We start from the raw sequence: 144179 nt of genomic DNA, 5'->3' as shown, positions 1-144179 counted from the left end.
AGAAAATCTATCAGTAGGGCAAAACCCATTGGATACATAGTGCTTTACTCCTTAGCTTTCATGAATGGTCTGGAATTGGGATGTGACACTTAAACTCCTCAAGGAAATCAGAACTTCTAAGAGGCAGGAATAAGAGTACTATGTAGTATAGGAATGTCACTAGTGCAGAGGCATAGAGCTCCATGTATGAAGAACCATATGAAGGCCTTTTGAAATAAACAGTGTGTGTGTAGGAAGGAGAGTAAAAAATCATATTGGGACCAAGTTGTTAAAAAAAAAAGAAACTTTAAATGCCAAATATTAGAAGTAATAGGGAGCCATTGGAGTTCATTGAGTAGAAGAGTTGACATGGTGGGATCTGAGTTTTAGAAAAATCACAGCCATTTCAAAGATGTCATCCAAGCCTTTTTCTTTAAAAAAACAAAAACAAAAACAAAAAATCATATATTTGAAACATGGATGATTCTAAGGCATTCTCATTTATATTTGATAATAGATTAGATGATTTCTGATATTTATTGACATTATAACTTGCTTTACTTTGAGAGAAGTTATACCAATAACCAATAATTAAATTAGAATTAAGACTTTTTCTCTTTTATTTTCCTCATTCAGGGATCTCCTGTAAGGCAATCAATCAGTCAGTCTCTGAAGGACAGTGCTGAGGGATGAGATTGCCCAAATGCTCTGGTAATATGCTCCTTGTTCTTGGGCAGGACCCTATCCATCTAGGAAACCTTCTTCCATTTAGAGTGAATCTCAGCCCCAAAGTATCCTTCCATTAGAGTTAAGGGTGACCCAGCTCATGAAGGAGAAAACCAACCAGAGTGGTCTGTGTTGAGATGAATTCTGTTGTCTAGATTGCTGGAGGTGGTTAATCAAGCCATATTCTCAGCAGGATGAGCTAAAGGCTTTCATTTATAAGTCTATCCCATCATCAATTGTTCACCAGTCAGGGGTGATTTTTCCTATCAGGGGCATTTCCTTTCAAAAATGTTTAAGGCAAAGCACTGATAATCAATTTATTTTCAACTGGTCTAATTAATAAATTATTAATTCTCCAGTAACTGTCTCTCATGATATTCATTCATCTCAATTCTCTTTCAATTCAATTTATCAAGCAAACATTTCTTCAGCATCTCATATAATAGGACATTTTATTATTGTCTCTATCTCTGGTACCTAGCATGCTGTGTTTGTTTGCAAGGTTTTGGATTAAATTATGAGGATACAATCACAATCCCATGATAGTCCTTGTCCTCTAAGGACTCTTGTCTTTCTACCTTTTTTTTGGAATGGGGTGAGTTGCAAGGATGCCACAGTACGGCATGCATAGAATTAAATACCTTACAAGAATATAGAAAATGTGTGACACATATTTTATTGGTGACAATCCAATAAACATTTATTAAATATTTATGGCATAATAGATTCACTATGTTAAGCATTGGGGATATAATTAATAGAGCCCCTGCCCTCAATGAGTTTAAAATCTAAAAAAAGGAGATAGCATACAAAAGCAAATAGGAAAAGGGGACATAGAACATCAGAGGGTACTGAGACTCTTATTCTGTGGCTCTTCAAACCAGGCAGGGCAACAAATGCAAATGAAATTATCAGAGAGTCCAGTGTCTGCCCTCTATAAAAGAAGGCATTGTGAGGACTTTGGTAGAAGGACTCTGCCTTCTACCCTTCCAGACAAAGAAGAGAAGAGACTGAGGGAGGTGGTGTCCATCCAGCCTAAATTACCATCATCGTGGTGAGTTTAGAAGTCATGAGCTTGTCCTGGGAAGGGAATCTGATTCAGTGGAGTTGAAAACAGGCAGGGCAATAGATGTATAGTGGATAATATTCCCAGTTAGTTTATTTCTGTTAGTGGAAAGGGGTCAAGAATGAATTAAAGATGTTTATGTCTCTCCTTCCCCACAGTGGAAATTTTGAAAGCCTTCTTATTATCTAATCTTGTAGTGGAAAATTATCATTAACCCAGGCTAAAGCCAGTACCACAGAGATGTTTGGGAAAGGATCCAAAAACATTTCTGCCAAATTTTTCTCATGCCAAAAAATTAATAACAAAAAGGATAATTTGCATTTTTGATGGTGAGATAGCTTTTCAAAAGTCCCTTTTACAGATTACCAATCAACCTAGCATGGATAGGAAATCACTCTCTGGAAATAGACTCTCCTCATTTACTATTGGTCCACAAAAGTTGTACATTTTTACATATGCTTATCTACATGCTATTTTTCACCTTATGTGCCTCTTAATTCTGGGACATCCTTTTCTCTTTGATTGAGTGACTCTTTTCACACTTTGGTTGTGCTCCTGAGCTGAGTCCTTGCCTTTTGCATCACTTTTCTCTGTGTTATCTTCCACAGATTCAAAGATATGGATTTGATTATGATATTTTTTTTTCTATACCACTTTTTCTCAAGCTCCTACTATCTCATCTGAGCAATAATTTATTTCCAGCCATGTTAGAGATGTTTTCATTTGCTCATTTCATTTCATTGTCACTTCAAAATCAACCTGTCAAAAATGTTACTCATCATCTTCCTCTTCTAATCAGCTCCCACTCCCAGATCCTAAGTCTCTATCACTGGTATCTCCATTATCCCAGGCATCCAGTCTGAAATGCTTGCAATCATCTTTGAATCATTATTCTCCTTCATTTTCTATATCCAACTCACCAAACAGTTCTTTCATTTTTTTCCTTTTGAAATATCTTCTATTCGTCCCATTTTCTTCATTTTTATCGCTGTCACTTTTGTTCAGTACTTCATTATTTTACACCTGAATTATTTCAATGGTTTTAAAACTGGTTTAAATCTGACTTTAGATTCTGCCATTTCTATGTCCTTTCCGTACATCACTTCTAGACAAATCTTGCTTAATTACCTACTTTGTCTTTTATTCGATGGCTCAAAAAACTTGAATGGCCAGATTATGAAGATCCCTGAAAGTCAAACTTTATTACTCATGAGCCTTCAAAATAATTTCTCTATATGATGGATCTCTTCCTGTCATATGCAATCTTGCATTATGTTTTTTTTCATATTACTCCTTTTATCTAGAATTTCTTATCTGTATACTATCTAAATCCAACCATCCTTTCAAGGCATAAATTTATTATCTCTTCCATGAAACCTTCCCAACTACACCAGGCCTCACTGGTTTTCCTTTTTTATACCCCTATATTATTTGTGCCACATAATTTATTGTATTTTGTTGCTTTGTATTGCATTATTTGCTGTTGTTTCATCTATGTTGTAGACAACATTAGTTATAAGTTCTTGAGGAATAAGGCCTAATTATATATGTGTGTGTATATATATATATATTCTGCATTTCGAAAAATGCTTAGAAGAATTTAAACCACATGATATACAAGTAATACTTACAATAGTTTATCAAAGTGGGGAAAAATTTTAAGGGAATATGAAAATGACTTTCAAGCTAGTTAGTTGGGAATGGAAGATCACTTAGCCCTGAACAATATTGTAATTTCCATGAAAAAAGTTAATTCTTCATTTTTGAATGCTTGGAATTTATAGATATATCACTTTTAAAAAGAATGCAAGATTAAGAAAAAGAGATTTTGGAAAATTCTGTATCTACAACTCTCTATACTAAATCCATTCCCCTATTACCTATTCTATGTTGAGCATCTCCATCTGGATGTCCCTTCAACATCTTATACTCAATATGTTCCAAAGTAAACTCATCTTTACCACTAAAAATTCTAACCTCCTCCAAATTTTCTTGTGCTACAGAAGGCACTGCCTTCCTCCCACTTACCCAGGTTCATAACACTAGAATTAATTTCTTTCCTTTCCCTAATGTTGCAGATACAATTAATGATAGGTCATCCTGAGTTTACACTTGCAGAATCCCTTGTACCTGCTGCCTTCTGTCGATGCACATAGCCACTACCTTAATTCCCATCCTAACCTCATCAACTCTCACTTGGCTTATTGTAACCCCCTCTTAACTGATCTCCTTGCTTTTAGCTTGTTTTTTTTTTAAATTCATTCTCCCCATATCTTTTAAGAAATTCTTTCTAATGGATGGGTATCACCATGGCTCAGATGCCTTCAGAGGCTCCCTATTGCTTCTTGGATGGAATTCAAAATCCTCTGTTCTCACATTTAAGGTTTAGTGTGATCTAATTTTCACCTATTTCCCCAGACATTTCATATTACTTATTTTTAAAGTACAATGGTCATTTCTCAGCCAAACTGGACCGCTAACTGGTCCTAGAACTTGACATTGCATCCCACACTTCAGATTTTGGAACAACAAAAACATATAGTTTTGGCCAATCTTTCCTAAAATATCCTCCCTTCTTCATTCAGACTCTCAGAATTCTTGCCTTTCTTCAAGGGTCTGTTCTGCTCAATGAATCGAAGAGCAAGTATTTATTAAACAGTAAGCACTGTGCTAGGCACTATGAGTATCAAGAGAAGAATGAAGTCATCTCTACACTCAAATTGTTTATGTTTTAATGGGGAATAAAACAAGTACACATAAGAGTATATACAGAATAAAGATATGGTTAATACATGCAAATACATACAAAGTAGTTATGTAAAAGGCAGTTTGGGTTCTGGGAAGTACTGCTGGGAAGTAGGATTAGGAAAGAATTTATGCAGAAACCTGGTCAAGCATGACCTCGACCACCATTTACTTTCAACCTCTGATGGAGTTAGCAGTACTTCCAGTTCACTGTCCACAGACATCATCCTGGTGAGCAACCCCTGAGAAGACTCTAGTAACTGCTCCAGCAGAGATTGCAGCCACATCTACTGAAGACCCAGAAAATAAAGGGTTTTTTTTAACCAAAATCTTTGGTACTTTCAAATGGTTCTATATCTGAAACTAACATGATTTTATCAATGGAAATGACATTAAAGGGAAGGCATTACCAGCTATTTGACACTGCTCCCTAAAGATCATAGGACTTTTTCACCTGATTTTCAGCTGAAACCTTCCATATGTGTTATCTCTCCCATTAGAATGTGAGTTCCCCGATAGTACAGATTGACTTTTCTATTTGTATTTCTAGGATTTGACACAATATTTTGCACTTACTATTCGGTCATAGCTTCAGTTGTTCATCCAGCACTCTGGATTGTTACTCCTTGAATTGTCAAATACACACATATAGAATTTACTTTGACATTCTTTTTATATTTTGGCATTCCAAATTTTCTCTCTTTCTACATCAACTCCTTTACTCAATGAGAAATCAAGCAATATGATACCAATTATACATATGAAGTCATGCAAAATGTATTTTCTTATTAGCAAATATTACAAAAAAGTGAGAAAAATAAAGTAATTAAAAATATATGCTTCATTTTGCACTCAGACTCATTGGTTTTCTTTCTGCATATGAGTTAGATTTTTCATTTGGAATTGTATTGAATCATTTTACTGATCAGAAAAGCTAAGTTGATCACTAGTACTGTGTTTCTGTCACTATGTACAGTGTCTTGGTTCTGTTCGTTTCACTTTGCATCACTGCATATAAATATTCATAGATTTTTTTCTGAAACATTCCCCTTATCGTTTTTTACAGTACAATAGTATTCTATCCCATTATGTACTGCAACTTGTTCAGCCTTGAGCTATGTCTTGAAGAAAGGGAGTGACTCTGAAGTGGAAGTAAGGAGGAAATGAAATATAGACTTGAGTCAGAAAGGCTTGGAAACAGGAATTGGAGTATCGTGTATGAGGAAGATGGAAGGCTAGTTTGACTCAATCTCATAGTAGGGAGAATTAATGTCCAATAAAGCTAGAAAGATAGATTGGGACCAGATTGTGAAGCTCTTTAAATGCCAAACATTGGAGTTTGCATTTTATCTTGGTAGGGATGAGAAGTCATTGGAGTAGGTTGATTAGGGGAGTCACATCTGGTCTTAAAAAAATATTGTGCAGGAATATGTAGGAGGAACTATAATGTGGAGGACCATGTAGCCTGGAAACTAGTTAATATGCTGTTGTAATATGCTAATCTGAGCTAGAAGGGATGATTGTCTAAATTAAGATACAATGTGAATGAAGAGAGGGGATCAGGGATGAGAAGTACAGACACTGAAACTTTAAGATCTGGCAACTAAGTGGCTATGTAAGGAGAGGACAAGTGAAAAGTCAAGGATTAATCTAGGATTATAAAGCTGAGAGCCTGAAAGAATGGAGATGTCAGAGTCTCTACCTTTCTTTTTCTTCTTTTTTATGTAACACTATTTTATTTTATTTTTTTATTGTCCACATACATGATAAGAAAATTTAGCATTCACTTTTACTAGATTTTGAATTCCAAAGATTTTTTTCCCCTTTCTCCCTCCCTTCCCTCTTCCAAAGAAGGTAGGCAGTTTGATTTAGTTTATACATGTGCTATCATGTAAAATATATTTTCATATTAGTCATAGTTGTAAAAGAAGAAACAGATTAAAAGGGGAAAAAAGCATAAGAAAGAATAAAATAAGACTAATACTCAAATAGAATAGGACTTTTTCAAATTTAAATTCAGCAAAATGTATTAGGCACGTTTTAGGTACAAAATATTGTGATAGTTGCTGAGGATACAAAGCCATTTGTGCCCACAAGAAATTTAAATTCCCCTGAGAAGGATTAGTAAATGCAAAGCAATTTGACCCAATAATACCACTACCATATCTGTATCCAATAGAGATCATAAAAAAAGAGAAAAGGACCTCCACAGCTCAAACCTGAACAAGCTATGGAGAAGGCACAGATCTGTTAGTAGAAGGATTGATTGGTTAAGAATGGGTTGGATGAGATGACTGCTAAAGTCTGTGATAAAATCACAGATGAGAGCTCAAAACCAAAGAAAGCAACATGAAACATCCAACCAAACAAATGAAAACCGAAACTTTGTGAGATTTTACAATTTGTATCAGTTGTGGGAAAACTCACATTAAAGGAAAAAAAAAAAAAAGAAGAGATTTCAGAGGCTCTTTACAATGATCTATACCTTTCCAATTAAGAAGCAATTACATGGCTCAGAAGATAGAGCATGGAAAGCAGGAAGTCCCCAGTTAAAATTCTGACCCATATATTTACTAGGTGTGTGATTCTGGACAAAACACTCAATCTTCATTTGCTTCAATTTCTTGTCCTGTAAAATAGGAATAATAAAAGCATTGATGTTTTGATTGTTTTGAAAATCAAATGAGATAATATCTGTAAAGCCCTTAGCATCGAGCCTGGTACCTGATAGATATTTAAAAAATACTTTTTCCCTTTCTCCACTGTTCCCCATTCCCACAATCAATCAATCACTTAATCAATAACTATTTCTAGAATTTACAAATACTATGTGCTATGTACTGGATTTCTTTTCTGGAATATTGCCTTGTCCTCCTGGACGGACTTGCATAGCTCAATGAAACTATGAAATGCTGTATAGGGTTACCCAAGACAGGACATAATGGAGAGTTCTGACCAATGAAGAAGGAAATGGCAAGTCACTTTATTATCTTCTCCTAGAAAATACCAAGGTTAATACTAAAATGATAAAAGATGTGACATTGGAACAGGAATCCTTCAGATCAGATGTTACCCAGTCCCTACTGGGGAAGAGCAGAGAAAAACTAAAAGTAGTTCTAGTATTAATGAAGTGATTGAATTAATGAATCATTAATGAAGTGGTTGGGCCAAAACTGAAAGGTAGCATAGCTATAGATGTGTTTGGTGATAAAGGGAATGTTCAATGCTGTAAAGACCCATATTGCACAGGAATCTGTAATATAAGATTTCTGAAACAAGGTAATTTGGATGTGGTCAAGCAGGAATTGATATCTCGAACATCAGTAAATATAAATAAATAGGAACAAGGAAATTTAATCCAGGTGATCATTATTACATATACTAATATGGACAAGAATCCCTTTGAAGAAATGGACTGGATCTCTTAGTCAATAAAAAGAGGACAAAAGCAATACTGGAGCATAATTTCAGAACAGAAAGAAGAAATAGAAGCAGTACTCAACTTTATCTTCTTGGGTTCAAAGATCACTGCAGATGGTGACTTGTGGTCATGAAATTAAGACATTTGCTCCCTGAAAGGAAAACTATGGCAAATCTGGATAACACATTAAAGCAGAGCTATCACCTTGTTAACAAAGTCCTGCACAGTCAAAGCTAATGACTTTTTTCCAGTAGTAATGTATCATTGGGGGAATTGAACTATAAGAAAAACTGAGCACCACTGAATCAATGCTTTCAAGTTGTGGTACTAGAGAAGAGAGTTCCTTGGATAGAAAGGAGATTAAATCAGTTTAATACTTAAAGAAATTAATTCAGACTACTCAGTGGAAGGACATATAAAAGCCAAAGCTTAAATACTTTGGCCACATAATAAAAAGAGAGGAATCATTGGAAAAGATATTATTATTGGGAAAGATTGAAGATAAAATTAGAAGGGGATGGCATAGGATGAGATAGGTAGATAGTGTCATGAAAGTGATTAATATAAGGTTGTCAGAAGATATTGGAAGATAGAAGGACCTGGTGCATAGACTATTGTCCATAGGGTCACAAAGTGGTGAACACATAATAAATGTGCTTTGTAAATATGCTAAATGTAAACTACAAATGTGCTAGATACTCAGCTAGGCACTGGGAATGCAAATATCTTTTTGTATATATTTTGCATTCTAGACCCTCTACAATATACCATCACAATATCAATATCAATTTTTTTCTTTAATATTTTTCTACTGTGTGCTCAGTGTTAGTAATTAATATGTAAGTAATTAACAGTAAGTAACATGCTTTCAGTATTAATAAGGTGACAGGACTCATCTCTGATCCACCAACTATGTATATAGTATTAAGTACAATTCTGGTCATATGAACAGTTGCTTTTTATGTTGAATAAATGACAGAAAGGAAAAATCGGATCTTATAATATTTATATAATTATAAATTATAATTCTCTACAAGAGAAAGACAATAGGATATAATATAAAAGGATTCTGAGTATGGAGTAGAGGATCTGGATTAAAATCTTTGCTTCTTACAACCTATGTGATCTTGGTCAAGTACCTTCCCTCCATCTTAGGTTCCTTATTTGTAAAATGAAGGAGCTGTGTTAGATGACTTACAAGGCAGATTCTAAGTCTGTGAAAATATAAGAAATTCCTTCATTTCATTTGAGATGAAATAATTGAACAGTTTCACACCCAGAAGTCTTGCTGTTTCATTTGAAGCTGAATGGCAGTCATTTGCACACAGTATTATCGACATGCATTAGATAAGAATATTTATTAGCCATATTCAGTGAGCTGTAAATCACCAGAGAGCTCCTGGATTAGCAAGATATTAATGTTTAACCACAGAAGATTTCCTTTAGTTTTATCTCTTAAAAGTATTGCAGCTTATAAAGACATTCACATTTCAGTTAATTTCCCCTAAAAAGCCCCTCAAGTCATCATTTTATCATAGCTGAATTCTTCTACTTAACTGGGGTTTTATAGGACAATTTCAGTAGGGGATCAGTAATGTTGTCAGTTCTCATCATCTGACTCAGATACTGCCAACCTAACGAATTCTCATGAAGCATGTGTTTCATAAGAATCAAAAGACTAATCTGATCCTGATCAAGCCTTTTCCCTGGTACCTAGAGAAAGGTCAGTAAGCCTGGCTTCCTTCTATATAAGACAGTATAGGAAGGCAAATGTGTAGGCGTTTTGTGAGAAGGGTACCTTGGATTGAATTATTCCATTGTATTGTTGGGCCAGATGGAAAAATTAATAATTCAGTTTAATCCCTTTTCCACCCACTGCCTCCCAAATCATCCATTTTTTACACACAGCAACAGATCATAGAGGGTTAATGCAAGGCTGATCTTTTTATAGGAAGAGTGACTTTATAGTCATGGATGGCAAAGAAATGTACACAAATGGGCATCCTTACTAACTGTTTGCTAGGGCAAATTTTACTGCAAAATTGTTTTTCCTCTTTCTTGATTTCTTGCAATGGGAATGTAACTATTTAATAAATACTGTACTATAGCTCTTGGTAATGATGGAATTCCATGACATTTACAAAATAGATAATTTTGCATAGCTTCAGGATGATTTGTTGGTACTTTTTTGTTTGTTTTGTCCAGTAATTTCTGGAAATCCATTACCTTCCTCTTTACCTCAGGAATTGAGTTTTCCCTTGCAATGTTGAAAAATATAGTTAAGCAAAAAACAAAGAATATGATCATTTTATCTCACAGTGTATACAACATTTTCCCTTGTATTTCACTACCATTGCATTCAAAAGAAGGAAATATGTTTCCTTATCTATTTTGGGGTACATTAACTACTTATAGTTCATCTTCCTTCTTATTGAACTTTTAAGTTAATACCCTTGTTATCATTGTGTATTTTTCCAGTTTTCCTTCCTTTATTGTACACCAACTTGCCTTTTCTTAAAAAAAAAATTACAAAGTGCATTTTTATGGTCATCTCCATGTTTCTTTTTCACCATATGATGAATATGTTACAATTTCAGAATAATGTGAATTCAAATGAAAGTACCTAATCACTAAAAAGGAACAGCCAAGAGGTATAACCCAATTAGTTTTGGAGTGTTTGGAAATAGTATGACCTTAAAGCATGGTGTAATGCAAATGGATTTGAATTATAAAGCCCTGGGTTCAAATTATGTTTTGAATACTTATACTGAATGTGTAATTTTGGGTAGGTCCTTTCAACCTCTATAATCCACTGTTTCTCACCTGAAAAATGAGAGGACTGTGTGCTTACATTTTCCTAGCTCTCTAAATCAGTGACTCCCTTGTATTCCTTTCATCTCCTCTTGTTGCTGAATGTGCACAGAGCTCTTGAAGACCCTCTCAGATACTACTAAGAACAACCCTGGCCTGGTCATGAGTCTGCTTTCCATCATGAATGTTGAATTGAAACATTTTTTCCATTTTTGAATTTTAAATCTTTGCAACTGTTCACCCCATCAAATATCCAGTAAAAAAAAAATATCATTACTCTATTACTCATTTCAAGAAGACATTTAGTTAGAATTGAAAAGAACCAATGAGGTCATTCACAATATAAAAAACATTTAATCTATCTATTATGTACGGCACAAATAATGAGAGTTTATCTTCCATTTAGGAGTCCCTATCACAGTGTTTATTGATTTTTATCATAGTGCTTAAAGATCCATTCTAGCATAATGACAAACACTGTGACTCATATTTTTATAATGCTTTACAGTTTCAAAGCACTTTACATGCATTATCTCATTTGACCCTCACAACAACCCTGTGTGTTGAGTAATGCAATTATTCCTGGAATTACAGAATCTCTGAATTGAATGGGATTTTTGTAGCTAACTTGTCCCATTCCCCACATTCCCTCTGGAATGTATCAAACAAGTGGTCCTTAAAAGACCTCCAATATTTCTAATCTACTATCCACTGAACCAATCCATTTCCCCATGGGGACAATTCTAATTATTAGGAAGTTATTTTGTTGATTAAAATGATTATTATTTTCAATCCACTCACTTTCCTATTCAGAGTCATCTGAAACCAGTGGTATAATATAGATCAGGATGCCTGGAGGTGGCCCTGGATGAAGTGGGAGACCTTGGCCTATTAGGCTAACTGAAAAACAGAAGGACGGGGAAGGTAAGTGCTGCCATGTAGGAGATGAAGAGATGACTGATCTGGGGACCCTATTTAAAGGAGGTTTGGAGTAGAGGATACTAATGAAGTATTGATCCAAGGCTAATTTTTTCTTGCAGGATAATAAAATGTTTATGGGCATGATGGAGAATTCCAAAGAAGGACAACCAAGAGGGAAATACCCAAACAGACTCTATGAAACATACTTAGATCCTTCAATTCATCCTCAGATGACATGAAATCTGGACATTTCATAGTCCTATCCACCAAAATAAATTAGTATCCTAAGGCTAAGGAGCTTGAGTTTTATTTAACAGGCACTGAAAAGTCAAGTATATATCATGACTTGTATAAAAAGGATAATTCATTCTCTACAGTTTGGATAGTAAAGTGGATATCTTATAATAATATCATTATCCCCATTTTATATAAGGATACTGAGGTTCAGAGATATTACACAGTTATTAGGTGGTGAAACCAAGTCTAGAACTCAATTTTTCTGCCTTTACATATGGTACTGTTTCTGTTAAACTATAGCAACTTTTTGATGAGATAATTTTATGTATCTTGGCAGAGGTCCATAAGAAAATACTTAAATATTTTATGGATTTCATTCTTCTTTCATTTTATTCTATAATAATAGCTCCCAAATTGTATAGTTTCTTGTGGCGGGGGTGTATACAAAAGCTTTAAGCAAAAATGTACACAAACATTCATTTTGTAGATTTAATAGCCATATACAATTTCCCTATCTTTTTGTGTCTGTTTCTGATTTTCTCTGCCTATCGCATGCATTTATATTTTGGAGGTTAATATAGTGGCTGGAGATATGATCTCACATCAATAAAAAAGATTCAGGTTCAAGTTCCACCTTTCCAACCTTTGATTCCATAATCCTTGATAAGTCACTTGTTCTCTCAGAACTTCAGAAAACTCTAAAGAACTCACGGTTGTGTAACTCAGATAACAGATGGGCAAAAGTTGCCCACTCATGAGTTTCTTCATCAGGAATTGCCTAAACAGGTGAAATCAGCAATCTCCATTGTTCCTATTCTGTCATCCACAAATGTAGTTACTATTGTGATTTGTAAAATGCAACTTCATTTAAAAGGATTACTGCATTAAGATTAGTTTTTACTATTATGTATTTTAAGAATCAATTAATGTTAGTACATTCACAATAATTTTTTAAAGAGTAAAAAAGAATGATTCCTGGAAAGATGTCAAGAAACACTGTCTTATACTGTATCAACATGTCAGATAAAATGATGCTTCTCTGGACCTATAATTTCCTTTAAGACTGTCAAAATCTTATCTTCTCAGAATGATTATTCATGCATAATTCTAATAGAATATTGTTTCTAATTTAAACACCAATCAATCATCAAACATTTATTGAGCAGCAGTTATATATTGGTATTGATACATGCATTGGACACTGTGGATTTATAGTAAAAATCAGTCTCTGACCTTAAAGAAATTATATTCTACTCGGTGGTACAAATTCATATCATATCAATGTCATATATATTATATGTTAAAAATAAATATATAGTGGCAAGGGGAAAATGGCTGCTCAAAATGAAGCAATTTAAAAAAATGTTTAAAAGGAGGTAGTACATACACTGATCTGGGGAGGAAGTTGTTGGCTCTAAAAGAAAAAAAGTAAGGAGGGTCTTCCATGCATGAGGGGTGAACTATGGAATCTACTGGATGTACAAAGAAAAAAATAGATTAAGTTGATTGGATCATAGTATTCATGAAGAAGAGTAATGTGTAATCAGTGTGAAAGGATATTCAGGAGACAGACTGTGAAAGGCTTCAAATGACAAACAGAAGTTTGTATTTTATCCTAAAAGTAATAGAAAATGACTGAAACTTCACAAACAGGGCAGTCACATGGTCAGGCTTTCACTTAGGGAATTTTGGTAGGTATGTGGAAGATGGATTGCAGAAGGAGATTGGAATTGGTGTCAAGGACACCAGTTAGAAGCTATTGTGATATTTAGACAGACTGATCTAGGAAGTTTGTGGTATGAGAAGAGAGAAGAGAGAAACAATAAATGTTTGTTGATAAATTGATCAACAGATTTAAAGATATCAAGGGAATAAAATCAATAAGATTTGGCAATTGATTATCTATAGTGAGAGAACGTTTGTGATCCCGGATCACTGAAAGAAGAGCAATGGTTTCGATAATAGTAGGAAAATTAGGAAGAAAGATGAGTTTGTATTAGAAAGAAAAGTTCTGTTTTGCTTATTCTGAATTTGATATGCCTATGATTATTGAAATGAAGAAATTTCCTGAAATTGGGGCTGAAATGATAGAGAGAGAGAGAGAGAGAGAGAGAGAGAGAGAGAGAGAGAGAGAGAGAGAGAAGAGAGAGAGAGAGACAGGAGAGAGGGAGAGAGAGAAGGAGAAGAAGAAGAAGAAAAAGAAGAAGAAGAAGAAGAAGAAGAAGAAGAAGAAGAAAAAGAAGAAGAAGAAGAAGAAGAAGAAGAAGAAGAAGAAAAAGAAGAAGAAGAAGAAGAAAAAGAAGGAGAAGGAGAAGGAGAAGGAGAAGGAGAAGGAGAAGGAGAAGGAGAAGGAGAAGGAGAAGAGAAGAAGAAGGAGGAGGAGGGGGAGGAGGAGGAAGGAGGAGGAGGAGGAGGAGGAGGAGGAGAGGAGGAGGAGGAGGAGGAGAGGAGGAGGAGGAGGAGGAGGAGGAGAAGAAGGAAGGGAAGGGGAGGGAGACAGAAAGAGAGAAAGACAGAGAGACAGAGAGACAGAGACAGAGAGAGAACCTAGTACAGAGTTCTAGGACTGTAACATACTTAGCGGACAGAGTATGGATGATGCATGAGAAAAATAAATAGATCAAGTAAGAAGTGAATCATTACAGAGCATGTCACAAAAACCTAGGCAAAGGGGCAGAGAGAATGTAGTAGAAGGAAGTGAACAGAATTGTCAAATAATGCAAAGAAGTTAAAAACACAAAGTGACGAAAAACAGTTACTGAATTTACAACAAAGCAGTCATTGGTCATTTCCAAGAATGCAATTTTAATTAATGGCAACTTGGTATTACACAGTTGTGTCTGACTTTTCATGACCCCTTTTGGAGTTTTCTTGGCAAAAATACTAGAGTGCTTTTCCATTTACTTCTCCAGCTTATTTTACAGATTCCTGTCAGGAAACTGAGGCAGACAGGGTTAAGTGACTCGCCTAAGGTCACAGACCTATTATGTATTGAGACCAGATTTGAATTCAGAAGTAGTCTATCCATGGAGCTACCTGAATGTCTCTTAATGATAAGTATAGAAATCAGCTTACCAGCTTGAGAAGTAAGTAGGAGATGAGACAAAGGAGGCAATAAACACAGAACAGTTTGGTTATGGAAGGAGAAAATATAGGATAATCCCTAAAAGGGACAAAGATTTTTTAAGGATAAGAAACAACTAAATATTTGAAACCAGCAGGAAGAATTATTAAGGAAATAATGGAAATCAGGGAGAGTCTGATCAAAGGAGCAAACTGTTTGAGGAGATCAGAGGGCATGGAGTCAAGGGCATGGGTAATTGATATACACAAAGACCACATCCTCCTCTGACACTAGAGCAAAGGAGAAAAGGATAAGGAGGATGCTGAATTGCTTTAAAATGTGAAATTGAGAAGAAAGGAAACTCAAGACAGATGACTTCAATTTCTTTAGTGAAGTCTGAGGCAAGGTCCTCTGATGAAAACAAGAAGGAATGATTATGTAAGAGACATAAAAAGAGAAGAGTGCTATGATGGGATTTCTGAATCAGATTTTTGCTCCTGTTAAAAGTCTCTGATACTTCATCTTACTAACCAGGTGGTTCAAGGTTTTTTTTTTTTTTTTTTTTTTAAGGCTACTTCAATAAAAGGAAGCTCTATCTATCTAGAATGTTTATCAAGCTCATAGAACATCAGGAAGACTCCAGGGAACAGACTATATATTTTTTAATAATCCAAAAACTGGCAGATTAGCTAAATCAGTAAGATTCATTAGCAAAGATTTGCCTTTAGGTGAGTGATTGATTAATTGATTCAGTTATTTATTGATTGATTGATATGGCAAATCATATAGACCACAAACTAAGGTTTGGTTTCTCATTCTGGTAATTCACTCCAGGCCTCTCAGAAATCCTTACCTTCTCTCAAAGCAGAAGTGATATCACCTATGAGAAGCATTTTCTAAATTCACTATTTTTATGCTCTTTTCTTCTTGAAGCATTTTTGTATTTAACATTTACTTGATTGACTTATGTCCACATTTCACCACCACACCCCACATAGAATATAAACTCCTTGAGGGGAGGCATTATTTTATTTTGTTTTCCTATCTCCAGCCCAATAGTACATAATGGGCAGTAATAAATACCTCCTGAAATGAATTTAGTTGGAAAGGGTTATGATTAGCACCTGTGAAAGAAATCATAATTTCTTGAAGGGTTATGTACCTTACGTAAGCCAAAACACACCTGTTATTATCTGAATTTAAGGAGTCTAAATTCGAAGACACTGGACATGTACTCCATCCTCACAAATTCCCTAAACACATCCTAATTGCTTTGTGGAGACAAATGACACACCTGTATGACAGAAATGGTATAAACTGATTTCTCTGCCTCAAAGTAGATCATATAATATCTTGGTTTATATAAATTCATATTCTTGAGGACGATTTCTCTTTTGTCTTTGTTGCCCCAGGACTTATAACAATGTCTTGGAATTCTTATTTACTGTGCAAACTCCATACTCCATTGATGTTCATCTGACCCACTTTGAAACATATCTGTGCTTAAATGTCCCCCTTCTCCAGTAATTCTAATGAATACAATGTGTCTTTCACTTAGAAAGAATGCAGAATATGACATTGTTCATGTCTAGCATACTAAATGGCAAAATGATGTGATTACAATCACTGAAGGCAAACGAATGTGTATCCCAGTAAAACAGACATTGTCAGCATGATAAAGTCAACTTTCATACATTACTTTTTCTTAATTGCAAATGTGCATCTGTACGAACAAGCACAAATATTTTCAATCCTGTGGTATACTTTCCATTTACACAAAAAGTCATCCCATCATGAATGTCTATTCTAGGGGTTAATTTTTTCCCCCTCTTGGCAGGCATTTCCCATCAAACACAGAGGAATCCTTAGAAAGAGATCTCAGAACTCTTGGATATTTTGCAGCAAGAAGATACCATTTAAATTCTCTGCAGGAAAGTTTTCATTGATTTCTGTAAATATTTGTACCTGCTTAATAAGTGAAGGTCATCGAAAAGAATGTTTTCTTCAATTGTAAAACAATTTAGCTCAACTATTTCTAGCTCTAGGCAGAAAAGAAAGCTAAATCAATTATTTGTTAAATCTCCGGTTCTCAGGGTGTTAAGCCCTATAAATACAAAGAATGGAAAACAAACAAACTAACAAAAAACTAGTCCCTATCTTCAAGGAACTTACACTCTAACTGAAGAAATAACATGCAAACATCTATCTACAAATAAGACAAAGAGAGAATAAACTAGAGAGAAATCTCAAAGAAAAAAACAACTAGTTTTAAAGAAAACTTTTGGTTTTGTCTTCATTTTAATAATAATATATCATTATGTACATTCCTTGAATAAAATCTGTGACTCTTGACTATCCATAAATGATCTGTATTTTCCATCCATAAACATTTTATGAAACCAAAACATCTCAGAATTGGAAATTCCGAAAAGGAATCCCCTTTATAAAATATCTGACAGTAGTTATCCACTCTTTTTAAAGACTTCAGGTGATGATCTGCCATAATGAGGCAATCGATCTTACTTTTGACTAGCTCTAATTGGTAGGAAATTCTTCCAACATCAAGATTAAATTTTCTTATTTGCAATTCCCACTGTTGCTCCCAAATCTGCCCTCTGGGGCCAAATAGAAAGTTTAATCTCTCTCCCAAATACTTTCAAATACTTGAAAATAGTTATCTCGTTCTAGTTATTACCCTGCCTCCTTTTCTATTCCCTAGGCTAAATTTCCCCACATCCTTTCATCTTTATCTGATATGAATGTAAAGTTTTTCATCATGTTTCTTTCTTTCTTCTGAATGTTTTCTGGCTATTCCATCCTTTGAAAATGCAATACACAGAATTGGACACTATATGCCAGAGTAGAATCCAGCAGAACTATCTCTTCTTTATTTCTGGATGTTATGTCTTTCCTAATGTAATCTTAAATCTCTTAATCCTTTGTGGCAATAATATCATACCCCTTTCTTCCCATTTTTAAATACATCTCCTTCTATTGCTTGTCTAATAATACAGAGATGATTCAAAGTCCAATCTCACTCCTGATAAGCAGGAAGGGAAGCTTTGACTTAGTATATTATTGACCTGACCCAGTTTATCTTTCCTTAGGTACCCATTGCTTAAAGGAAGTTTACTGTATACATCACCAGAGTTAGCACATTTAGTTTATCCAATTATGTATCAGAAATACTGAGTTCAAGAAATACACTACTCTTAGCTTCCTTGGTAGAGATGATTACAGGTGTGTGCTACTATGCATGCAAGGCTATCTTATATTCGTGATGCAGAGCTCGGCAGTTAGATGACCCATTGGATAGAGCATAGGATGTGCTGAAATACTGGACTTTAAATGTTACTTCACGTATCAACCTCAGCAAGCCACTTAATCTCTCCCTCCGTTTCCTTAAGTATAAAATGAGGATAATAATAACATTTACCTCAAAAAGTAAGGATTAAACAAGAAATTGCATCTATATCAGCTATACTGAGATTAAAATTTCTTTAATTTAATTTATTTAATAAAAAAATAAAATATTGTTTCCCCAAAAATTGGTGTCTAGAAACACCTTCTGCATCTTGTATTTATATCAATTTATTGAACCCAAATATAATAATGTGACATTGTTCTCTATTAAATTGCATTTTATTAGATTTAGCTAAATTGAATTCTTTTGAGATCCTGACTCTGAATCGTTAGCCATCTCTTATATGCATACTATATATGATTTTATGTAAAATATTAATAAAAATGTTAAACAGCACAGGGTCAAACAGAAATCCCTGGGGCATGTCCTTGGAGACTTCTAGTCAAATTGATTTTGAACTGAACTTTTAATGGCTACTCAATGGGGATAAATGAATGAATGAAAAATGAATAAAACCTTAGTTAAGCATTTATATAAACCATGAGATTATAGCAGAGAAGACACTCTCTGCTTGCAGGTTGTTCACATTCTAATGGCAAGCCAACCCTTATAGAAGGCTTCAGCTCCCTCACCAAATGGGAAGGTCCTATAGTCTCCAGTGTGTGGAATTAACTTCCTTTCTGGTGATTAAACCATCAGTCTGTGATGCTGAATGATTTGAAGGGGCCAAGGAATTTGGTAGCAAGACTTTCCTTCCTTCCTTCCTTCTTCCTTCCTTCCTTCCTTCCTTCCTTCCTTCCTTCCTTCCTTCCTTCCTTCCTTCCTTCCTTCCTTCCTTCCTTCCTTCCTTCCTTCCTTCCTTCTTCCTTCCTTCCTTCTTCCTTCCTTCCTTCTTCCTTCCTTCCTTCCTTCCTTCCTTCCTTCCTTCCTTCCTTCCTTCCTTCCTTCCTTCTTTCTTTCTTCTTCCTTTCTTCTTTCTTTTTCTTTCTTTCTTTCTTTCTTTCTTTCTTCTTTCTTTCTTCCTTCCTTCCTTTCTTCTTTCTTCTTTCTTCTTCCTTCCTTTCTTTCTTCCTTCTTCTTCCTTCCTTCTTTCTTTTCTTTCCTTTCTTTCTTTCTTTCTTCTTTCTTCCTTCCTCCTTCCTTCCTTCCTCCTTCCTTCCTTCCTTCCTTCTTTCTTTCTTCCTTCCTTCCTTCCTTCTTCCTTCCTTCCTTTTTTTCTTCCTTCCTTCCTTCCTTCCTTCCTTCCTTCCTTCCTTCCTTCCTTCCTTCCTTCTTCCTTCCTTCCTTCCTTCCTTCCTTCCTTCCTTCCTTCCTTCCTTCCTTCCTTCCTTCCTTCCTTCCTTCCTTCCTTCCTTCCTTCCTTCCTTTCTTTCTTTTTCTTTCTTTCTTTCTTTTTTTTAATCTTCTGGAGCTTAAAGATTACCTAGGGAAGAAAATAGGGGAAGCCTCAGGTACATTGGACAGAACTCGTGATGAATTATAGGGAGATCATTAATAAGAATTGCAAAGAATGCATAGATATTGACTGATGGCAACTTGAATCATTAGTGGGACAAAGATAGGGTATGGATCTGTGATTCTGTAATAAATAATACTTTTTTTTAAAATTCATATCTTATTAGTAAAGATTGTGAGGAAACTCCCACTATCCATGCAAAAAAAGCACCTTTCCTGCAACTTGTCTTAGAGAGTTGTTTGTTAAGTGATGTAGCCAGTATTTCAGAAGCATAACTTAAACTCATGTCTTCTCAGCTTCATGAATAATACTCTATTCATTAAATCTTGCTATGTCCTCAAACTAATGAGATTACAAATCTATCTATTTCTGTAAGGATTACTAGGAAGGGATCAAACAATTATGCCTTTAGACTATTTTTGAATATGTTAAATCATGAAATAGCCTTAAAACCTTTGTAATTTTCCTTGGCACTAAGGCTATATTTCATGAGATATGTTTTACTTTTTTCAGTCCCATTTTAGACTTGATATAACATTTTAATTTTTTGGAGCCTGCATACTAAAGTATCATGGAGATCTACTTACCATTGTCTCCTCATAATGAGTGTCTGAGCTACTTCATTTTTTAAAAGGAGTTAAAAGGTCAGTATAATAAATCACTAGATTGCTAGCTAATTTTAAGTACAATGCATATTCATTTCTTTGTAAGATTATAGAAGGGCAGACTTTGTTTCTGTTCTTTGCTCTCTTGATAGACTATTTAAAATAATCTTGAAATTCACTATTGGGAGCATAGGAAAAGATGTGTAAGTTAGGATGATATTATAAGCAAACACTTGCTTTTACTGGCTCATTCACCAAATGTTTATCAATTCTACATAGTACTATGGGAGATATGAAGGATTGGTCTTAATAAGTTATAAATATAAAATTCTGGGTGATAATAAACTTGATCTAGTAGATAGAGAATTGCTGGACTTGTTTTCAGAAATCCTTTGTATATAGTTCTTGCTCAGACACTGACTATGTGACCTTGGATAAGTCACAGATCCACATATTCCACTCCTCTTATGTGCTTTTTTATTAATGCTCTATATTAGAAATTAGACACACATGGATTATGGATTGTAAACCAACACAGAAGGCATATCAGATGAAGGCATGTGTTTAAATGAGAAATGCAAAATAAAAAGTGATGAGGGAGCTGCTTAGTTTAGCACCTGGCACTTCTGAGGTGCTTAATAAATGTTTGCTAATTGGTTTGACTGATTAATTGACGAGGAGATACATGCTTTTTATATTATTGGCAAAATTGAATAAGGAGTCACAGGCTCCACGTAGAGAATCCTGATTCCAAGGCAAATGCATTTTGTCAAGGACAGTAGCAAATTGTATTATTTCTAAACATCAAGGAAGTAGAGCTTCTTCCAAACAGGATTCCTCCCATCAGTTCCTTTCTTGCCTGCCCACTCCATTGAATTCAAATGGAGTTCAATGTACCTGTCAGTAAATAAGTGGTAAGCTGTGAAGTTGAGAGAAAGATGATAACATTTCATTTTATTAGTTAGGGATTAAGGATGCAAGAAAATGATCATAATATTGAGAACATGAAATGAGACTAAAATGGAACCAAAAACCTGAATAGCATTCTAGGCTATAGAAGAGAGTTTTGTTTAAAGGATTGTTTCTGGACTCTAGACAAATGTCAAGTGACAGATAATAAGTCAATTAGAAAGGGAACTTATCCTAACACTTTTGAGCTGCTGCTCTGACTTGGTTGGGAGTGGGGAGCAAGGGGAAGGTTTAGAAATGTTCTTTTAATCAGCAGACTTTATTATAATCACATTCATTCAGCATATCTAGGGCCCCTTTTTCTTGCCAAACAAACCCATGAAAATAAAACATTTTTTTATAAAGTCCTTCAGTTCTATAGGTAGGAGACGGTCCCTAATGCTCTAATTTCCAGCCACTGTTGGATTTACTTATTACTCTAGAAGTTGTCATTTTCCGGAGAACTTGCAATTATTCTAAGGAACAAGAATAAGGCAAAAACATTTCATGAATGTATGACATTTCCCTGTGCCCTGGTAAGCTCTCAGGATACTTGCTCTGGAGTTAGGAAGACCCGAGTTCAACTTCAGCCTTAGACACTTAACACTTCCTAGATGTGTGGCTCTGGGTAGGAAGGAAGGAAGGAAGGAAGGAAGGAAAGAAGGAAGGAAGGAAGGAAGGAAGGAAGGAAGGAAGGAAGGAAGGAAGCTAAGTAAGCTCTTTGAAAACAGGTATATTTGATTCTTTTGTCTTTGTGTTTTCTGAAGCCAGAATAATGTCTCAGTTTTCCTTAGAACTCTCTGGGGAGGTGGAGAACTTCTTCCCAAATCACCATTTAAAGAGAGTGCCCAGGCCTTATATAACTTCATTTCCCATCAGGATACATTTCTCTGGATTTCTTCATCACATTACTGAGTTGGCTACCTTTCTGTGACCATTCTTCTCCTTTTCCAGCTTCTTTTTTGTGTATTGTGTTCCTCCTTTCTATTAGGAAGTCTTTGAGGACAAGGACTGGCTTTCTTTTTTATTTGTATTCCCAGGGCTTGACAATACTAAATTTGCCATTTAACAAATATGTATTGATTGTCTGGTTAATAAATGCCTACACAATTCAATTAAAGTGATTTTTATAATAATAAATAATTCACAATTATATGGTGGTTTAGGGTTTTTGGAAAGTTTTCTTCACATTAACCTTGTGACATGAGTAGTAGAAATATTGTTATATATCTTTTCTATATCAGAACACATGGTAATTAAATGTCTTTCTCACAATAATATAATTAATATATTTCCAAAGTGGTAGAATTGTACCAACTTATTTCCAACACTCATAGTCATTATATTATACTGCCTGTCTTTCTAAATAATCATGAACATTTTTCTATAAGCAGAAAAAATATGGCCTGAAACATTGAAGAGTAGCTGCTAATGTAAAATTCTGTATAACAAATAGTATTTTGTAATGTACATGTATATATTTATATGTACACATATAATATAATATAGCTTAAAATAATACAATATAATGTAATGCAACACACACACATATACAAACATACAATGTGGTTAAAAAAAGTTGTTTTTATTTTGTCCTCTTTTATATTTTTTGTTCCCTAGATTAAGAATAATATTTCAATGCTATTTCTTGTATTCATTACTCCCATCTAATTCATTGCAATAAATCTATTTCATCAAATAAAACATATTCATGTGTGCCCACATTTGAGAAAACACTTCACATATTTGCTTTTCTTTGTGTTTTTTTTTTTTGTTTGTTTGTTTTCTTTTGTTTTGTAGTTTTTAGTTGTGTCTGACTGTTTGTGACCCTTTTTGGGGTTTTCTTAAAGATACATGAGGAGTTTGTCCTCTCCTTCTCCAGTTCATTTTACAGATAAGGAAATTGAGGCAAATAGAGTGAAATGACTTGTCTAGTGACATATGGCTAGTAAGTGTCTGAAGCTAGATTTCAACTCATGAAAAACAGTTTTCTTGACTTTCAGATTCAGCAATCTATATTGTACCACCTAATGCTTAATAAATGCTTCTTCTGACTGATTTACTCACCTATGGTGTGGCTCTTGGGAAGCCTAAACTTGTTAAAAAGTCAACAATGGAAAAAACAGAGTATGAGATGGAATCCCAGGTTTTGGTGACAATGTTCAGACCACCAGTCCATTCAAGGCTATTCAGAAATTGAGAATTAAAAGCCAATAGATTTTGGCCTTCAATATTGGAAATATATTAATTAATCCCCACCATCATGGGGATGATTCATTTGGTAATATAATGAAAATCCTGACTTTCAAATTAGGAGGATGAAATTTAACATCTCAGTTCTGCTACTTATTATCTGTATGATACCTGATCTAATCACATCTCTTCATCCTCAGTTTTTACATCTGCAAAAGAGGGAGGAAATCTAGAATGACCTCTTAGGGCCAATCCAGCTGATGCCAATCACCACACTTTATTCATGATTTATTTGATTAAATTTATTCTACACATCAAAGTTTAATCTTTTAAATTTTCTCCCATTTTAGTCATTCAAATAGATTTGATAAAGTTTGGGGTTGACAGTGATTTTAAAAAGCACCTACAATCATGAGACTAAGAAGAATGTTTACAAAGTGAGGAAAAAAATTGGCTTTAAAAGAGGTAATAGAAGGAAACAGAAGTGCTGGACAATTAATCATAAGGAGTTATTTAAGGATTAGGCCTGACTCTAATCTCAATTACTTTATTTTTCCTTATAGATGTAATCTGGAGTAGGAAGCACAGGATGAAATCTTCAATTTAGATGACACAACTCTTTTGAGTAATGAAATGTCAAGTCAATGGAATAAAGTACAGAAGAAAATGAAATAAAAAACTCTCACAAGGTATTATCTGAGTGGGCAGAAAGTGGAGGATGAGTTTCAATATAGGTGTGTGAAATAATAGATTTAGAAAAAAATGCACACTAGACAAAGAAATTGATGGGCTCTGAACAATATTCAATGGACCAGAAAGGATCCGAGTTAATGTGGATTGTTTTCTATAACATTATCCCAATTTTTTTTTCCGTCTAGGACACCACAAAAACAACACACACATATACAGACAAAGAACATTGAAAAACCTCCAATAAATTATTTGATGTCATCAACAAAAGTGTAACAAAGTTAGTAACAAAAGAAGAAAGCTCAAATCTGTAAAATGAAGACAATTCCTATTTTTATAATAACATCCTGTGAGGTAGGCAGCAACCACTATACTTCAAAAAAGAATCGAAATATTTCTGAATAAAAATAACAACAATAATTCATTTCAGAGTCCTTGAATATTTATAATGTATTTTCTTCATAATTTATCTTAAAAGTGGGTAAGATCAGGAAAAGGATCAATGCAATTCTATTAGTATTTATCAATAACTTACTGAGTGCAAAGAATGGTACTAGATATTGGGAATATGGCTAAAGGGGAATTTAGTTGGCACAGTGAATAGAGCTCCAGGCCAGGAGTCAAAAAGACCTGAATTTAAATCCATCTTTAGACACTTAGCTTTGTGTCCCTGGGTATGTCATTTAACCCTCTCTGGCTCAGTTTTCTCACCTGAAAATGATCTGGTGAAAGAAATGGCAAACCACTCCACTGTCTTTGTCAAGAAAACCCCAAATCGGGTCCTGACATGACTGAACAAATATGGATAAAACTGCAACAACGCCAACTCCCCTCAAGGAGCTTTATAGATTATTATTTCCTTGAGAGAAAGGATACTTGTTATACTTGGTTTCTGGATTCCTAGCATCTGGCACAATGTCTAACAAATGATAGGTACTTAATAAGTGCTTATTGATCAGTAACCTAATAGTTAGGAATGCAATCTTCTCTGCTCTCAAGGAAGATAAATTGTGTAAAAGGACACAAATTTGTACATGCAATGGTTCTGTCCCTCAGTTCAAAGGATAACAGCGTCCAGAGATGGGGATGACATGCCAGTTTCTATCAAGTTCCTGGACCCCAAGTTCAAAAGATCATCAATTTAGAGATGAAAGGGATTATAAAAGCTCCATTTTCTCATGGAGAATAGAAATAATTTGTCCAAAGTTATACATCTGGTAAGGATCAAAGGATGGATTTGAACTCATGTTTTCTTTGATAAAAGTTCTATCCCTGTATTATACCATGCTGCTTCTTGGACTCATTTATGGAGAGGCAGCAGTAGAGATGAATTTGAGCTCTATATTCTCACCCACATAGCCCTAGCAAAAGGTCACTCCATATGCAAGTAATGAAAGTTTTCTGCATCTCCACCTCCTGGGTAGAGAAGAGGAACATTTTCTAGATGTTTTTGAAAAGAGAAGGGGAAATTCCTTGGAGAAAGATGGTCTACAACACTTTCAAAACTGGAGGAACTTCAAAAAAATTGTGTTAAGAAAGTAAACATCCTGGACTTTATCCTCCATTGCTATTGCAAAATATTGGGGTGGTATCTAGAAAATATAAGGTTCCTCCCCCATCCCTTCATATATGGAAAATTCAATTCCTTGGGATAGTGACACTGCTCTGTTGGAAATAAATATGGAAAAATCAGGACACCAAGTCATCATTGGTGGAAATATGAACTGATCTAATCATTTTGGAGAACAGTCTGAAGTTATGCCCAAAAAATTATTAAACTGACTATATCCTTTGACCCAGCAATAATCACCTCTAGGTCTATTTCCAAAGATGATTAAAAGAAAAGAGAAAGAATCCATTTGTTCTCAAATATTTATTGTGCTTCTCTCTGTGGTAGTAAAGAACTGGATATCTCTGGAAACCTTCTGAAGTGAGAGCATACTGTGGGGAAGCATTAAGAGACTGGAGAAGTATATGAGGTTGGGGTGGGGAGAAGATGGGATGTCTTTGAAAGGAAAAATTGTATGTATTATTTATTCAATCTCGTGCTTCCTTTGTATTTTCACTATTTTCTGTGAGAGTAAAATAAAGACCATTTTGTATTTGTTATTTCAATTGAATATTTCAGTGGAAACTTGGGACTCTTTCTCCATATCAGAGGAAACCCAGCTGCATCCTGAAATTCCTAGAGAAAACTCTGGGGGAAAGCAAAAGAAATCAAATAGCTGATTTTGTGGGGGCCATTCATTGGATTGAACCTGATCCATTTAGGCCCAGAGTTTGTTATACTATATTTGTAATGAGTTTTAAAGTAAAAACAACCTGGGCTCCCAACTCCTTGCCCACCTTCTATAAATTATTTAAAACCTCTAGGGATTGAATTTTCAGCTTCTAGCAGGGGTCACACCACAACACAGTTTTGCTGCTGGTTGAGATAAATGCTAAAATAGGGTTCTTATCAAAACATTTGTCTCCATGTAGATACAAAGCTTACCATTAGAATCTTTCATCAGAAAACTAATAAAATTCTATTGGAGTTCTCCACCCTAGAATATGATACTATATTCCTCCTTAAAGTAGCTAATTTTGCAGATGAGATGATATAAACAATATTAAAGGTATATTCAGCATCTGACAAAACTCTGAAAGGCTGTTATCTAGGGAACATATTCTGATATGGCTGTCTCTGGATAAGTTTCCCCCTTTGGGCAAGAAATGAGTTTAGATATAGTGCTGTGATTGCAGCTACTGATTAACCTGAACTTGGATTTTTCTGAAGTGCTATCATTTTCTTTCAATTATTTACTTCCATCTGCTCCAGAAAATTGTATGCTAGGGGCCTCTGAATAGCTCTCAATGCTTCTTATTAAAAGAATTACTATTCCTTATCATCTAAGTGTATTTGGTATCTGCTTGCTAAAAATCATTAATTCATTTCATGGATTAAATTGTCAAACATCATTTAGGAGCATAGGTCTTAGTGCCAGATGGGACTTTGGAGATGAGCTTCTAAGCCTCATTTTTACAGATGAGGGAATTGAGGCTATGAGAGATTAAATGATTTGTTCAAGGTCACACAGATTTTAAGTAGCAGAGGCAATATTCAAATGCAGGGTGTTGGATTCTATCCACTGAACCATTCTCTCCTTTGCCTGGAAGTGCGAACTGCTTTCTGTTAGAGTAGGTCCTAAGAGTTCTCCATCTTACTGCTTTTTTGCTCTTCCCTTTTTGGCACAAATGAAATGTTTACCAGGTCAAAGAGAAGGACAATTGGCATAGATTTCTTGCCAAAACAGAGTTGATTTACAATTTCAAGAGGTTTCAAAGACTTTCTTCTAATTGTTATTTGGTATTGAGTTGCTGTGCAGAAAGACCTTTCTTGGGAATAATTACAGGAGGAACTTGGAATCAGATACTCATTTAGTTTCCTTGAATCACCAAGGGATGAAAAGAATATGAAGGCATTTCAGAGATAAAGAATAGTATCTATATCATCATAAGACTTTTGAAATTCATTGAAACAACTTTCAGAAATGGTGGAGGTAAGATCAATAATAAAAATACCCTTGTGATACACTGAAATTCCTGGCCTGGCCACCTGTGATCTCATGATTTTACTAATTATTTATATTGTACACTAAACAGTTTATCTGATTCCATAGATATGCATGTATATGTGCATTAATTCATGTACCTCTATGTATAGACATATATCCACATATAATAAGGATATGTATATATATGTGTATACATACATATATACACATGAACATATACAAACATTTGATTGTAAGCTCTTTGAAGGCAGAGACTTTCTTTTTCCTCTCTCTCTCTCTCTCTTTCTTTCTTTCTCTCTTTCTCTCTCTCTCTCTCCCTTTCTCTCTCCCTTTCTCTCTCTCTGTCTCTCTCTGTCTCTCTCTGTCTCTGTGTCTCTCTGTGTCTCTCTCTGTGTCTCTCTGTCTCTGTCTGTCTCTCTGTTTCTTTGACTCTGTATCTGTGTGTGTGTGTGTTTATATACACACATGTATGTATGTATACACATATAATGAGAGGGAGAGAGAGAGAGACGGAGAGAGAGACAGAGAGAGACAGAGAGAGACAGAGAGACAGAGAGAGAGAGAGAGAGACAGAGAGAGACAGAGAGTCAATAAAAGGCTTTGAGTGCTATACAGAAGAGTTTATATTTGGTCCTGGAATAGGGACTTGAAGAGTTTATTAGGTAGAAAAATGACATGATGAAATTAATTCTTCTTGGAGCATGGAGAAAGATTTGAGGTGGGGATACCTCCTAAGAGGCTTTTGCAATAACAATAGGTGAGAAGTTATGAGGGTCTAAATAGGGATAGTAGCTAAGTAAAGACAACAAAATAGAGTGGAGACATGTTATGTACATAATAACAAGATTTGTGAATTGAGTAGATTAGTTTGATGTATGAGACTGAAGAGGAGTTGTCACCTAGGTTACGAGGATGATAGGCATTTCCTCCATAGGAAAAGGGAAGTTCAGTAGAGCTGTGGATTTTGTGGGAAAGATTTGATTTCTCTGAGCCTCTGTTTCCTCCTCAGTAAAATGAGGGGATTAAACAAGCTTATCTCTAAATTCCTCCAGTTCTAATTCCTAGGATCCTGTAATGATGTTTGACAGTCAAATCTAAGAAAGATTTTAGCAGAGATCAGAAACATTCATGTGATAAGGAATAGCATTTATTCACACACATGTTATGTATGCATATTATGTTATCCACAAGTAGACATGCATATACCATAGATACACATATGTATATACCCATTCATATGTATATTACGTGTATACACATTTATGTTATATATGTATCATTTATAATGCATATGTATATAATATATTATATGTATGTTATAAATATGTTTATATAGATAGATACATGTATATATTTATTTGTATATTATATATGTAATGTATACATGTACATATGCATGTATATATATAAAACACATACAGTATATATGTATATACTTAATGTATATTATAATGTCTAGTTTATGTGATTATATATATTATTTATGTATATTATATTATTTACACACAGAGACATATATAGATACATATTTTCTTTATCTGTTTATATGTATTTTATCTATTTATTATATGTATGCATGTTATATATTATTTCTTATCTTATCACATATATTATTTATATAGAGAGGCACAAATATATATATATAATATACATAGATCGTTGCATAGCTGTATATGTGTAGATAGATAAATATATATGTGAATGTGTATGTGTTTGTGTGTATATTCATATACACAATTTGAAGAGACAGACGCTTAAGATTCAGATACTATCTCAGAATTAGAAAGATCTGACTTCAAGTCCCTTTTCTAGCATATACTGGCTATGTGCTCTGAGCAAATCCTTTAAACTAGTCTTACTTCTAGGAAACTCTCTAATCTCTATATAAATGAAAACATATATATTTGACATGCACCTATCATTTCATTGGTTTGTATGAACTTCTAATCCCTGTTGTTTAGCTTAGTGTCAAACACTCTGGAAATTCCCTCCATAAATGCAAACTGGCAGTTTATTTATAATTTAGTCTCACAGAGTGCATGAAGTCTGTTTGGACATTCTGTGTCTGCTGTAATTTATCTATAATGATACTTGAAGCCAGGATACATATTCTGCAAAAAATTATTACTGAATGGCTGGCGTTTCCATTTGGTATTTGAAACGTTGATCTTTTTCTTATTTAATTTTATTCTCATTATCACAGTCCTGACTTGTGATTTCATTAGTGAAGAGAACTTGCATGATCACTCCCCTAATCAATGTATTAGAGCAATTTGTCTGTAATTGATCAGTTCTGAGAGTTGCCTGAAGCTTTCAAAGGTTAAGTGATTAGCCCATTTTGTGAAAGGGAGGGAACTTGAACCCAGTCTTGGTGCCCCCAAGGCTGGCCCTTTATGCTACAATCTTTGAGACTATGTTTAACATATAGACCATTCTTCCTTGTTAAAAAATGTGCAAAGTAGATTCTTACTGAAAAAAAAAAATTACTGAAAAGCCTTTGCAATGCATCAGCCCACTACTCTCATCAAGATTTTTGTTATGAGTGTTTTTAACCATCTTGTCAAATGCCTATAATTATGCCAGCTATCCCATATAGCACTCAGGAGCCTCAAAGGAATTGAAGTCAGTGATAGCATTTCTTTCTTACAAGAGTTTACCAGTCAGTAAATTTCCATTCCTCTATGCGGAAAGTGCATACTAGATACATAAAACCATTATAAATGAGCCCCTAACTACGTCTGCCATTGTCGCAATCAAGGGCTTTTTCCCCAAAGTATTTAAACTATCTCATTATGCATACTTCCAGAGGATATAATGACACCCCTTAAACAAGCAAAGAAAATGCTTTGCATTTTTAGCTCCCTTATCAGTCTCCTGAATTTTTAGCAGTTTGGTCACTGGAATAATTAGGTTGTTGGGCCCTCTTTCCTTACCTGTCAGTTCTAATGGGAGGTACAAGGTAATTCACCAAAATGAAAAAGTTTCTTTGAGGCTGGACGTAAATATAAGGTACCTCAAGCAAATTTATAACCTGTCACCTTTAACTGTTGGGAGGAATTATGAGGACTTATGGAACTGTTGTCAGTTACATGGCCCAGAAATCCCAGTTTCCTATTTCTAAATCTTATAACTTTTATGTGATTTAAGGCTACAAACAATTATAAAGAGAATTTCCTGCTTAGGCTCTTTAAATACTTTTTGGCAAGATAAAGTGACATTATACTGTATAGTAGGATAGGATAGTATATAGAGAAAATGACTTGGGGTCAAGAAAACAGAGGAATGAATCTTTCCTTTTATACTTGTCTTTTATACTTTGTGAATTTGGATAAGTCTTTCTGTATCGCAGTATCTTCATTTGTAAAGTAAAAGGGATGGATTCAATGAACAACTAAGGTTGTTGCTAATATTATATCTGTAATCTTTCACAGCTGTCCTGATGAACAGTGAATATAGGGAAGGTCTGGTATCATTGGACTCTTAAGCTCATTTAAGTTAAGTGATGATTAGCATATTTGAATTTATAGGCAACATAAATTGAATGGGGTTTGTGTATAGGCATGTATGAAAGAGTGGAAATAAACTATTGACTTTACAATAAGATTCTTCACATAGGTTTCTTTAAATAGTAACATTGTTCTGATGTATTAAAATATTTGAGTTTACCCATAAAAGTAGCAGCAAAATATAATAAATAAGAGCCATGAGTTTAAATCCCACCTCCAAGAAAATGTAACAATCTTGTGATCATTGCCAAAGTGCTTTCCTCATTATAAAGTCACTAAATTTCTCAGAAATTCAGTCTACCTGTGTGCAAAATGAAGAGAATTATATTCATGCTAATAATATTAACTGTGTTTACAAATTACTTTAAAGTTTGTGAAGTACTTTTTGTATATTTTTATTTAAGCCCTCAAAGATATATTTTATAGAAATTTCTATAGATTTTATAGAAAATTTTATAGATTTTATTGAAATTTTATTATCTTATTTTCTAGAATTTTTAAACAGAAAATAAAAATAAGTCTCAAAGAATTTTTTGTTATAATTATTTTCAACCATCTCGCCAAATGCTTCTAATTATCCCAGTTGTCCCATTTAGTACTCAGAATCCTCAAAGGAATTGAAGTGAAAGAATTAAAGCGGTTACTTGTCTGTATTTATACAGCTAATCGGTGTTGGCTCTCTATCCAATATGCCAAACTACCTCTTACAGGTAAGATACTTGCAAATGGTAGAACTATATTTTGTTCTATATTTTTTTATTCAATTCTATAAAGTTGAAGCTGAAGCTAGCAAAATTGGTGTAAATATTATCCCTTAGCTATCATTCATCTTACATGGGGTTATCAATTTTATATATTTGGGGAATGGCTGAATAAGTTGTGGCATATTAATGTAAAGGAATATTATTGTTCTATACAAAATGATGAGCAGGCTAATTTTAGAAAAGCCTGGATAGGTGAACTGCAGCTAAGTGAAGTGAATAGAACCAGGAGAAAACCGTACACAGCAACAAGATTATATGATAATCAAGTGTGATAGACTTGGCTCTTTTACATCCATGAGGTGATTCAAGGCAATTACTTGTGATGGAAAGAGCCATCTGTACCAAAGAAAGGATTATGGAGACTGAATGTGGATCACACTATAGTATTTACACATTTTTGGAAGTTATTTCTTGCCTTTTTTTCCTTTATCATTTTTCCCTCTGGATCTGATGTTTTTTGCACAGAATGATAAAGGTGGAAACATGCTTAAAAGGATTGTACATGTTTAATCTATATTAAATTTAATGTTGTCCAGAGAAAGGAAGAGGTGAAAAGGGAGGGAGGAAGGAAAATTTGTAACATAAGGCTTTGAAAGGGTGAATGTTGAAAACTATCTTTGTATATATTTTGAAAAATAAAAATGCTATTATTATAAAATAAAATGTAACTACATAAAAGGTTCTTTAATTATTATCCTATGACAGACCAATTATTGTTTCTTTCAAATTTTTAATTAAATATTAAATAGCATTTTGTTTTTCTCACTCATGAATAAAGACATTTTAAACATTCATTTAATGAATTTTTAAACAATTTTAACATTCATTTAAAAATCCTTCCCTCCTTCCTCTGTTCCCTTTCAAAACTAATTTTATAAACCTTTGGGCAAAGTTCCAAATTGCTCTTCAGAGTGGTGGGATCAGTTCACCAATCTTCTAGCAGTGAATTTGTGTCCTAATTTTCCTACATCCGCTCCAAAATGTGTTGTGTTTCTTTTCTGTCATATAAGCCAAACTGATATGTATGAGTTGGTACCTAAGAGTTGAGATAATTTGCATTTCTCTATTCACTATGATTTTGAGCATCTTTTTCTTATAACTATCAGCAACTTTGATTTCTTCTTTTGTGAACTGCTTGATTATATCCTCTGATCATTTATTAGTTGGAGAATGATTTGTATTTTTATAAATTTGACTTAGCTCTCTATGTATTTGAGAAATAAGACCTTTACCAAAGAAAACTCCTATAATTCATCCCTGCCCCAAGTTTCCAGCTTTCATTCTAAAGTTGGCTTCATTGATTTCATTTGTGCAAACCCTTTTTAATTTAATATAATCAAAATGATCTATTTTATATTTCATAATGCTCTTTATATGTTGTTTGATCATAAGTTCTTCACTTATCCATAGAACTTGTAGACAAAGGATTCTGTGCTCTCAAATTTGCTTATGATATCGCACTTTACTTCTAAATAGGGTACCCATTTTGATCTTATCTTTATGTACAGTAAGAGATGTTGGTTAATGCCTAATTTCCCCAACTATTTTTGTCAAATATTGAATTCTTTTCCAAAAACTTGGATCTTTGGATTTATCAAACATGGACATTTACTACTGTGTCTTTCCTGCCTAATCTATTTCATTGATCCACTACTCTATTTTTAAGAAAGTGGATGCCATTTGTTTCATATCATTGATTAGAGGATTTACATATTGATATGAGTCCTTTCAAATGTGTAAGTTCCTAAGAGAAATATTAAGAAAGGGTTTTTGGGCCTCCTGTAGCTGCCATTAGGGCTATAATAGTGCTGCAGTCATGGCCATCTGATTGCCCAACTATGAGCTGTGGACCTCAACAAAGGCCACAAATTCACCAAAAATATTTCAAAGCCAAAATACTGCCAGTACCATGGGTGATTGACCAAACACACTGAGTTTGTGAGAGATATGATCCAGGAGGTGTATGGGTTTGCCCCTTGTAAAAGGCTCCAAGGAGAAGAGAGCTCTTAAAGCCATCAGAAAATGATAAAAACTCACATCTGGACCAAGAGGAAGAAAGGGACTCAGCAATGTCCTAGATGCCATGAAGAAGACTGTTTCTAAAAAAGAACTGGACTTTTCCTATTTTGCCCCTTTACTTAATAAAGATAAAGATTTGACAAAGAAAAAAAAAGAGTTTTTGTTCTTCACACATATTGCTACTTACAACACTATTTTTTTCTACAATACCTGCACTACATCTTTAGTCCTATTAGAGATTCTGCTTCTGAACCTTTGTGTCATATGGTACCTTCTCTTCATAGTAGAACCTAGTCTTAAGTGTTGATGACTCTTATTTATGAATCCTCTTTTTCTCTGACACTTTTCAGTTATCAGACAGACATTCACTGAGAATGAAAAATGAGCATTATTTGTTATTAGAGGAAGAAGATGCTTTCTTAGTGAGAGTCTGCATTTCCTTTTTCTTTCTCAAATTCTGAGCCAGGAAGTAGGAGGATGGCTGTGCAGCTGTGGTTATGCAATAAGGGTTTATATCCATCTTAACATCCTTCTCTGTATTGTCTACATTTTCCAGCTGCATATAGTGGGGAATTCTTATATGTTATGAGAATTTAGGATGGATTGAGGGGAAATAATATTAATAATAACATTAATAACAATGGTATGGGGCAGCTAGGTGGCCCACTGCTTAAAGCACCAGCCCTGAAGTCTGGAGGACCTGAGTTCAAATCTGATCTCAGACATTTAACATTTCCTAGCTGTGTGACCCTGGGCAAATCACTTAACCCCAATTGCCTCAGCAAAAAAACAAATAAATAAATAAGTGCATGAATGAATGAATAAATAAATTAATGTTTAAAAATAACAATGGTATTTATCATTTTAAGGATTACAAAGCACTTTAGAAATATTAACTCAATTACACAACAACCTGGAGACATAGGTGTTATTATTCTTGTTTTACAGGTAAAGACACTGGTGAAGTGGCTTGCCCTGGGTCAATCTCTGATGGTGGATTGCATTCAGTACTTCCTCACTCAAAGTCTAGTGTTCTATTCATTGAATCACCTAATGAGGTAATTAGGCAAATCATCAATCATGCAGTTCAAACTAAAAAAAGAAAAAAAAAAAGAGGGAGAGAGAGAGAAGGGGAAGGAAATAGAACAGAGATTAGATTTGGAGTTTTTTTTTTTTTTTTTTTTTTTTTAACCACTAATTTTACTGTAATCACATTTTGACTAATAGTAAAAGTTCTGGTCCATTTTGGTTTCACTACCCAATTCAATCCTTTGGGAATTAAAGGTATTTAATGAATATATATATATATATATATAATATATATATATATATATATATAAACATAGAGGCATTATAACACTTTATACTTTACAAAGTTCTTTCCTTATGATAACACCATGAGGTAGGAATTATAAGTATTATTCTCATTTTTGTAAATGGAGAAGTTGAAGTTCAAAGGAATTTAATTACTTGTCTAGGGTCATATAGTTAATGAGCAGCCCCATCCAGATTCAAGTTGATATGTTTTAGCTGCAAGTCCAGTGTTCTTTTCACTGTGCCATATTATGGTTGGGCAAATACTATATGAGAAACATAATTGCCATTTGATAAATTCGTAAAAATCCAAATGATCCTTCTCTAAATCTGTATTCTGTCTTTTCTACTAATTTTAGCAATCAATCTTTCACTGATTGTTATTGTTACTAAATATTTACTCTATTCCCCTCATAAAGTGTAAGATCTGAGAGGACATGGAATATATATTTCATATATCTTTTATTACACAAAATAACACCTACCATAGGACTATATCCATAGTGTCACTCAAGGCATGAGAAGTAGGTCACACTCAACAATTTGCAACCATAATAACAACTGCAAAGATGACGAAAGATGAAAATAGTTAGTGTTGGAAGGGTTGTGGAAAGACAGGCACACAATTACAGTTTTGGTTTGACTGTAAATTGATATATATAATCTGTAAAGCAATTTGGAATAATGGAAATAATATGACTGAAATGTTCATACCCCTTCTCTCAGAATTTCCACTTATATTCATGTACCCTAAGGAGATAACTGAAAGAAAAAGGGCTCCATTATATAACAAATTATTTTTAGCATCACTTTTTTGTGGTAACAAAGAACTTAGAACAAAATAGATGCCTATTATTGGGAAATGGATAATTAAATTATGGGACAGGAATGTAATGAAATATTAATGTGTTGTAAGAAAAGGCAAACATGATGAATAGAGATAAGCACGGAAAAACATGAATTCATGAAAAGTGAGGCATGTGGAGCCAGTGAAACATCATAGACAATGATTACAATAATGTAAGAGGAAGGAACAATCACAAAACAACTGAAACTGAATGTTGTACTATTTCAAAGTCCGATTCTTTTTGTACAGCAAAATAACTGTTTGGATATGTATACTTATATTGTATTTAATTTATACTTTAACATAGTTAACATGTATTAGTCAACCTGCATCTGGGGGAGAGGATGGGGAAGAGAGGAAAAACTGGAACAAAAGTTTTGGCAATTGTCAATGCTGTAAAATTACCCATGCATGTAACTTGTAAATAAAAAGCTATAATTAAAAAAAAAAAAAAAAAAAAAGAAACTGAATGTTGTGAAATTAATAAGCCCAAGCTTGAACTCAAAGAATAAATAGGAGAGGATCCCTTTCTTTCTCCTATGCAGAAATGGTGGTCTTTGGATATGAAACATTCTGAATAATTTTCCAAAGGGATCTCTCTCTCTCTCCCTCTCTCTCTCTCTCTCTCTCTCTCTCTCTCTCTCTCTCTCTCTCTCTCTCTCTCTCTCTCTCTCTCTCCGAAGGTGAAGGAGAAGATCTGTGTATAAAAAGAAATATCGGCTATGTAAAAAGAAAGATAAATCTATAAAAGTAAACAAAAGATTTTGTTTTAAAACAATAAAGTTTTTCTTTATTGAGAAATCATTTCAAATTAAAACTTGGGCAACCATTTTCATTACTTTATATTTGTAATTTACTTTAATTCTGTTCCCAGGAATCCCTTGATATAAATATGCTGTGCTAAGAAAAGTTGAATTAGGTTTAAAAGATAGGGAACCTCTAGTGGGATTGGATTCTACCTGGAGGCATTTCTTAACCCCCCAAAAAATAAATTGAAGAGATACAGAGTAACTTAAATCCTTTTAGTAATCTTCTTTTCTTCCTGCCATTCTCACACTGAAAAATCAATATTCAACCTTCTAAGCCTGCCATGTTGCTGTGGTTTTAGTAGAATTTACCTTCTCTAAAGAGAATTGGATCCTTTCATTGGCTCTTTGTGTGTTTATTTCTCCAGAGGAAGTGCTGATTATTTATTTATTTATTTTTATTGCAAACAACCACCACCTAGCTCCCATAAATTCTCTGGACTAACTTGTTTCTCCTTCTTTGCTAAATCTGAAAACACCAACCATATTATTGGGGTGGCACCTGAGTTGTTGTTCCCAGTAGGTGCCTTGGTAAACCATTTCCCTAATCAGAATCATATTGTGTTAGTATCAGAAACACGTGGGCAGCAAGCCAATCACAGCAGTTGGAAAATTCACATCCCCTTGTCCATTCCCCCACCTTTTATTCTCAGGAAACAATAGATTTGAGAGCATCAAAAGCCCTATGTTCAGGCAGCTTCTTCCTCCTCCCCTCCCCCCGTAAACTCATGATGGGTATTGTCAAAGTGATCAGAGCTGTTATTGTTTAAAAGTGTGATATTCCATGGACTTTTCTTTCTGCAGGAGCCCACTTTGTTTTAGAGTGCACAGTGACAATGGAAAACTCATTTTTATTCTTTGGTGTTCCTGAATTAAACTCACTGTATTCTTTCATGCTTGCCTGCTTGGAACAGAAAAGTAGACAATCATATTCAATTTTAAAAAATTCTTTTTTTTCTTTTTTAGATTAAAGAGAGAGAACTTAAGAAATGCTATCTGTCTCTCCTAGTACATCAGAGATATGGCTGATATTGGTCAGTGTTATACAGCTACAAGGGTCAAAGACCATTCTGTTTCTTCTACTACTATTCCTTGTTTCCATATTTTGATGATTCAGATTCGCTGACATTAATTATGTAAATCCCCCAAATATCTGGCATCAGGAATGTTCCACAGTGGATAAGAAGATCTGTTTCAGGGTGTTGGGAACAAGCTCTTTAAAAAATAAAAAATAAAAAAAAAACCTTTATTTCTGGGCAGTGGAGAGACAGTGATTATTCAATTCACAATTCAGTGACCTGAATTGAAAGTTTATCAGTTCTTGTCCTCCTTCTGTAGTCCAGCTTAGTGGCTTCTGGCAAGAGACTTGGTATGAGAAATTAATTTTAAAGTGACTTTGGGGGCAGTTTGAAAGCAAAATGGAAACTGAAAACTAGAGTCAGGAAAATCTGTTTTCAAATCTAGCTTCAGACAGTTACACTCTGTATAAAACAATTTTTATTTCTCTCAGTTTACCTATCTATTAAATGGGGATGATAATATGCCTACTTTGTTCTGATGGTAAAATGAAACAATATTTACCAAGTGCTCTGAAAACATTACTCTCATATAAATGCTGGCTATTATTTGCTAATAGCCATGGCATCTTTCAACATTGGTTTCTGCTTCTGTAAACTTGGGATAATAAGAGAACCTACTTCCTAGAATTGTTAGGACAAAATGAGGTAGTATTTGTAAAACACTTTCTGCAATTTTTTAACCCACCTTTTTCCAGCTGTTATTAGCTATTAGATATAACCTCTTTCAACCTATTTCCTTATCTTTAAACTTAGGGTAATAATACCTATTTTACAGGGTTGCTGGGAGGACCAAATGAGCTAATCAATTTAAAGTGCTTTGCAAATGTTAGAGTGTTATGTAAATTCTAAGTATCATCATCATCATCATCACCATCATCATCTTGATATTATCATTTTTTGAAGTTTTTGGTTCTTGAATGGGTCAAAGGAAAGGACTTGGGCACACAATTGTCCAGTTAGAAATTCACTCTAATAGAGAGTCATACCTTATAAAAGGGCAGTTTAGGGCAATGGAAACAGCACTGGCTTTGGAATTAGGGTTCATTTGTGCAAATGCCATCTCTGATGCTTCTTCTCCAGATGATATTGCTCCATTCATTTGACATTCTTGGGTCTCCGTTTCCTCATGAAGGAAACTATAAAATGACTACGATGAGGTTCTTTCCATCTCTAGATGTATGAATTTTTAGGAGTTGAAAGAAAACTTCAAAGATATTTAGCCCAATTCCCCCCTTAAATATAGAGTTTAAATATTTTGCCCAGGGCCACATGATAACCAATCTATAATTAAATGCTAGACCTTCTGACAATCAGACCCAGTATTCTTTCCATTGTATGACACAGACTTCAGAAATTGAACACTTATCCATTGTGCTACTGGCAACTGGGACAGTGGTAGGTTGGAATGACGTGTTCAGTTATGAAAATTCTTAGTTTTAGATTTTGATGTTATTTTTTGTCTTGACACCATTTAATGATGGGATCATAAATTCTGTGAAGGGGTCATACAGGTCAAGGTCAATTTTCTCATTTTATGGATAAAAAAGTAAGGTCCAGGGAGGTTAGTTGCTTAGTTAGGATAGAAAAATGACAAAATGACAATCATCTATATACACTTAGAAAATCCATCTATTTGGGCCTATTGCTAAACATGAGATAGGCAATGATATAAAGAAAAGAAAGTCTCTTAAGCTTATATATCTATTATTTTAGCTCCTAAAAATATAAATCATGTCATGTATTGTCTTTCATTTACTTCTGTTCTCAAGTCAGCACTAAATGAAATAGATTGTAGGACAGAATAAGAGGATTTTGCATGAAACTATAAATCTCTATTACGTACAGCTTGTTAAATTCAACAGGTAATCATACTGTAGATTATCAAATAATTTGTTTTAGGCAGGTTTATTCTACTCTCACTGCCTTATATTTCCTATATCATGTTCTATTATTATTCTTAAAATGACTATGTCCTTCATTTTAGGGGCAATAGTGATATCCATTACTAACCAGGATGAACTTTGTAGTAGAGTTACAATTTCCCCATCTCTATCCCCAAATGTCAAGGGCAATTACTGATAACCACATTCATCTGTTGTGTTCTGAACATTGTCATTTTCTCTCTTTCCTACGATGGCATTGATATCTCTGCCAAAGTTCAAACAACCAGTGGATCCATATGATAACTGAGTAGTGGCTTTTTGCTTCTCTGTCCATGAAAATCCCAGAGATTAGCTGAGAGGATAATCCCCAAGTGGAAACAATTAGTGGGGAGGCAGATTTCCAAAGAACAGCTGCATCTCCTAGATTTTTTTATATCTTGCCTCTGGCTCCAATTCTGTCCTCCATCTGGATCTCTGTTCTTTTAAGCCCTCCTTGCCTCAATCTTGGTGGCTTTAGAAAGCTGATGCCAACTGGCTTTCCTTGTTGGAGCCTAATAATCATCTGTAAACAATTGTGTTTGGTTATAAATAAGTTAAAATCTTATTATGGATTTCCATACCCTGTGATTTAAGACAGAAAGTATAAACAGACAATGAACTGAACTCTGTACCTGCACCTTTAAAACTTCTGGACCTTACCATCTTCCCTGCAGCTGAGCTGTTCTACTAATGTGTTCTCCAATTAGAATGTGAGATCCTTGAGAGCACTGTTTTCTGTTTCTATTTCCAGCATCCTATGATCTAAGTCATCTATAATCAGATGAGTCAAAAGGTAGTAGAGATATCAACAGTGGGCAGTGAATTGGCTGTACGGCATCATGGACAGCAATATCTATATGAGAGCTGGATTAAGGAATGTAAGAAATGTATTATTGGAAAAGAAATTAAATAAAATATCCAGAAAAAAGGAGGGATAAGATGGAAAAACAATCTAAATACTGGACTGCTACTTAGGAAACAACCCTGGAGGAAGAGCTTTGGAACAGGTGTTTATAATCATTTTGTGTGTATCCTGCATCCCTTGGGCAGTCCAGTGAAGCTTGTGGATCCTTCAAAATATATTTTTAAATAATTGAAATAACGCACTTCAGTTAGAGATTAGTAAAAGTATGTGTGTGCCCCCCCCCATTGAATTCATAGACTTGTTGACCCTTGGTTTACAATTTACTCTAAAATATTTACCAGACCCTGAATAACAATTTTACATTATAGATGGGTTTTAATCTGCATTGTTGAGATGTTAGATACATTGATGAAGTCACAGATCTATTAAGGTATGGCATTATAAAGTTACTCGGATTTGGCAATCTTATCCCAGAGCTGAGCTGCCTTGAGAGATAAATGCAAACTCATCTCGTCTACTGCTTGTAGCTTGCCCCGACCAGACTATGTTTCATGTCATATTCAACTATCCACTTAGTTCATCTTTCCATATGTCCTCCGCTCAAGCATTCTAGCGGCTGCTCTAAGGACAGAAATCATATCAATAATACCATTATTTCTGGAAAGGACCTGTCATTTTCCTTCTTTCAGAATCAACTCACTGTCCCTGAAATTCACAACACGACAAGTCCCTTCCCTGACTTTCACTACCTTAAATATTTTGTCCCCCAACAGAAAAACAAATTCTCTGAGGGCAGTGATTGGCTTTTCTTTTTATTTGAATTCCCAATATTTATCACAGTGCCTAGCATATCTTGAGTTCTTAGTAAATATTTTTCACTGGATTTATTTTTGCCATAACAAGATTGATTGCAGGCACTAAGGATGCTTAGCATGGAAAAGAGAAGGGGGTAACGGGCATAAATTGTCTTCAAATATTTTAAGGGCTGTCTTGAGACGAAGGATCAGACTTATTTTACTTGCCTCTTATATGCTATAAGTGCTTAGTGTCAAGATAAACATGGTAAATAAAAGCATAATGTACTGCCTCATAAGGTAAGGCTTTCTTTCTTCATTGGTGATCCTCATGCAGGTTAGAGCAGTAGTGTCAAATAAAAGTAGATCTCTGCCAGTCCCACATTGACTTAGAAAACTACAGAGTAGCATTATATATGATATGTTATGTTTTTATTTTTCTATTAAACAATTTCCAAGTACATTTTAATCTGGTTTGGGCAGCAGAAACTAGCTGAGCTTTGAGTTTGATACTTCTCACTTGGATAAGTGCTTCTTAGGTGTTTTGGGCAGTGATTTTTTGGGCTAGACTGGAAAGCTGCTGAGATCCCTTCCAACTTTCAGATTCTCAGATTCATAGACTATGATCCTTCACTTACTCCAGCTTTTTCTTCCAGACATGTTCCAGCTTAATATCTCCAAATGTACTGTCTAGTAGTAAACATGACACTGCAGATGAGCTTATATCCAGGCAAAGCCCAGGAGGATATTGTTTCTTTTGTCATAAACTCTTGCCTCTCCTAGGGCAGTCTTGAGGTTTCATTAGTTTCCTTGATTCCCTATTATCATATTGAGCTTGCAGTCCTTAAGACTGTAAGATTTTTCTTTAAATGTATTGTACTCTAATCATTCCTTCTCTATATTGTACTTTTAAAGTTTATTTTTTGAACCTAACTGTAAGAGTTTACATTTGCCCCCATAAAAGTTCATCTTTTTAGATTTAGTCTGATGTTCTAGACTTTCAATGTCTTTTGGGATCCTGAGATTGTCAGTGAGCATGTTAATTATCTCTCCTAGTCTTTTGCCCTTTTCAAAAGATTCTACATTATAGAAGACATCATTTTTAAATAAAAAGAAAAACAAGTAAATTAAAAATAGGGAAGGACAAATTCAAAGACTCACCTCTAGAACACTCATCTGGAGATCTCCTTCTAAGTTATTATTAAGCATGAATGACTGTTCTTTCAGTAAGACTATTTGGCCTGATATTCAACTAAGGATGCAATTGTCTAGACTATATTTTTTTTATTTTGTCCTCAGGAATAGCATAAGAGGCTTTGTGAGATGGAATATAAGAAAGCTACATGGGCTTTCTCTACTTTAGTTATATATAAACATTGTAAAAAATAGAATGAAGCTATTTTGTTATGGCCAAATCTTGATAATGCAAAGCTTTGGAATCCCAAATTATTTTTCTAATTATTTACTAAGCAATTTCTTTGATAATACATTCCATAATTTTGCCTGGCATCAAAGTCAGCTTCATTGGCCAATAGTATGTAGATAATATTCTCTAGGATAGATCACCTACTTTTAACTTAAGAAGACTTGAGTTCAAATTCTATCACAAACACTTACTAGTATAGATGATCCTGAATAAATCACTTAGCCTGTAAGTAAATTAGTTTCCTTATTTATAAAATGGGGAAAACCAAAGCACTTACTTCCCAACATTGTTTTGAGAAGCAAATGAGGTAATATTTGTAAAATGCTTTGCAAACTTTAAAACACTATTTCAATTCCAATTATTGTCATTATGATCATCATCATCCAAATATTCAGTGCTCCCCTACAGAGAAAGCCATCACAAGACAAGTCTGATGCTTTTTCTGCTCTTTGAATCTTAGAATATTACTTTTCCCCCAACTCACCAAATCTTTGTTTTCTCAATAAAAATTTTACTTTCTTCAACCCATTTGCATTTGACATACATTGCATTCTTCTCATCAAACTTGTTACATGTCTACAGATATCGGCAACCAAACGGCAAAGTAGATGGAATATTGGATTTGAACTCAGAAAGATCTGAGTTCAAATGTGGCTTCAGAAATTTATTGGCTGTGTTATCCTAGACAAGTTATTTAACTGCTTTTGTGCCTAAATTTCTTCATATGAAATATAACAGCATCTACCTCCCAGAGTTTTTATAAATATCAAATGAAGGCAGGAAGAAGGAAGGAAAGATAGGCAAGAAAGACGGAAGGAAGGAAGGAAAGGAAGGAAGAAAAAAAGATGAAGTTAGTTGATACCTGGCTTGTTGAAGTCATTCTGAGTTTTACTGATCACAACTTCTGTTTCTAAATGTTCATTAAACATCCCCATAAAATATGTGTTCTGGAAATATTACAAAGAGAGGTTAGGTTCACTAGTTGAGAATTCCAAGATTTCTTTATTTAAAGAATGAAGTTTCTTTATTTAAAGGCCCACAAAACAAAGATTTTGTTTTTACTATAGTCCAGCCCTCCAACAGTCTGAGGGACAATGAACTGGCTCCCTATTTAAAAAGTTTGAGGACCCGAGTCTAAACCATACTTTGAGAACCACTGCCCTAATTTGTCTAGGGCCAGGTGACTTGAATTCACTAATGAGAGGTAGATTCCATGAGACTATTTTCTCACTTGTTTTGATTTTCAACTCATTGTTAAACCTTTTTTTGTGTTTTTTTTTTCCTTAAAAGTTCAAAGGTTACTCTCCCAAGAAAACGAGCAATATTAACTGAATAGTTCATCCTTCTTATCAGTTTATTATTATTACCATTCTACTTATACCATACCATCCTTTTTAAAATTTTGCTCTTGTGCGTAATATAATTAATTTAATGGGATTATCAAGTGTTTGAGATGCTATTAATTTGAGTACAAAATAAAGTCATGTCAAATCAACAAGTATTTATTAAGCACTACATATCAAGTAGTAACAATACAAATAGAAATAAAAACTTACATTATAATAGGGAAAGCCAATACAATAAAGGGAACCAAAACCTTCTCGTTAGTGCTGGGAGTGTTTCCTTGCTAGAATATGGTAGAGAAAGTATGGAAGATTAGAAAGGTGCCAGAAAAAGGATGGAAATAAGGCTTGTCTTTGCAATATGGCAAATTCTTAATTCTTAATATGGCAGTTCTGGAAGCAACCAGTATATCAGAGGAAGAAGAGAAAGGAGCAGAAGGCACTTGGAGTGTGAGAAGTCCAGGGGTACAAGGAGCTTTAAAGATTAAGAGATTTCTGAGGTATAGTAGAGAAAGCTTGGACTGTCAGAAATGCAACTTGCATAATGGAAGGCAGAGAAATACTAGGAAAATACATCATGGAAACAACATGAAAATAAAAGGTTTATACAATGTAATCCAAAGTAATTTGAAGTAGGAATCTCAAAGGACATCTGGAAAGGACTTAAGTAGGAAATGATACCTGAACAGAGCTTTGAAGGATGCTAGGAATCGAATGTGGAACAAAGGCATCCTGCATTCAGGGACCAGCTGATGCAAATAGATAGAACTTCATGGATAGCTAAGGCAGTTTTGGGCACATTTCAGTGTTTTGTGTTCTTCTCTCTAAAATTCCCTCATTCAGTCCCTTTTCTCAGGTCTTTCAGGTTGTTTTTTGGATTGCTAAATGTCATCCTGCAAGAGAACTGAAGTTCCAACCTCTAGGACATTGCATTTTTGTGTCAGCTAGCAGGATTACTACTATTTGTGATTTTCTTTTGAATAAGCTGAGGCTATGACATCATTTTGATATTTAATTCATTATAAGGAATGCTTTCTTTTGCAGAAATAGTAGCCATCAAAGGGATAAAAAAGAGACACAAGCAAGTTTTATTAACGAGGGATTTTTTTTCTCTAAAGGAAAGACCTTGACTATTCCTTTGCCTAATAAATATATTTGCCCATGAGCTGAAATTTCAAAACTTCAAAAAAATGGTAATGCTGATATGGGAAAGGAAATTTTTGAAAAAGAACCTACAAATCACCCATCAAAATAAATGCAAGCCATTAGTGCCCCCAACCTATCTTCCATTGAAATGCACATTTTTGTCTAAATTGTCTGCTTATATACTTTTTATGACCAGGACCTTTTTATTCCTTTTTGACTTGTATAGTTTTTAAGGAGATAATTGTACACAATTTCAAATTAATTTGTATTTCACTTTTCAAAATGTTGTTTAAAGGGCTTTTTGATGTTTAAGAAGTCTCCTGAGCTTTTTTTATCCAGTCTTTTGTAATATTTTCCTCAGAACTAAGAAGTCATGGTATACTATGCATAGATAAGTGGAATCCCTAAGGCTTAGTTGATTCTCAAAAATAAAAGTTTGGACAACTATAGTGATTGTACTTATGTTTGTTATTTTTTTAGTCATTACACTCATGTATAATACTTTGTGACCTGTTTAGAATTCCTGAGAAACATACTGGGGTAATTTGCCATTTCCTTCACCAGTTCACTTTACAGAAAAGGAAACTGAGGCAGAATTAAATGACTTGCCCACTTTCAATCAGCTAGTAAGTGGCTGGATCAGCATTCAAACTTAAGCCCTTCTCACTTTAAGGTTGGTGCTCTATCTACTGCTTCACTGCCCATAATTATGCTGATATTCCCACACAAATTAAAAAATTTGGCAAATATATATTATTCAAATATTCTGATCATATTAACAATTAACTTTACGTGATCTTTAACTCTATAGTACTAGATTTATAATATTTTAGAAGTAGGAGGGACCCTTAAGATCTTCCCATTCACTTTGTTATATAGAAGGAGAAATCCAGGCATCCAAGTGGTAAGTAGTTGAATATCAGACTTGGAAAAAGAAAGCTTAGTTCAAATCCAAACTCAGACATTTACTACTTATGCGACAAGCATTTAACCTTAGTTTACTTTTCTGTTAAATGGATAATAATAGCACCTACCTCCCTGGATTATTTAAGGATCAAATCAGATAATAAAAGAAAGATGTTTAATGCAATGCTTGGCTATAGAAAATTCTATATAAATGTTAGCTATTACTATTATTAGCAAAAGAATGACTTGCTTAAAGTCTCCCATCTGCATCTAATCACCCATCAGCAGCAATTTTTTACTTTTATTTTTGTTCCTTTTATAATAGACTACATATAAAATAATTTACATTTCTACCAGTTCAGAATGATCAGTTTTGTCCTAAATATTGCACTAACACTGGCAAACTTCACATTTAAGGATGGTGACATTATTAATTTCGAAACAAAATGTGTCACACTTTCCCATTGCTTGACTTCTGATAGCAAAAGATGTTTAGATGATAGATAGATGATAGATCTATATTATGTGATAAAGTGAGAAAGATGGTGAGTTAATGGCTAATAGTGTCTCAGAGAGATAGACAAACAGATACAGAGAGAGAAACAGAGACACATAGAGAAAGAATCATATAAATATATTTTGCATTAGCGATCTTCATAAAAAGAGAAAGAAAAAATAAAAGAAAAATGAAAAAAATATGCTTCAATCTATACTCTAAGTTCATAAATTCTCTCTATGGAGGTAGATAGCATTTTATATTGCAAGTTCTTTGGAGTAGTGGTAGATTAGTATATTGATTTGAGTTATTCTTTCATAATTGATTATTTTTAGAATACTGATATTATTGTGTATATTGTTTTTCTACTTCTCACTTCATTTTGCATCAATTGAGATGTTTTCCTAGAATTTTCTGGAAGTATCCCTGTGATCATTTCTTATAGCATAATAGTATTGCATCACATTTATATATCATAAGTTGTTCAACTATTACTTAATTGATGAACCCCCCTTCAGTCTCTATTTCTTTGACAAAAACTTGGTAAAATATTGTGTTTTTTCTCATTTTTCTTTGATCTCCTAAGGGCATGGACCTAGTAGCAGTATTGTTGGGCCAACAAATATATATATAATATATTATATATAGTTTTATAGCATTTTAGGAATAGTTCCAAATTGTCTTCTACAATGAATGGATTATTTCATAGTTCCACTCATAATTCATTTCTCCCCTATTAGGAATCGTACTTGTCATTTTCTGTTTGTCATCTTTGTCAATATGATGGATGTGACATGGTAACTCTGAATAATTCTAATTTATAGTTATGTAATTAATAATGACTTAGAACTTTTTTTTCATATGACTGGATGATTTTCTTTCCTGTTAGGAAGAAGCTGCTTTGGCTATTATCACATATAACCAATTCCCAGACCAAACTATTTGTAAAGAGTGACTATGAGAATGGAACTCTTTATGACCTCCATTTTCTATTCTCCAACTTCTGTGCTTCTTTAAACAATCCATGACATATAGATTAGCATATTTTTAGACAGGTCTGAGACCAGGTCTGCCAGATGGATTCCATCTGGCTTCTTGTTCCCTCCCTCTGAATTCCTGCCTTTACTTCCCTGGTTTCCTGAGAAACCCCCATGGCTGGATTTTTCCTATGAGAGATATACTCATAATGGAGATCTTTGCTAAGTTCTTTCTGGAACTAAGCCCACTATAAGTTTTGATTTTCTCTTTCTCTCTCTCTCTCTGTGTCTGTCTGTCTCTGTCTGTCTATCTCTTTCTCTACTCTCAGTACGTTCCCTTTAATGGTGTCTTTCTTCCTTCTATAACTAACTCTGGTTAGTCTGCTAAACTACTCTATGGATCTAACCTGCCAGTCAATGCATCTAACTTGTCAGTCAATGGCTTCCTCCTACTTTGTGAAGTATTTCCTTTCTCCTGATTAATTGCAAGTTTCCCTGAGTAACTTGCCTTTTCCATGCCAGCTATATGCTCTCCCAACTCTATTTCATATTTGTCATTCCTGGTGTCTATTTTATCTCTTATTTTGTCTGTTACATCTTTTCCTAAATAAACCTACCTTTTGACAAAGAGAATGGCCATTGTGAATTTGTCACATGTTTATTTGGTACTAGATATTGCTCCCCCGAACTCATCGTGACTATTGATAGTTTTGATTTCTTCTGAAAACTGTCTTTTCATATACTTTGTTCATTTAATCAATTGGGTAGTAACTGTATTGCATTTTAATAATTTTTCAAATGTTGTTCAGTAAATTGAAGAAACATTTATAAAATGCCTCCTATGTGCAGAACACTCTGCTTAGCTTTTGGGTGCACAAAAAAGATAGCATCAACAATAACAAAACAAAAGAAGGAATAAAAAAGTCTTTTCAGGAACTAACTTTTTACTGGATGGATATGATGTATACAAATAAGAAAGAAAAGAAGATAATCAGAGTTTTCAAAGTAATTTCATAACAATGGGGACTGAGGGAAGGGAGGTTCACACAAGGACAGAAAAGACCTTGTATGAGATGTGATAATTAAACTATCCTTTGAAGGAAACTTAAAAAAAAAAAAGGAAGGAAGGAAGGAAACAAGCACTTAGCAAGTACTTACAGAGTGCTGAGCAATGTACCAAGTGCAGGAGAGAGGGGAAAAAAAGCAAAAAGAAAAGATAGACCCTGCCTTTAAATATCTTACAAGACAACATACAAAAGGGAGGTGAAAAGACTAGAAGAGGGGAAGGATCAGGGAGAAAGAATGCAAACATCTCTTATTGTTATTTTTGTAACTAAATAATATTTTATTTTTTCCCAATTACATATAAAGATAGTTTTTGACTATCATTTTTGTAACACCTTGAATTCCAAATGAAATTTCTCTTTCTATCTCTTGATGCTGGATTTTGTTGGTAATATGTAGAAATGCTGGTGATTTGTGTGTATTTATTTTGTATATTGAATCTTTGCTAAAATTGTTAATTGTTTCAGGGAGGTTTTTTAGTTGAGTTTCTAAAATTTTCTAAGTTAACCATCATATCATCTGCAAAGAGTAATAGTTTTGTTTTTTCATTGTCTACTTTAATTCCTTCAATTTCTTTTTCTTCTCTTATTGCTAATGCTAACATTTCTAGTATAGTACTGAATAGTAGTGGTGATAAAGGGGCATCCTTTTTTCACCCCTGATCTTATTGGGAATGGTTCTAGCTTATCCCCATTACATATAATGCTTGAAGATGGTTTTAGATAGATATTGCCCATTATTTATTTTATTTTATTTTTTTATGATGTGTGTTTTTTTATCAGAATATAAAAATATCTGTTATTATGTTAAGAGGAGAGAAAACCCCACAAGGTGAACAATCAATATAATAGATATCAAGACTTAAGCTGGAGCAATGTCGAAAACCAAAAGGCTTATATTTAAGGAAGCCAGTGCTATAATTAGAAATGCATTAGATTCATCCAACAAATATATAAGGCTTATCAATCAATGAAAAATTAGTAGTAGATGATAAGGTGAAGATTGATAAATGACAATCAAATATTTTTATACAACTCATTGCTATCTATAAAACTAGTCATGCTTATGGCTCCATTGATCAGATGTTAAATATTCTGATGAACACTGGAAAACCCAGTCCTTTATCAAAATGTTTCTGGACATTTGATTGTCTGACTACCCATTATTTTAAGGAAAAAAATCCATTTATTCTTATGCTATCTAGTGTTTTTATTAGGAATGGGGACTCTATTTTGTCAAAAGCTTTTTCTGTGTCTATTGAAATAATCACATGATTATCTTAATTTTGTTATCAATCTGGTGAATTATATTGATGGTTTTCCTAAAACTGAACCATTCTTGCATTCCTGAAATAAAACCCACCAATACACTTCATAGTGTATTATATTGATGATAAATTGATGTAATCTCTTTGTTAATATATTTATTTATTTAATTCAATACCATTAGCAAAAATTGGTCTATTATTTTTTTTCTCTGTTTGGACTCTTCTTGGTTTATGTATGAGCATTATATTTCTGTCATACAAGTAATTTGCTTGTATTCCTTCTTTACATGTTTTCCCAAAATGGTTTATGTAGTATTGAAATTAATCTTTAAATATATAGTAGAATTCAATTGCAAATCTATTTGGCCCTGGGGATTTTTTCTTAGGGAGTTTATTGAAGGCTTGTTCAATTTCTTTTTTCCAAAATGGAGTTACTTAAGTGTTTTATTTCCTCTTCTAGATTAATCTGGGCAGTTAATATTTTTGGAAACATTCATCCATTTCACTTAGGTTATCAGATTTACTGGCATCCACTTGGGCAAAATAATTCTTAATTATTGCTTCAAATTCCCTTACATTGGTGGTGAATTTATACTTTTAATTTTTGGTAGTGGTAATTTGGTTTTCTTCTCTTAAAAATCAAATTAACTGAAGGCCTATGTCTCTTTTCTAATTAAAGAAAATGTTAGTTTTATTTATTATTTCAATACTTTTCTTAGTTTCAATTTTATTAATTTGTCTTTCAATTTCTGAATTTCTAATCTGGTATTTAATTGGGAATTTTTAATTTATTCTTTTTCTAGCCTTTTTAGTTGCATGGCTGGTTCATTAATATTCTCTTTATTTTATTCATTTAAGAATTTAGAGATAAAACATTTCCCCTAGAATTATTTTGGTTGTATCCCATAATTTTTGTTATGCTATCTCATTACTGTCTCTTGATGAAATTGCTGATTCTTTCTATGATTTCTGTTTTGACCCACTCATTCTTTAGAATTAGATTATTTAGTTTCCAATTAGTTCTTACTCTCTTTCCTTTATTATACATACTTATATTTGCATCATGATCTGAAAAGGATCAATTTATTTTTAATGCCTTTTTGCATTTGATTGTGAGGTTTGTATGCTTAAATATGTAAAGTCCGGGCTAGCTCCCTGGAGGTCTCAAGAATAGCTGGAGTTAGGATAAGTAAAAGTCCTTGGTCTTTAGGGGAAGAAATAAAGGAGACAAACTGCCACAGGCTTGCCACTAATCTTTCTCCTCCTTCTTCTGCCAAAAAGTGAGTCTAGCTCCTCTCACACCACCCTCTAATCCTTCCTATGATTATCTGTATACACCAAACATCTAGCACAGAACTTTGAGAAGGATTGTTTTTCCAAAGATATGCTAATAGAGTCATTGTTCAATAGTTAATTAGCTTTAATAAACCAATTAATTAGCTTTAATTAAACCAAGCTTTAATTAGCTTGGTTGTCTGATTCAAACACAACTTTCAAGAGTTTCAGCCCTTTACATAAATAGATGGTCAATTTTTGTGCATGTATCACATACCATTGGAAAAAAATGTATATTCGTTTCTATCCTCATTCAGTTTTCTCCAGGAGTCTATCATATCTGACTTTTTCTAAAATTATATGCATAATATATATTATATTTTTATATATTATATATTGTATATTATATAATTATATATTATATGTTTAACTTCTTTTTTTTGTTTGTTTTATTTTGTTTTGTTTTGTTTTGCTTATTTTGTAGTTAGATCTAATTCCGAGAGGAAGAAGTTGTGGTCCCATACTAATGTCTCGTTCTTCCTGTAACTCACTTAACTTCTTTAAAAAGTTGAATGCTATACCCCTTGGAGCATATATGTTTAATATTGATATCACTTCATTGTGTATGGTACCTCCTAATAAGATGTAGTTTCCTTTCTTATATCTTTTGTGTTTGAATGTAATCCAAGCTCTTTTACCTTTTAAAATATATTCCAAGGCCTCTGAGCCTTTAATATAAACACTGCTAAATCCTGTGTAATTCTGATTGTGGCCCCTTGTTTCTTTGTGGCTGCTTGCAATATATTTTACTTGATTGGATAATTCTGGAATACGGCTACACTATTCCTTGTAGTTTTCATTTTGGGATCTCTTTCAAGAGATGATGGAGATGATTGGGGAATGCTTTCAGTGATTATTTTATATTTTGTTCTAGGACATCTGGGAAGTTTTCCTTGATAATTTCTTGAAAGATGCTGTTCAGGCTTTTCCCCTCTTTTGCTTTCTTTGTTTCTTTGTTTGTTTCTCTCTTTTCTTCCTTTCTTTCTTCTCTCTTTCTCTTTCTTTTTCCTTCCTTCTTTCCTTCCTTCCTTCCTTCCTTCTTTTCTTCTCTCCTTCCTTCCTTCCTTCCTTCCTTCTTGTCTTGTCTTCTCTTGTCTTTTTCTCTGTAAAATCATGACTTTCAGTTAGTCCAAAAATTCTTAAATTATCTCTCCTGGAATTCTACATCACATATTTTTTTTTCGTATACATTTTCCTTTTATTTTTCATTCTTTTAATTTTGTGTGAGTGATTCTTGTTATCTCATAGAGTCTTTAGCTTCTAGTTGCCTATTTCTAATTAGTAAGAAATTATTTTCTTCAGTTAGCTCTGTATGCCTTTTTTTTTTACATTTGATCAATTCTACTTTTATAAGATTCTTTAATTTAATTAATTTATTTTTGATATTTTTTTCTTTTGTGAGGCAATTGGGGTTAAGTGATTTGCAGAGAGTCACATAGCTAAAAATTTGAAGTATTTGAGGTCAAATTTGAACTTAATTCCTCCTGACTTCAGGTCCACGGCTCTGTCCTCTATGCCATTTAGCTGTCCCCAGTTCTACTTTTAAAGTTATTTTCCTCAGTGTATTTGTTTTTCCCATTTGGCCATTTCAATTTTCTTTTTTTTCTTAACCATACAACAAGAAATATACTTATTAAAAATAAAAGATTTTAAATCGCCTCTTTATAGTACAAAAAAGAGAGTCAATATGTGTGCAACGGGAATTAAAAGCAGGTCTCTTTTGAATGGATGTAATGCAAATGTCACATCAACAGTCCACTAATCCTGTACAATACACTAGAGGAAGCTATTGGCAGCACTACAAAAATTAAGCATGGCTCTTTTGTTCAAACTTTAAAACCTAGGGACCCAAATATGTGAGGGCATGGGAGAGCCCACTCAGGAATCTTGGTGATTATTTAGAATATTATCTATATGGTGTTATTAGGTATTTCAGGAAGCACTTTGAAATAAACCTCTATGGGCAGCAGTAGAGCTCCTGAGGGTTAATGCTGTGAAAGAATGTTCTGCTTTCACAAATTTTTCACTAGATATTGATATGGGAACCACCATTCTTTGTGACTGTTCCTTCCCAAGCCAATGCAGCTTATCAGCAAGGCAGCTGGGGGATCATTTGAAAAACCCAAATTATTAAATTGCTTTAAAAATAAAATTGAGTAAAGTTGGGGATGGAATAAATGTAAAGGGACTAGCAAGCCCAAGTGCCAACTTTGAAAGAAAGCCTGGTTATTTCTCTCTCTCTTATCGAATCACAAAATATACATCAATGGAAAGATCTGATAGCAATGTGGATCCCAAAGTGGGTATAGTGTGGATGAGGACATGACAGAAGGGTGAAATGTTATTCCCTCTAGGCCAGCATAGCTCTACTTCTGATATCAGTGAGATTTTATCAAGAAAATAGGAAAATATATTTTAGCTTTTATGCAGAATATGCAAGATTGAGTCCATACACAAGATGGGAGAGTTGGGTTGATTTATAGTTGACTATTAGACATGAATTTGCTTTGCTCACTCTTTGCATCATGGGTTGTAGTGGTAAGCAGGGAGAAAAGTACCACATGAGACTTCTGAACACATGTATTAGAGACTCCTAACCTGTTACAGAAATCACAGAAAGATGAAGCTGTAGCCTGGGATTTTGAGTGGAGGTGAGATGACCTTTTCAGAGCCTTGAGCCTGTATGGCACACAGAAAATTCTACAGTAGAGATCTCATGGGATCATGGGAGTCTGGTTTTATGGGGAATCTGTTCTGTTTAGTGATTGGACAGTCCTGCTGATAGGTGAGTAGGTTTGACATCGCTGGCAGAGTGAGGGATCATATATGAGACATTATATGTAAGCCCACAGCTTTGGAACTTGGAAGAGGTAGTTTCTTTAGTGGGATGTCTATGCTTTTGGTGAAGGGGATTGGGGTTATTTTGGAATAGCCACACATCTCGTTTGAAAGAATCTGATCTGCTTTATAGCTTTGAATCAGATCTATGTAAAGTTATATGTCAGCTTGAGGGGGGAAATAAGTCTTATATGGGTAAGATGGCTCCAAAATGCCATTGGGATTTGAGGAGAGGCACAAATTCATCAGGGCAGCTATTTTGGGAGCTGGACATGGTCAGGAAATAAGGACATGGTCAAATAATTTCATCTTTGATGTCATCTTCCCCTATCGACTCTTTCCTAAGGCTGAGTGAAACTATCAGTGGTAACTTCTTAGTCTCTCAATAACTATAGTTAAGTGTCTATGAACTAGGAAGGCTTATTGACTTAGTGCTTGAAGCAATCCTTTTCTTTTTTCTTTTTGGTTGATTTCTGAAAAGTCATCCATGCCATAGACCCAGTGTTGCCACCTCTTTATGGCATCTGAGCATTCCCTCACATTTTCACTGCTGTGCTTAAGCTCATTCACCACAAAGATCTCTGAATAATCCTTGTCCTTTGCCTGGGAATATATCTTAAGCAACTGTTCACATTCTACCTTTGCCAAAAAATAAAAGCTGAAAAGAGACCATTTTCACCTACAAAATTTCTACCTGTTCTTTGAATCTGAATGCACTTCCAAAGATACTGGACATAGCCAATGTAATTCAGGATGACTCAGATGTCTTCTAATAATGTTGATTTCACATAACACAACAGTTCCTGTGTAGGTCTGTCTTGAATAATTTTGGTTTTCAGGAGACTGCTTTCTTCTCGGGGTATGGCAGGGATGGTGCAGGAGGTGGAAGAGCACTCACTGCTCCAGTCACCTGAGGGGAGTGATAGCCACACCCGGGAGTCAGAGATGACTGGGAAATCCACAGACCAGAAGTGATGGGTCAATTCAATATTTAGGGAGTTGTTTTCTTCAGTCAATTCATCCCTTCTTTGGAGAACAGAAAATTAAGAATAGGACTAGAAAGAAGATCAAGGCAGGATGACCTGGGCCATTCCACAAATTGGAGGTTTCAGAATTCACCAATGAGAGAAAGAACTTGTAAAGGAATATGCCAGGCTGAAAAGATCACAAAGAAGGCACATTATTTCAGGACAAGAAGGACCCAGATGCTGAATGAAATTTCAAGAGAAATTAGAAAGAGAGCAAACATAGTTTTGAATTACAGAAGATCAGGAACAGAGGCAGGAGGAGAAATCCTTGGGATTTTAAGTGGTCAGCAGTGAAGACCTAGACCTAGAGTATAGAGGGTTGTGTTTGTCAAAGCATAGGGAAGAGATAGAGTTTCATATATGGGCAACAGCTAGTAGCCTAATTAGACTAGAAGGGAGACTATCTAAAGAGTAGAAATGAAAAACAAGAATGGGAAAGTAGTTGAAAGTAATATTGAATAGGACTTTCAACATCAGAGTTAAGATTTTGCATTTAATCCTAATTAACAGTGAGCTAAATCTTTTGAGGGGGACAGTAACATGATCAGATATTCCTAATAAATATATATAGAATTTAAAATTTATTAAGCAATTTGAATATTATCTCACTTGATCCTGACAACAACCTGATAGATAAATGTTCATTATTATTATTATTATTATTATTACCATTTTACAGGTGAGGAAATTGAGGCTGACAAAAGTTTAGTGACTTGCCCAGGATCACACAATTAGCAGATGTTTGAGAGTCTTGTTTTCCTTAAGGCTATTGAAACTTTGATCAGAACTGCCTTGAACACAATCTTTGTACCCATTCCAGTGATTCTCTTGTAATCAATTAATTTCTGAGTATTCTTTTTGTTCTTTTTTAGAAGAAAGATATCATTTTAAATGTTTATAATAGGTAGCTATCCCATTGGTATACTCTCTTTGGCATGTGCAACCATTCAGTTCTAAGCTAGAATTGCCCTTGTTAGTATTAACAAATGTTAGGAGACCTAATACCACCCAAAGCAATATAGTTTTCATTTTTAGGAAGTTCAGTCTAGGTAAGAGAAAACTTGAGTGCTCTCTCTCTCTCTCTCTCTCTCTCTCTCTCTCTCTCTCTCTCTGTGTGTGTGTGTGTGTGTGTGTGTGTGTATATATATATTTAAACTCCTAGCCTCAAATTCCTTTAATGTCTATCACTACTACTAATTTAATCTTCCAGGGTTAAAGAGAACAAGTCAAACCTTTTTTTTTTTTCTATGCAACAAATCTTTCAAATACTTAAAAGCAGCTTTAATATTTCCCACCCAAGTTTTCTCTTATCTAGACTGAACAGAACATTTCCTTCTACCTACACCCTCTACCTTCCCTGTTCCTTTCTCCAGCATTCCTCCTTCATTCTTTTCTTCTCCTCCATATCAGATTCTCATCTGACATGAACTCAAGACCTTTCATCATTTCAGCTATTCGTTTTTAAATGCTTTTGAACTTTATGGTGATCTTCATAAAAATGCAATATTGATCACTGAACACAAGAATTCAGATGCAGTCTGACCAAGGCAGTGTACAATGAGATTATTGTAGCCTTTAGTAGCCTTTCGATAACGAGCCTAAGATTTCAATAGCTACTTTGACTATTATATATCACACTATTGTTTTATATGGAGCTTGAAGTTTAAGAAAACTTCCATGTCCTTTACAGATAAACTACTATCTAATTTTACTTAACCCAATATAAGACTTCAAATTTATTCTTGTTGAATTTCAAACTCTTGAATTCAGCTCATTGATCAAGTATATCAGTACCTTTAAGACTCTCTAATTGAAGTATCCAGCTGTGCGTCCCCCAAAGTCAGTGTTTCTTGGCTTTACAAACAAGCTCTCTTTTGTGTGTTCCTGACCTTTATTCATATTTGCTGTATCTTCTCTGTCCCGTGATATGACCTTGGCTGTCGACTTTGAGGACTCCATAGGGCATATGTGGCTCCAGACCATTAGCCTAGTCATCAAAATTCAGTAAGGAAAGTCTAAGCTCTTTAAAATTCAGGCAGTTGTGATTTCTGTGGGTTGTGGAAAATGTAACCATGAGGGAATTGGTGAATGCACAATAGATAGTTATAATCATAATCGATTTTGGAATATTGACAATTCAATGTAAGGAATTCTAAGAGTTGTTATGAAAATCAAATGCTGTAAAAATGAATAAAGTGCTTTGTAGCAATATAGGAGACAGGGCATAAGGATACACACAATAGGGAGCTGAAAATTATGTAGAGTTAAATATAATAGCAGAGAAATAAAGCAAGCCCAATTATGTAATATTCCAGTATAATATTGTCTTGAATAGTAAACTTAAGGTAATAGAGATAGAGTGAAAAGGGCTTTTGAGATGACCTGGTTTTATCTTTTATAATTTGGAGGTGTATTACAGGTGAAGAAACTAGGGGAATTTTCACTTTGAAATTCATTCTTTTCAAGCTACATAATCACTTATACAGACAAAGTAGACCCCCCCCCCATAACATCTCTTGTACCTTCACCATGAAGAATTTAATTAAAAACCTTTTTAGAAAGACACTTAACTTTGAAAATAAAATCTTTGAAGAGAGATATTTCCTGTCTCTGTCTCTCTAGATATTACAATGTCCTGTCATGCTTGCATAGATATCATGTATAGATATAGGCTACAAAGTTAGGACCCCATTGTCTAATGACAATATATTTTCTGGAAACTGCATGACAATGGGCCAGTCACTTCCTTTCTTTTTACTTCCATTTCCTTTTCTGTAATACAGGATAATAATAACACCTACCTCTTAAGGTTGTTGTGAAGATGCAATATTTATAAAGCCCTTTGAAAACCTTAAAGTGCTTTAGAAATGGTAGCTGCCCTCATCATCTCCATTATATCACACTCTTTGTAGATGATAATATATAGTGCAGCTATTAGGAAAACTTGCAGCTGTATTTTCTCCATGACATCCACAACATAATAGGGCTCTATTTACTTTCTGTCTCTCTCTGTCTTTCTAATTGATTGTAATTATAATCTATCAACTTTCTTTCTCTTTCTTTCTGTTGTTCTTTCTTTCTTTCTCTTTCTTTCTTTCTCTTTCCTTCTTTCTCTCTCTCTTTCTCTCCCTTCCTCCCTCCTTCCACGTCTCCCTCCCTCCCTCCTCCTTCTCTCCCTCTCTCCTTTTCTTTCTTTCTTTCTTCCTTCCTTCCTTCCTTCCTTCCTTCCTTTCTTTCTTTCTTCTTTCTTTCTTCTTCTTTCTTTCTTTCTTTCTTTCTTTCTTTCTTTCTTTCTTTCTTTCTTTCTTTCTTTCTTTCTTTCTTTCTTTCTTCCTTCCTTCCTTCCTTCCTTCCTTCCTTCCTTTCTTTCTTTCTTTCTTTCTTTCTTTCTTTCTTTCTTTCTTTCTTTCTTTCTCTCTTTCTTTCTCTCTTTCTTTCTCTCTTTCTTTCTCTCTTTCTCTCTCTCTCTCTTTCTCTTTTTCTCTCTTTCTTTCTCTCTTTCTCTCTCTTTTTTCTTTCTTGCACTATAAGTACTATAGTGGATAAAATGCTGAGTCTAAAGTAAGAAGACTTTTCTTCCTGAGTTCAAATTTTGTCACATACTTACTAACTTTGTGACCCTTGGCAAGTTATGTAACACTATTTACTTCAGTTTTCTCATCTGTAAAGTGAGATGTAGAAGGAAATGAAAAACCACTCCATAATTTTTGCAGAGAAAACTCCAAATGGGGTCACAAAGATCTGAATACATCTGGAAAACTGCAATTTTGAAGTATAATATTTAGTCTACTTTAAAAATAAAAGAATTTATTTCTATTTCCTCTATGGGAAAAATTTAATTTAGGTGAGGTTTCAGTTTTTATATTATATTCACATATTTCCTTTAGAATCTTTAGTGTTCGGACATATGTTTGTAAAACAAAAACAATATTAAAAGGGAAAAAATTAAATTATAAGGTAAAATATCACTCCCAGGTTTTATCACTGATAAAGAGTACCAATGTCAACCATTCTTAACATATCAGCAAAGCCACTAAGGACAGTTTTATATGTCATACTCAAGCTTTTCAGTTTTTACACAAAAGTACTTTGACTACATTCATTTTTTTAAAGATTGAATTTAGTCAGTAAGAGTGTTTTCTGGTATAGTTCTTGTTGATGCTTCTATTGAGATGCCAAATAACTGGTTTGAAGGAAAGTTTCACATTGAAATTCATTGTTTTCATGTCACATAATCATTTAGTCAGACAAGGTAGAACCCCAAACAATTATTTCCTACCTTTCACATGTGAAATGAATTTAAAGCTTTTGAGAAAGTTATTGAACGTTAAAAATAAAATCTTTAAAGAGGCATGTTCAAATTCTGCCATTCAATCTCCCTTCCTCCCTCTTTTGTTCCCTCCTCCTCCTCCTATTCCTTCTCTCCTCCTTTCTCTCTCTCTGTCTTTCTGTCTCTGTCACTCTCTCTGTGTGTGTCTGTCTCTCCATCCCTTTCTCTTTTTCTCTCCCTCCCTCTCCCCTCCCCCCTCCCCCCATTGCAAAGAAGATCCAACTATATTTGTCAAACACTATTATGGGAAATATACTCTCTTAAATGTTGATACTGCAAAAATAAACGATAAAAGTTCCTGCCTTTAAGGACTGTATGATTGTATTTGTGTGTGTGTGCACATGTAAAAAATGTATTTAAACACAGTGCAAAGTAAATTATGGGAAATGAATAGAAATCATCAGATTCATTAGAGATTTCAAGAGGTAGACATGTGATGGGAAATAATTCCATTCTTAGAACTTGATTTGCACAAATAATTAGCAGTATGACAAAGTGGGACAAATTTGAGGAATGAATAATTTTGAAACCAGTTTGTTTAAAACATGACATTTGGTAAGGGAGTTATTATGAAATAGAATTGTAAAGATAAGTTTGAGCCAGGATGAAGACCTTAAAAGCCAAGATAAGAATTTTTTTATTATATATATTGTCGACCTCTTAAGAGTTTTTGAGCAAAGAAGTGATGTGAATGGATTTGGTAATTAAAAGGATTAATCTGGTATCAGTATTAATAGTATATTAGGTTAATGGATAACATTGTAGGAAGGGAAACCAATTAGGAGGCTATTATAGTTACTGGAAGGTTATTAGTATATTCTATGGGAGAAATAAAGATGGAAGTAGAAATAAAATGGATGTAGTGGAAATTAAATGAGGGATAAGTATAATGTTGTTTGGATAAAATCAAGAAGATTTAACAAGTGTCAACATGAGGGAGAAGAATGAGAATGAATATTTCAAGAATATTTCAAGTTCATTATTGTCATCAGAATTTTAGTTTTGGATGTGTTGAATTAGAAGTTCCTAAGTGATATCTAGGAGAAAATATCCAGCTGAAAGTTTAAAATTGGGAAAATATCTGGGGTAGAGTATTTGAGACTTATCAATACAGGGGGAGATAAACGAAGCTTTGGAATCAATCAAGAAGATAATATGTAGACTGAAAAAGCCAGAACCTTGGGGAAACCTTGCATATAAAAAGGAATAATGAATATTAAAAGTGGGTAAAAAGGACTTCCGGTTAAGATGGCGGAGAGGAGGCTCACAGCTGCATAAGCTCCATGCTTTCTCTCACTATCCATTTCATTACAAGCCTCTGAATTAATGCTTGACTGAAAAAAAACTCACAAATAGTTACCAAGAGAAGCCATCCTTGAGATTCACCAAGAAAGGTCTGTCTTTACTGGAGGGCTGAGACGGTTTTAGATCGGGCGCAGGCGGCGGGCAGCGGCAGTGAGAGCACGGGAGCAGACTGGAGAGGGGGTGGGGAGTGATCACAGCCGCCTCTGCAGGGAGAGCTTCGCTACAGGACTGGATACTTTGCTCCGGCAGCAAGTCAGCAGCCCAGCAGAGAAGCTAAAAACACCGGGGGTGAAGAATACAACCCCAAACAGCTGGAGTCTCTCGGGACCTGGCCGCCTCCCCTTCCCCCCCCCCCCCCCAGTGACTCAGCACTCTCTGGGATCTCAGAGCACAGGCGCAGCACAGTCGGGCTAGTGCCTCACTGCTCCCCCCCCCTCCCCTGCAGTCTGTAGAGGAAGCTCGGTAACACCACCCAGCCCCTCCCCCAAAGAAAGACTCCAGTTTTTTCTGTTTTTCTTTGCTAGTTTGTCTTTGATTATTAGACAGAATGAGCAAGAAACTGAAGAGGACTTTAACCCTTGACAGCTTCTATACAGATAGAGAGCAGACTCTAAATCCTGAGGAGACTAAAAACATACAGTCCCCAGGTGAATCCCCAAAGGAGGAGATCATCTGTTCCTCAGCACAGATGAACCTCATAGAAGTAATTAAAAAGGCTCTCACAAGGGAGCTAGAAGAAAAATGGGAAAAAGAGAGGGAGGCTTGGCAAAAGAGCCTGGAGAAGTCAGTTAAAGAGAGAGTGGATAAAGAAGTAAAATCCTTGAAAAATAGGATTGGTGAACTGGAAAACAAAATTGGCGAAATGGAAAAAAAAATTCCACAGAACAAAAGAACTCAATGGGACAATTAGAAAAAAATTTTTAAAAAGTGAGTGAAGAAAATACTTCACTGAAAATCAGAATTGAACAATTGGAATTGAATGACTCGAGGAGACAAGAAGAATCAGTCAAGCAAATCCAAAAAAAAATCAAACAATGGAAAAGAATGTGAAATACCTTTTGGGGAAGACAACAGACCTGGAAAACAAGATCCAGGAGAGACAATCTGAGAATCATTGGACTCCCAGAAAAGAATGATGAAAAAAAGAGCCTGGACACTGTCTTCCAGGAAATTATCAAAGAGAACTGCCCAGAAGTCATAGGAACAGAGGAAAAAATAAACATTGAAAGGATTCATCGATCACCCACTGAAAGGGATCCTAAAATCAAAACACCAAGGAATATAGTGGCCAAATGCCAGAACCCTCAGACGAAGGAAAAAAATATTGCAAGTGGTTAGAAAAACCCAATTCAAGTATCAAGGAGCCACAATAAGGATCACCCAGGATCTGGCAGCATCCACATTAAAAGATCGAAGGGCCTGGAATATGATATTCCGAAAGGCTAAGGAACTTGGTATGCAACCAAAAATAACTTACCCAGCGAGAATGAGCATCTTTTTCCAGGGAAGAAGATGGACATTCAACGAAGTAAGTGAATTTCATCTATTTCTGATGAAAAAGCCAGAACTTAACAAAAAGTTTGATCTACAAATATAGAACTCAAGAGAAATCTAAAAAGGTAAAGATTAATCTTGGGAACTATATTTTGACTATATAGATGTATAAAGAATACATGTATACCTTGTTCTAGAAATTGATGTGGAAAGGACATTGTACCAGAAAAAGGGTAAAGTGGGGGTAATACATCTCATGAAGAGGCATAGGAAACCTATTATATCTGAGAGAAAGAATGGAGGGGGATGAATATAGTGGGTATCTTACTGCCTTCAGAATTGGCTTTAAGTGAAAAATCTTAAGACATATTCAATCTATGGTGAAACTTCTCCCACCTCATTGAAAAGTGAGAAGGGAAAAGTGGAAAGGGAAGGAATAAGCTAAGCGGAAGGGCCGGAAACTGGTAGGGAAAGGGGTAAGATAGAGGGAGGAACTCTAAGGCGGGGGGAGGGATACTAAAAAGGGAGAGCTGTGAGAAGCAAGTGGTGCTCACAAGCTTAATACTGGGAAGGGGGGAAAGGGGAAAGAAGGGAGAAAAGCATAAACCGGGGTTAACAAGATGGCAAGTAATACAGAATTGGTCATTCTAACCATAAATGTGAACGGGGTAAACTCCCCCATAAAGAGGAAGTGGTTAGCAGAATGGATTAAAAGCCAGAATCCTACAATATGTTGTTTACAGGAAACACACCTGAAGTGGGGAGATACATGCAGGTTAAAGGTAAAAGGTTGGAGCAAAATCTACTATGCTTCAGGTGAAGTCAAAAAAGCAGGGGTAGCCATCCTGATCTCAGATCAAGCTAAAGCAAAAATTGATCTAATTAAAAGAGATAATTGGAGAATGGCTGGGTAAATTGTGGTATATGAATGTTATGGAATATTATTGTTCTGTAAGAAATGACCAGCAGGATGAATACAGAGAGGACTGGCGAGACTTACATGAACTGATGCTAAGTGAAATGAGCAGAACCAGGAGATCATTATACACTTCGACAACAATATTGTATGAGGACATATTTTGATGGAAGTGGATTTCTTTGACAAAGAGGCCTAACTGAGTTTCAATTGATAAATGACGGACAAAAGCAGCTACACCTAAAGAAAGAACACTGGGAAACAAATGTGAACTATCTGCATTTTTGTTTTTCTTCCCAGGTTATTTATACCTTCTGAATCCAATTCTCCCTATGCAACAAGAGAACTGTTCGGTTTTGCAAACATATATTGTATCTAGGATATACTGCAACATATCCAACATATAAAGGACTGCTTGCCATCTAGGGGAGGAGGTGGAGGGAGGGAGGGGGAAAAAATCGGAACAGAAACGAGTGCAAGGGATAATGTTGTAAAAAAAAAATTACCCTGGCATGGATTCTGTCAATATAAAGCAATTATTAAATAAAAATTTAAATAATTTTTTTAAAAAGTGGGTAAAAAGGAATAAGCAAATTATGAAGCAGTCAAATTAAGTGACAGGTCACACAAAATAAAAAAAAAGAAAGTCTAAAGAAGGAAAGGGGTGACTGTTGGTATCAAATATAGCTGGATCGTCAGGGACTGAGGAAAGAGGCCACTGGGTTTGGAGAAAAAGGAAAGGTTTTAAAAGACCAATAAAATGTGGATTGGTGATTAAGAGATCTCTAAAATTACTCTTTCAATAAATCTGGGTTTTTTGGTCTTTTTTTTCTGGAACAGGAAGAAATGAACATGTTTGTAGACATTTAAAACCTGGAATGAATCATTTTAGAAAAAGAGATTTAGGAAGAAAGAGAATGAGAATGTTATCTTAGTCACTAAGTGGTACTTACAGCTATTCAAAGGAGAGTTACACAGTTACCCTGACATTTTGTTCATATCCTATGAGAATAGAAGTACTCTTTATGGGTTTGAGAGTCAATATTAATTTCTCTCTCCCCTTTAACCATCTCTCTGGGACAATTCTGATTTATTTTTAGGAGTATATAGATGTAAGGATCTCTGCAGTTAAAACTTAGCTCTTTAGTAAATCTATACAATTAGAATTTGGTTCTTTGCTCTTACCGACAGGTATAAACCTTCCTTCTTTTCTTGAATTTGCTGTATTTTAATTGTTTCTAGTGACATCTTGACATAATGGAATTAATACTCCAGGAAGGCAGTCTTCAGGAAGTTTGTTTTTAATCTTTTTATCCTAAGAATCAATAAACAAATAGTATTTGGCAACAGAGAAATGATGAATAATAATCAAACATCCACCAAGTAATTATGAGCTCACTAGTTTATCACATTGTGCATGTTAGCCCAGACATTGGGTTAACCTAGACTCAGGACTTCTCAGTTTTACACAGTTTGAATTTATATAATTTTTCAAAGCTGTGCCTCCATGAACAGTTCAAGTTATGTAGCGATACAATTCCCAAGGATCTTTGACTCCTGTCAACAGTAATAGAAAGGAAAGAAACTCGACCTCAAACTCATAATATAAAAGTAGGAAACTTGAAATCTGGTGTGAACTGTAAGAATATCTCAGGTGTTTTCCCTCATTTTCCAGGTTATTTGGCCATATATCAGGATCTCTGGCAACTTTAGGTCCTGTGGATCAAGATAAGTGGATTCACCAGTCAAATCAATCAAGGAGCAGTATTTTTATTATTGTGCCTGTTTCCTTCCTTTGAATGCTATAACTTTTCTCTGCAATACTTACATAAAGTCATTTTGTATTTCACTTTGCCATTCTAAATCTTCTCACTGACCCAGAGTCAAAGTCCTTACAATATTATTATTAAGTAATTACAATATACCAGGTCTTGTGTTTCATGCTGTAGATATGAAGAAAGGCAGAATACAGCCCTCAAGTGTTCATGATCTAACAGAGAAGCTGAAATGAGCGTGATAAGAGTTACTCAGTATTGGGGTATATTAGAGTCTTACAACCAAAAAGGATGAGGATCTGAGGAGGTAAGAGGTTGAGAATTGATTGCATCTAGTAAAATGATGCAGTTTTGGAGATTAGAAAGGCTGGGAAAGCAGTTATATGAGAAATGAGGTGAATTCCCAGAAAGTCCTTCTTACATGGTGAAATATCAGAGGGGATGTCTCCAGTGTTTATCCTTCACCATCTCTAATTAGAGGGAAAGAGGTACCCCAAGGAAAGATGGTGCTGAGGATGAGTAAATTTCAGAATTGATTTCATCTTGCAGAATGATGAGTTTCTGGAGATGAGGATGGAAAATTCTTATGAGGAAGCTGTTCATCTTGGTTTTGAAGCAGGGAGAATATTTCAGTGTTGTGATCAAACATAAATAATCAAGGGATGAGACTCACTTATATAGCTGACAGTCAATATTATTTATATAAACAAGAGATTATAAAAACCCATCCAGCAAACATTTCTGCAATGGGTGAACAGCTATCTTCCATCTCCATAAATTCCATTATTTAACCCTTTCTGTAATTTACTTAAAAGTATGATGAGATAAACAATTGATCTGTATCATTCTTTAAATTTTTAGGATTAGTGACATTTGTTAAAAGTGTTTTTCTGCACTTTAGTATCCACTCAAAAATAGTTTGTTTTTGTGGCATAATCATGCACCATCAACACATCACTTTTCACTGCATAATACTACATGCTAATCTGTCAGGCCCATGATATCCACCTCATTTAGATGCAGAAATGCAGATAAAATAGATTTAAAAATATTTAAATTTAAATTTGCATTTGCATATTGAACATCAAAATGTATGTTATCATTCCTTACTGGCTTCCAGAAAACACTTCTGGCCCTTGATTTAGTGACAATCATTTTGACATTTCCCTCATTAAAGAATTCCTCCAAGAGTCAAAGAGCTGATGGAAAAGAATGGCTATTTTATAGATTGTTTGAAAATTGGACAGTGATATTTAGCAGCAGAACCTCACGCATACTGAAAAGGGAGTCATAAAGAAAGTATATGCTGATAAGATAGTTATCCTGAACTTTAATATGTTCCTATTTTAGTAAAGCTCATGGGATGCCATTTTAATCTATATTTAACATTTCTTGGGAAAAGTGTAATTTTTTCTTCTATTTTTGAAACTACATTCTTTAATTTGTCTTCCTAGGAAAGCAAGCATTAGGGAAGACCTTTAGTCTGGGAATCAAGACCGCTTTGTTCTAATTCTTGTTCAGGTTTTAGGATGTTACTATCTTTTTTTAATAAGATTCGTTGATTTCTATTGTTCTAGGACAAAATACAAATGTTTCCCAGGCTGGATTCCTTTACTCTCTCCAGCTTTGTACTAATTATTGCCTTAATACACTCTGCATTTTGGAGGGAAGGGGTGAAGCAATTAGGTTTAAATGACTTGCCTAGGGTCACACAGCTAGTAATTGTTAAATGTCTGAGGTAAAATTTGAAAACGGGTCTGCATAACTCCAGGGCCAGTACTCTATCCAGTGAGTCATTCCACTGCTCCGACTCCACATTTTAGACAAATTCTCCTATTTAATTGTTTCTTAAACTTGACATTCCTTCTATCATTCCCATGCCTTTAAACTGACTGTCCCCAAATCATAGAATGCACTGTTTCCTTACTTTCACCTCTTAGAATACCATCTTAATTCAAGTATCCTATATTCCTTATTTCTCTCATTAGTGAGTTCTTCTTCCTCCAGTTGCCATCCATTTTACTTACCTTGGTGTTTATTGTATCCCTACTGTAGAATGTAAGCTTGTTGAGGCCTATTTTATTTGCATATCTTCATTGTCAAACATAATGCTCACATAAAAGTTGTTTGCAAGTACATCACCTCCACTTTCAGTTTTCTCATCCTTATCAAAAGGATCTGTTCTAGACAATCTCTAAGGTCCCTTATACCTCAGATATTACAGAGATCTACAATTCCAGATTCAAGCAAAAATGCTTGTGTAGTATTTCTAGGCTCAGTGGCAAAGGTAATGTAATGCTCTGGAAGGATCCCCAGAGAGTGGGATAACTTTTGGCATGGATGTCCTAAATTTTAACAAGTTTCCTGATCTTATTACTGACTTCCTAGAAAACACTTAGCTCATGTCAGCACTTTTCCTTGAGAACATAGGGGTCTCATATTCTGACACCTCCCAGGTAAAATAAATGGCACTTTGTGGGATGTGATAATGACTGCAAATTCAAATTTCAATCATCTTGAAAGGTTCTGGACATCTATTGTACAAACTGATTCAAGTACTTTAAGAGATATTTATTAGGTGCACTCTGGCAATTGAAAACTCCCAATTGAAATAGCTGGAAGACTTCCAGATGCACAGCATTTGCTTATTGAATGCTCCCATTCCTTCTAAGAGCTGGATGCATTTATAAAATAACACGCAGAAAGATCCAAAAATGAACTCCTACTATAGTTCTATAATCTTAAACAGATGATATAAGGTCATGTTAGTGTAGAGGTATGTCTTGTACAATTTATATCTGGTTATCATCTTGTAGTGTCTAATGATACATTCATATTGGAAACAGTTGCTACTAGTAACTATACTCTAACCCTATTTTGTAATCCAAAAAAAAAAAAAAACTAGTCTGGTCCTAATGTCACTGCGTAAAGTTATTCCTATGTCATATTTGTGCCTGATTCTTGTAGTTTGTATCATCTTTATGTATCTCTATGTATGTATGGTTCATCAATTCATATATCCAACTTTTATCTTTATTCTGAGCTTTAATTGTCCATAACCAACTGTCCAATGGACATGTCCATCTTGATATTCCACAGTCATCTTGGATTTGTCATGTCTAAAAATATTTTTTCCCTTTAAATGCCATATATTAAATCCAACCATCATGCTCATATTTTGACTTCCTCTCACATCTCTTATCTAAATCATCACCTCCTTGTTAATGCTTATTCTAATAACATCTTTGACATTCATTTCCCTTGATCCACTCACTGTCTGAATGGAAGTATTCATTACTTCTTATCTGAACTATTGCAAAAGCCTCTCAATTTTTCCCCATCTTCAGCCTCTTCCATATACCTGTTATTTCCAGGTTGAATTCCCAAATCACATCTAATCTTGTCACTCCTCAGGAACTTCTGTTGGTCTCTTGTTTCTAAGATAAAATGTAAATTACTCTGACACTTGGTGGCCAGAGCACTCAGGGATTAAGTTACACATACAAATGGATTATCAAGGGATAGTCCCAAATGCAACTGTATCATGTTGATATAAAGTAGAAATTAATTAAATGAACTGTGCTTATAGGCTTCAAAAATTTCTCTTATTTGTTAAGGTGAAAGATTCACAACCTCCCTGGTAACTTCATTTTCCATCAGTTGTTCTGTTTGTCTTTGATTTCACAGAACAAATACATTGTGATCCTCCTTTCATTTTTCTTTTATGTATTATCATCTGCCATAGATTATAAGGAAAGAGTTATTAGCTTTTTGTTATTTGTTTCTTCAATGTTTAGTATGACACCTAATACATAGTGGACATTTAATTAATGTTTATTGAATTGGATTATTAAATAAATAAAGAGATGACTCCTAGTCTTAGTGAAATCTAGAGATGTTACTAGTCTATTCATAAAACATCAGAGCACTTCTTTTCACTGCCTTATCTTGGCAAAACCAAAATGTTTCTCATAAGCAACAATATTGAGTGACTTTTATCACCAGTTCAGTCTCCTTGTACTCTTCCATTTTTTAACCTGGAAGAAAATTGGAAGCAAGCCCAGTTTAGCAGGGAGGATTTCATTTATGTGAGAGACTGAAAATCTGAGACCAATGCATCCGTTTTTCCAGTAATGTTAGACTCTTTGTGACCCCATTTGGGGTTTTTCTGGCAAGTATACCGGAGTGGTTTGTCATTTCTTTTTCCTGGTAATTTCAAAGATGAGGAAACTAAGCAAAACAGGTTAAATGACTTGCCAGCATTACAGATGTCTGAAGCCAAGGCTCAGGAATGTGAATCTTCCCAACTCCAGGCTTGGTACTATATCCACTGTGTCACCTGGTTGGCAGACCTTATCACTGATCTGATTCCCTACAGATTTGGATACCTACATTTTAGTTGTGTATCACAGGAAATAGGCTCCAAATTCCACATGGTCAGTTGTAGAAAAGGAATATTTTGGTGTCCACCACAGTTCCTTATACATAGTAGGTATTTATTGATTATTAGAGAGCTAAGGATTGCTGCTCAGTTACACTGAATGGCAAAATGTCAATCACCCAAAGCTAGTTAAGTCTATAACTTCAAGAATTCTTTCACCAATTTCACACTTTAGTTTTGTCCTCCTTGTCTTTTATGACTTTATCCACATTATTTTGGGAAAGCTATGCCCATTTTTCTCACTCTATTTTCTTTCCCTTGATTATTAAGCAAAAGTATAGTACAAGTAATATAACCTTATCACGTAAAAGGAAAGCCACAGGTAGGGAAAATCGTATTTGACAAAAAATATCACCACCAACTTCTAGAGTACTTGAAATGCCTAGAATTTCCTTTTAAAATCTTCATGAACTATCGCTCTATCTTTTTATCTTTTTCAAATCCAACTTCTTTCATCATAAGCACCACACAAACATAATTAACTACGAAAGCATGTGAAAGATATTCAGTTTTGTTTAGTTTCCATTATATTAAGGGACTAGCATTGCAAATGTTATCTACTGTGGCTCATGGAAATACATAATGTTTTAGTTTCATTTTGAGTTAAGTAGGCTTTTGTGGACCAGGATGAGTGCCTACCCACTTTTTGTGATAATTTCTAAAGTGTGTAATATATACCAAGTTCTGTTCTTTTGGCTAACAAACACATTTTTCGAAAATGATCATTTCAAATATGAGGACTGCCCTTACACTCATAAAAATAGGATTTGTATCTGTTATTTTGTAAGAGGCAATTGTCTCAAACTAAAATTTAGAGTTTTTGTTTAATTTTCTCTTCTGTGCTTAGACCTAAAGGAAGAAAGCAGAGATGGCTTCTTAAGTAGTTCACAATTATCATCAGCTTTTCCCAAAATCTATGAATTTGTTTTTCATCTTAATGTACCTACATTTCTTCATCTATAGGAAAGAAAAAAAAAAGTACAGCTGCCTAGCTTATAGCATTGATATGAAATGAACAAACCATCGATTGACAATTATTCATTTAACTCCTACTTTAAACTAGACATTGTACTCAGTAATAGAGATATACATCAACAACAAACAACAAATGAAACAATCTTGAGTCACAAGGAATTTGCATCCTTTCAAAGGGAGAGGGGAAAATAAAACTCTTTCTAAGGCATGTAATGATATAGACCTTATTTGATCATATTGGTAGTAGAATTCCAATGAATATTTTCTGAATTTAATTGCAATTGCATTATGTTAGCTTCTTGATTATTCATAAAACAAATAATAGCCAAATATGGTCAGATATTAGGATGCACAATATCAGAGGTCAATATTATGTCAAAGACAGATATTGACAGGGCAAATGTGGATGACAAATCCACAAGAAATGGGATATTTCTAGTAAGTTAAATGATGCACATTTCTTTCAGGCAACAAGAGGCCTTTGTAGTTGAATTTTGGAGAGAGAACTTTCTAAAAGTAAAATTGGAATCTGAAATATTAAATTGATTTATTCCTTTTCATTGAAAACAAAACATTTTGCCTCCTTTTGGGGACCTCCCATCGCCTTTCTTAAACCAAAGCATGAGGAATTAAAGTCACAGATTCTTCTGTGCAGTGTGTGTTTATGTGCTTAATGGTAGTCAAGCGTGTAAGCTGTTACAGAAACGTATTTGAGAAGGTCTTTCATCTCTATAAACAGCTTACGGCAGCCATCACGGCTAATTTTATTATTGGCACTCAGACATAAACCCAGAGAGTGAAGTAGCAACTTAAGAGCACATTTGCACAGAATGACTCTCTTGGGAATCCATGGCCCAAACATAAGAAGAGGACTTCCCTCTTTGGTGACTGAACACAACTGGATTAAAAATAAAGTATTTTTGAGACTGATGGACAAGTGACAAAGAGAGAAAGTATTTAGAAGTCTCCACCAGAACAGCTTTTCAATGTTTTCCTAAAATAGGCCTTAGAAGTGATATATGTTAAATCTTGCTTTTAAGTTAAAAAACAAAACAGGTATACAAGAACAGGATAGAAAAGACTTGGATAGGAAAGAATAGATCAAATATAATGCTTTGTTGTACTTGAATGTTTGGAAGGAATAGAAGGGGGCAGGGGTTGTCAGATAAGGCTCTTATTCATTAACTGAAGCAATCATATTGCTAGCTAGGTATGAAGGAACTGATGGATAAAAAGAAGTGAGAGTTGAATATTGGATTGATTGATGTATTTCTATCCAAGGTCCTAACTACTCACATAGACTGTCATAGGTACATTGTTATCATATACCATACTTTGGCTCCCAAGAACAAAACTTAAGGAAATTTTAGGCTAAGTAAGATATATAGAACAAAAAGGTAATGAACATGTATTTTATGCTGTTCAGAACACATTGAAAATATCATGTTTTATTCTGCATACCACATCTTAAGATCTCTCAACTAAGACTGCTCAAAAAAAAGTGAGCAGCAAAAAAAAGCAAATCTAGAAATATTTTATCAGAAATGGCTGAAAGAATGGGGATATTTGTATGGGAAAAACTAAGAATTTGAAGTGAGGTGGTAGTTGGTAAATACTCAAAAGTATTATGCAGCCATATAGAAAAAGCAATTAGTCATTTTGCATGATTACAAACAGGACTAAAACCAACGGGGGGAACTTCAGAGGGGATATTTAGAAGAAATATTTAAAAATGTTAATAATGAGAATTGTTAAGAAAATACTTTGTAAAATGTCAAGTGCTATATAAAAATAAATAACCATTATTTTCAGAATGGGCCGATTTTTTTTAATGGTATGAAGAACTTCTAATGAAGAAATGGAGAGATTTTGAGACATGTTTAGAGATATGCAACTAGGATGTGTCAAAGACAGGATTTGAACTCACGTGTCCTGGAATTTGAGACTGGCTCTCTATCTGCTACGCCATGGTGTTTCTCATTATTTTCTAATAAGACTGTGGAAATAGCTAAACTAGAAAAATAATGTTGATTGAGCTTAACATTTTTAGAAATAGGGTTCAAGGCACTGTTTCCTTTTTATAGGGTGTTTACAAGAGTTTATGGATAGCGATTGAAGAAAGACATTTTGTGTTTATTCTGTTTTATATCTTGTAAAGGGAATAAAAAACAAAAAATAAAGCAATCTTAGAATCTTAAAATTGAAATGAACCTCAGAGTTTATCCAGGTCAATTCCTACTTGAAACATCCCTTTTATGAAGAGCTCTAGAAATTGAGTTCAAGACCCAAATCTGTCAACTGCTAAATGGGTGAACCATGGGCAACCATATAGCCTCTTTTAACCTCAAATTCCATATCTTTTAAATAAAGGCAATAATGTTTATATGAACTACTCACAGATAGTTGTAAGGACAGTGCTTTCTAAGTCCTTAAGTTACATATTCAATTCAACTAGTAAGTATCAGTATTTGAGGTGAAGGTATCTACCATTTGCCACTGAAGAAATTCCCAGCCTTTGTCTGGCTCATGTCACACCCCATTATTGCTAAGGGTCTATATCATTGGAAACTGTCATGGCTATACATGATCATGGGAGTGGAGTAATTATATAAATTCCCCTTCATATAATAAGTTTCTCACTATATTATAGATAGTGTATCATTAACTTTGCTTTAAAGATGAGGAAATTGAGACTAAGGCATTTGTTGATTTGATCATGATTAAATAGCTAGTGTTAAAGGTGAAACTAAACTCTAAATCTCATTTCAAGACCCAGCCCTATAATACATTTCAATTTCACCTAATGATGATATGAAATATAATTTTCATTCATGCCATCTACTCTCTAGTCTATCAACTGCAACATTATATAGTGGTTGTCTATCATAAAAATAATGGCCAAATTTTAAAAGTCAAAATTTATCAAGAAGTTTCCCAAATACGGTATTTCAGAAATCTAACATGTCTTGTTTGTTCAGGGAGGGTCCTTATTTTGCTCTTCAGTTGATTCCTTCCAGAACACTATCTAATTTATAGGAGATCAAATAACTTCTAGAAACATTGATCAAGCACAGGACATATACATTGTGTTACATTTTAGGAAACAAAAACAAAAACAATAGTGTGTCTACCTTTCATGATCTTTCATTCCATCTCAATGCTTTCTTAACCTAGTTAATGTTGAGAGCTTTTGTGGCTATTATGATTCAAAAAATGTCTTCCTAATCTTTGATATCAACTTTTATATTATCTTTCTTTGTGTGTTTTTGTTAACAATGGGGAAAATGGGTATCTCATTGTACCAAATGACTCTCATGAAGATGGGGGGAGGGGAGTGTTAAGAAATGTTTGACATAATTCAGAATATTTAATGAAGCATCAAATTAAGATATACTTGGTTCAATATGAAGTAGAAGAAAGCAGGGGAAAATTCTTTCATTAAACAAGGCTATGAAAATATTCTCTTGATGAGTGATCATACCCACTTGGGATTACAGAAAAGGAGACAAATAATTTTTATTACTTTATTAGAGTCCTGATGAAATAACATTGTCAAAATAGAAAAATTGGAAATTAGACAAATGAATTTTTACATAGTCTTTTTTTGTAACACAAATGTTAATCTTCTTGTTAAGCAATTTAAGTTTTAATCATATCTGTGTTTCTATCTATGTATAATGCATATATGTGCACATATGTGAATGTCTACATATATGTATATGTATGTGTGTATATGAATGGCAATTCAATGGTTTAATGCAAAATTTCTTAAATGGTTATGTAACTGAATGTGGGGATCATGAAACTATAATTTATTATCAATAAATGTTTAATTAAACTATAATTTGTTATCAGTAAATGTTAAATAAAATAGGCCTATTTTATGTACTTATATGTACTCAGAGTTGTGTAAAAATTTCTCAGGTGAAAAGGAGTTCCAAGAAGAAAATGTTTATATATATATAAGAAAATGTTTATATATATATATATATATATACACACACACATACACACACACACACACACACACACACACACACACACACACACACACATATATATATATATATATATATATATATATACACACACACATATATATAAAATATCCATACATGTGTCAAAATATTCAGATTTAAAGTACTTAATGGCTAACATAAGGATTATAAAACATTTCAATTTTACTAATCTTTCAGCTTTTACAAATCAATCATCAATCAAATTGTGGACTGCTTCAGAATTTAAGAATCTGATATCTAATAAATTAATAGTCATGATGATACCTTGAAGGCACCATAGAAATTTATTGATAAGAACCAGACTATTGATTTCTGCAAAGATCATAAGGCAACAAGAGTTATCATCCATTCTTTATTTTATTTTATTTTTTTCTGAGCTGTGGTTGAACAGCTCTGTTGGTGGAAATGTTCTTCACTCTTGCTGACTATACCTTTTCTGTGAATAATTAGATGGTGGTATGCTTCCAGAGTATGCATTTGGCCTTCTGTTCCTTGAACCACATAAAATAATTTTAAAAGAAAGGATCAGAAAATTGTGGGTAGTGGAAAATCTTTTAGAGAAGAGCAGGTCCTCTGGTAGCAATTAATTTAATAAAGCATGACATAAAGTCTTTTTTATTAAAGCATTGAAGGAAAAAGCTGATAAAATATGGACTTTGTTTCCATTGACATTATAAAATTGATATAATTTGGCAATGTGATGAAACCCAAGGTACAATGAATAAATGTCGTAAGAGTGAATTCTTTTGCTACAGGCAACTGCATAGAAATGGAGAAATCTGTGGAAAGATTTTTCTTCAGTAAGTGTTTGGGACTTATTACATTCATGCTACAGATGTTTTACAAAGAAATTTGGTCCTAAATTAACATCTGTTAAAACTTGTCTAGAACATGGTTCCTACAAAATGACTTTTAACATACGGAATTTAATTCCAATTTTCTAAATTATAAAGTATATCTCATAATATGGGTGGACATCAATACTAAAAGACTACACAAAATATGAAAGGCAGCCATGATATTATGAGAAAGGCAGATTAATTTGATAACATCAATTGAATGTCAATGTTAGAGCCAGGTCAAACTCTTTGTGGGTGTAAACTGTCAAAACACTCAAGTGAAACAGAACCTGATTAAAATATAATTGGAAAATGTTTTACAGAATAAAAATACAATACAACATAGCTAATATTAATTTGTGGTTTTCTAAGTTAATATGATGCCTGCAGGGATCCATTTCTAATTTGTGATTGTAAGTTTCAGAAAAGATGCTAACTTGGAATGGCAGAAAGGGATTCTTCTTCTAGGACATCTCTCTATCAATCAGATCATTGATCTATTCCTTATCCCTAGCTAAATAAAATGTATTGTTACCCTCTAAGGCCTGAGTTCTGGCACTTGTCCTTCCTAAAATATGTTACACAGAGCCAAATATAGTACTCCATATTTTGTATGACTGGGACACAACAAATCATAATTATTGTATCATTTCTAGGAATTATTATTCCTAGACATTCTACCTCTTTTAAGGGATACTGGAACAACATTAGCATTTTTAGCTTCCAGGCCACATGTTAACTAAACTCTCAGATCTTTTTTCATTTGAACTATTATCTAACCTATGCATTCCCTATCCTAAAATATAAGGTTTATTTTTTAAATATCAAGTTTAGGTCTTGACATTTCTCTATTAATTTTCATCTTATTTAGATTCAGTTCTTTATTTTAGTTTGCTGAGTTCTTTGAGAAGTCTGATATCTTTATTGTTGAAATTTTCATTTTATGTTATCACTTTTTCATCCAAGCTTTATTATGTAAGCCACAAGTTTGATAGATGAGCTTGTATTAAGTTCTAATTTACTAATTTAGAATTCACTAGCTATTTATGTCATCTTGGACAAGTCTTTATGTCTTTAGGGTTAAATTTCTTTACTGCAAAATGAAAATTTTGAATTATCTCATTCCAAGTTTTCTTTCATGTCTAAAATTTCAACTATGATGTTACTACAGTAATTTATGAAATGTGTTAACCTAAGAAGAAATAGTTTTTAAAATTATAAAAAATAATTTTAAACATAAATAAGTTCAGTTAGATAATGTAATGAGTGATTATTATAAATTATAATATGAAATTTGGCATGTTTAGCATGTATCACCTTATCCTTCTGAATTTGATATTTCATAGGCCTAAGATTTTCTTTTCAGTGAAACAGTCCATGGTGTCATTGGCATATATGGATCATTGACTAGTTTCATTTTTTTTTTTAACAATCTGGGCATCATATTGTTAGAAAGAACTTTGATAAGACAGAGTACATCCAGAAAGAGATGATCAAGATTATAAAGCAATGCAAAATCATTCAACAAAGGGATATGTTGGCATGAAAAACGTAGGGCAAATATCTTAACTTTTTCATTATTTTCAAATTCTTTAAAGCTGTCATGTGAAAAAGGTATTAGATTTGCTTTTTTTTGGCGCTAGGATATAGGAATAGGATCAGAAGGTAAAATCAATAGTAGGATAGATTTAGTTTAACATTTAGGAGGTATAGTGCATAGAGCACTGTGTTTGAAGATAATAAGATGTAAGTTCAAATCCTGCCTCAGATACTTAATAACTATATGATATTGATCAAGTTACTTAACCAGTCTTTGTTCCAGTTTCTTCATCTGTAAAATGGGGATAACACTTTCCTTCCAGCATTTATCTGGAGAGATAAATGAAATAAAATATATATCAGTCCTTTTGTAAACTCTAAGGCATTATATAAATATCAGCTATCTTCCCCCTAAAAAAAGTCTTTCTAGAAGGCATAAGATTTGGGAAAGTAATTAGTCCCTAAACACTAAAGATGCTTAAGTGAACATTGAATGATCACTGAAATCTAGATTAAGATTTGGGATGGTAGGAAGGGATGACAGAGATCAGATCACATTCATGTAGCACTTTAGAATAAATGCTTGTTGAATTGAATGAACACAGTGCTGTGCAATTTATAAGATACTGCTTTTACAATGACTCTAGGATACAGGTAATGATATTTCAAAGATTAGGAAACCCAAGATCAAAAGATGTCTTTCCCCAAATCACAAGATTAGCAAATGGTAGATTATGATTTTCCCCTTTGAGACCAGTATTCACTTAAAATAATTTCATCATACAGGAATTAGATTAAAATGACCTCTGAAGTGCATACTATCTTTAAAATTATAGGATTCTATCATTTTTGTGTTATCAATAGCACAAAACAGAATCCTTACACATATATTTATGTACATATTTATGTATATATGTACAAACATGTGTTTATGTAATCTTTCCTATTACCTTCTAGAATTCTTAAAGATGGAAAAAAAATCCTTGAATCCTCTAAGAGAGACATTGACCCAAATGAATATATCCTTTTTATTCTGGTCAATAAGAAATACTTAGATGAAAGTCAAAATATAAATCTTTAAGAAGTATCTTGCCCAAGATCCTGCACTTGGTTACTCAATAATTAAAGCTAGAAATGTTCTGTATGTCCTATATGCATATTTTATCTATTAGGAGACCAACCTAGTCTTTTAATTGAATCTGCTCAAAATCTTTCATGCACTAAAGATCCTGACTCTTTTTAATCTTGGAAAGTTGCCTCAAAAAGAAACTCATCTTTAACTACTCTTATTTAGACTAAAAAGTTGGCAGAAATTTTCAACAGCTGGTAAATGTTAATCCTTGGGGACAATTTTTCAAGCTTAAAGCCTCTCTTTTACTCCCCAAACTCATCTTCTATAGATTTTTTTTCTTCCTCAAAAGAAAAAAAAACAGATTAAAATAGTTTTTTTTGGTTAAAAATGTCAATTGGTTCAAATCAACAATCTTTATATTTAAATGTGAAAATATTGTTTAAACTTGTTACATATGATAGGTCAGCATTACATATTTTGGGAAATCTTAGATTCATTCATATCTTTTTTAGGTCCAGACCTTGTAATCCATTTCAATGCTTAAAAAAAATGAATAGGTACATTTACTTTAAAAGACCCATATCAGTATATAGATATAGGTGCAGTTATATACATACATACATACATATATATGTATATATATATACACATATATATGTATATGTATAGGCATATAGACACATACATATGTATATGAAAGTGAATAGATAAAATACTTTTGGAGAAAGATGAGTATTGCATTTCCTTAACTGATTGTTTAAAATCTGAAGGGATCTTGATTATTCAAAAAATTAGTTCAACTAAATATTATATTTTTAAAAAAGTATTTTATGTATGAGCAATACTCTTCGCAAAACAAATGAAATGAGGGAGTATAATTCAACACAATGAACCAAAGATGAGTTCATATTGTTTTTTTCCTTTATGGTGTTACATACTTATCAGTTGTACTAATCTACCATCTCACATGAGATAGGATGAGATTAGAATGATAGCTAGCATGTATTAGCACTTCAAGATTGGTAAATAACTTTACTGCTGTTATCTTATTTTATCTTCACAAAACCTCTGTAAAACTGGTGCTATTATTATCTCTATTTTCCCTAGGAAGACTTGCCCAAGGTCACACTGCTAGTAAATATCTGAGACTAAGACAAGCCCCACTTAGTCTTTGGACCCTGTTTGCCTCTGAGTAATTTTAAATAGCAATTGATTTGAAATAACATTTATTCTTGCTTTGCCTAAAAATTCTGAGGTCCTACCCCTTGCAGATTGATTTTTCCACTAGATAAAAAAGTCGTTCCTTGACTCATTTCTTTCTTACCTATTCTTAATTACTGATGGCTGCTGAAATCTGTTAAAGATCTTAGCTTTAAAAGGCTAAAGTTCTCATTGCATCCAGGCTCATCTCCAGTCATCCTGATCTATATTTGGCCACTGGACACAAATGGCTCCAGTGACTTTGCACAGTTCTGAACGCAAATTTTTCTGACTCTTAATTCTAATACTCTATCCCTTGAACTACATGGCTTGGGCTCCTGATCACCATATTAAAAGATGGTCTATGAAAGAAATATCTATCTGTACATATCCATAACTATACACACATGTATGTTATATACATGGGTACATACACACCTAGATGTACGTATGTACAATTATGTAAATTCATATATATACATACAAACATTTGTGCATATTTATGTATATACGTGTATATGTATCTATATATCTATAAATATATGTATGTCTATCTATTTATCTATCTATCTATCTATATGCATATACACACAGGTATGGCCTCATTCTTAAAAGAGTTTACAATTCATATGGCTACCAAGGAGGACAGGCTCTATTAATTTACTCCAACATGTGATACTCTAATTGAAGAGATAAAGGTTAAGGATGGTTTCATTACCTGGTCGATACTAATTATCCATTATTGTTCTTTTCTCCTTAAACCCCTTGTCTTTGAGAAATTAATCAGATCTACCTAGTTTCAGCAATTACCAAACTTTAATCTATGGACAGCATAATGATAGATATATGTATATCTATATTCTGATGAAAAGTTAGTCATGTAATCACAGTATTTCAGAGCCCCCAATTGGTGAAATTTCTAACATGTAGGTACAGTTAAAAAGCTAAAAAGTTTTCTTCTTAATATTAATTTATGCTTATCTTTAACTACATACTCCCTATCTCTTTATTTTTGGGGCAAAAAAATTAGCACACATAAACACATGTGGACTATATATATTATAGGATCTGTTATTAGAAGAAATTGTAGAAAGATCTCCTTTATGGAATTTTTCAGCCCTTAAAAAGATGGGAATAAGTATTCCTTTGGACAGAATTTTCTATTCTGATTGTTACATAGAAAAATTGAGATTTGCTTTTTTTTGGCGCTAGGATATAGGAATAGGATCAGAAGGTAAAATCAATAGTAGGATAGATTTAGTTTAACATTTAGGAGGTATAGTGCATAGAGCACTGTGTTTGAAGATAATAAGATGTAAGTTCAAATCCTGCCTCAGATACTTAATAACTATATGATATTGATCAAGTTACTTAACCAGTCTTTGTTCCAGTTTCTTCATCTGTAAAATGGGGATAACACTTTCCTTCCAGCATTTATCTGGAGAGATAAATGAAATAAAATATATATCAGTCCTTTTGTAAACTCTAAGGCATTATATAAATATCAACTATCTTCCCCCTAAAAAAAGTCTTTCTAGAAGGCATAAGATTTGGGAAAGTAATTAGTCCCTAGACACTAAAGATGCTTAAGTGAACATTGAATGATCACTGAAATCTAGATTAAGATTTGGGATGGTAGGAAGGGATGACAGAGATCAGATCACATTCATGTAGCACTTTAGAATAAATGCTTGTTGAATTGAATGAACGCAGTGCTGTGCAATTTATAAGATACTACTTTTACAATGACTCTAGGATACAGGTAATGATATTTCAAAGATTAGGAAACCCAAGATCAAAAGATGTCTTTCCCCAAATCACAAGATTAGCAAATGGTAGATTATGATTTTCCCCTTTGAGACCAGTATTCAAATAATTTCATCATACAGGAATTAGATTAAAATGACCTCTGAAGTGCATACTATCTTTAAAATTATAGGATTCTATCATTTTTGTGTTATCAATAGCACAAAACAGAATCCTTACACATATATTTATGTACATATTTATGTATATATGTACAAACATGTGTTTATGTAATCTTTCCTATTACCTTCTAGAATTCTTAAAGATGGAAAAAAAATCCTTGAATCCTCTAAGAGAGACATTGACCCAAATGAATATATCCTTTTTATTCTGGTCAATAAGAAATACTTAGATGAAAGTCAAAATATAAATCTTTAAGAAGTATCTTGCCCAAGATCCTGCACTTGGTTACTCAATAATTAAAGCTAGAAATGTTCTGTATGTCCTATATGCATATTTTATCTATTAGGAGACCAACCTAGTCTTTTAATTGAATCTGCTCAAAATCTTTCATGCACTAAAGATCCTGACTCTTTTTAATCTTGGAAAGTTGCCTCAAAAAGAAACTCATCTTTAACTACTCTTATTTAGACTAAAAAGTTGGCAGAAATTTTCAACAGCTGGTAAATGTTAATCCTTGGGGACAATTTTTCAAGCTTAAAGCCTCTCTTTTACTCCCCAAACTCATCTTCTATAGATTTTTTTTCTTCCTCAAAAAGAAAAAAAAACAGATTAAAATAGTTTTTTTTGGTTAAAAATGTCAATTGGTTCAAATCAACAATCTTTATATTTAAATGTGAAAATATTGTTTAAACTTGTTACATATGATAGGTCAGCATTACATATTTTGGGAAATCTTAGATTCATTCATATCTTTTTTAGGTCCAGACCTTGTAATCCATTTCAATGCTTAAAAAAAATGAATAGGTACATTTACTTTAAAAGACCCATATCAGTATATAGATATAGGTGCAGTTATATACATACATACATACATATATATGTATATATATATACACATATATATGTATATGTATAGGCATATAGACACATACATATGTATATGAAAGTGAATAGATAAAATACTTTTGGAGAAAGATGAGTATTGCATTTCCTTAACTGATTGTTTAAAATCTGAAGGGATCTTGATTATTCAAAAAATTAGTTCAACTAAATATTATATTTTTAAAAAAGTATTTTATGTATGAGCAATACTCTTCGCAAAACAAATGAAATGAGGGAGTATAATTCAACACAATGAACCAAAGATGAGTTCATATTGTTTTTTTCCTTTATGGTGTTACATACTTATCAGTTGTACTAATCTACCATCTCACATGAGATAGGATGAGATTAGAATGATAGCTAGCATGTATTAGCACTTCAAGATTGGTAAATAACTTTACTGCTGTTATCTTATTTTATCTTCACAAAACCTCTGTAAAACTGGTGCTATTATTATCTCTATTTTCCCTAGGAAGACTTGCCCAAGGTCACACTGCTAGTAAATATCTGAGACTAAGACAAGCCCCACTTAGTCTTTGGACCCTGTTTGCCTCTGAGTAATTTTAAATAGCAATTGATTTGAAATAACATTTATTCTTGCTTTGCCTAAAAATTCTGAGGTCCTACCCCTTGCAGATTGATTTTTCCACTAGATAAAAAAGTCGTTCCTTGACTCATTTCTTTCTTACCTATTCTTAATTACTGATGGCTGCTGAAATCTGTTAAAGATCTTAGCTTTAAAAGGCTAAAGTTCTCATTGCATCCAGGCTCATCTCCAGTCATCCTGATCTATATTTGGCCACTGGACACAAATGGCTCCAGTGACTTTGCACAGTTCTGAACGCAAATTTTTCTGACTCTTAATTCTAATACTCTATCCCTTGAACTACATGGCTTGGGCTCCTGATCACCATATTAAAAGATGGTCTATGAAAGAAATATCTATCTGTACATATCCATAACTATACACACATGTATGTTATATACATGGGTACATACACACCTAGATGTACGTATGTACAATTATGTAAATTCATATATATACATACAAACATTTGTGCATATTTATGTATATACGTGTATATGTATCTATATATCTATAAATATATGTATGTCTATCTATTTATCTATCTATCTATCTATATGCATATACACACAGGTATGGCCTCATTCTTAAAAGAGTTTACAATTCATATGGCTACCAAGGAGGACAGGCTCTATTAATTTACTCCAACATGTGATACTCTAATTGAAGAGATAAAGGTTAAGGATGGTTTCATTACCTGGTCGATACTAATTATCCATTATTGTTCTTTTCTCCTTAAACCCCTTGTCTTTGAGAAATTAATCAGATCTACCTAGTTTCAGCAATTACCAAACTTTAATCTATGGACAGCATAATGATAGATATATGTATATCTATATTCTGATGAAAAGTTAGTCATGTAATCACAGTATTTCAGAGCCCCCAATTGGTGAAATTTCTAACATGTAGGTACAGTTAAAAAGCTAAAAAGTTTTCTTCTTAATATTAATTTATGCTTATCTTTAACTACATACTCCCTATCTCTTTATTTTTGGGGCAAAAAAATTAGCACACATAAACACATGTGGACTATATATATTATAGGATCTGTTATTAGAAGAAATTGTAGAAAGATCTCCTTTATGGAATTTTTCAGCCCTTAAAAAGATGGGAATAAGTATTCCTTTGGACAGAATTTTCTATTCTGATTGTTACATAGAAAAATTGAGATTTCCTTTTTTCTCTTGTTTTCCCATACCGCTGATTCATTCTGGCTGAGATCATTTCATTGTGGGCAAAGCTGAGGAGATTTTTTTTTTTTTTACCACTGCTGCTTCTATTAAGCTTTTGAAGTTTCCGCTCCTCTCAGTCTGTCACATAGACTCAGTGTGTCCAGTTAAGAACTCCCAGGTGTGATTCATTTCTGTCTCCTTGTTCAGAGATCATGATTATTTCAAATGAATCTCAGGGCTGAGAAAGGAATGCTTGTCCCTGTGAACTACAAATCCCAGAATGTGACTTGGTTGTCAAACTACTTGTACATTCCTCTCTGGAGTTTGGAATTAACAATGTTTTACATTTTGGAGTTTAATTACACATAATTAGTCTATTCTTCTGGAGTTACCCAGAGTCTGGGGTATTGTATATTTCCCTTTTCAACTAAGACACCTTTTCCTCTTTATCCAGGTAGGTACTTTAAATTGGGTTTGGTGTTGGAGAGCCTGAACTCTAATAAGAAGGAAATGGGGCTAAGCATCTGATTCTGACCATCTTAGCTTACATTCCTACACTGGCATGTGCAGTAAAAATAAAAACTAAAATTCTTATAGTTTATATTATGGCTTATGTTTAGAACTTCCATCAAAGGGGAAGGTGAAAAGGTATTCAAGGTACAGTATGAGTCAGACATGAGTCAACATTTTTTTGACCAGTAAACAAAATAAATATTATCCATAAGACCATAAATTCTTACAGTATGAAGTAAAAGAAAAATTTAAAACAAGATTTAGTAATATAGCTTAAAACTAGTATTACAATGTGTTGGGAAGCTAATATTTAAGGCTCAGGAAAATATAAAAACAGTTTGCAATAGGACTAATCCTTCTTCATTTCACCTTGTTTCTGCATTGTGCAAAAAAAAAAAAAAATCCCAAACCACAATTGCTGGTACATATCTGCTGGTAAAATGGTCGTTTTAAACAATGTTCTATTAAATGTCTATTTTCTCTTTGAAGAAGAAATATTGAAGAAATATTTGAACATTCCTTGATGCCATTTATAAACAAACTTCAGCTCTAAAGTTACAGAACTTAGGACCTCTTGAACTGACAAATTCACTTCCATGCCTAGACAGCCTCATTATCAATTAGAAACTTGTTTGACTAATATAATATATATGCATATAATATAGTATAATACATATATGATGTAATAATTATATAACTCTCTATTTTCTCTCTCTTTCTCTCTCTCTCTCTCTTTCTCTCTCTCTCTCTCTCTTTCTCTCTCTCTCTCTCTCTCTCTTTCTCTCTCTCTCTCTCTCTCCCTCTCTCTCTCTCTCTCCCTCTCTCGCTCTCTTGCTTTCTTTCTCCATTTATCAGACAAACTCGATCCCAAAGTCAGGCTTTCCTATGCAAGATATGTACTTTTGATTCTGTGCAATTGAGAGTCTTAAGTACACTATGAAATATAGTGAGTAATTTCTTCCATCTCTCTTGGAAAGTAGTGAGAAACTCTTGACACGATTTGCAACTAGAAAGCAGGAGTGAACTTCGATTTGGGTTTACTCCCTTTTAAAAGCCCAATGAGTTATCAACCATTAATCAATAATGAGACTCATTGATGTTTCAAAGTGGAAGACATTTAGTCTTCATTTATATATGGCTAAAGCAGGGTCCAAAACTCCTATATGCATGATCAGAATCAGAAAGCATCTTGGAATATGTTGTACAGATTGTCCCTCATTCTACTAATGTTACATAGCATCAAAATGATAGCATCTATGTTTATGGGTCCATAATATGTCATGCATGTCTATATATGACATACCATGCATATTCATATCATCTTGACTCTATTTTTAGAAATATAATATTTTTTACCTGAAAATCCTTCTTATCATGTTGCATATATCAAAGAAGAACCATCTAAAATTGCCAAAATATCCCTAGAATCTACCGATATAGACATGAATGATTCTTATATTTGTACTTTGATTAGACTCCATAATTTTGTTATTAAGTAAGGAACCATTCACCACAATTAGTGTTTTGTGAGAGACAATTATTTTGTATTATGTTTTCTGGACAAATGCTATTACCAAATAAGAACCAACAACATCCAAAATGAAAACACTGGTGATGTGCAAAATTCAGCTCACTCCATTATAATGCAAGGCATTCTAATTGTTTACTGAATTTCAGCTTATCCCCATGACTTAGGTGAGGAGGGAACTCCCAGAGTTCTTGAAATTCCCCTGAGAAGGAATGTATTGATTACTGAACTATATACTATTTATAGAAGTAACCTTTAATAAAATAAGGAAACCTGGAGGCAGCTAGATGTTTCAATGAAGAGAACAGCCCTGAAGTCAGTAGGACCTGAGTTCAAATCTGTTCTTAGATACTTAACATTTCCTAGCTGTGTGATCCTGGGCAAGTCACTTAACCCCGATTTCCTCAGCAAAAAAAGAAAAATAAATAAATTAAATTAAAAAAATAAGGAAACTAAAGTCTGTATTGTGTGGTGCTGTGTGTGTATATGGCTCTTTTATCATTATTTTTTTCAGGAAGTGCAATAATTTCTAATTTATTTCTTTACAATATATTTTCCAAGACAGTTGTTTTTCCAGTGATAAATTTTACATTTTCTCTTTTTCATCCTTTCATTTTTTCTCAATATCTTATGTCCAGTTGCTCAATTCTAACTCTCTCTATATATTATATATATAATATTAAGGAAATATTTTCTTCATTTACTCATGTACCTCCTTTTCCATTTGGTCAATTATACTTTTTAAGGAGTTTTTTTTTTTTAGTGTATTTCAATACATCATTTTTTTCTATTTAGACAATTCATCTTTTTAAGGAGTTCTTCCAGTCAGTGGATTTTTGGGGTACATATTCTGTTTTTAAAGCTGTTATTCTTTTCAGTACTTTTTGTGCCTCCTTTACCAATCTGTTGAATCTTTTTTAATGACTATCTTGCATATTCTCATTTATTTTCTTAATTTTTTCTCTACCTCTGTTATTTGACTGTTAAAGTCCTTGCTGAACTATTCCAGGAATTCTTCTTCAGTCTGAAGCCAATTCAGACATTTTCTTTGAGGTTGTGGATGTAGCTGTTTTGCCAATGTTATATTCTTCTGAGTTTGCAGTATGATCTCCCTGTCATCATAGTTCCTTTATTTATTTATTTATTTTTGGTCAGGTTCTTTTGCTGTTGTTGTTTTGTTCATTTCCCTAGACTATTTCTTGACCTTTAAGTTTGTGTTAAAGCTTAGCTCCAATCCTAGGAACTATCTTAAGTTTCAAGTTTTTTGTGCTGCTATTTTCAGAGTAGTTCTCAGAATCTAAGTTTTCATTTCTTCCAATATAGCAGGTCTAAGGAGACATGTGATAACTGCTCCCCTGGCCTATGCTCTGGATCATAAATAAACTTAAAAACCTTTTCCTACCCTGGAAGTATGAGCGGGGTTTCTGCTCCTGGTCATTCCCTCATTACCTTAGGACTGTGACTGGAACTATATATAAGTAATGCATCAGAGTCTAGAACACAGTGACAGAAAACATTCCCTGGAATCTCCTGATCAGATGTCTAGAGATCCCTAGAAGTTGCTCAATTCAGTAGCCCACAAGGTACACTGTTGGCTTGCTAGGTGCAGCCTTCACTGAACTGTGCTCCACTCTCACTCCAACTTTTTTGGGTTGGAAAATTGCTTCAACTTGTCCTTTTTATTGGCTCTGCCCCTCCATAACATGTTTTGAGGCATTATATTAAAACTCTTTGGAGGGGAATTTGGAAGAGTTCATGGGAGTTCCTGTCTATACTTTGCTATCCTGAATCTGCATTCATTTATTATGCTTAAATTATTAAAACATGACTTTTTAAAGAGGTCTGTAGATTTTATTTCAAGTTTATTTTTTATTTAATTAACTGTTTCTCAATCGCATGTAAAAACATTTTTTAACAATCATTTTTCAAATTTTTGAGTTCCAGAAGCACTTTTCCCCCCTTCCTTGATACAGCAAGAATTTTGCTTTACTTATGCATGTGAGGAATCATGATTATTTTTTAAAAATGTATCTGAAGCTTCATTTACAAGTGTACATATCTCTAGTTCCTCAGGACATGAAAGCTCAGTGATATTGCTATTGATACTATCCTTTAAAAATGTATCATCAAATAGCATATAACTTCCAGATTTAAAAGTTAGATTTTAAAAAAAGAGATAGCATGACATTAATGTTTCAAATGATAGCTTCATATATTAGTCAACTTTTATGCAGGAAAATTAGAGGTGCTATTTAAATTTTGTAAAACATTTTACATATATCGTCTTATTGGATCCTTGTAGATACCATTTGGAGTAGATAGGATAGGGAATGAATTTAACTGGTATATGGGGCTCTCAGGTGCATAAACTTCTACAATTGGCACTTTTCAACTTAGAATTGTACAGAATTGCAATGTTGTATATAGTAATGGTCATTGAGCAAGTTAAGTGATTTCTCTAAAGTTATAAGCCAACATGCACCAGAGGGAAAACTTAATTCCAGATCTCCCTGAGCTCTCGTTCTCTCTCTCTCTCTCTCTCTCTCTCTCTCTCTCTTCTCTCTCTCTCTCTCTCTCTCTCTCTCTCTTTTTCTTTCTCTCTCTTTCTCCCTGTCTCTGTCTCTCTTTCCCTTTTTCTTTCTATCTTTCTTTTCTCTGTCTCTTTCTCTTTCTCTAAATTTCTCCCACTCTCTCTGTTTCTGTCTTTGTCTCTGTCTTGCTCTCTTTCTCTGTGTCACCCTCCCCTCCTATTCAATCCTCCCTGTGTGAGGTAAGCACAAGACATATTCTTGTCCCTGTTTCAAAGGAAGGAAAGTGAAACTTAACAGGAGCTGAATGACTTGCATAGCTAATCAGCATTATAGGAGTTTTCATACCTATCTCTTTTTGACTCTAATCTAAAAAAGCCTATGTTGTTCTTCTTTCTACTTACAGATAAATAAGAGAAAACAGTTCTTCCATTACATTCTAACACCAAGAACTGTCTTATCATTTTGGAGATTTGATTGCTTTTATATTTAGGTTTCACATTAAATTTTTATAATTAATGGTAAAACTCTAGCAAAGAAGTCCTTATTCATATAGTGTAAAACCTCTGTGTCACTGGATATCATCATTCATGAAGATCATTTCACACCTCACCTATTTTAGGTATGAAATGTGAAAATAGTGATAATTTTCTAGATTCTAGTAAAAAGTAGTTCACAATTAAAGACAGTAGTATGAATACTTTAACAAAATGGATCAAATAGCATTCTGTGCTACAGCATTAAAAAATTTGGTTATTCATGCACATATACATTTTTTGATTTAAAGTCTTTGTATTTATGGCACCTTTTTATTTCTTAGTATTCATGGGCACTCACAACCTTAATTATGAAGAAACATAGGTACATTTGGCGATAAAAGTTGAATATGCCAATTTATGGGAGAGAATTTCTCCTCTTCATCTAATACTTAACAAGGAAGAACTGTTTTGGGGAGTGGAAATAATGGGCACCTTGGAGGGAAGTGATCATTTAGTCACAGAAATAATGATAGGAAAGAGAAAGAAAATATGAGTATAGTCTTATATGTATTCTACATTTGAGGAGAACAAAATTCAAAGGATTCAGACAAAGGATAAATAGAAAGTAAAGACAATAAAATTCTTCACATGAAACATAGCATAGCAGAAGAGGGAAAATTGAAGAAATAAAATTTGAAGACACACAAAGAATTCTGATAAAAAAGAAGGAACTATCCAAAAATATAGATGCACGGTGAATGTGTTGAATATCTCTCTAACTATAATCATCTACCTTTCCATCTTTTTCTCTCTCTGTCATCACCTATTTTTCCATATTTATCTATCTATCTTCTAACTTTTTCTCTATCTATCCAGCTCTCTATCTATCTAACAACATCATCTATCTTTCCATTTTATCTATCTATCTATCTCTAATCATCTTTTTCCATTTCTTGGATATATCTTCCCATATCTACCTCTCTATCTCTCTATAATCATCATCTATCTTTCCATACCTATCTATTTATCTACTATCTTTCTTTCTAAATACCTATCCATGATTATTTATATCCATGATTATCTATAATCATCTATCTTTTCATATCTATCTTCCTTCTTTCCATATCTATTTATCCATTGATTTATCTATCTATACATCTATCTATTTATCTGTCTGTCTGTTTTCCATAGTTGTTTTAGTTTTTCCATCACATTTTGCTCTCTTTAATGCCATTTGGTATTTTCTAGGCAGACATACTGGAGTGATTTGCTACTTCCTTCTCCAACTCATTTTACAGATGTAATTGAGATAGACAGTGTCAAGTGACTTGCACAGGGTCTCATAGCTAGTAGTGTTTAAGGCTAGATTTGGACACATGAAAATGAGTTTTTCTAGTACTAAACTCAGTGCTTTATCCATTGCATCATTTAGCTTTACTTAATCTATCTACTTGACTAGTTATACATTTGTCTATTCATATTTGCTATCAGAATTCTGGCTTTCTTATTCATAGGTGGGATCAAAAATAATTATGAATCAAAGCCAGACTTGAAAAACCTATGGGAGGCAATATGAAAGAATAAGGAAAGCATGGGGTTGATGTTCAGGATGGATACACTGCTCCCCCATCAAAGTTCAGTGATGAGGGAGGCAAGGCAGAACTGCTCAGTTCTAATTTTTCTATTATTTGTTTTTCCATACAGGGCTATCTTTGGGCTGAAAAGTTCAGGAAAATATGTATAATATGGAATTTATGTTTAAGCTAAGTCAAAAAATGTGAGCAATCTTATAGTTATCCTAGATAAGTTTAAGCAACTTAGACGCAGATATGCTACCTTACAATATACTAAAAGAGCTACTTAAATGTGATTTCTGAATCCTTGACAGGCATCTTGGAAAGCCTAAAGAGAACAGGAAAGGTACCAATGAAGGAGAGATGAGAAATGGTATTTTAATTAAAAAAGAAAAAAAAAAAGGACATGAGAAACGAACTAAGTAGACCAACTATAACCCAATGAACTCAACTGATAAATTGAATAGTGTTCAGAGAAGTTCAGTCATAATTGTAAAGGACCCTAAAATCATGGCACACAGAAATGAGCTGGGGAAAAAGGTGTTGTGTTTAGTCTAGGGAAGAAAAGACATTGGCTGAGCAAATTGTGGTATATACATGTTATAGAATATTAGTGCATTATAACAAGTTATGAAAGGGATTTTTAAGAGAAATTTAATGACCTTTGATTTGATAAAAAGTGAAGTGAGAAGACACAAATGAATTACAATAATTCACTTATCAGATATATAACAACAATAATTCACTTACTATAAGTAAAACAAAAGTTTTCATAGACCTAATTTTCATCAATACACAAAATGATCAGCTATGATTCCAGAGGACTGATGATGAAACATGCTACCTGCCTCATGACACATTTTTTTACATGACCAATGTAAGAATTTATTTGACTTTATTATGCAAGTTCGTTTCAAGATCTGGTATAAGAATTTGTTTTGCAGGGTTAATGAGGTTAGTTGAATCTAAGGGTAGAGCTGGCTGTCATGGTGACATAAAAAGGAAGAAAATAAAAATATTTTGAATTGAAGTTTATTTATAATTATAGAAGGGAACACAGGAAATTCAGATGGAAAAACTGACAAAACCTACAAAGAAAAATTTCAAATTGTATTTGTTATGCACCTGACAGTTGTCCTGAAAATAGAGGAAGCTTTGGAATGTTGATGACATCAAACTTGATCATGGCTTTATAGAGGGTAAAATTTCAAGTAATTGAGTAGAAGATGCAACTAATAAAAATCAACTAAACAACTGCCAACTTCCAAGTGATGTCTGAGTAAAGATAAAATTTGAATATCTCCTGACTAAAAAGGGCTTGTTTTCTATTTTTTCTAGGAAAAATATGAACATAGAATATTCAGTGAAAATCCTTGCACCTTTGTGCTCTTTATTCTTGCTTCATGTGAATCTATAGAAGTTCTTTGACATTCCTTTTATATAGTTCTTTTGGTTAAATCTCAAAGGGAATGACTGCATCAAGATGCTTATAGTCTCAGTTGCCAAAATCTCATGAGCAAGGTATACTTTATTTCCTATATTTTCCCCACATATGTGGAATCTATCTTATTTAGCTGACTTAATCAGCAATAAAAACATTCTGTAATATACCCTTGTTAGTGAAGGTATATGAAGAGAACAAGCCCCTATTAATTTGTAAGTAATTAATTTATTAAGTACCAGTTGCTGCGCTAAGTGCATTACATTATATTACTTCATTCCTTACAAAAAATTTTGTGCAAGGTAAATTCTATGATGATCCCCTATTTATAACCATGGAAGCTAAAATAGGCAGCAGTTAAGTGACTTTATTATATACATATAGATATATGTACCTTTATCATATACATATGACACATCTAATTTATCCTCTTGAGATACTTCCTAGTAAATATCTAAACAGGTTGCCCTATAAAGTCCATTTTTGTAAAAGACTAAAATAATAATTGCAAGTGAGACAGAAGAGGTTGCAGGATCACATTGCTAGGAAGTATTTGAGACTACATTTGAATTCAAGTCTTCCCAATTCCAGACCAGTACTCCAGTCACTGTTCCACAAAGTTGCCATCGTATTAACAAACAGGAGGGAAATGAGTGCAAAGCCTATTGGATTTCTAGATTGACAGTTCACTAGCAGATAGAAGGGAAAGTGTGTAATTGTGACAACCGGGTCATGTACCATAGGAAATCAACTTGCATTATCTTTTGATAAACAAGTCAGGGGCTGCTAATGTCTCTTAGAGAGACCATTACAATCTACTTCCTGTCTTTGCTCAGGATGAATGATGGAGATTGTTTCAAAGACTAATTTACTTTGAATTCCATGTTGTTCAGGGTAGAATATGACTTCCCTCCCCCCTCAAAGGAAGTTCTTATAAACTTTGGAAAGGAGATTTATAAATACCCAATAAGAATATTTTATATTTCATTAATGATAAGATTTAATTGAAAGCTTATTAAATCATTTATATTCACATTTAAAATATTTTAGGCAAATAAGCTATCATTCTCAAACAAAACCCTATAATTGTTATTGAGATACTTGAAGTTAAAAGTTCAATCTATTGCTTTTAGACGTAAAAATAATAGTAATAATTGACATTCTAGGAATACAGATTGAAATGGCGATTTCACTGGTATAGAAAATTCCCAGGATGAGAAAACTCCTTCTACCTATGCAGATTGATACCTTCTCTGAAATTTTTAATTCTAATTGCCTAGAACATTTCCTAAATTGTCGGTCATGAGTCCATATAGGGTCACATAACTGAATATGGGAGTTGTGAAAAATTGCCAACAATAAAAGGTTTCTGAACATACTGACCAAAAATTAATTCAACAAGTTTCTGGTAGCTCTTGCCCATGTTGAACTCTGCCTTGGTTTTGAATACAAAGCATCTCACTTTATAATGTGTGTGTATAAACACTACCAGAAATATCTGGGCTCAGATTTGAGACTGAAATTGTGTAAAAATTTCTCAGGTGAAAGGGAATTGCAAATGGAACAAAGTTTAAGGAGTCCAGGTCTATACAACTGAAAGAATGCACTGAATAAAAGGACCTGAGAGTCAGTATGTGTAAGAGCTGGTCCTTTAACTCAGGTCTTCTTGGCTTTGAGATTGGCTTTCTTTCCATTAAACCACATTACCTAGCCTTGCTGACATTTATATAGTATATATAATTTCTTTTTGCAAAGTAATTTTTATACATCAATTGATGCTCACAATAATCATATGATATGTGTACCAGATTTATAATTTTATTTTATTAAAATTATTTTATTTAGAAAAAAAACAGAATAAATTAAAAAGAAAAAAAAACAGAAAGGGAATGCAAAACAAAAGAGAACATTGTCATGTGTTCATCAGAACATCAGGGAGGATTCAAAATACATAACATTTTCTTTTCTTTTTTTTTTTTTTTTTTCATTTTCTTTTTACAGATGAGGAAATTGAAACTCAGAGTTTCATGATTCTAGAATCAGCAATTATCAGAGGTAACACCCAAAGCTTGATCTTCCTGATACCAAGCTGAGAACTATTTCTACTATGGGATGCTGTCACTTGAGAAACATAAACATCTTGGAAAATCATTAAGACTGTCTATGTACATAGAATTTTCAATTATTTTAATACCAAGGCCTTGACTTAGGTTGATAAATGTTATTTTACAAGCAAGTTTGAAATGTTGTTCCTCTTAACATGAGTATTCAGGTCAGATTTCAAGCATCAGTAGCTTAAGTGAAATGTGGATTCCTTTAAAAGCATCTTTTAAAGAGCAATTTGAGATTTACTCTAGATAGTGGTAACTTCTCTCTCTCCTCACCACCTGAGAAAAGAATCAAAACAAAAGAAAGTGCCACTAAAAGTAAGAAACCAGTCTTTAGTTTTTTCTTGGCAGTATTTTTGCCTATCTAAATTGCCATTTTTGTCATTATGCCCAGCTGCTGAATAATATTCCAGAACAACAATATAAAGGGTTATTACGTTGCTATACACTCAAGGAAGCAACAATGAAAGAAAGTACATTTTCAGTCGATGGAGTATGTAAAATGCTTTATTTTTCAAAAGAAGCTTCTGAGATTATTACTTTTAATAAATATTCAACAAAACAATTGCAATCTGTTTTTCTTTTCAGTTACCATAAAATACTCATTTAACAAGGAAATGTTTTCATTTTCTGTAATAATTTGCTCATTATGTGCTTTGGCTTAAAAATGGAAATCTGCATTATAACATGAGATATTTCAGGAATTAACATTTTGTAACTCATTCTTTTGATAAGATTGGAGAATAAGCATATGGAAGGATCTGATCTTTGGAAGGAAAAAAATATGGTCAAATAAAAAAAAACTTCTTCAAAGATGAATCTTTCAAACTTCTCTTGCATCTTTGGCATGCTTTCTCAGTAGTATTTTAATTCAGTTAATCTGGAAGTGTTATTATTATCTTTTCATAATTGTTCCTATATGCATGTTCTATTCATTTATTTTCATACACAAACTCATCCAGATCCACCAATCAATTTTTAGTGAGAAAACAGAAATTTTAGAATCTGCAAACATTTTGAGATTGCTTTCTCTTTAAAGCAATCAAGGAAAATGCAAATAACCTCAAAAAAACTTTTCCTTCTCCCTTCCTTCATCCAAATATTTTGGGAAAATTACCTCCTTGACCACATTATGCTTGTTTCCAAATATAAATGTGTCCAGTTTTTCCTGGTCATTTTAGGATTATAAAATATTAGATCTGGCTTAAAACTATATTAAAACAACAGAAAAAACCAACAGGTTGTATATGATATATTTGTTTGCAGATTTTTTGGTCATAGAAATATTTGAGTGATGGTGTTTCTTTTGATTGAATGCACAAAATTATTTCTTTCTTATTTCTTTTGAAGTAAAAGTAACAACCTCTTTATTTTATCCTTGAGACATAAAAAATTCATGAGCACAATGATCATGGATTTTGTTTTTTATTCACTTGACATTTGGGCCTGATTGTTATTTCAGGACAGGCTGGTGCTTCATGTTTAAGAATAGAATAAAATAAACCAATAAAAAATTATCCAATAGTTAACAAAAGGAAATTTACTTAGTCCTGTCAGAGAAAGGATATTTAGTAAAGACACAGTACCGATTCAGTTGGTATAATTGGGTATAATTTCTTTGATTTTGAATTCACCATATTGGTCTGGCAGGCACAAGTTTGAGGAAGGAATTCTTATATAGTGCATTGCCTTTTGGACTAAGATCAAATTCAAAAACATTTATTACTAAATGACATTGTGCTAGTATAGTTAATTACTCAAACTTCAGTACCCTGAATCAATAGTTTCAATACATTTCCAAGAAAACCTAGCCTTGCTTATTTGAGATAGATCTTAGTATCTTACTCCTACTACACATTACAGCAATATTTCCTCCTGAGAGCTGGGGAGGAAGAATAAGGGCATTGATGTATCTAAAAGGACCAAAAATGGTTTCTTCTATAAAAGAAATTTTTGATCTTTGTTTTTTAGATTCAAGTTTGAGAAAAGTTAGAAGAAACTTATTTTTTTGCTTCTTTAAAAAAAAGTTTTTGGAAGACTTACTTTATCACAAAGCAGAAGAAGCTAAGTCTAAACATTGGAAAGATTCTTTTGAGGAATAATTGTGCTTGGAGTAAAATGAGATCACTGTGTTATACAATAAAAATATCAGAGAATCAGAGTTTGGAGACGGAATGTATTATGAAACTTGTCTAGTGTAAATTTCTCATCTTACAGAAGAAGAAACTTATAATCTTAGAGGTAAAACTATTTGTCCACAGTCATCAGAGAGTAAGTTAGAAATAGGGTTTTTGCATCCAATTTTTTAGGTTCTAAATACAGAATTTTTTTCACTATATCTTGCAAACTTGGACTAATGTGTTTATATTACTCAGTGCTGGTGAACTTTTAAAATAGTCTCTTTGGTGCATGAAATTAAGTTGTCATGAATACATCATGTGAAAAGATTTGGCATTCTTTTTTTCCACATAGAGAAGATCTTTTTGTGGGCACATATTTATGTCACACATTAAATAATTAAGGATATAATTTCAGCATGGCAGGAACATTTGAAGTGTTATAGGCCTGGGAATAGGTGCCCAGATTCTGTAAGATGGGAAATGGAGTACTGCAAAACTGAATGCAGTCTTACTAAAGATTGAAACTAGTTGATTATAGAGTTCCATATTGTACTGTGTCTTTTTCTTTGAAATTCTGCTCCTTGTATTTTTCCTCATCTTTATGAAATACAGGACTTTGATTTATTTATCTGTCAAATTTCTAATTCAAATAAATAAGACCCCAACCAATATGATTATCAACTAGTAGGGAATATTAAAATTTTAGACAGTCTCAGGAAAGACTATCTGATATTAGGGAGTCTTCATATGAAATGCACTTAATTTCAGGAGATAAAATCCTATAGGATAGAGCTGCAATTAGATGCTCATAAAAATGGAAAGTGCTCAATGTGCTACAGAACTATAATGGTTAAAAGTTAATAACTTCTAATATCATCTGTAATAAGAGACCTTTTGTCTAAGGTAAGTTTTTACTCTGCATCAACTGTATTCTACATATTAGCACTTATATACACACTACATACTACATTAGTAGTGAGAGGGCTATAGTCATCATTTTCAGTTGTTGTAAGAGTATTCCATTAATCTTAACTAGACTGAGCAACGAGGTGATGAAATAACTGAGTTGAAATTCTGCTTCAAACACTTTTTGTATAATCCTCAATGAGGAAAAATTTCAGTACCTAGTTAACAGAGTTGATGTGAGGATCAAATAATATATATATATATATATGGAGAATGCTCTTCAGATATTACAATGCTGTCTTTATGGTAGCTATTATTATTATCATCACATACCTCCAGATTGTGGGGAAAATATGCTTTTTGTTTGAATAACTAGGCTTATTTCTTCCCTTTGGGCCAAGAAGGGTACTTATTATAGTAGAAGAGAATCTTTTTCACAAAATATTTTTCTTAGTCTTTCTACTTTAGTATCAATATTCTCCCAGTGATGCAATAAAGTTTTAAGTCATGGAATACTGATCATTGTGGAACATCATTTGATTTATCATTTTAGTCCAGTGTTCAGAGACAAAGTCAACTTGTAGGGGCACAAACCAGTTCATTTATGTAGAGTCTACCCTCAAAATGTCTGCATTCTTCTAGCCTTTCTACCTCACTGGTAGCTGATCCAATAGTAATTATGAGAACATTCTCTTGTGTTTTAAATATTAAGATTAAAAATTAGCTTAATGTAGACTCACATACAGAATAATTTTTTTCCTGTAAGGGATTTTAAAGACCATTGAGCATTTACTGATGATAAACCTCCATATTCAGTTAAGCAGTGCTCTATGGGGCCCCAAGCCACAGTTTAAGAAGTTTTGCTCTATAACAAAAGATATCAAGTTCACTTCTCTAAAACTCCTAGTGATGCTGAAATAATTTGAAAATGTTTAACAAAATATCAAAAATGTATTTTATTGATAAATATATGGAAACCAGAAAAAGTTAAAGTTGCCCACATTAGGTCCTATATTAGTTCTCTGTCCCTCTACTAATTCATGCTACTGAACATGCAATTACCTAAATTTCATTTTTTACTACTTTGTGTTGTCACACTAAAGTTTTGTAGTTTCTGTTAAGCAGCGATTGAGATAGATATAGAACTTTTATAAGTCTTATCTTTTTTACATAATTTAATTTGATCTTTCAGGGATGGACCACATTTTCCTTTAGCTTTCAAAATTTCAACAAAAAGAGTAGAAAGCCTTCACTAAGACAATGAAATATCTAATTCTCTTCTGTCAATCCAACAATCATTAACTGAAGATTTGCTACAAGTAATTGGAAATTGTGAAGCTACAAGGAAGCAAAGATGGACACATAATTTCTTCTACTGTTAAATATCCTTTCTTAAAATGGAAATTTATTGTTATATGTTTTGAATCCTCCCTGATGTTCTGCTGGGCACATGGCAATGCACTGTTTTATTTTATTTTCCTTTTCTGTCTTTCTTTTTCCTATTCTGCTATTTTTAAACAGAAAAAAATTGTAAATTTTGAGGTGCTAGGATAAATACAAAGGTAGGTAAGATTTTATGATCTGAAGTAATAGGAATAGAAATTGAACCTGATAATTAATCAATTCTTGATTAATATGGAGAAGTTCCTTGGGAGTAAATTCTCTCCACCAAAGCAAGTCACTATTTTTTCCAATTTAATTATTAAAGAATTTATCTAGAGTAGGGCTCCTTATATCTTTTCCATTAGTGGCACCTTTTTGTTTGAGAAATATTTATGTGATCCAAGGTATATAGGTATGTAAATAGGCTTACAAATCAAACATTTATTGATAATAAAGCATAACTTTGTAACTTCCATATTGAATGGAATATGCAATGTCAATGTCCCAAGCCACAGTTTAAAAAGCTTTGCTCTAAATAGAGTGGTGGATCAGTGGAATAGACTAGATACCCATGATACAATAATCAAGAACTATAGTAATCTACCTGATAAAGTACCTAATAATCTCCCAAACACCAGCTTCTGGAATAAGAACTCACCATTTAACAAAAATTGCTGGGAAAACTAGAAAATAATATATCAGAAACTTGGCATGGACCTACATCTCCTACCCCATACCAAAATAAGGTCAAAATGAGTATATAACTTGAATGTAAAGGATGATACCATAAGCAAATTAGGAAAACACGGGATAATTTACCTCTCAGATCTTTGGAGAAGGGATGAATTTATGATCAAAAAAGAACTAGAGAACATCATGAAAGGCTAAACGAACAACTTTGATTATATTAAATTTAAAAGTTTTTGCAAAAACAAAACCAGCAGAAACAGAATTAAGAGGGAAGTACAAAGATGGGAAAAAATCTTTACAGCTAGTATTTCTGATAAAGATCTAATTTCTAAAATATATAAAGAAATGTGTCATATTTATAAGAATACATGTCATTTCCCAATTGATAAATGGTCAAATGATATGAACAGACAAATTTTTAGATGACAAAATTAAAGCCATCTATAATTATATGAAAAATGCTCTAAATCACTATTGATTAGAGAAATGCAGGTTAAAACAACTCTGAGGCACCACTTCACACCTCTCAGGTGGGCTAAGATGACAGGAAAAGACAAGGATAAATGTTGGGGGGATATGGGAAAATTGAAACACCAATGCATTGTTGGTGGAATTGTGAAATGATTCAACCATTCTGGACTATGTCCAAAGAGCTATAAAATTGTGTATATTCTTTGATGCAGCAGTGTCATTACTGTGTCTATATCCCAAGGAAATCTTAAAAGAGAGAAAAGGACCCACATGGGCAAAAATGTTTGTAGTAGCTCTTTTTTGTGGCAGCAAAGAATTGAAAAATGAGTAGATGCTTTTCAATTGGTGAATGGCTGAACAAGTTGTGGTATATGAAGATAATAGAATATTATTGTTCTATAAAAATGATGAACAAGCTAATTTTAGAAAGACTTGGAAAGATTTATATGAACTGACATTGAGTGAAACAAACAAAACCAGGAATTCATTGTACACAATAATAGCAAGAATGTGCGATAATCAACTATGAAAGATTTGGTTCTTCTCAGTGGTTCAGTGATCCAAAGAAATCGCAATAGACTTTGAACAGAAAATGCCATCTGCATCCAGAAAAATAACTAAAGAGACAATATAAGTTAGCATATACTATGTTTACTTCTTTTTTTCTGGTTTGCTTTTTTCTCTCCCATGGTTTTCCCCTTTTGCTCTGATTTGCTCTGAATCATCTCTCTCAACATGATTCATAATGTATATTAAACATAAATAAATTTACTAAAGACAAAAAAGAAGCTTTGATGTAGAACAGAAGGTATCAAGCTCATTTCCCTAAAACTTCCAGTGCTATTGAAATAATTGGAAATGTTTAACAAAAATAAATAAAAATACAATACAATCTAGATAATAATAATTTGTGGTTTTCAAAATCAATATTTGACCCTGTAGGGATGTTTATATATGGATCAGAGGCCCGTATTTTCATTTGTATTGAACTGAGTGGTTAAATGACTGAGGATCATAAATCAAATATGGTTCTGTGGCAGGACATTAGACCAGATCATCCTAACTTCAAGTTTAGCTCTTTATCTACTATACCATCCAAACTCTCAAGTTTGTAGAACTATCAAAACAACTAGGCATTTAATTTGTTATTATTAAGGAGCAAGAAGTGAGTTGTGAGAAGGAAGGAAGCCCTGAATGTCTATGTTTTTAGGGATTTGGAATATAGGAAACTCAAAAATCTAGAGGGGTAGTCAGGGACATCTACTCAGATTGGGTCTATAGAAAGCAAGCATGGAAACAAAGACTATCAATATATAAGCATGGTCTTAAGTAGATCAGTGCCCTTGGTTTCTTTATATAGGTCATCTCTTACTCTTCCTAGAGATCTAGCTTCTTTGGAAGATCTTTAGGTATTAAAGGTCTTTATTATTAAATATAATTATATATATATATACATAAATAAACAAATAAATACATTAAATATACTTATATCTCATACCCCATAGCAAAATAAAATCAAAAGGGGTATATGATTTGAGTATAAAGGATGATACCACAAATAATATATTAAGTATACCTACATAAATGTAATTATGTGTAAATATAATCATATTAAAAAGAAATATAAACATTTGTATAAATAGTTTGAAGGCTTATATGGAGTTCATCTTTATTAGCATCTGGATATGTTTGCAGGATGATGGAAATACTCATCCAGGATGTCTGCAGTCAGGTGTACAAATCCACTAAGGTCAATCCCCCATAGTTCATGGACAGAATTTTTGTTTGTTTAATTCTGGTTATCCTAGAAAACAGCAATCTCAAATCCCCCTGATATTGCAGGCAATGTCTGGCGTTATATTGACTGAGATTGCTATAATCATTGTATGATCTTCATAGTGAATGAAATTTCTTTTCTCTAAGAACACAACTAACAATCTTATGGCAGTTTTATTCATATGGGAAAAGATGAGCTGGTAGAGTGACTGTGATTAGGCAAATGGATGTATTTGCTAAACAAAACTAGGAAGTGGATTGAAGTGGAATGAACAGAGAAAATTAAAAACCCAGATAAGCATGAAAGCAGTGGTGAAGTATCAATCCTACTGAATTCTGTCTACATGAAGAGAAGCACTCAGCTCTGTCTATCCAATGAGTTTGCTGCAAAGGTCACAATGCTTCCAGGAGGGGTTTTTCAATGATTAATATATTTTGTTCCCAGCTTGGAGAAGACTTCTGGTTGCAGGTAGATTTAGGAGCTGAGTTTATGGAAGTCAAACACAGTCTGTCTATGGCTAGAGGCAGCAGCCCATTTCCCCTGACAGAGAGTGTTGACCTGCTAAAGATAGACTAAGATAGAGTATTCCTTGCTGACTCAAAAGAATAGAGGACATTAACCAAAGGACTTTGCTAAGATATAATGGCAAGGATTCAGGGAGTTTCCAATTGATTAAGGTACTTGGAGGATTTCCCCATATTTGTTGTTCTAAGGGAGGTAAGCTGGGGTTAATCCATCATTTATCAATGCTCCCAGCAAATTCTCAAAGTGGCTTTCTTGTACCATTGTGAATAGCGTTTGAGCCAAGAAATGGATCAATATTCAAATTTTCTGGCAAGGATACCCTCCTGATAATGGCAGGATTTTACTTTTGAATTCTTGCTGATATGACTGGATAATTAATTTTCATTTGCAAGGTTGCATGCCTGCCAGGAAATAATTCATGGGTAAATGTTTGATCTTGAACTGTTGACTTAATGCTAGTTTTCAATTATAGTGAAACTTGTCTTTGGAGACCACCCATGACTCCAAAAGAGAAAAGGGGGAGATATAAATAGACAGACAGTTTTCAAGTATAATTTTAGTCTGTGTGTCGTACTATTTCCAACTAAATTCCAGTGTAGCATAGATCATTTATTTGTAATCTAGAGTAACATTTTAGAATATGTGCTATGCATATTTATCTGTTCATAAAACTGCAGTAATTGCAACTTAGTCTTCCCAGGGACATGCAAAAACATGTATGCACATGCATAGAATTATGTACTTAGAGGATCATGAAGTTAGGTGTGTCTTGTAAGTAATTTCCTGTCTTGGTGTACCTATAGCTTCAGGGAAATACAAAATTCTTTTGCTATAACTTGAATTTGCCACAGGGAAATTAAACTTTAGGTCAGGAAAACATACTTACTAAATCAGAACACGGAGTTACCTAAGTATAAGTCACATCTCATTCTGACAGAGTATCATTGTAGCCAACTGTCATTAATTGTAGATGGAATAGTTAGTGGAAAATGTAGTTAAAAAGTAAAGTAAAATGATGACTTAACAGAAATCCAAATTCCTAGGGCCAGTGTCTCATTAAGAGTAAAAGGCACAAGCTCACTGATGGTTTTGCATTCAAATATTCTATTCTTTCTCATAAAGTGGAGGGAGTTTAATATATTTGACCTTGTAGTTCTTTGTTAGAATCTAAAGATAAAGATTCTATGTAACTGACTTCTTTCCTTGGTCACACAGATTTCTATAATCATTCAATTAATCAACAAATCTTTATTTATTACCTATCATCTGCAAAGGGAGCTGTGGAAAGAAAAGCGAAATAGCCCTTGCCATCAACCACGCCATGGGGTTTCCTCTTCCCATTATTGAATTCCTGCCAAAAATGCCATTTTAGAGACAGATCTAGACTCACCATGGTTTCTTACTTTCTTAGTTGGATTTGTGCTCTTATGCCCCTATGCCCCTGAACTGATCTTCTATCTCCTTTCTCATTGCCTTTCAATCATTTAGAAAAATTTTGAAGAGCAAAATGTATTATGTTCTCATATTGGAATATAACCTCTTTGAGGGCAGAAATTACCTTTCTTTTTGTTTGTACAAATGTTTGCTGCCTTTCCTTGCCTTGAAGTGTTTACTTTCTACATGGGATATAACACATTCATAGATAAATATGTTTATGGATAGGTATAGAAAATGACTTGTCATTCTATTGCTATTGGAATCTCCTGGATGTGAAAACCCCCCTTATTAATTCAGGTTAGCACCTTTTTCTGAAAATTAGAGATTTGGCTAGAAGACTGATATGGTAAGTGATTTACCTAGTCACACGAGCAGCATGTATCATAAAAAATACTTGAATTAAGTCTTTCTGGCTCCAATGTCAGATTTCTATATATAAATAATTCAAAATAAATATTTAATGATTTGAGGAGGACCACTCGCAACTAAAAAAATCAGAAAATGACTTTTGGAGAAGGCCCCTGAAATGAGCCTTGAAAAAATCTAAAATTTCCCACAAGAGAAGGTAAAGAGAATACTCCAGCTATGTTTTAATGCATGGAGGTACAAGCTAGGAAATCACATCATTCCAATTTAGTAACAAGGATTCTAGACAATGCTCCAAGGGGTTTGTGCTAAAAATTCTTTCATGGGGTAAATAATTGTAGAATATTTTCAGTAGTATATTAAATTACCCTCAGGGGTTCACAGCACATTTTTGTTGTTGAAAGCGGTTCACAGAATAAAAAATAATTGAGAATTGCTTGTGTAGAGGGGATAGCAAGAAGCTGGTTTGTTTTCAGTACAGAACAGTAATGTCAGCTAGAAATGGGCTACTACACCATACATAAAGATAATTTTAGATATTGAATTGACTTCTGGTTTCTTGTATTTTGTAAAATTTCCCCTATATTTTAATCTGGTTCAGGTCACTGTGGAGTGTTATGGGTTTTATTTGGCCCCACAGGCTGAGTGTTTGTCAATTTTTGAGAGGGAAGGGGAAGAACACCCTTGTAATTAACCTAGATCCAGGTTGTGAAGGGTTTTTAATGTCAACAACAGGAATTCAAATTTAATCTGAGATAGTAGGAAGCCTCTGATAGTCTTAAGTAGTGAAGGATAATGATCAGATATAAATTCAAGAAATACCAGTTTGGAAGACTCCTAGTGAGGGAATTAAAAAATAAAGAAGTTAAATGCAGGGAAACCAATTGTTATTGCAGCAATCTAGGTGAGAGGTGGTAAAGGAATGGATTAGCTTGGCTATGATACAAATCAAAATGGATGGATATGAGAGATCTTGACTGATACGGGTAATATCTCATTGGGTTTTGATAAGGAAAGTAGTTTTAATTGTAAAAAATGGTAGAAACATAAGTTCTTGTTAGTATTATAGCAAATTATCAGCACCATAAAAATGAAATTGAATTTCAATAGCCAAGAAAAGACTTGCTTTTGTATGGAAGTCTTTACTGAGTCAACTGGCAGGACAATGTCTTATCAGACTTTAGATTAAACTATTTTTTAAAGATGAAAATGATAGAGCATTTACTGATCACTTACTGCCTGTAAGGCACTGTGTTCAAGGATGGGATTGGACAAGCAAGACATTCTATGCCCTGTGACTTCTTTTTTTGGTGATCACAGATTTGCTTATTTTTATATATTTATATTTATCATATTATTATATTTGTATTTATTTTTTATAATAATAGCTTTTTATTTTTCCAGCCATCTCCTCTAGACAGCAAGCAATTTAACATAGGTTAAACATGTGCAATTCAAGAAGCATAAATTTTAATGAAGGAATATAATTAAAGAGAATCTAAAGAGGATGATATATGTTTTGTGAGGTATTATGATTTGAGAAAGATATCTGAGAAATAATATAAAGGCCTGGTTCTAAGCAAATGAAGACAACATTTAATTTTGAGCAGATTAAAACAAACAAACAAATCTCCGGGAATACAAAGGAATACAACTCAATAAAATTGAACTGAAATATTTAAACAAATAATTTTGAAAAGCAAATGGGAAAAGTATAAAATTCCTAACTATAATTATACTATGTAGAAGTTTAAGTAATATAAATTAATTTCTATAGCAATGAGAACAAAAAAGCCTGAGTGGATATTTGATCTCCTTGCCAAATGGTGAGAGGTGACTATAGATTATTGTTAACGATAAAATTTAAAATATAAATTAGTTTGTAAAATCTCACAAAATTGATGAACATTTATGAGCAAATGTCATCTAGTAATGCAAGGCAAAGCAATGAAGTATAAAACTTGTTTCAAGAAAGCTTGCTGATATATCCAACTAAACTAAGTCGTGCTAAAAGCATATAGTAATGAAAATGAATAGTCCAATATTGTTAGTAATCTTCTGAGTGGAAGGAATTCATCAGCTCTTGAGGCAAGCCAATATCCTTTTGAGTAGCTCTAATTGTTAGTAATAGGCAGCAAGCTGGTACAGGGGACAGATTTGGAGTCAGAAAGACTCATCTTCCTGAATTCACATCTGATCACAGATACTTATTAGTTGTATGATCCTGGATAAGTCATTTATCCAGTTTGCCTCAGTTTCTCATCTGTAAAATGGTCTACAGAAACAAATGGCAAACCACTCCAGTATCTTTGCCAAGTAAACCTAAATATGTTTGCAAAGAGTCTGACATGACTGAATAACAACAGCAAATTGTTAGGAAGTTTTTCCTCATGATTGAATAACAACATTAAATTGTTAATAAATTTTTCCTCACATTAAAGCTAAAATGGTCTATTTGTAGCTCATTCAATGTTCTTGCTTCTGCTCTCTGACACAAAACAGAACAGACATAATTCTCCTCCAGAGCATACTCTTTTAGATTCTTAAGCTCAAGTATTATGTGCTCCCCCAACTTACTTTTTTCTCCAGAATAAACCCATCTAATTCCTTCAACCTATCCTCATGTATTATGAGTTCAAGGCCTTTTACTATCCTTGTTGCCTTCCAATAAACATTCATCATCTATAAATGTCTTTTTAAAACCATGGTGACCTCCCCCCACCCAAATTTGGCACTTCAGAGCAGACCTGACAAGGCCAAAGTACATTAAGAGTTTTACTTCTTTGTGTTCTTGAAAGATATGATTCTCCCAATCCAATTTATAAACTTGGGAAGAAAAAAAAAGATTTTCCAAAATCATCATAACATTTTTCTCTATCTAGAACAGTGGAATCATTATACTTAGACCCTCTTATAACAGTCATGGACAAAGACTAAATGAAAATGAACATTTGGATCAAGTAAAAATGAGGTGACGCACATCAAAGACAGAACAGTCATGTGAACAATGAACATATACACATAGACATGGGCAGAATCGTTCATGGCTGAGTTTTGATCTGTACTGTTAAAGGGAACTTATGAATTAATAAGATCACAAATACATTTGAGAATGAATTATAATGAAATGCATTATAATAATTATAAGCAGCTCTAGTTATTTAGGTACATAAGTATCATTTCATAAAACACCCATTATAATGTTTGTTTGTTTGTTTTCTCCAGATTCGATACCACTTTTCATATATGGGAATGAAAATTTTTAAAAAATCAATTAACAAGAAGGAAAACGCTCTGACTCCATATTTATTGACTGATTAAGATTAAACTCATTCATCCATCTACATATTTATTATCTGTACATTCAACAACTATGAAGTGCTTATTATATGAGAAGAACTGAGCTAGATGCTAAGAACAAAATAAAATAAAACTATAATGCAATTTTTGCTTTTGAGGAGTTGATAATCTGATGGGGGAAGGTGACGTATGTAAGTAAGATAAGTACAAAGACATCAAGAGAAAATATGATGAGATCCCCAATTGATAAGTGTTCAAGAGATATGAACATAAAATTTTCAGAAGAAATTAAAGCTATCTATATTCATATGCAAAATGCTCTAACTCACTATTGATTAGAGAAATGCAAATTGAAACAACTCTGAAGTAATACCACAGGTTTATCAGATTGGCTGAGAGGAAAAAAATGATAAATGTAGGAGGGAATGTGGAAAAACTGGGACACTAATGCCTTGTAGTGAAGTTGTGAACTGATGCAGCCATTCTAGAAAGCAATTTGCAACTATGCCCCAAAGGCTATAAAACTGCATATCCTTTGATTCAGAAGTATCACTTTTGGGTCTGTATGACAAAGAGATCATAAAAGTAGGAAAATGTTTGTAGCAGTTCTTTTTTTATGGTGACAAGGAATTGGAAATTGAATGGATGACCATCAACTGGGAAATGGTTGAATGAGTTATGAGTATATAAATATAAATTATTATACTATAAGAAATGATGAAAAAATAAAAAAGAAAGAAATGATGAGCAAGCTGATTTCTGAAAAGTCTGGAAAGCCTGAGGCTGAATGAAATGAGAACTATGAGAACATTATATGGTCACAGCAAGACTATGTGATGATCATTTATGATAGAATTAGCTCTTCTCAGTAATACTATGGTCCAAGACAATTCCAATAGACTTGGGATGTAAAATGTCATGCACATGCAGAGACAGAATTATAGAAACCACATGTGGATCAAAATATACTATTTTAATATTTTTTTTCTTTTTCATGGCTTTCTCCCATTGTTCTAATTTTCCTTGACTAATATGGAAGTAGCTTTAAAATGAACACACAGATTGCTTGTTCTCTTGACGGGAGGGGAGGGAAGGGACAGAGGAAGAAAAAATTGGAACTCAAAATGTTACCAAAATGAATATTGAAAACTGTATATGTAATTGGAAAAATAAAATAATATTGAGAAGAAAAAAGGAAAAAAGTCATGAGAATTTGAGGACAAAAAATTAGTTTCATTTGTAAATGGAGATATTTGAGAGGAAAGGGAAACAGAGTCAGTGGAAGGCTGAAGCAAGGATATGGTGTGTGAATGTGTCCTTAAAGAAAGAAACTGTGATGGAAATCATTTTGTTTGAAGGTCAGTCCTTAAGTTAGATAACTAACTTTAAGTAGGCAATTTCACAGAAAATAAAATGAAACTGATTAGTTCTCATTTAATATTTGAAATACAGACCCAGAAGAAGAATAGATATTACTTAAAATTTTATTATCTATAGGCCACTTGTTATATGTGTGTTAACTGCAGTGCTTTAGTGACGTGCAATCTATTTCATGATGGTCTATGTCTTGACTCACTGAATATCTATAGCTTCAGTGATGCTGAATAATTATTCATTCTATCTTTAATGGATTAGAAAACTCATGTCTCAAACATGAATTATTTATACCTAGCTATTTCATCATGAATTTTGTGTGCAAGGAGAATTTGTATGTTCCAAATAAACTTTATAATGGCCTTCATTTTTTTTTTGTCTCTGACAACAAAGGAAGTCTGACATTAATCAGAACAAATACTATAAAAACTAAAAAGAAATAATCATGAGCATTTGGAAAGATCAATGGCTTTTATGGTTCTAGGAGTGTTCCTACCAGTGTCCAGACAATGTGGATTGAATTTCGAATTCATTTGTCTCATTTTGTCTATTTCCATTCTATACAGATGCTTTTTGGCATTCATTAGTTGCTAAAAGATAATAGTGTAGAAAAGGGTCATTGTAATGCTAATATAATAACTCATTATTGTTGCTTTTTGACATTTAGATCACTAAGGAATTTTTGAAATACTTTTCAGAAAGGAAACCAAAGTTCTCTTGGTTTTAGGAGTCTGCTCTCAGTATGTTAGTTAATGATCCTCAACTTATGAGTCTCAGTTCTACATTTCCAATGATTTTTTAACCTATCCATTTTCATACCTTGTTGTTACCTTAAATTCCACATTTCACATTGAACCAATCATTTTCTACCGCATGGATAGCCTAAAACTGGATTTTCCTGTCAACTTCTCAACCTTTCAACATATCTGTTGACATTAACAAATATCCCATTCATTTAAAATGTTGACCACTTGATCAACAAGTCTCTTCATTTAACCTCCTCCTCATTTCTAGCTAATCCCCTTTTCAAATTAAATATCTCTCTTAAAGCCATCTCTTTCTTTCCATTTCCATTGATACCACCTTACTCTTGGGGGATGTAATGACTTGGAACAAGTAGTAAACTGAGTTAGAAGATAGAGTATGACAGTGTCACCTAAAAGCTTTGTGCTATTGAATTTTTTTCTTGGCTGTTAGTACTTTTTTCTCAACTAGATTGTAAACTTCTTAAGTACAGGGGGATGCATTATATAGTTTTATATCTGCCAGAGGACCTCACATAGAACCTTGAAGAGTGTATTTATTAATACATTGATAAATTTCTTGTTAATTTAAGGCACCTGATCATTTTCCTTCATTGGTTCAATTCAATACTACTCAATTAAACTATGTGAAAATTTTTATACTCCCTACAATGTGCAATAGATAAAAGGATAAACATTACAAGGAATCGAAGATAAAAATGAAAGTCTCTTCCAGCAAAGAACTTACTTTTTTACTGGTTCATTAATTTAGATTCAAGAGCCAGCATGCTAATTTATATAGTTTGTCATGAAAATAAAGATGAAATAGGAGTAACAGAGAGCTAAACTGAAAGCTACTGAAAAAAATTCAAGCTCTAACTAATTACCATATTTTATTTATTTTTCTTCTATATCACCAGCAAAAATACAAAACATAAAAGCAACTAATTGATTCAATTAATAATTTTTAATATAAAAATAAAAACCTGTCAAATACATACATTGACATTTTGCACAAGGAATACTGGTAAATGGATTATCTTTAAAGAAAAACCAGTGGATTCTCAAACTATCAATTAACAGGAATTACTAAGTGCTTACTATACAAAGAATTATATTATGCAGTAGATATAGAAAACAAAGAAGCTCTGACTACATTCAAGGGAAATGTGGAGAAATAACATATACATAGAGATTTTTATGAAATAAGTGGAAATAATTGCACATTTTGGATGGGTAGCATAAGTAGCTAATGGCAGGGGGGAGGGCATAAGGAAGTGTTTAATATAAAATATACCACTTGTGCAGGCCTTTGAAAGAAAGTCATGATTCCAAGACATGGAAGTGAGAAAGGCATGAATTCCAGACATGGGAAATAACCATGAAAACTTGTTGAAATGGAAGATTGGGTGTCATGTCTGAAGAAAATCAGAAAGACTAGTTTGGCTGGGTTATGGAATTCATGAAGGAATAATATGGAATAATACTGCAAAAGAAATTGGGACCAGATCATAAATGGAATCAAATTAAACCTTTTCCTGCCATAGTTTCCCCAACAATAGAATAGAGATAATAACAGCACCTCTCTTTCAGTGTTACTGTAAGGATCAAATGAGGCAATTTTTATAAAGCACTTAGCACAATGTCTAGTACATAGTAGGTGTTTATTAATCATATCAATGCTGGCTTTGAAATCAGAAGTACCCAAATGTCAATCTTAACTCTCCTTCTCCCAGTGCAACCTTGGAAAATTCTGAACTTTAAAGATAAAGAATTGGATTAGGCGATCTCTAAGGTTCTTTCCACTGCTAATCCTGTCATCTTTCTCTAATCCTCCCTTTCCATTTTCACATGGTCCTGAATTATGTACATCTTTTTGAAACAATTCATCCCTGAAATCTGTCCAGAGGACTTCAAATATAGAACTGTAATGGTTGTATAATGTGAATATCTACACATGCTTCAAAAAGAAAATGTTAAAATGGTGATTGGTCTATGTATACATGGAAGTTGGCTTATTTTGGGGTATCACTATCAGTGAATATTACTATGAAGGAAAGAAGTGACTTATTTGTAGTAATTTTTTTCTGGTCTTCTTACCTTCTTATTATCTTCATCATAAGGGGATTAGCTGTATGTTTATGTGTTTGTGTAGGGGATGTGATGGTTAGGGTATGGCATTTTCTTTAGTTAACATCCCCTCCTCTCTCATCTACTTTCTAGAGTTTCAGTCAATTAGACTCTGTGATAACAGCCCAAGTAGAATATAATGGTCCTCAGATCCAAGTAGTCCTTCCCCTGACACTTTATGGAGTTTATAGCTAATGAAAATATATTGACATAATCATAATATCTCAGAGCATCCAGTCAGGAAAATTACTAAGACTGGGGAAACGGTTTGGCTTTTAAGTCTAATTTAAATTTAAAGTCTAATTTAAATTGTGTGTATTTTCAGCTAATCTAAAGTTTTTGTATGTTTCAGGTAAAATCAAGAGACAAGAAAACAGGTAAACAAATTAAGCTGATTTACTTGACAGAGATGGGAATGGAAAGCTGGGGCAAAACAGAGCTTTTGGAACTACTTCCCAGACAGTTGAAAAGGTAAGTACAGCTCGTTCCTTCACATTATATATTGTGTCCAATGGGTTTAATAATCTCCTCACTTTCTTCTCAGTAGCAATTCTGCTCTTCCTTCAGTTTTATCTTTCGCCTGTTGCTCCCATACTAACAATCCCCCTTACCCCAATCCTTCATGTTGACTTATTAACCCCTCCTGAAGATGCTATCTTCCTCATTGCTGTTACTGTTATACATTCTGCATCGTCTAGTCCCATTCCTTCCTCTGTTCTTGTCACTCCCTTGCTATGAATTTCATGGCTCTTTAAAAACTCTTGCTAAAACTTTTGTGATTCATTGATCTTCTGAGTCAGATGTGACAAGAGTCCAAATCATCCTTGGGACAGTGAGGGAATGCTTGTCCCTTTTAACAACAAATTTCGGGGTGCCAGTCAGTTCTCAAATATATATTAAATTTCTCATTGTAAAACAATTTCCATTTACATACTTTTAGCTATATAAATGACATTCTTTACAATACCCCTAAAAGGTATATGTACAACGAGCATTATCATTGTCATTTTACAGTTGAGAAAATTACAGCATATGAAGTTGAAATGAAATTTCAAATAGTTCAGTGTCAGAACTGTAATTTGAATGCAGATATCCTCCAGGGTCGAGGGTTCTCTCCTCCAGGACTATACTTATTAGTTGTATGACTGTTTAAATTATTTAGCCTCTGACTGTGAAAGTTTTCTCTACAATAGGATAAGGATAATAACAGCACCTCTCTTCCATAGTTGATATAAGGATCAAATGAGACAATTTGTTTTCCTATTGAAAATCACTACAATAACAAAAAAAAAATAGAATTTGACACCAAAAACAGAACACAAAAGGAGCCATGTTCAGTTTTCTTTCCTAAAATTACCAATACATAATTAAGATCCATATTTAACACATTGAATTTATTTATGATATCTTCACTTGTGGCAATTATTTCTATTTCTTTGGTTCTCAGCTTGTCATACAGTAAGTGCTTAATAAATGCTTGTTGACTAACTGATCACACCTTCTGCATTCTGTATAATCTAGCAGTTTTCCCTCATATTGTACTAGTCTCTATTCTCTTCTAAACTCTATAAGATTTATCATTTATGTCAGATATTGTTAATTTTTTCTTTATTTCAAACTCCCTTAGTAATGATAAAAGTTTTAAAAATACTGATAACATTTTCACACATCATAAATGAATAGTTTAACCTTTATTCATGTCTTATAATTGGTTTTTTAAGGTTATACATGTATAATAAATTTTAAAGATATTTTCCTATTGGTCATATTAAGAAAGAAAAATTAGAACAAAAAAGAAAACAACAAAAATGGTGAAAATAGTGTGCTTTGATCCACATTCAATATCCGCAGTTCTTTCTTTGCATGTGGATGGCCTTTTCCATCCCAAGTGCATTGGAAGTGACTTAGATCACAGTATTGCTAAGAAGAGTTAGGATTATCATAGTTGATCTTCATACAATCTTGTTATTACTGCATACAATGTTCTCTTGATTCTGCTCACTTCATTCGGCAACAATTCATGTAAGTCTTTCAAGGTTTTTCTGAAATCAGCCTACTCATCATTTTTTATAAGCCGTAATATTCTATTATATTCATTTAGGATAACTAATTCATCCATCCCCCAGTTGAAGAGAATCCACTCAATGCCCAGTTCATTCCACCACAAAAAGAGCTGCTACAAACATTTTTTGTACATGTGGGTCCTTTTCCCTCTTTCCTGATCTCCCTGGGATTCAAGTTCAGTAGTGCTACTGCCAGGTCAAAGGGTACCCACAGTTTTATGGGTGTTTGGACATAGCTCCATATTGTAAATGAGACAGTTTTGGACTTAGTTCAATTCCTGGCACATAGTAGGTGTTTAATAAAGGCTTATTTCCTTCCTTGCACTTTAACATGGGGCTTTTGGATAAGGAGTAGGGCTGGGAATAATGAAGGAAGATTTTCATTTCAGGAAAATATGAAATAGAAATGATAGATTGTTTCCTTAGTACATTTTGTACAAATTGTCAAACATAATGGCATGAAGAAGGAAGAAGAAACTGGAATCAGAGCAACTGAAGGCACCTTAGTAATCATTTTGTCCAATTTCCTCCTTTTGCAGGTGAGAAGCCTATAAGGGTTAAATGACTTGTCAATGGCTATGCAGCTAGTTTAAAGAAGAAGAATGATAAGAAGCCTGGTCCTCAGTCTCTAGGACCAATGCTCTTTTTATTTAACTACATTGCCTTTAGATAAGATTTAAAGTAAAATGCCTGAGCTAAAAAGTAAAAAATAAAAAGAACCAGTCTAAAATAGCAAGGCATTTAGGGCAAGGCAATAAGAAAATGTTTGTCTACAGACATGCATTATTTTAAATTGAATTTATGACACACTATGACAATCTCTAAAGGTGTTTACAGATAAGGGAATATTGAAGATGTTGAGGACAACAAAAATCTTAGTTTGTATCAGTGATGTTTTAATACTTTAGAATTTGTAGAAAGGTAATTATTGGGCTCTTATAGGTAGAAGAAGGAGAGAAGCTGCGGTCCAAATTCTGTTTAATTTATTAGTTCTAATTTTATTTGAAGCTGCTAATGAAATGTGAACATTTTTCATTTGGGAAAAGATAAAGATTTTTTCTTTGAGAAAGTTTGATTTGAGAAAGAGGGGAAAACATTTCACAATAGTCTATTGACAAGCAATTAAACCCCTCTTGTCTTCCCAGCACTATTTTGAATGAGAGTTGATCTACCTAATTATAGTATCCTTATATTTTTAAGTTCTGATATATTCGAAGATGAGAAAAACCTTTTAATTAGATTTTCAAAATAAGCAGCCAACTCCCAATGCTTCTGATTTGAAATGCTTATCTTTATTGACCTAAGCAATCCAAAACCAAGACAAATAGCAAAATTTCATTAACAATCCATTTGCTTCAACTACTACTTTCAATTGAATTGATGCTATTCATTACAGCTACCATTTCCTAGGGGAATAGTACAGAAGCATAGCCTGGAATGCATGCTGTGCCTCCATACCTTTTCTTTGGATTAATTTATTCAAATTTTCAATACCATGGAGGAATCCAGTGGAGCCAAAAGAAAAACAATATGTGTTTTATTCTTTAACTTGCATTTGAAATGTTAATATGATAAATAAGGAGCCCACAAATGAAATACTGTTGTTCTGTTGGTATTTGCATAAGAAAAGCAAGGGAAAAACCTTAAATGTTATGGTCATGGTATCCAGTTATGTGACTTTTTGATGAACCCCAAATTAATACAAATGTCATCATTGAAGAGTAAATTGAGGAAAGTGCATTATCATACAGAAATATAGAGGGTCAGAAATGGAAGAGATCTCAGAGATTATTTAATTGAAATCCTTAACTTACACATAAGGAAACTGAGACCCAGAGGAAAGCAGTCAAAACAGTGGCAGAGTCTAACCTTAAATGCGCATTTCTCTTCTTATTCTGTTAAACATTATTTTGCAAATTACAAAGCTATAATTTTATCAGTTATTTCCTAGATTCCAAAATCTTTGAAACAAAACAATCATATAAACTATTTCCCAGTATAAAGTTGAATTCTCTGGAGATAACATTAGTTGTAATAGTATACTGCCATGGAATAGAATTAGGTAACTTTAATTAGCTGCCCAGTTCCACAGAAGTCTTGTCACCTGCTCATTTGCCTTGGCTCCTTTTCCCCTTCCATAGATAAACAAGTTAGTACTGAGGATGCTATGCTTTGAATTTCAACCAACTTGGAGCTCATTTTAACAAGCTATATTGGCTGTCAATTAGAGAAAGGGTTTATTCACATATGGCAGCCACCAGAGAACTGCTTTAAATTAAAGAACAAGGGAATGAATCACTTGAAAATGGCTCCCCCATTAACTGCAACCTTGGGGTAATGCCAATTGGTATATCCATTAACATTTTTAAGCACGTAAAATCTAGAGGGCAAAAAATTCAATGAAGGATAATGGTGTGGTAGACAATTTTCGAAAGGACAGCTGTTCTTCCTAAGAAGTTGTACCTGGAAATCCAAACAGATGTGAATAATGTGCCTAATCAATACACAAAGGACAAGCTCTCGAGGTAATAGAAAAATAAATATCTAATTAGAACCACGCCAAAGCAAAGTGTCAATGAAGTGGTTAATTCAGTTCATCTCACCAGTGGCACTGGGTACACAAAACAGAGGGTTGGTTTCTTGATTTTCTCATTTTTCAGACATTTGCTATAATAATACCTAGAGAAAGGATAGATGGATCCGGCAAATTTTCCCAAGACATCTACAGCAATATTTGCAAAGGCAACTGCATGTGAAAATAATTTTCCAGCTAGCTTTTGCTAACTTTTATTCCATTTGATGTTGTGATAATGTATGTAAAGTGCTTTTCAGAGTTTAACATTTAGATACATAATGTTCTTCTGTTCTTTCAAGGTTCAGCTCAAATGTTTCCACCTTTTTGAAGAATGTTCCCTCCTCCCAAGTATAAAGTGATTTCTTTTCCTTAATCTTTTAAACCTTCCTGTCTTCTATACTTTTAGTCATTATTCTAACCCCATTATAGCTATCTATTCCCATATTGAGTCAATGGTATCATATCACTGATTCCATATGTGAATAGATGGCTATAAAAAGCATTTCACAATAAAGTTTCCTGGTTCATTCTCCCAACAACCTGGTTGTTATAAGTGAGGCAGTCAGAGGTTATATCACTTGCCCAGCACCATACAGAAGCTAGCTGGGTATCTTACAGCCTCCCAACTTATCTTCCTGACTCCAAGTCCAAGGCTCTACTATCTAGTTACTTCTCAGTAGTTGCTTAATGTTTATAGAGTAAAAATCAAAATATATATCCATGTATTAAAACAGTGAATAGTAATTATACTCACATACATACATATGAAATATTATATATATTAGATACATGGCTGAATTTTTTTTTTCATTACTTTACTGACATCAAATTGAATTGATTGAGTAGTTCAACTAAAAGAATTCAACTAGCTTGTGTAGACAGATTTAAATAAAGGAGTATGGACTGGGAAAGATTATTAATCTTTAGTACTAAAGATTAAGAGCTTTTAATTTTCAGTATAGGATTAAGAGAACATTATAATGTATACATAGTTTAATTTCAGTGCCTTTCCTTAATTGATTATCTTTAATTTTTCTTTATTTAATGAATCAGTTAATAAACATTTATTAAGCAACTATTGTTCCAGGCTGTGTGATAGGAGGTAAAAGACAGTTCCTCAAGGAGTTCACAGTCTAATGAAGGAGGAAACATTCTCAAAAACAGATACAAAATAAGCGAAATATAGGAAAAATAAGAAATAATTAAGAGATGAAAGGCACTGGAATTGAGAATGATTATGGAAGGCTTTTTATAGAAGAAACCAGGGAGTTCAATTAATCAGGGTGGAGGAGGAAGGACAGTCCAGACATTGGGGATAATTAGGGAAGATGCTGGGGGTCTTGAAACAATCAGTAGGTCAGCATCACTGAATTGAAGAATATGTACCTGGCAGGAAGGCATAAGAATATTGGAAAGGTAGTATAGGGCTAACTTATGAAGAGCTTCAAATATCAGAACATTTTTTATTTGATCCTTTCAGCCATAAGGAGTCCCCGGAGTATATTGAGTAGTGAAGTGACATGATTAGACTTGTATTTTTAGGAAAATCACTTTAGTAGATGAATGGAGAATGGATTGCCATATATAGAGAGATTTGAGGCAGGCCCATCTACTAACAGGAACTAGCAGAGGCAGTCATCAAAAAAGTTTAAAAATGGGGTTTTGGGGGCAGCTAGGTGGTGCAGTGGATAGCCCTGAAGTCAAGGGGACCTGAGTTCAAAACTGGTCTCAGACACTTAATACTTCCTAGCTGTGACCCTGGGCAAGACACTTACCCCCAATTCCCTGAGCAAAAAAAAAAAATGGGTTTTTCCATATCATTATTATTGTATTGTTTTCCACATTAGATTATTAGTTCATTGAAAGCCAGGGCTATCTTTTGCCTATCTTTGTATCCCTGATGATTAGTTCTATAATTGGCAGATGTAGTAGTGTTTAATAAGTGTTTATTGATCAACTCTGTTTACTTAAAAACAAACTGGTCCTGTAATTTCATTGATGAACAGAGCTCCTGTTAAGGAATTATGTCTACCAATAACATACAAAGCAACTATCTTTTCAATTTATAGTCTTGAAAATTGACAGGGTAACTGAGAGACTAAGTAGCTTGTTCAATATGATGGTTAGTTTATGTCATGAAGGTCTTCTTGACTATTTTATTTTTATTTTAAGGAAACAGTCTTCTAGGATGCTTTATTAGCATATGATTTTCAGTCTTCAAGAAATTCAATTTCATGGATTAAAAACAAAGCTTTTACAATTAGTTATCCTTAATCTGAAGCATGGGTGACATATCATAAATTGGAGATGATCTGAAAGGTGCTGAAGAAAAACCAGAAATGTGTGGATCAAAGGAATATATTTATTTAATTTTGGCAGGAAATTGATACAACAAAAACTGGTTGGACATTGAAGCTGAATTTCAAGAAAGCATTTTTTGTTTATGGACTGCCAGATGAAGGGAGTTTTAGAGTGAAATAAAGGGATAGCAAGTAAAACTGAAAATCATCATTCACAAAATCAATGAGGGATGTCTTCTGTAATACCAACTCAGCTCTTTTGATCTACCTCCCACATAATATACAGGAAGTTACCTTTCATGTGAAAAAGTTTCTTGAGGATGTAAACCCTATCTTCCCTGTCCTCTGTAAAATGCCTTTCTAATGTTTTCATCCAGGGATACCACATACAAATTAGTTTTCAATATGAGTAGATGGGGTGATTTCTACTGTTTAATATCAGACTGGCAGTCACCAGTTTTTTTTTTACTTCCCATTTTTTTTTTGCTCCTTCATTCCATGCTGCCTAATAAGCATCTGTAATAGTCATACCTCTTCCTTCCTTTATCTGCTCATTTGACAACTCTTACCAATGATGATATGATGATTGAAACAATGTAGTAGACGTGGCTCCTACTCTGCAAATTGGTACCTTGAGGGATCATTAAACCTCTTTAATTTTTAAAATTTGTAATTTGTAATTTAATTTGTAAAATGGTGAGATTGAACTAGGCAATCTCTTATTCCTTTTCTAAAGTCTATGTTTGAATTGAGGAACACAATAGCACCCAAAGCTCTTTTAACAATAAATTGCCACTTCATATCCTAAACTTTCTCTGGATTCTTTCAAGTCCCAGCCCAAATTCTACCTACTAGCAAAAATGTTTCTGGATTTACCGCTCTTGTTTTCTTTCTGTTCCCAGCCTCTGTCAATCCTACATACAGCTTGTTTGTATATAGTTATTTTAATGTCTTCTGCCTCTTTTGATTGTGAGCTCCTTGAAAGCAAAGATGAGCTTTTTGTTTTTCTTTTGTATCACCAGAATTTGACACAATGCCTGGCACAAAATGGGCACTTAAAAGATACTTATTGAAAGACTTGACAGGGTTTAGAAACAGAGGTGGGATGACATCCCTCTTTTAGCCATTGGAACTCCAAAGAAAAGACACAACTTTAGGAAATCAAGGCAATCAATCAGGTTGAGTTAGAATCATTACCAAGTCTTGTGACTGGTAGGCAGCGTGTATATTTATGTGGGAATTAAACCCAAAAGGCTTGAAGAATAAAACCTATTATTTTAATTTCACAGGTATGATAATATAGATGATTGCAAATCTTTGAATTGTAAGAGAAGTTAACCAGTTTCCTTAGAAACAATAATGGCTAAAAACATTAAGCTGAATTAACTAGAGGTAATAGAGCTAATGAATTATTTTCTACCTACACCCCCTTCTTCCCTTGCCTCCAAGCTCTTTCAATAGATTATGTCCCTTGCTTTCAATCTTTCCCCATTAATTCTTACAATTTAGGGTTAATTATCTCCACTTCACAGAAATTGTTTTTATTGAGTTAAGAATCACCTTGAATTAGTTAATACTAAATGTTTGTACCTTTGTTTTCTTTACTTTATGGCTCTGATAGTTTACTATGCTTTTCCTTTATGCTTTCTTCATGGCTAATATTTTTGTTATTTTGTGCCATTTTCCAATGCTTCCCTACTCATCAATTCCTTTAGGTTATATCAATACAAAGCACATATTTCATGATACTTGATTTCTTTCCTTTTCCCATACTCCTTTATTTGTCTGCTGATGTTGAAGTATATTTTTTCCCCTAGGGAACACCAACCAATTTTTATAGCTTTATATATTGGCCTGGACTATTGTAGTATCCTTCTAAAGGATGTCTTTCCAATCTATCTCTCTTGAATTCAATCTTCCCTCCACATAACTACCAGATTAATCTTCTTAATGCGTCATTCTGATTATATTACTCTTGTACTTGGAATCCTTCAATTAGTGCCTGGATGGATGGATGATCTTATTGGTGTAAGTACTCTAGTCATCAATGCCGATTGCAATTCCTACATGCCTTTTCATATTCCAAGCTGTTCACTCAAAACCTTCCCTAAGAAATTCAGGTAAAATGCTAGCACCTTCCCTTTGTCCTTTAACAAGTAGCACTACAATCAATGGAGATTTCACCTATTTTCTACCTTGTTGCAAGCCTAATTTAGGTCATGTTCATTGTTAATGGATGTCTTTTAAGTTTTATTTTTTATTTGCTATGCACCTTGCAATTATTGACTTGGAGGGCTATTCATTCAGATCTACATTTTACCACTGGACTCAGATGGCTCCTGAGGAGAAAATGAGGCTGGTGACTGTCAACAGCCCTTCCCAATCCTACTTTCAGGCTATGGCACTACCTTTTTGATATCATGGATCTCTTTAACAACAAAGGGCAAACAAACAAACAAAAAACTTTTGTGAGTAGCAGTAGGAGCTGTCCCACTGGGGACCTTACTGGAATTAGCCAATTGGTTAACACAACTCTCTCCAAGAGACCATTCTTTGCTTTATTTCTTAGCAGGCCGGTAATCATTGATAGGGCATTGCTTCAGGCAAACTGAGATCTGTTAAAGACTTAGCTTTAAAAAGCCAGGGTCTCCACGTGTTCCCCAAGAGTGTCAGGAGAGACAAAATTTATAAAAACAAAGAGAAGAGTGTTTTAATTGAAATTTTCTAAATGCTGTTCAGAAGTATCATTACTCTAAGGTTTTGAGTTATCCACACCAGAAGAATCTTCTCACTGAATTTGGTATTTATTTGAAAGATAAGAGTTTCGCTGTTCACATTGGAAAAACAGAGTAGATGAATAATATTTCTGGCCCAGATTATGAGGGGCAGCTGGCTATTGAGTGCCTGCCAAATGATGGTCAAGATCTTTAGCCTGGAACATGCAGTGGAAAAAGCCCTAGATCTGGAGCAAGAAGGCATAGATTCTAATTCAGCCTTCTGATGCTTTGTACCTCTGTGATCTGGGATAATTTATTTTATTTCCCTGTGGCTTCATTTTCTCATCTATAAAATGAGAGAGACAGAGTAGATGAGAACAGGGACTATCTTTTGCCTAATTTTGTATATCAGAACTTGGTCCATCGCCTGACACACAAAAAACACTTAACAAATGCTTGTTGATTGATTTCTATTTTGGCGTGGATTTTTGTTGTTTTATTTTTGAAGAGAACCATGATATCAGGAAGGTGATATCGTGACAGACAAGAGAATTGGATTGAAGTGATGGAGGGCTGTTCAAGGTTACCTGCCTCACTTTTTCTTCCAGAGCTATCTGGGGCCATTGGCCAGATAGAGATCTGAATCACTAGAAATGGCCTTCTTGGACATAGGTGAGGAGTAGAGAAGTGATAGCTTTGTTTGGTGTTTGCCCCATAGCCTAATTGAACATTCAAAGGTGAAGGGGCTGGTAAAAGAGAGAGAATGAAGAGCAAAAAAAGAATTTATACTTTGTTATTCCTTCAGGAAAAGAGAAGGAATTCTATTTTTTTTTAACTGAGGAAGTCCTGAGCTAAAGATTATGATGAAGTGTGGTTGTGCGAAAGACTAAGAAGGTGAGCAAAGAAGATTGAGCTACATTCTTACTAGAAAGTAGGAGGGAGAGCCCAGAACACATTAAGGAGCTATCCGTGGTTGGGACACAGAACAAGAATTATATAATTCTTACCTTGAAGGAGGCAGCATGGTGGAATGTTTGACCTGACATTAGGAAATTTGGGGTTCAAATCCCACATCAAATATTCAGACACTCTTTGTGTAACTCTGGGAAAGCCATTAATCTCTATTAACTTCAGTTTTCTTGTCTATAAAATTTAAAAAAAATGAAGTAAATGACTCTTCAAGTTTCTTTCAGCTCAGAATTTATTATTCCATGATTCTATTCATCACACATAACAACAATATATTAAACATAAATGTATATTCAAAATTATTTGGGAGGAATTAGGGGATTCCAGTAAGAAATTTCCTATAGAAGGTCCCATTTAAGCTAAGCTTTCAAGGAAGTTAGGGAATCAAGGAAGTAGAGAACAGGAAGGAATATAATCCAGAGACCTGCAATAGTCTTTATAAAAGCATGAAAATAGGAAGCCTTATGCTGTTTTCTACTACTACTACCACCAACAATCACAAAGGACAGCACAAGAACCACTTGGAAAATGGAAGCTGGGTCTTGACATCGGAGACTGAGACATCTTATACTCATATGATGTCAGAGGAAGAGATTTTTAAAAATATTTTACTTAGATTGTCTCGTTTGTCCCTCACAACAACATAGTGCAGTTGTATCCAAAAACATGAACATCAATTCCCATTTTGAAGACAACAAACTGTGACTTGGAGATAAGGGCTGCAGAGGACAGAGCACTGAACTTGGAACCAAGAACAATGAGTTTGAATGCTGCCTCAGATATTTATCTCACTCTGGGTAAATCACTAACCTTATATTTGCCTCAATTTTCTCATCCATAAAATGAGAATAATAACAACATCAACCTCACACTGTGAGGATCAAATGTGGTAATATTTGTAAAATGCTTTGCAAACCTTAAATCCCTATTGAAATACTATTATTGTTGTTTGCATGAATAATCTGATTGTATCGATTATCTATGTTGTTCCTATATAATGTTTGCCCTTTATTTTAAGAGGACCAATGTTATCATAGGATAATGTCCTACAGTGCGTGCATGAATTGGATTTAAGTGAAGCAGAGTTGCATGGAACTATCAAAATTATTCTCTCTTCCAAAATCATTGATGTCCAGTGGCAAGACAAAAATCAAGATGATTGCTGGTGGCCTAAAATATAGTGGATGACCTTCATCTTCGATGTCTGAGCAAGCTCTAAGTGCTCTGTAGTGCCACTTGTTATAGCCACTTTCATGTCTAGTGGGATAGATTGCTCTTTTTTGTCCATTCTGTGGGGTATGTGAGTATGAGTGGGGATTCTTCATAACTGGACATCTCCTCTTAATCACCAATGGATTTGAGGCTTGTCAGTTATCCTGAACATGGTTTATTCAAAAACCAAGATGGTTTTTGAAGAACTATTTATTATAGAGTTAACCCAAGGTTTCCTACCTCCCCATCCCTACAATTTTTCTTATGATCTCCTAAATCTCCTCAGACCACCTGCCTGTAATTTATTCAATTTCATGTTGATAGTCACTTCTCCCACATTTTAGTCTGGCTCATCTTCTGCTAAGAAGAAAACAGCATTCTAGAGAAGGGCTAATGTCTGTGCTACCATGTTAATGTCTGTATTTGATTTTTTTTTATAGATTGTGATTTTTAGAAAAACAATACAACAGCTGCCAGATGGCTGTTGTAAAACATGATGCCATATTGAAAGAGAAGCCAAACTCAGTCAATCCTTTCTTCTGAGCCCATTTCCTGCTTTAAACATTCTCAAAAACTGGGGCATAGAAAGCACCTCCCAGTTCCTTTAAAGGCTCCCCCCGAGCTCATATGCATCTCTGCATTCAGATGTAGGTTGAACTTAAGCCAATTAGTCCCCTTCCAACCACAGAGAGCCCATTTGTTTGCCAGCCTGCTGGACAGCTGAGACACAGCTCGCTGCACCATGGCGGCTGTTGCTGGCTGTTGCTGGACTTTCCTTATTGTCCTCAATCTGTTGCTGTCTCCAAATGAATGAGGAACAAGTGCTGAGTTGCTCATCTCTTCCTACAATCTGTCTCAGTCTTAGCTGCCAGGCCACCCAAGCACGATCTCTTTGCTTGTTGCCTTTTATTCCCCTGAAAATCCATTCAGACTCCTTTACGATGCCGTCTAGTGTTGGCTTTGGTATTTAAGTGCTCAGATGAGATCATAAATAGAAAACATTGAGCTGAGAAACTTTATGAAAATTCAGTCATAAAATCTGTTACAAATGACCTTAGAGGACATTTAGTCCAACTCAGACTTACAAAAAGATGCTTGCTGAGACATACCTCAAAGTAACATATTGAATAAGTAACAGTAAGGTAAGGCATGGAAGGAACAGTTGATAGAATGCTGTATCTCAAACAAAGAAAATCTGATTTTAATTTCTTCCTCAGTTATTTAGCTATATGTCCTTATATAAGTCTATTTCTCTATACCTCAGTTTACTCATCTTTAAAATGGTTGATAAAATAATTCCTCCCAGATGTGTTGGAAGAACAAAATGGGACCATTGTCAAGTGTTTTATAAACCTTAAAGCAATATATAATTGCTAGTTATTTTTATTATTATTTAAAATAATAATTCATTCATTGCCTAAGTATTTTTTACTGAGGGAAGGTTACAGCCTTGTAAAGTATCCCATTCCAATTATAGGTCCTCAGGAAGTTTTTTCTTTCACTATGCCTAAATATTCTGCTCTTCAGTGTCCACTAATTGGTCCTGTTTTTGTACTCTAGGTAAAATAGAATTCAACTCAATTTAACAAGTATTTATTAGGTATGTATTATGTGCAAGGAAAAGATGATACAGAAACAAAAAATAAAGTCTTTGTCCTTGAAAAGTTCACATTCCATTACAGTGGAAGAATATGGCCTGCATGCAAGTAAATATAATGTATACATAGGACAAGCCTAATTCATCCTCCTTGGGATAACCCTTCCAGTACTTGAAGACAATTGCCATTTCTCTAATGAGGATCCTCTGGGGAAAAATACTCATAATCCTCCAACTGAATCTCTTATCAAAAGGATTGTGCCTACCTACTATGTGCCAGATAGTACAGAAAACTGCAACCTCTTGATTTTCTTCCTTTCGATATTTTCAAACTTATTAGTTTTCTTCTTAAAATATGAGGCAATTAATCCCAATAGACTTGTGACAGAGGGAGCTATCTGCATCTGGAGAGAGGATTAGGGAGACTGAATATGGAACACAACATAGAATTTTCACCTTTTGTTGCTGCTGTTTGCCTACTTGTTTGTTTTTCTCTCTTTTTTGTTTTTGATCTGATTTTTCTTGTTCAGCATGATAAATGTAGAAATTTGTTTAGAAAAATTACACGTTTAACCTATATTAGAGTACTTGCTGTCTAAGGGAGAGTAGAAGTGGGGAGTATAGGAGAAAAATAAGGAACACAAGGTTTTGCAAGGGTGAGTGTTGAAAACTATCTTTGCATATATTGTGAAAAATAAAAAAGCTATTATAAGAAATAAAACATGGGATCAAGAACCAAACACAAAAGTGCAAATGTAATCTGAATAAGGAAGAGTAAAGGGAGCCTTTACCTGTATTTTTTAACCTATTATTTGTATTCCTATGCTCAAGCCTTCCTGTGATGTTGGTCAATGATGATGAGTACATAGAAGTGACCATTAATTCTTTTTTTTATTATAACTTTTTATTTACAGATATATGCATGGGTAATTTTTCAGCACTGACTCTTGAGAAACCTTCTGTTCCAACTTTTTCCTTCCTTCCACCCACCCCCTCCTCCAGATGGCAGATAGATCAATACATGTTAAAGTATATGTTAAATACAACATAGGTATACATATCCATACAGTTATTTTGCTGCACAGGAAGAATCAGACTTTGAAATAATGTACCATCAACCTGTGAAGGAAATAAAAAATGCAGGTGGACAAAAACAGAGGGATTAGAAATGCTATGTAGTGGTTCACACTCATTCCCCAGAGTTCTTTTGCTAGGTGTAGCTAGTTCAATTCATCATTGAACAAATGGAACTGCTTTGGTTTATCTCATTGCCGAAGATGGCCAGGTCCATCAGAATTGATCATCATGTAGTATTGTTGTTGAAGTATATAATGATCTCTTGGTCCTGCTCATTTCACTCAGAATCAGTTCATGTAAGTCTCTCTAGGCCTTTCTGAAATCATCCTGCTGGTGACCATTAGTTCTTCAAGAATTTTTCCAGGCGAATACAAGCTCTTGTGTAGTTCCTGCAGAGAGAGAAAAACATTTTTCTTGGTCTTTATCTTGGAGTGCAAAGCCAAGATGAATCTATCCCCAAGTTCAGAAGCTTATTATTTCAGGATTGATCACAGATGATCTATATTCATGACACATTGATGAAATGTTAGCATAATGGTTGTGATCTGCATCAATTGAGGGAGTGGTTGCAATGAATTTGGGTTAGAATCCACTCATATTTGTATTCTACTTAAAGATATGAGTGATTTCCTTGGAAGAAATTTTGTGAGAAAGGTAGTGAAAGCATTAATATTATATATATATATATATATATATATATATATATATATATATATATATATATATATATATATATATATATATATTGCTGAGGCAATTAGGATTAAGTGACTTGCCTAAGGTCACACAGCTGGGAAACGTTTGTGTCTGAATCCAGATTTGAACTCAGGTCCTCCTAACTTCAAGTCTGATGCTCTATCCACTGCACTACTTAACTGCCCCAATATCTTTATTTTTATAGATGAAACTCAGAAATTAAACAAAACTAAAAAAAAAAAACAAAAAACAAAAAACCTTGTAATGGTCAGATCCAAAAATATTCCTTTATTTCTATCTTAAGCACCTTCCAGTTATATTTGGTTGCTGTATTGATAAGAATTTTTAAGAGTTTCAAGATCATTTATCTTTATAATATTACTGTCATTCCATGAATTTCCCCCCTGATTCTGCTAGCTTTACTGTACAATTGTTTTAAATGATAGTTTTAGGTTTCTATGCAAAATGTTCTTGTCATCATTTCTTATAAGTCACTCACATATACATCCCTCCATTGACTTTCACTTTAATTCCAGTTCTTTTATACTACAAAAGGAGCTATTATCAATATTTTGTACATATAAGTCTTTCTATTATATCAATTTACTTTTATTTTTGAAATGATTTTTTAATGATAATTTGTACTTATTAAATTGATTCAATAGTTTTAAAATCAGAAGTTTTAATAATCTGTGAGGGGGATAAGAAATATCTCAGGCTTTAGTTAAGAAAGAAGTTTATGAAACTTCGGTATAACTATTACTGTGTTACCTTAATCTTGCACAAAAAAGGGCTTTTATATGGCATCATTATATCGAAGCACTACTTTTGGTGCCCGCAACAATCCTATGTAGTTGGAAGTATGATTGTTATTTTCCCATTTTGAGATGAAAAAATTGAGGTACTGTGATGTTAAAACTTATTTAGGGCCACATGATGAATCATTGGCAAAAGTAGCACAAAAATCCAGATCTCTACCTTTAAGTTTGTAGATGGAGAATGCTTTTTTTTCCTTCTGATTAGATATAGATATTCATAGTAATGAAGGCAAGAATAATAGCCTTATGTTTGCCACGTCCTACCTGTTCCATGAACCATATTTTTAATAGCAAATTTAATTTGATTCACTAGAATCTAAATGTTATTATGAATGATCAAAATGATTTAAGAATGCCAAACTCTTCTTAATATGCAGGGCTTAAGCAGGGGGCTCTGCTTGAGTGGAGAACATAAGCAGTCCAGTTTTCTGAACATATAACTCTTTTAGAGGATTAATCAACTTTTTTAAGGAACTGGGATTTAATCTATTTTAAGCCATCATTCAACTTAATTCAATAAGTATTTATTGAATGTCTTATGCAATTAGTATTTACCTCTGCTACATACACAGAAAAAATGCAAAGTGTAACAGATTTTAAAGAGTGTTTTTGGCATGTGAGACCAATTCCACAATATTTAAATTAAAACACAAGGATATTTACAAAACATGGCCTTTGTCTTGACATTAACTTCTTATTTAAGCTTTGTTATGGTTCACTTTGAAATGAAGGTGAAAAATGAAATGGGATGGCATGTGTATGGTATCATTTGGAGAATTATGGGAATAAAAAATGAAATAAGTACTCAAGGATGATCATACTAATACTTTTAATAATAACATTTTAGTATCATTTTAAGGTTTGCAAAGCACCATTAATATGTTATCTTGTTTGATCCTCACAGCAATTCTATGAGATCATGCTATCACTTTAATGTTATTTTATAGACTGAGATTGAGAGGGGTTAAATGATTTGTTTAGAGCCACATAGTTAGATAAATGTCTTGAGCACTAGATTCAAATTCATGCCTTTCTGTACACTCATATCCATTGCACTAGACATCAAGGCTAAGCAATCCTTGAATTAGAATTCAGTCTTTTGAGTAAAAAAAAAAAAAAAAAAAAAAGAAAGAAAAAGAAAAAACTTCTAGTGAAGGGGGATTTCATTGTTTCAGGGATCAAAGTTCCATGAAACTTCCTGATATCTCCTCATCATCATACCTGCTCTCTAGTCATCACCTTAACCTCCCCCATCTGAACTTTGAATTCCTAAGCTCTGATATCTTCCTGGAGGTAGTTCTCCATGTCACTTCATTCTCTTTTTCCAATCTGCTGCAGCATGAAAATTATCCTCACCCTGATTTTCAGCTTTCTTTTACATTTTGTATACCTCCTTTAAAATATAAGACTCTTGGGGTAGCTAGATGATACAGTGGTTAGAGCACTGACCTTGAAATCAGGAGGATCTGAGTTCAAATCCAGTCTCAAACACTTTACACTTACTATGTGACCCTAGGCAAGTAACTTAACTTCAATTAACAAAACAAACAAAAATTCAAATAACAAAATAAAACCATAAGCTCCTTGAGATTATGGCTGACTTTGCTTGCTTGTATTTGTGTCATTAGCATTTAGCATAGTGCTTGGAACATATAAATGATTGATCTTTGTCTCTATCTGTATCAACTGTCTCTATCTCTCTATCTATCTTTCCATTTTCTTTCTGTTTATCTATCTATCTGTCTATCCATTTGTCTATCTTTATATCTGTCCCTGTCTCTGTGTGTCTGTCTATTTATCTAACTGTCTATCTGCCTGCCTGTCTATCTAGCTGACTGTCTGTCTGTCAATCTACCCATTCATCTGTTTATGCATCTGTGTGTCTATCTGTCTGTGTATTCTGTCTATCCATCTGTCTGTGTAATCTGTCTATCCATTTGTCTGTCTATCTTTGCAGCCCTTTTGCTTTTCACTGTTTCAAATTATTAGGCATTTTCTTTTATATTGAGCCTAAATTTAACCCCCTGGCTTTTTATTGTCCCCTTTAAGATTAAATATAAAGAATTTAATTTCTTTTCCAAATAGCTGTCTTCAAGTATTTGAAGGGATGTTATCATATTCCTTTTGCTTTCTCTTTTTTTCTGGGCTAAATATTTCTAGTCATTTTAACAAAACCTCATGTGGTATGATCTTGAAGCTTTTTATCATCCTAGTCACCCTGCTTCAGCTGCTCTCCACTTTATCAATGTCTTTACTAAAATGTGTCACCCATAACTGAACACAATTCTACAAACTTGGTCTGTTGAGGACAGTAAGATTATTATTTCCCTATTATTTGTTGTTATTCAGTCATTTTTCACTTGTGATTCTTCATAACTTTCTTTGGGATTTTCTTGGCAAAGTGGCTTGCAATTTTCTTATTCAGCTCATTTCACAGATGAGGAAATTGTGGCAATAAGGGTTAAGTGATCTGAACAGAATCACACTGCTAGTGTCTGAGGCCAGATTTGAACTCAGGAAGATGAGCTTTCCTAATTCCAGATCCCATCATACTCTATCCGCCATGCTAACTAGCTTCTGTCCTTATTAAGCTGTAACTAGTGCAATCTAATATCATATTCAGTTTTGAGTTACCATGTGATATTGTTGATTCAAACTGAGCTTGCAGTATGCTAAATCTCTTAGATTTTTTTAGATCTAATATTATCTATTTCTTTTATATTTTGCAGTAAAAAAGATATTTTGAACTTGAATATAGGAGCCCTATTAAAATTGATTGTATGAAATCCAGGGCTATCCAGATGTTCAGATGTTTTTTTATTCTTATCCCTGTTTGTTGTTTGTGCTCTTTGTATATTTAAAGATTATATAATGTCTACTTTAATTGAAGTTATTCCTAAGCATTTCATGTAGCATAAGGGCAAATCCTTGGGAACTAGAAAGTTGCTACTGAATTCTTAACTAATTGACTCATTGGGACCAATCACTCAACTATTTCTGAATAATTGTACCATTATTTGGACTATATCTTACCTAGAAGAACAGGTTGAGAGATGTAGACTTTTCTTAAAGCACTGGTCAAAACCTATTGAAATGTGTTAACTTTTACTTCTTTACTTATAAAATGTGAAGGAAATTAGGTTATTCTAGCATGACATTATGAAGCCATGTTGAATTTTTCTAATTAACATGGCTTTTCTATGTATTTATATGTAGCTATCTAAGGTCATATGTTGCATTACTGGTTTATTCTCTTTTAAAATGATTTAGTGTTGTGTTAATTTTATAGCATATCTACTGCTATTCTTAGACTTTGGCTAACCTCTGGTGACTAGCTTGGTAAATACATGAAGTCAATATTCTGCTTTCTCCTTTTCCAAGTATCATCCTTTTTACATAGATTTGCAAAACATCAAGCAGATATCTTTTTACCATCCTTATTAGGTATTTTCAATTCCTAGCCAAGAGCTTATCCTTCCTGTATTTTAAGCTGAGTTTGTATGCATGGAGAGATAAGTATTTATTAAATGCCTAGTATATGCCAGGAACTGTACTAAGTACTTTACAAATATATCTCATTTAATCTCATATGTGGTACAAAAACTGAAATTCATTTTCCTTCTTATGTAAGGATTCCTTTTTTCCAAACTTTCTATTTTCAGAAGTTTGTGTGTTCTATTAAAAGAAGTAATGAGAACACTATGCTCGTTCCTGGCTTTTTTATGTCATGATTGTTAGAACTGCCTTCTAGGTTTTTGGCAGGATCATTTATGTCCATGTGATCATCAGAAATGGGTAGCTGTCCTCAAGGTTAGTAGTTTCTAGCAATTTTTTAATCTTGTTCTGGATACATTCCCAGAAAGTTAATAGATCTTTCTATTATTGGCACTAAGTCAATAAATAGATGTATTGGGAGCCTTTGTCAGGGAGTCCCCACCTACCACTATTTATCTCCTTTTCAGCACAGATCCTACCGAATGATCCCATACCTGAGAGTACTTGTGATCTACATTATCATCCCTTGGATTGAGCCACTTAATTTTTCTCAGAAACCCTTGATCTAATTCCATGCTCTTTGGGATAAGTTTCCTATCTGTTTTAGGTGATAAATTGTCCTTCTTTTAACCCCAGTTGACTTTTTTTTTTTTTTTTACTCTTAAGCCTCTTACTAGCTCAGGATTCCAATCTGCTTTTTTTAGCAGATCACCTCTCAGATCAAGTATGGAAAATTGGAGGTAATAAAAGAGTTCAAGGGAAAGGGAGGTCACTGAGGGGTAGAGTGTTCAAGGAAGGATTAGTAGAGAAGACAAGACCTAATCTTGCCCATGAGGCATTAAGACAAAAACATTTCATTGATTTTTTTTTTACACCATAAACCTTTAGAGATTGCTCTCACTTCATGAAAGAGCCCTTGTAAGAAAATAAAGTAATTAAGTAATTAATTAAAAATAAATAATACAATTACTTTATCTGAAACTGTGAGCACCAGTGCAGTATTTCATTCATATATATATATATTCTCTACTCCCTCCCTACATAAAAAGGAAATCTAGTTTCATTCCCTAACCCATTGTTTTGCTAAACTCTGCATATTTATAACAATCCATTGGGAAGAAAAAGAAAAAGAAATTTATTGTAATAAATATACATGATTTAGTAAAACTAATTCTCTTCAATGGCTATAAACAAATGCATACAGGTACACATTCATATATGCATGATTTAAAGACACACATGCACACACGTATGTAAGTATATATACATGTATGCATCTCTCTCTATATATTTAACATAAATATATATAGAGAAACATGCATACATAATTCTGCACCCTAAATCCATCAACCTTTTTATAATGGATAGAGCCAATGGTCTTCTGGAATCATGGAGGGCATTAGAACTTAGACCTTTCCCTTTATGCTTTACATAATTAGGGAGAATTGAGCACATTCCAGATGAGAAGGTTATTATGAGCTTCCTGACTAAAGTGGAGTAGACATATTAATGAATACTGGGGAAATAAGGTAACATACATAGAATGGGGCCCTATTATGTCAACCTTTGAAATCTTGGTAAATAAGTTCAGGCTAATCGAGAGGAAAAACAAAGAAAAAGGAAAAAGAGAGTGGGATGATTTTAGGCCATGCTAAAAAGTAGGAAGTTAGAACTATACTGTAAGGTCTGTTGCTGCTTTCTATCTTTTTTGAATGGAGTATCTTGCCTTGTGCCAGAAAAAAAAAATATTAGGCACATGGAATTTAATGCTAGAACTCTATAAGTGTCTTTTTTATCCATCTAATATTGCAGAAATCTTCAGAAAATAACATTTTAAAAAATTGGTCCTGGATTTCTTTCTTGGAGAAGCACTTATGGAGCAATAACAATTGGTCTCTTAATCACATAGTCTTTTGAAATGCAAATGGACACCTATGAGTTTGCTGTGCTAAGTGCTATATGATTCATTTACTCTCTTACTTTTTGCCTGCCAGTCTGCTATAGTTGTAGTGCTAGGGATAGGTACATGCTAAACTCTTCAATTGATTATTATTTTTTTGAAGGGGAAGAGAGGCAGGGAAATTATGTTTTAGGAATTCCACACCTGAATGTAAGTGTGAAAATGTTCTTTTACATGATTGATACATTTTTTTCTTTTCTTTTTTCTTTTGCTTTAATGAAAACTGACTTGTCCATGGCTAGGATTTGAACCTAAGTCACTTGATTCCTAATGGCATTTATTAGACTCTGCTCAATTTCTAATTGATATGGAAGTGAGTTTTGGAGTACACTAGGAGCTTAGTACTTAGAGTGAAACAAGATGCTGTACTAAATCTGCATGAATTAGATTATAAATATAAGATTTTATAAAAATACTCAGAAAATAATCAGGACCACTGTTTCTAATATGCATTGCTACATTAAAAATATGTACCTACACAGCTGAATATACTAATCCCATAATAATCCAACTTCTCCTTTAAGGAAACCTCTGCAAGCAGTCTTCTTACAGTCTGGTTATTTCTGACAATTAGTCACAGTATTGCTTCAATGCCATTTGGGGGCATAAATCTGAATGGGCTTTCTGGAGAATCTTGTCAGGGGAATAACTCTGGCAAAACTTTTCAGGCTTCAAAGGGAATTATTACAAATGATGTGGTTGTTTTCTAAGAGCAATTTTTCTCTTGGAAAAGCTTCTGATTCTCTGCACTTTTCTATCATACTTTCCTGCCCTCTGCCTCTATGGTCTTCTCACTATAGAATACCTTTCTACCTCTGTGCCCTCTTTCTACAGATGAGTTCCTTCCATTTTAACTTTTCAATTCTTTTTAGTATTTTTTTTCTTCCTAAGTTAGAATATAAGATCCTCGAGCCAACCATCATCTTTTTTTTGTTTACATTTGTATCCTCAGTGCTCACTGCAGTACCTGACACATAATAAGCATGTATTAATTTGATGTTACTTGATCAGTTTATCTAAGCACAAATATATTAATTACCAGAAGGTTTGCCATCTACTTGTCCTATTTATCTTTACTTGTTTAGCACCTATTTGTCCTATTTACCTTTTTTAGCCATTAAAATTGTATTTCTTCCTAAATATTGACATATAAATAAATATAAGTAAAAAGTGCCATTCTGACCCCTATCTAATGGTCTATCTGATAATCTATTAAAATATGATCATATTACATATCCATTATATGCAACAACTTCTTGGGAAATGCATTATTTCAAATACTGTGCGCATTTTTTAATCCCATACCAAGTGATGCTAAAAAAGAATAAATATCAGTCAAATTCAAAAAGAAAAAAATATTCATACTTTCCCCCAAAACTCTGTAGAGAGTTTGTTTCAGGAAAGTCAATCAGACCTAGAAAGTGTTTCAATTTCTAGAATTCAGAATATTGAATTTTCTGGGTTAGAGAAAAAAGCCAGTATTTTTCATTAGTTTAGGACTATGATTGGGGGTAATCTTCAGATGCAAAATAGAGAAGAGTCTTCTTTATCCCAAGAGTCGGGGAATAAGGAGGTCATCATAGAAGTCTAGAGCTATTATTGTCTCCATGATGGGTATGGGAAGCATCTGTTATATAATGACAGGACTATCTGTTTAAAATCTATGGCAGGATATTTTAGGACAAACTAGTGGAGAAGAATTTTCTATAAACTGGAAAAATCCCACACTAGTAGATAGAATTAGAAAGTAGATTCTAAGAGAGATTTGGCAAATCTCTTGACTGGAAATCTATCTTCACTGGAAAAAAATAATCATTCATTACAGAAGGGGTTAGGCTGGTTGACTGATTATAATTAGAAGAATGCCTCACAGATCTAGGGAGAAAGAAAGCTCTAGGCTTAGTTCCATGTATACTTGCATGGAAGACCATTATTAACTTTTGAGCCTTTTATAATTTTGCAGATTTTCTCTTATTTTAAAACTTTTATTATCCCCCTGTTCCTGGTAAATAATTTTAAAATAACATTTTAATTTATTTTATTTATTGATTATATATTAATATATATATTTAATTTAATTTAAATGCTTTAATTAATAAAATTTAAAATAACCCTAAAAGGGTTGTTGATTAAGTTGAAAAATAAGTAAAAACCTGTGTTTCTTTTCTGAATGCAACTGCTTGAGAATAACCTGTGACGAGATAATAGGTGGCTGCAGTGAGAAATTAGTATTTGTGGGAATCAATCAACCAAATCTTGGGGCTTGCTAGCAGGAGAAAAAATGGTGACTATGAGAGTGCAGCATAAACATGGCTCCATACATTCATTGAAATTTAAATGGAAAATAATGTTCAATTACAGTTGTGACTCATATCTCTTGGTTTTTGTTTTTGTTTTGATTTTGTGTTTGTTTTTGTTTTTCTGTTATATATTCCTTGTACCTGATGCAAATTTTAGGAAAACCTAAAAGAGGTATCCTAAGGTATGGCATCTGAGAGGGTCATCATCCAGGAAACATGATTTTCAGTTGCTTCTTGGCTTTTAGTTCTCAATTCAAGAACTCGCAGGACTTTAGATCCACAAGAGATCTCAGAGATTATTTATCTAGCCCTTACCTGCTATTGAATTCCTCATCTGTGTGGAGAATAAGGTGCTTGAGGATAAATACTAAATTCACTTTTGTATCAGTATCTACAGTACTTTTGCATGCACCCTTTGAAAAATACTCAGAAGACATTCTGATCAATTTATAATTCACAACCTACCAACTCTTGACCAGTATCTCCTCTGATCAAAGGACTAGTCCCTCCTTTCTTTGTGGGTGTATAGGATGTTTCCACTCCACAATGTCTTCTCCATCCCTCTGTTTATCTAAGTTCTTTTTCAAGCCCAAGTTTTATTTACTTTTATGGAGCTTTCATATTCATGTCACCCCTCATGAATCTCATCTTCCTTTGAACTCCTAGAGAACTCATTTTCTGCATCAGGCAATTACTGCTCTATCATACTCTTCCTCATACTTTCATTGAATTTTTGGAGCACTTTTCTTGCCTGAATGGCATACTTTTTGAAGACCAAGCTATCACTGGTTCATAGGAATCAAGCAGGAATGTAATTCAATATCATCTGATAAATTTAGAAAGGAAGAAATCAGGGCAGCTAGATAGCACAGTGGATAGAGTTCCAGCCTTGAAATCATGAGGTCCTGAATTCAAATTAGTTTTCAGAAACTTCATACTTCCTAGTTTTGTGACTCTGGGCAAGTTTTAACCCCAGTTGTCATATATAGATATAAATATATAACTAAATATATCTCTATATATTTATTCACACACATATATAAACATAAATTAAAAATGAGAAATCAAAAGTTTAGGTAAGGGAAGTAACTTGTTCATGGTTTCATAGCAATTGTGAAGCACAATTTCAATTTTTAGTTGTTGTTCAGTCATTTCAGTCCTATCTGACTCTTCATGATCCCATTTGGGGTTATCTTGGCAGAGATACTGCAGTGGAGTGCCATTTCCTTTTCTAGTTCATTTTGTAGATAAGGAAAATGAGGCAAACTGGGCAGTGACCTGCTTAGGATCACACAGCTACTAATTGTTGTAGGGCAGATTTGAACTTAGTACTTACTTACTTTAGGCCTGGTACTCTATCCACTGTACAATTTAACTGCACCTTCAATTTGAGTCCTGGCCCTGTGACTCCAAATTCAGAATATTTTCATTACATCTTAAATGTTTAATGTCACCATGGGACTTACTCATTGCTTCAGTGCTCAGTATTTGTTAAATAAATGGATAAATGCTGCATGGATTTTAAAAAAAAGATTGAATGAAACTGATACTACCTGTGTTAGAAACAATATTTTTTTCTGCCTAAATATTGTTTCATATTTTATGTCTTTTTTAGTTAGCCAAGTACTGACATTTAGGCTTATTTCTTATGAAAAAGGGATTTTTAAGTGAATTGGGCTTATGTTTATCCACCAATATCTCCTTTCAAAGGAATATCGTAAATGAACCACCGTGTTAGAACCCAAATGAGAAATCTACCCTACATGCATCCCTGCCTCCATCCCTCCCAGACTTCAGTTTGCTTAGCATTTATGTTTCAGTAGAGCAATATCTTACTAAATGCATGTTGGATTTAATCCCTTTTGATGTTTATAAATATTTATATGACTTTCGATGCAAGGAAACTGTAGATCTCCATTTTGGTTTGGGGTGGAATAAAAATGTGACATTATGTTGATTTTTGTTTCAAATATATTTCACAATTTCTGATAAAACTTGAGGACATTAGTAAGATTTTCAACTCCTTTTCTATAATATGAAACCAAGAGGCATTTAAGTAGAGTGAAAAGAACTCCGGAGCAAGAGGCCTACAGTTTGAACCCTGAGTTTACCATTTAAATATATGAGCTTGGTAAATAAAGTCTGTTAAAGTCTTTATTTTTCCGTTTTTTCATTTATTAAATGAAGTAGTTAGATTCAAGGACTTTTGAGATTCCTTGCACCTCTAAATCTGAGATCCTTTGAATTTCTTTTCTCATTATCCCTTTGAAGTATGCTAATTAGTTCTTTTTTTCTAGTATTTTTTTTTAAATTTGTCATATTGCAAAATGTTAATTACCAACCCCATTAAACTACTAGCAGCTCAGGGCTAGTCAGTCATGACTATAGTGACATGGCACATTTCCAGCTTCCTGAACATCTTCCCATCCTCTGTGAGGGCCTGGATTCAGTTGAAAGCAGAACCAGCTGGTTTTTGAGGAAAAGTTATATAGACTGTTAGATCAGTCAGGTAAAATACTCATGTCCCACTAGACCCTGCACTGTCAATTAGGAGTCCACAGCTGATAGTGCAAGGAAAAAGCTAATATACTATGTGGCCATTAATATACTCCCCCTGAGCATAAAATGAATGAAGGGTCTAAGGGGGTTAGTCCGGAAACTGGGATGGCTTGCAATTAGCTCAAGCCAAATAAGCTCAAGACTTGTCTTCCTTTGTCATTAATGACCAAATAGATAATTGAGCACACACACACACACACACCTTCTAGTAATTAGCACAGAACCAGGGAGGAAGTTTCCCTATGTTAAAAACAAACAAACCCCCTTTTATTTTAAATCCATCTTAGCTAAAGAAGAGCTTGTCACAGAAATGAAAAGATTAAAGTTTATCCATTTATCAGGGGCAATATCTTTCAGAAGCCATTCCCAACCCCTCTAGGTGGGAAACATGTTCTAAAATGTGTAAAAATCTAATTATCCTTATCTTTAAAAACAAACAAATAAAAAACTTTGTTATTGAAAGTTATACTCTTATATGGTTAGGTCAAAATAGAAAAAATTGGCAAAGACATCTTTTAGGCATATTTTTTGCCATTAATTGATAAATTCAAGATTTTCAGACTCAACCTTGTGACATTTCTTTCAGTAATAATGTGGTCCTGAATGGTGTGTTTGACAGAGAGAAACTAAAGAATTGATCCCTGTGGTAAGCAGGGAGAAGGGTCTGATAGAGATCTGTTTAGGTCCATATTCCCACCTTATGGGGAAGTTGTCCAGTGTGAAATCCAAGTTATATCAAAGCCCTGAGATTCATCCTCTGTAGGGGTCTTGGACAGCCTCACTTTGCCATGCTCTGCCAGTCAGAAATCCCAATCATGTCTGTGAGGTAAAATTTTCCCTATGAAATCTACTTATGGGCCATCCCAAGGTTGCTGCCTTCCTTTGGGTCACTCTGCTATGGCACTTTGCCCCATGGTATCTTTCTCCTTACCCCTCCTCCCCCATGCCATGTGGTATCTCCCCTAATTCCACCATGTTTCTCAACCCACGTCTCCTCCTTATATCTAACTCTCTCAGGGTGCTATCTCCCTTTTGGGAAACCCCTATGTTCTCTAATTCTATTTCATATTTACCATTCCCAGTGTTTACTGTATCCCTTTATTTAGTCTGTAACCTATTCTCCTAAATAAATCCATCTTCTGCTAAAGAAAATGGCCATTGTGAATTCTTCACATGACCAAACCCCAACTTTTGGTACCTACCATCAACTGGTGTTTACATCACCCATATCATATTGGTCCTCAAACCACATCAGTAATAAGATTAACTCTTTAAAGATCACAAATGTGATAATTTACCTCATTTGATGTTCACACTATTGCTGTTCCCCCTACCAGCTCATGATAGATATTTGTAAACCCATTTTAAAAATGAAGAAATTAAGTTGTTTCACCACTCTCCCATATTACCTAGTATTGATTTCATATATACTTTATATGTATATATGTCTATCCACATAGACTATAAACTCCTTGAAAATAGATACTGTTAAATTTATGCCTTTTTTCTAAATATCCACTAGTTAACTGGATCACTAAATATTCTGAAATCATCTTCCCACTGACAAGTATACAATGCACAATTATTACCAAAAAAAAAAGTTTTTTGGAAAAGGAAAAACTGAAAAAAAATCCTCGAATCAGGGATCTGGAAAAATATCTGGCAACGGGAATCCCTAGAGTACTTATGGAAGCAGCTTTGGAGTGTTGGACTACAAGTGTCTCAGCAGGAGCTGAGTTCTGCTTCCAGTTCTTGAGCCTTACTCATCATGTAAACACTCTAGGATCCAGTTTTCTCATCTGTAAAATGAGGTGGTATGATTGTATCAGATGTTCATAAGCTGAAATCTATGAACATTTTTTATCCAACTTATTTATTAAGCCCCTCTTGTGTATCAGGAGGTATTCTACCTACAGAAGATACACATAAGAAAAATATAGTCTCTGTCCTCAAGTAGTTTACAATATATATATATTTTTAAATTCCAATATTAAGAAATAAAATAAGCATTTCCATAACATAGTAGAATGGAGTGGGGAGGATAAAGATAATCACACAAAACATATTGATAACTATTTCAATATAATTGTATCTTATGTATTTTATTTTCTGACTTTAACAATCATTCTTCATCAATTGTCAAAAAAGACTGACCTAAAAAGAGGTTTAGAACTCCTGTATTTGATGATCTCAAGGGTCTTCCCTCACTTTAAATCAATGTTTTGTGATCATTTACAGTTTCAAATCTCAGACATCTTCTGAAGCTTGAGAAGCGTCACTAATTTTATTAATTTTTTTTGCCCACAAGTCCTGTGGTGTTGCCCTATAATCTTTTAAATGCTCCCAGTTGGTGGTTCTAAGGATTTTAATTTGCTAGTTCCAGCTGTAGATACTTGGGCAAGGCTTCTTTTCACTTTTCAGCCCAGGTGATTTGGTTTCACCCATAGCAGATCCTGAAGTTATAAGAAGTGTACAGGGGCCTGTGGGTAAGAGTTAGAAATTTCCTGCAATCTCCTATAGAGCTTTACAGATAGAGTGCCATATCAAGGATTCCCCTGTAAATGAGAATATTCTCTTTGCCACGGATGGCCACAATTGACTTATCCCAGAGTGAGTATTATAATTGTCCTTCTGTTTCATGAAATCACACCCCAAACATCAGTTTCAAATATAGCTAAGTAAAAAACTTAATGTTCCCGTCTTCTAGTGCCTCCAACTCTATTCCTCAGGGCACTTTCTCCTGGGCATCTGAGATGGGACTTCTTTGCTTAGGAGTTTCCTCATTTATTTTATTTCCTCATTTACCAGGGACCAAAAGAACACTTAAAATTTTCCCAAATTTTTTCTTAACTAATTAAGTAGGGCTCTTCAAAATCACTGAAGGCTGTCAGCAGTTTGGTTTACTGTTGGAGATATGCGGTCTGAATCTTTCCCAGTTTCTGAAGCAATTTTAAACTATTTTACAGGTAAGGAAGAAAAGGGTAGTTTACCACAGGCAAAACTTGTTTCTAATACAGAGTGGGAGATTAATTGGAACAATCTCTTAGTTTACCCTGTACTATAGATTTCTAGAGGTAATAGCTAATAACAAGTGCTTTCCATCTTTCTTCAGAAAGTAGGAAGGAAAACAGAATAGAAATGAAAAGAATAAAAAGGGAGAAAAAAGCAATTTGGAATCGTTTTCTCTATTTACAAGTTAATCTTCCTTATTTAAAATTGATAATTGTGTTCAATTAGGACTTGAAACAATCAGTAGAAGCTTCACGGAGGGGAATTAGATTTAATATAAGAACAAACCTCAGTAGTTAGTAGATTTCTTCTCCCAGAAGGTCTTCAAACTGAGGCTGATGACTATTTTGGGTACAACTAAAGGAGATTCTTGTTGTGATATAAGTTAGAGTAGATTGCCTCAACTCTTTCCACTTCTGAGATTCTGTAATTCTGTGAAATATTTTATTCCCCTCATAATCTAAGGGAAAGGAGAAGTTTATTTTGGAAAGTCAGACTTGAGAATAGGATTTCTTATTTTTTCTATGTTATCAATGCCTTTAGCTTTGTGCAGAAGTCAATGAAATATTTTTAGAAAAAATGCTTTAAAAGTTATGAAATTTAAAATGAAATAATAATAAAATGTCCTTGGGATTATACAAGAAGAAAATTATTGAAATATAACTATCAAAATTAAAAAAAACATTAAGTTCATAGACTATCAAATTTGGAAAGCAATTTATGATTCTCTGTAAAAAAGAAAGTTTAGGTTTCAAATTAGGAGAAATTTTTCTTATTCAATCCATAGGATCAAAGAATTAGTTTAGAGGGCAACAGGTTAGACTCACTTTATTTTATAGCTAAAGAAACTGAGACAAGAAAAGTTAAATTATCTCCCAGTATCACAGCTAGTAAATGTGTAAAGAAGAAATTAAATCCTTGTTTACATTTACTAAAAGGCCAGCATCCCCTTTACTATACTATATATGTTCAGTTGTTTCAATTTTGTTCAACTCCTCATTACCACATTTAGGCTCTTCTTGGTAAAAAATAAGGTTGCTATTTACCATTTCCTTCTCCACCCCATTATACAAATCACAAGTCCATTACATCTGGTTTCCCCTAGAATACTCCCATCAAAGCATTAACCAAGGTCAACTATGGCTAGTTAGCCTTGGACATTTGATGAGATCAGGTGTGTTTAATTGTGCTTACTTTTTTTTTTCTAAAATTAAAAAGGAACTAAATCAATGTTTTTCCTCATCCATGCCCAGTTAAAGTTAATAAATAACTTAAACGTTGATGTTTACAATTCATGGTAGGTAGGAGCTATAATCAATCTTCTTTAATTATCTTGATGGGAGACTGAATATTTGTAAAATGTTCACAAACATAGTTAAATATGAAAGTTCACACACACATACAGAGAGAGAGAGAGAGAGAGAGAGAGAGACAGACAGACAGACAGACAGACAGACACAGACAGGGAGAGGCAGCAAGCAGTGGCCAGAATAGTTCCCACATCTTCTGTTCCATCAGTCTAAATCTGGAGCACAGTTTCTGCATCCTCTTCAAATGGGATATTCTATGAGGGCTTTGCCATCTTTAAAGTAAAGATATTGGCCTAGTTAATCTCTAGACTCTTTTTTAGCTCTAGAATTCTGTGATTCATTGATTCTGTGTTAGAAGTGAGAAATAAAAGGGTAAAAGTTATGTAAACAAAAATAGAAAGTTTGTGAAGCCTCTGAAATCTTATGTAATGATTAAATAATTGTTTTGAGAGGATTTAGTTTTATTTATCTTGTATATATATACTCTCACATATATAAACACTAGCATATATATGTATATATACACACACATAGAGTTCATATATGTATTTAGCATATTGCATCTCTTTAGTAGATAAACACTTGTTATATGTGTGTATATATGTATATAATTTTTTAAAATAACCCTTTGTTAGTAGAAGGACATTTTACATTCAATGCACATTTATATTTAATCTGCTAATACATACTTTATGTTAGCTTGGTGTAGGGGATAAAATACTCATCATAAATCAAGAAACTGGTTGAAACCATGGTTCAAATATTTCTTATTTGTATGATCTTGGGCAAATCATGCAAACTCTCTGACATTAGTTTGCTTACTTATAAAGGGAAAAAGAAAATACTTAGATTATGACTAGAAAAATGTAAGGAAAGTTCCTTGTAAATTTTATAGTTTTGTGTTAAAATGATCACTTGCCAGGTATGGTAGATGTATAGTCACTCCTGCTAAGAAGGTTGAGACTAGTGAATTACTTAAATTCTAGACTTTTGAGCTTCAGTAGGGATGAAGCAGATTTGGTATTCACACTAAATTTGATATCAATCTAATGAGTTCTTGTGAGCAAAGGATCACCAGGCTGCCTAAAGAAGGCTGGAACTGCTTGGGTTAGGAAAAAATGAAATAAGTGAGAGTTTCAATGGCTATCAGAAAGTTGATGGATGCTCTATTTCCAGTTTTAGCGAGATTTGTATATATCAAAATGAATAAATAACTTTATAGAAAAATAAACAGATAAATGAATAAATACAAATGAATTAATAAAAGTGAGCTAATATGATTTCATTAATAAAAGGTTCTTTCAGGTCACAAGCAGTTCATAACATTCCCATGCCTTAGTCTATGGTGTTTATGAGTAGCTTCCAATATTTTGTACTAACTTTCTCTGAATTTAGTAAGACTGCTTAGAAACCAGTTAAAGTCTGGTTTCCATTAAAGCCTTCCTCTGTTAGAAGGACTTGTCAGATTTTGTGATCTGCTGGACTTACCTTCAAAATCCTACAATTCCCTCTATGACAAGAGGAAGTATCAGAGTACTAAAGTTTACAACCTTTAAAATAAAATCTTGAAACATTAATTAGGGATTTTTGGTAATTCTGGGAAGAATTTGGGGGTGTTAAAAGTAGTAATTAGAAAGAATGCTAATTTTAGAATCAGAATTCCTTAACTGTCCCCATAGCTCTGACCCTTCTTTTCATCTCAACCTCTTCTAAGCTTTCTGCAGTTTGACTCTGGAACTCATCATTTAACTGAAACTATTGGTTTCAAGGACACCAATGGTTCCATCATTGTCAAATCTAAAGGCCTTTTTCAATTATCATCCTTATTTATCTATAAATAGAATTTTTTCTTGAATATCTTTCTTTTCTAGATATTATCTCGCGTGTGTGTGTGTGTGAGATAATTTTCTCTCTTCTTATTCATCTCACCTCTCATTGTCAATCTTTTTTTTTTTCCCCATGGATTTTCATTTGGAACATCCTAAGTTTCAAGCCTGGTCCACTTTTTAAAAATATCGTCTCACTCAGTTCTACATAAGTTCCTATGGATTCAATAACCATTTCTTGCAGATAGCTTCCAGATCCACATATCCAGCCCTGCAATGCTCTGGAGCTACAATCTTTCATCA

At 33.7% G+C, this 144179-nt stretch overlaps 1 pseudogene; it reads right to left on the bottom strand.

The window, feature by feature from the left end:
- Positions 1-54082: 54082 nt before the first annotated feature.
- On the bottom strand, positions 54083-124066 carry LOC127556994 (spermatogenesis-associated protein 2-like; annotated as a pseudogene).
- Positions 124067-144179: the final 20113 nt, after the last annotated feature.

Source organism: Antechinus flavipes, chromosome 3 (assembly GCF_016432865.1).
Source record: "Antechinus flavipes isolate AdamAnt ecotype Samford, QLD, Australia chromosome 3, AdamAnt_v2, whole genome shotgun sequence".
NCBI lineage: Eukaryota > Metazoa > Chordata > Mammalia > Dasyuromorphia > Dasyuridae > Antechinus > Antechinus flavipes.
The sequence above is the reverse complement of the archived record's forward strand: the minus strand, read 5'-3'. Positions and strand labels throughout refer to the sequence as shown.